The sequence below is a fragment of the Misgurnus anguillicaudatus genome, chromosome 24 (assembly GCF_027580225.2).
Source record: "Misgurnus anguillicaudatus chromosome 24, ASM2758022v2, whole genome shotgun sequence".
Classification (NCBI taxonomy): Eukaryota; Metazoa; Chordata; class Actinopteri; order Cypriniformes; family Cobitidae; genus Misgurnus; species Misgurnus anguillicaudatus.
Window position 1 is genome coordinate 26,060,620 of NC_073360.2, and position 122,817 is coordinate 26,183,436.

The 122,817-nt window shown below is 38.9% G+C and overlaps 10 protein-coding genes across 12 annotated transcripts in view; 7 read left to right on the top strand and 3 right to left on the bottom strand.

The window, feature by feature from the left end:
- Positions 1-244: 244 nt before the first annotated feature.
- Positions 245-32,274, bottom strand: cuedc1b (CUE domain containing 1b). 3 transcript variants are annotated; one of them, XM_055196836.2, is made up of 11 exons: positions 31,959-32,274; positions 14,964-15,549; positions 11,756-11,883; positions 11,211-11,337; positions 10,452-10,674; positions 10,130-10,198; positions 6,893-6,955; positions 6,716-6,809; positions 4,713-4,771; positions 4,406-4,475; positions 245-2,520 (listed from the first exon to the last, which is right to left on the bottom strand). In XM_055196836.2, coding segments are annotated over exons 2-11 (1,131 nt in total). In that variant the 5' UTR covers positions 15,261-15,549; positions 31,959-32,274; the 3' UTR covers positions 245-2,519. The 3 variants fall into 3 exon arrangements, with proteins under 3 accessions (XP_055052811.1, XP_055052808.1, XP_055052809.1); XM_055196833.2 differs by having other exon boundaries at positions 6,893-6,982; positions 31,959-32,271; XM_055196834.2 differs by lacking the exon at positions 31,959-32,274 and adding an exon at positions 19,099-19,255 and having other exon boundaries at positions 6,893-6,982.
- Positions 32,275-33,674: 1,400 nt separating this feature from the next.
- vezf1b (vascular endothelial zinc finger 1b) lies at positions 33,675-46,184 on the bottom strand. Its single transcript, XM_055196832.2, has 5 exons — positions 46,033-46,184; positions 38,673-39,427; positions 38,262-38,331; positions 37,951-38,116; positions 33,675-37,840 (listed from the first exon to the last, which is right to left on the bottom strand). Exons 1-5 carry the CDS (start codon positions 46,063-46,065, stop codon positions 37,491-37,493), a joined length of 1,374 nt encoding a protein of 457 aa, XP_055052807.2. The 5' UTR covers positions 46,066-46,184; the 3' UTR covers positions 33,675-37,490.
- Positions 46,185-48,011: 1,827 nt separating this feature from the next.
- Positions 48,012-49,410, top strand: LOC129438197 (gap junction delta-2 protein). Its single transcript, XM_055196837.2, has one exon. It carries the CDS (start codon positions 48,012-48,014, stop codon positions 49,074-49,076), a length of 1,065 nt encoding a protein of 354 aa, XP_055052812.2. The 3' UTR covers positions 49,077-49,410.
- A 1,329-nt stretch (positions 49,411-50,739) lies between these two features.
- On the bottom strand, positions 50,740-57,568 carry LOC129438213 (ras-related protein ORAB-1). The gene is made up of 6 exons (XM_055196852.2): positions 56,641-57,568; positions 56,403-56,475; positions 52,689-52,784; positions 52,020-52,115; positions 51,809-51,940; positions 50,740-51,731 (listed from the first exon to the last, which is right to left on the bottom strand). The coding sequence occupies exons 1-6, from the start codon at positions 56,652-56,654 to the stop codon at positions 51,510-51,512; spliced, it is 633 nt and encodes a 210-aa protein (XP_055052827.1). The 5' UTR covers positions 56,655-57,568; the 3' UTR covers positions 50,740-51,509.
- Positions 57,569-62,888: 5,320 nt separating this feature from the next.
- On the top strand, positions 62,889-71,225 carry LOC129422189 (uncharacterized). The gene is made up of 4 exons (XM_073863351.1): positions 62,889-63,089; positions 63,209-63,303; positions 63,656-70,755; positions 71,108-71,225. The coding sequence occupies exon 3, from the start codon at positions 64,262-64,264 to the stop codon at positions 70,151-70,153; it is 5,892 nt and encodes a 1,963-aa protein (XP_073719452.1). The 5' UTR covers positions 62,889-63,089; positions 63,209-63,303; positions 63,656-64,261; the 3' UTR covers positions 70,154-70,755; positions 71,108-71,225.
- A 1,594-nt stretch (positions 71,226-72,819) lies between these two features.
- Positions 72,820-73,755, top strand: LOC129438207 (olfactory receptor 52L1-like). The gene has a single exon (XM_055196847.2). The coding sequence runs from the start codon at positions 72,820-72,822 to the stop codon at positions 73,753-73,755; it is 936 nt and encodes a 311-aa protein (XP_055052822.2).
- Positions 73,756-78,161: 4,406 nt separating this feature from the next.
- On the top strand, positions 78,162-79,097 carry LOC129438208 (olfactory receptor 52L1-like). Its single transcript, XM_055196848.2, has one exon. The coding sequence runs from the start codon at positions 78,162-78,164 to the stop codon at positions 79,095-79,097; it is 936 nt and encodes a 311-aa protein (XP_055052823.2).
- Positions 79,098-87,310: 8,213 nt separating this feature from the next.
- LOC129438211 (olfactory receptor 1-like) lies at positions 87,311-88,233 on the top strand. The gene has a single exon (XM_073863224.1). It carries the CDS (start codon positions 87,311-87,313, stop codon positions 88,211-88,213), a length of 903 nt encoding a protein of 300 aa, XP_073719325.1. The 3' UTR covers positions 88,214-88,233.
- Positions 88,234-112,890: 24,657 nt separating this feature from the next.
- Positions 112,891-113,826, top strand: LOC129438206 (olfactory receptor 52L1-like). Its single transcript, XM_055196846.2, has one exon. The coding sequence runs from the start codon at positions 112,891-112,893 to the stop codon at positions 113,824-113,826; it is 936 nt and encodes a 311-aa protein (XP_055052821.2).
- An 8,103-nt stretch (positions 113,827-121,929) lies between these two features.
- Positions 121,930-122,817, top strand: part of LOC129438209 (olfactory receptor 52J3-like) — a 933-nt gene continuing 45 nt past the window's right edge. The window contains exon 1 of the mRNA XM_055196849.2: positions 121,930-122,817. This exon is cut by the window's right edge and continues 45 nt beyond it. Coding sequence (XP_055052824.2) covers positions 121,930-122,817 — 888 coding nt within the window.

Here is a 122,817-nt window from a genome sequence, read left to right on the forward strand (position 1 = left end):
TTGTGACATAAAACATAAATTAATTAAACAAAATATTAAATTATACAATGTATTGCTGTTGCTTATAGCCTTATTTGTCTGAGGTTTAATTACACATTATTTTATGATAAATTAATGTATTTTATAAAAAAGTCATAAAACTAAGCCCCCCCCCTGGCACCAGTTTAAGAACACTACTTCAAATCAATTAATGTTCATTTAATGCTTGTCATTGTTAGAAAAAAAAAAAAAACTTAAAGGCAGACATAGTACAACAATTTTATTATTTATTTCAATAGCTATAAACATTTGGATCGTAAGAAAGTCCGGAACTTGAAAGAGTTTTGAATGAATATGAAACAGACACAACGGATGAGTAGACAAAGAGCATCAGAAAATTTGCCGGAGAGTAATATTCCTCAAGGGATAGGAAAATAATGTTAAGATCAAATTCTTGTTTATAACATACAGTTGCTTCCCATTAATAAAGTATAAATGGTACACTCACCCAGCCAAAATCAAATAATCTGGTTCACATATCTTACTCTCCGGTCACATAAATGCCATACAGAGACCAAAGATGATATAGGAGTATACATTTTGGTCAGCATACAGTTTATGGACATAAGCAAGAAAAATTATTTGGCTACACATACCAGTCTTGAATCCATTTCATCAGCATGATGCAACAAAAGAAGGTGAATATTAGTTTATGACATTATTAATGCCTATAGAACAGTGCTACCTGGTCTACTTACTAAAATCTCTGCTGTTTTATGTGCTTTTACCAGAAAATAAAGTAAGAGCAAGTTCCCTGAGAGCATAAAACATGTTAACAAATGAAAAGAAAAACTCAGTCGTACATCACTCGACCTGTGTGAATCACAAGCAACAAGGTGCACGCTGGGAACACAGCCTCTATACAGAATAACTGTATGCATTATGACTAATCCTACAATGACTTTCCCCAGCAAAACAATTCATTTTTATTTACATCATTCACTAAACAGATCAAAGACTTGCTTCACTGTGCCACACGTGTGTACGGCACAACCATAAATCATAATGGCTTTTAAAACTTCACAGCACACAACACATAATGTATCTAGTATCTATATAACAAATGGAGCAAACGTCAATTACTTATTTATGAACAAACACATATAGTGCTTTGAAAAACATGATGATTTCATAGAAAGCGGCAAGCGCTCATTTATCAGTAACATTAAAATCAACGCTATGGCTTTGTATCAGGAACGTACTGAAATAAACACATGATCAAATGCCTGTGCATTGGCACACGCAATACTGCGACTTTGTGTCTTGTTAAACAAACAAACGCTTATCTGCTGAACAATCTTCTGACCTCATACAAACACGTCATTGACGTCCTCCAAAGTGCTACGTACACAATCAATACTGGGATGCAACATAGAAAGGTCCATGATGGCACATTCTTATTGGTGGATAGACTTCTTATGTCACGTGACGTACTGGAAGCACAGCGTTTAGGGTAAATCATTCAGTGCAATTCCCGAAAGAGCAAACCACACAGCAGCTTTTGGTTGGTTTAAAGACAGCATCATTCAAATTGTTCTAAGCTCATTCTTTAACATCACAAATATGTTATTTTATAAAAAAAGCATGTTCAGATGACATCTGTACTGGTACACACAATCTACCCACTTCAAAAAAGTATAATATTTTATGAAACAAGTATGGCAGTGCAAAAACGAGAAGGCGAACTCATTGGGTGATTTGCCTCTCTGGTGTAAAAATGACTGAAATTGAAATTTGGCCTTGAGAAAAGTGTACAGCTATGATGTTATTATATAAACAATGTGCACTGCCTTACTTGGGTACCAATTAGGGCTTTTGAAGTAATGCTGGATCTGTTATTTAACTGTATTACACAAATGGAAACAAACTTATCAGCACCCTTAATTCAAATCTAGACTGAATGGAGACTTGAACAATAGTGTTTCTTTATCTTAAAGCAAAGATAAGAAAAGTAAGTGTTTTGTCAGAATGAAAGTTAGTAATGTCTTTGATGTTTAATGTGCAGATTAGAATAGCGGCCCATTAGGATGTCAGGAAATACCAATGTGTTGAAAACATCTGACCATTATGACCCAAATGTACAAAGGACTCAAATGTTTAGACTTTTAGAAAACTCAATGTCAGGATTTCCCCAAATCATATATGGAGACATATATCTATAACAAATGAAAGGAATTTTAGCCGTTTAGGATTCATGGAAAAACAAACATAAGTTTTTACTATATCCGTTTTGTTTTATATACGAAATCAAGTATTAACAAACAATAACAAGACGATAATTATAGTGATCAAATGCAGGTAACAATAACTGCAGGCTCGCAAAAGGCTGCTACAACACGATCATACAGTCCTTTCTCAGCCTGTCTGAGGGAGTCTGCTTCTCCAGCCTGGGTTTGTCCGGCACGGAGATAAGGAGCTATCAGCCATGGGTCATTCTGAGGTCACCATGGAAACCCTAATTTCCCAAGAGGACAGAAACATCTGAAATTAAATAAGCAAGAGATTAACACACAAGACTAAGCAAAATGGGTTAACAGAATAAGAGGGTTACAAATATATGTGATCTAGTCTGTAAAAATAATTTTCTTGTGATTTACTGTTTTCTACACAAAATCATCCTACATAATGTAAAGAACATTCTGTGAAAATATAACCTTGATATCTTTAATAATGACTGAGTAATGTCATGTGAAAGATTGAAACTAATGATTGAAATCAAACATTGATGCTCCTTAGCTCATTACTAGATTATGAGACTTTAGCCTGGATTTCACAAACACATTTTATTTCTAAGATGACGTCAGCAGCATGGATATTAAAGTCCCCATGAAACGGAAGTAGCCATTGTTTTGTTTTCCCCGTGGTGACGCACATCCGAGTAAAACCGGCCTCTGAAATGAAATATGGCAGGGCTGGATTTGAATTCGTCCATTGAGAACTGATTGGATGATTTAAAGTTGGGTCGTTTTGCTAATTGCTTATCGCTGCGATCGTTTCCCGGACCCCGCCCACCTGCCACATCATATGACCGGAAGTAAAGAGAGATCGTTTTTAGGAGGGGAGGAGATTTGCGTTTTTAATTAAAGATTAAGAGGGCACATGAATTAAAAAAAATAATGAAGCTCACAGATGGGTGATTCTTGCGAAATTAGACTTAAGTGATGTCATGAAACATTTTGATAAAGTAACATGGAAATATTTATAATTAAAAAATCTTAAAAATAAAAATCTTCAGTGCATGTTATACTATAAACATTTACAGTAAATAAACATGTGTTATGTGGTGATCATTGGTAAATGTAGAGACAATAATAAGGAATATTAATGTGTCCAAGACCAATTTTCTCATCCTCCGCAACAATTTTCAATCATTGTTTATGCCCTCATGAACAAACATTTTCAAAAAAAATTGTTGGAAGGGACATAATTGACTGTGACACTCAAGATGGCTACCAGGTAAGCAGTTCTTATAAGTTGAAATTTTGTGTGTTATAGTACCTAGACAACTTTTTAGTTCTCATTACCGAAACATGAGTTTGTAAATGTATATATTTAATGTAATTATCATGTTGCGGTAATGATCATTTTTGATAATGATAATCTAAAAAATTTTAATAATTCTATAGGAAATATTTTTTAAATCCTCAATTCAATTCAATTCAATTCAATTCAATTCAATTCAATTCAATTCAATTCAATTCAATTCAATTCAATTCAAATTTATATAGCGCTTTTCACAATAGTTAATTGTTTCAAAGCAGCTTTACATTAATAGAAACAGTGAAAAGCACAGAAAAGCGAAAGATAGCACAACATAATACACGATAGCATAAGCAGTTAAATTTGCTGCGGCTATGACTCAACATTATAAGCGAGCGTATTACTAATGTAACGTCTAGAAGAGGAAGCTAAGTTAAGCCCAAGAAGGCTGCCTCCCCGGGTTAAAAAAAACCCCTAGGAGAAAAAAAACTTTTTAGCCGAGGAAATAAAAAAGTCCTAGGAGGGAAAACCCCTTGGGAGATATATATACATATACACATATAAATGGATTAGGAGATTAAGTCGAGATTAAGCGGGTTCTGCCTGTGATCGGAAATCCTCTATTAATAATGGTTAGAGTAAGTTCAGACCTTAATCTTATATGTGCAAAAAAAATTGGCTTCAAGGGCTTTTTAAAAAATCTGCTGGACACCTTTCAAGTCTGGATTTCATAAGAGTCACCCAGATAAGTAATTTGTAAAAAAAACCCTACAATATTTTAAAATAAATTACAGTTTTTCATCTTAATTTCGTGGCGACTTTAAGTACCTTTGTGATGTGTTTAGAAAATAAAAAACTAAATGCTGAAAAAAGGAATGAGACCCACCATGATAGTGGTTCCTTGTGTGGCTCCTCCTCTTCCTGAGTGGGCAGACGTCTACTTTGACTTTCTTCATCTAGAAATACACACAAAAATCTAGATTTTAACCCTGATATGTAGTCCAGAATGACACCCTATTAACTAACCTGAGCAGCCAAGCAAATTCAATTTAAGGCTGTTAAAACTTGCCAAATCAGATTTCTTTCCAAACATATGGTTTGAATTCATTTGACATCAAATGAACTCAAGTTTGCACCAAAAGCTCTAGTGTGAAAGAGACAATATTCTTGGAAAACTGGATGTAAAGCCTTACCACATGGGTTTCCTTCCACATCGTCTAGGAGGTTGGCAGTGGAGTTGGCTGTGCCCAATCTGGGAAAGGGCAATTAAAGTAAACCACAGACATTAAATTTACTTGAATAAAAGCAAAATGAACTGTGCTTAGAATCATATTCACATTCGCTGCAAGAAATCACAGTAAAGCTGCTGGGCTAATCCTAATCACAGAGTTTTTTTGTCATGTATTCTTTATATTTGATCATTTTGTCAATACCAAATTGTGAAAAGTGCTATAGAAATTTAAACTGAATGAGAACCACCATATGTGACCCATGCTGGCAAATTGAGTCGGAATGAACCAATTTTCAAAAATTAGTTATTTATATTTTGACATTATCTATTAAAAAAAAAACTTTAAAATGATGTATGATTTGTTGGAATCTGACAAAATATGACCTGTTGGAAGTTGACAGAGTCATTAAAGTCAATTTTTAGAAAAAAAACAAACAAACACTTTTTGATAAAGTCAAAAACAATAGTATAGAGACAGAGCGCAGCGCGTCACAACCTGAAAACCACGCCCACTGGGGGGGAAAGCGATCCAACAGTCTCCATTGACTTTGTATTGCAAAAGGCCGCCTCCTTGTCATTTCTGGCTTATAACAAAAAACTGAATAATGCCTAAAAGCTGCTTTGGGACAATATGTACAGCTAACAAGCCAAAGAACACAGAAATAAGTTTTTATAAGCTGTCGAGCCGTAAAACCCAGTCTTTAAGGAGAATAAAGTGGATCGCCGATTACGTTTCCCCCTATTGGACGCAGTTTTACTAATAGGAGTACTATGAAAAGTTGCCTGTTTCCATTTCTGTGTCTAAACGCTCGTTTTTTGAAGTCGACAGCTTATAAAAAATTATTTATTTATTTTTTTTGCGTGTTAGATGTACACCTTGTCACACAGCAGCTTTTAGGTATTATTCTGTTTTTAAGTTTAATCTGTAAATAAGTTTGTATAAGCTGTCGACCCCAAAAAACGAGCGTTTAAAGACATAAAAATGGATACAGGCAACTTTTCATAGTACTTCTATTAGTAGAACTGCGTCCACTAGGGGGAAACGTAGTCGGCGATCCACTTTATTCTCCTTAAAGGCTGGGTTTTACAGCTCGACAGTTTATAAAAACTTATTTCTGGGTTCTTTGGCTTGTTAGTTGTACATAATGTCACACAGCAGCTTTTAGGCATTATTCAGTTTTTTGTTATAAGCCAGAAATGACAAGGAGGCGGCTTCTCGCAATACAAAGTCAATGGAGACGGTTGGATTGATTTCCCCCCCCGGTGGGCGTGGTTTTCAAATTTGCATAACGGCGCTCTGTCTCTATAGGAAAAATATATGATGTTCAATTTTTTCTTTCTTTTATTGTTTGATTGACATGGAGACAGACAGCTTTAGGATCTACTGTAATGCAAGAATGTAATATAACGTTATACAACAGATATTTTCCACAAGAGTTTACCAAACATTCACTTAAGACATAACACATTATATCTGTGTAAATTCTTGTCAAAACAGATATTTTTAAAACAGTAATCTGATATATATATATATAAATATATATATATCAGGGTCACGCGCTCCACTCCTGTGTGAAAGCTTCAGATCTGTAAGTCAGCATGAGGAAGATCTTTGAGTCTTGTCACTCTTAATAATTATTTTAACATCAAGCAATTTCTGCACTTTATTTTCAAATACCTGCATGGTTTTAAAACCGAAAACAAAATAGATGTTTAATTACTATTTAGAGCATTGGGATGGCTACACGAGGGCTTTAATCGAAAACCTAAATTTCAAACAAAATGGACATTTATACTTTCTTTTGCCATTCTGTATTCCGACTCATTTTGCCAGCACAGGTCACATATGCCCCTATAGAGGAAAAACAAGAACCAGTCAACAAATAATTTTTTAAAGAAAGTCTACATTTTCCTTCCATGAGGTATCATTTGTCTCACAGTCGTACTGTGCACGGCGAAGGATACGAATGATGCCGCAGCAGCGTTCTTCTTTTGGACTTCCTGCGCTTTGTCTTCTCCGAGAAACCTCTAGCGATTTCAAACAGCTTCTTTCTGGTTGCTGCAGATCAGAAACCGACACAAACGTTAAGACATCTTATAAACAAATAATGGATAAGCTGAATTGAGGCAGGCTTCTCTTACATTTGCCCATGTGCTTTAGCTTGTCTCTGAACAAAGCATCATCAGATACTGCTGTGGAGGCATCTACGGATCCAGAGGCATAGTGGTCACCTGTTTTGCAGTAAACCAGTCCAAAACACACCATTTAGTAACACAAACTACGTTTTCCCCAAACTAACTACTACGATAACAGCATATTCTAGGTGGCTATATTAAAACCCCTTAAGCGCAGGAGCTATTTTGGGGATTTCCGTCTGGATTTGATATAAGACTTGTGTGTCATATTTGAGCGATATGAAAAATCGAATAATATACAGAGTTTAAGAGGGGCATTGTTATGCATAGGGCTGTGAAACATATCGAAACATCGCAAATGTGCACACAGCGATATTCATATTGTAATGCTTTGCAATAAATTAGCCATTCAATTTTACTAATTCAAAAAGTAATGTATGGTCAAATTTTTGGGTCAATGTGGATAATATACTGTAGTATCTAGCATGAGGATGTGAGTTGGGATATGCGTGTGTGTGTAACTGTGCATGATATCGGTGATATTTCTTTCATATATATTTTGTTATATTTAGTGGTAAAACATGGCTGGTCACAGAAATTGTGATGCTTTCTTTTCCCAAAAACTTTAAACATATAAAGAATTTTCAAAACGAGATAAACGCCACTTTATAAAAAAATTAGTTACCACCAAAATCAGTATTGTATCAGGTCAGTATTAAAAAGTAAATTCTTAATTTTATTCAAAATCCGATATCTGTTATTTTGTCATCTTTTCTCCCTTTTCCCCAAAATGTGATAAACGCCAGTTCTCCATCCCTGCAGAATGCAATCAATCTGCTCAACAAATCACAGCGCACCATTCCACGCATTGTAAACAATGGCGGCAGGTTGAATACACACAGAATCCTAGTTTTCCCTCATCTACTTTGTACATCGTGATCAACATACAAACAAAAACAAAATAAAACCTTTGATGAAATTGATAAACCGGTGGTGGTTTTCTGTAGCGGGGAACAAACGTAAGCTACTCGGGCACTTGAGCGAATGAAAAATGTCGGCTGTTCCTTGTTCTCACACGACAGCATCAAGCTTCTCTCATGCTAACACACTGACCCCAGGGGATCTTATGAAAAACTTTCCATTATCTTACTCAAAGTCAACGAAAATCGAGCAAGACCAAAACATTCAGCGACGACGTCCCAAGTATGACAGCTGCAATGCAATGACAGTGTTCTTAATATGACAAAGTAAGTGTTTTAATTAATGCCATTAATGTTTAGATTTTTTATAAGTGTATACCAATAGTCAACTAAATGAATATACAATGGCAAAGATAAATACACATTTATATACTGATTCAATGGATTTATTGCATTTTTTATAATAAATCTTTGAAAATCAAGTTATGGATTTGAATTTTTTTTGAAAGTTTTCATCTTGTCACTTTCTTGGTATTTATACCACGGGTCTGTTGAATGCTGCATTCTGATTGGCTGAGAAATGTTCTATGGGTGTTGATTATTTTTCTGTAAACCGCACACCTAACTTTTCAAATGTCTTAAAAATAGGCACCAGAGCAATGTTTGTCGTAACCGTGGTATAAGAGGAATAATTAACTCCGGTCCTTTGAATTATTTGAAAATAATGCACACCTGCGGTGTAACGGCACTCCACTTCGCGTCGTGCCGCATTACCACCTTGGTGTGCATTATTTTCTTATAATTCAATGGCCCGTCGTCAATTATTCCTTACAGAAAACACATTTTTACCCAAATAAGTCAAAATGGATTTATCGCTTTTTGGAACCAAACTCTTCATACGTTGGTTATATAATTTTTTAAATGCATATTTCAATACAATCTAAATAGATTTCGAAAAAAGAAACACTGTATTGCATCTCAAATATCGCATTATTTAGTGTGCTATCACAGTTTCTTCAATATCGCACAGCCCTAGTTATAAAATTGCTTAAGTGCTGCTACTTGCTTCATTGTTCTGAGTGTTTGCTAGGACATTGCCAAATTAATGCAACTTCTTGTCAAATACTGAAAGACTAATGACCAGGAATTAATAAATGAATCAAATTTGAGTATATGATCATAATCTAAAGCAGTGTTCTTCACTCCCAATCCTGGAGAGCCGGTGTCCCGCAGAGCCCAGCTCCAACCCCAATCAAACACACCTACCTGTGACTTTCTAAGCCATTTCTCAATACCAAGTACACCAAACTCGGACTTGTGTCCTTCGTAGTTCGAACTTGCAAGTTCAGACTCGAAAGAACGAACTCCTGACGCGAAATGCATTCTGGGAAACTTCGCTCTCATAAGTCCACACAAGTCTCCTCTGATGCATCCTCGATAAAATAGGCGGATCAAGAACACATCCGGGGATTTTATTTGAACTTGGGCTTGATGCGAACTTTGAATTGGAACAGTACTTGGGCCGCGACTGATGACGTTTCACAAGTCCACAAGAACGCAAGTACAGACAAGAACGCATATTGAGAAACGGCTCTAGAGATCATGAATTGGTTAGCTTTCAGGTGTGTTTGATTAAGGTTGGAGCTAAAGTCCGCAGGACACCGGCTCCCCAGGGTTGGGAGCGAAGAACACTGATCTAAAGCATTAGCCGTTTCTCAATGTCAAGGATACTTCCTTGGCAGGACTAGTCCTTACAAGTCACTTCCTTCAGATGTTAGGCGAGGCTCCTTTGCTAGCAAGTGCACGTCATTATGTCATTGCGTGATTGAAATGTGTGCTTTCGGTGCTGCGCGCATAGAATTGTGGGTGATTTCAGCGCGTGAAGAGCGCGAAGGATACAAATATGCATCCTTTCCTGTATATGGGATATTTCTCGAACGAAGGACTCAGTCCTTGGCTGAAATTTCGAGGATCCTCGACATTGGAACAGTCCTTCGACGGATGTCGATGACGTAGCATCCTCGAAATTCTGGCTTCCGAGGATCCTTCCTTGACATTGAGAAACGGCTAGTGTTTCTCAACCCTGGTCCCCCTTCCAGAATGTTTTAGATGTCTCCTTATTTAAAACACCTGTACCAACTCATCAGCCTCATTCCAGAATGTCTCCCTAACAAGCTAATGATTTAAATCAGGTGTGTTAATCAAGGAGACATCTAAAACATTCTGGAAGGGGGTCCTCGAGGACCAGGGTTGAGAAACACTGATCTAAAGGGTTTTAAAAACAGGACACAGACATACACCGAAACAAGTGAATAAAATCTACCTGTGGAGTTCTCAGCGGTAGCTGACGAATGACTGGATCTGGATTTCTTTGACTCATATTTCAATCGATCTAAAACAAAAACGACAGCTGTTACATAAGGAATGTTCTTGTTCTTTGACGTTCAATATTCTATTAAGGTTTGAAATTAAACAACAAAGACACCTTGTGAGACAAGCTGTGCACAAAAGCATGTTACAAAATCTTAAACATTAAACATTTTATTAACGGGCTTTGAGAAAGTGGTTGGTGTCAATGTCCTCAGCATGGTGAGTAAATAAGCTTTTGAATTTACTCTTTAACACATGGGTCATCGTTTCTCTACCTCTTTCTAAAGCAATGAGGAAATCTCGGTTCCTCTGTAGCTCCTTCATGAATTCCTCATTCTGCAAAAATAGCGCAATGCGCTCGTCTTCCAAATATTGCTTCAGTTTGCGTTCCTGCTCAGAAGCACCACCTGTTCCTGCCGCAAGAGCAGAGTCCTTCTGGGGTACGGAGGAAGATGATGATGAGGAGGAGGGGGCATTGGAGATGCTACTCTGAGAGCCCTGCAGAACAAAACAGAATTAGATTTTTATTGTCATTGGTTTAACATTTCCTAGTGGCAATACACAAATTATGAAACATAAATACAGTAAGATTTGAAAGAACATCTCCTGTTCCCTTGGCTGATCAATTTTTTTAAATTACAAAAGTACAGTCATAAAAGTGAGCGCAGTTCCTCACAGAGATTTTTTGTTCCTAAATATAAGAAGGAACATCCTAGTTTAATGCTGAAGTTTCAATTTGTTTTTCAAAGACTTAAGTAGAAAATCTCTGCGTCATATTTTACACCAAAATTAAGTTTATTTTTGTCACTACAAGGATTTTCTGCAATTTAGCACATCTTTCAACTTGTATTTTATTAATGGGAAACTCTGGTAAAATGTATGCTTAATATTTAGATTTAGCATAAAGAAAGGAAATCAAATTTTTTTTTAACCAAACTGAATTAAGGCCCTAATAAAGAATTAAAATGCTCATATACTGTAATACTCTGGTCCAGTCTGGTAGATACTCCATGTACAATATAACAAACCCTTACCTGTATACTGTCCAATTGTTGTGGCAGGATTCGCAGAAAGTCATCGGGCAGATTGCCAAGTAATGGCGGATTCCAGTTCTTGTAACCTCTGACTTGTGTGTGTCCAGGCGGAGGCTGAGCCTCAAATCTAAAAGGTACCAGAGGTAAACCTCAAGTGTCACAGATGCTAATTTATAATAGCAACTTGCATGGAACAATGGCAACATTTGGCTCACAATTCTATTACAGTTCTTACGATGTGTCTGACCCTTATATATGTCTGAATAAACAGGGACTTTGTCTGTGGATAAAGTAAACTTTAAGCCATTTTTATGGACTTTCCAAGCCTGTGCCAAAACACGTGCAATTTAGTAGAAGTTTACAACAGAAGTTTAATGGGAACTGTAGTTTGTCTTATGAACACCAGGGGGCATCAATCAGAGAACTCTGACTAAAATAAAGAGGCCCATGTTGACCCTAATACACTCTTTTGTGACTCTTTTGTACCCTTTATATTTAAAAAATACTTTAAGGATCATTAAAAAACATAAAAGTGTTGTTATAACCTGGGTGGAGGAACAGGTGGAGCATCAGGGTATTTCCGGTCATATATGTGCATGTCATATGTTGGTGGAGAGTAAACTGGGGGTGGCTCTTCGTCTGAGCTGTCTGGCTCAAGGGTCCGCTCAAGAATCTAATAAAGGTAAAAGGAGAAAATGTAGAAAAAATTAGAAAAAAATGGAGACTCTTTTTCACTATATGCAAGTGTGTTTTAATTGTTCTGATCAATAATGTTTTCGACAATGGTGGTCTAACATTACGCCTGTATTTAGCATTTGTCGTGATCGGATCTCACGAGACAGATCTTAAAGAAACAGTTCACCCAAATATTCACATTTTCTCACAATATAGACACCCTCATGTCATCACATACATGATTTTCTTTTTTCCCTTAAACACAAATGAATTATTAAATTCACCGAAAAAAATTCTGTTAAAATGCCATCATGTACTCTTCCTACATTGGGCTACAAAGCACATATACGTTCATCATTACAATAATCAAAATGACTCCAGTGGGTTAATATACTGTCTTCAGATAAGCACCACAAATTCAAAAATGGCAGCTCATCTTTGAATCTCATTGGTTTTCGCATGTTTCATAACTAGTTGTCAATCATATGTGTGTTTTATCACAAAAGAAATAACAACCAATGAGATTTAACATTACTGACTGCAAATTCTCATATGCCAGCCCCACATGAGAATTTACCGGATTAATATGCATGTTTTCATGGATACTAGGGATGCACGATATATCGGCCGACAAATCGTTATCGGCCAATAACTGCTAATTTTGTATATTATCGGTCTGATAGCAAAATTAGGCCGATAAATGAAAGCCGATAAATGATGGATAATTTTGGTTTGTTGAACCACTTCACTTGCTCATTGCTGGCCATGTGGGGTTTGATTGGTGCTTTCTGTGACATAGCACGAAGATGACACGTGTTGCGGGCTTAAGAAGAGTATGCTAGTCTAGCGCAAAGACAAGATGTCCGCCGTCTGCGAGTTTTTCATTGTGAAAATAATATGAATATTTATCGGCCTATAGATATCGGTTATCCCCACCCAAATTTAAAGAGTTATCGGCCAAAATTTCCATATCGGTGCATCCCTAATGGATACGCAAACAAGCTTAAGTAAATTATTTCATAATACTACTGATAGTCCTATTAGTTGGATCAATTTTTCCACATAAGATCAGTACTCATTTTATTTAATGCATCTAAAGTGGTCAATGATTGCAGTGATTTTCATGGAGACTAGCATACTTGTTGAGTCTATGCAATACAGCACATACTGTTTCAACACTTCCTCATCGAAACAGAGCATCATAAATAATGCAAGGGAAAGTACAGCAGTGGGAAATGTTCTTAAAACCAGCTGCATACAGAATCATGCCAGAACATATAAACAAAATGCACTGCATTTTATGCTTCACTTATGATTCAACTGAACATCTTATGATTGATACAGCATCTCTGCTGGGCCATGAATGAGATACTTACTGTACTGATAGGGATCATCATTTTTTCAGAGGATTTTGGCTAGGAAAACGGAGTATTTTACCCTGCCTAACAAACTTAGTTCACGCTGCACAGAATTTATTCTGATTTGTAAGTATATTAGATATCTTGTAATTGTAATCGAATTCAACCAATGGTTACTGATGAAATGTTTTGAAACTAAATTCTGGAATAAAACAAGCAAGTACTGACTGTATGTTTTCCCTATTTATTACCCTTATTATTTACCCTCAATGTTCAAAACCAATATACATTCTTTTGTGTCCATACCACGGAAGTCAATGGAGGTCAATATTGTTTGGTTACCAACGTTCTTCAACATAACCTTTTTGTGTTTTGCAGAAGAATGAAAGTTGTAAAGGTTTTAAATGACATGAAGGTGGGTAAATGATTAAAGAATTTAAAATTTTTTATCCCTTTAATGCCGGGCTCACATTACAGGATTTTTAAAATCCTGACAGATTATGAAATCTGGTTGCAGCACCACACACATAACGAGAATCTTGTCAGATATTCTTCCCTCAAATCTTAAACATGCTCACACTACAGGATTTATAAATAATAGTGCATCACACATGACAATACAGGATATTATTAAAATTATCTTGCACATCACATCAGGCAAAGAGGTTATAAAGGAATGCAAAGCAAAATTCTCAGTGTTAAATTAACTTAAAAAAACTGAATCAATGATAAAGTTAATGAGATAATGAAGTGATTGAGTCATCAATAGTTAACATCTGCTGGGTAATTCCATATCAAATATACTAAACTGATTGAAATAAGATCGGACTACTACTACCTACTACTACCTTTTTGATTTTGATATTTAAGCCTTAAATAAAAAGGTTTGTGCAGTTCCTAAATAGTAAAACATCATCAAATGTCAAAATATAAAAAAATATAAAAATTATTGAGTCAGGGATGTGCTGGTAAATACATTTTGACACAGATAAAATCATTTTAATCGTAAACTTTAGACCTTGATGAGAAATAACATCATACGTTATTTTATGATTCCCCCCTTACTTTAAAACAGATGCTTGTGGTTTATTCCTTTTTTATGAAAACCCAACAACAATTAAATAAATACAAACTCCGATATAATAAAGGACGAAGTGAAACCGTTACTCTTTTCTTCTTTGTGCGTTTTTTGCGCTTTTGCTCCCGTCATTGTTCCTGTCAGGGTTGCCAGATCCGTGTAACAAAACCAGCCCAATGGCTATTTAAAACTACTCCAAAAGCATCCCAATGACTATTCACATCCCAAATACCAATAACTAATGAACCAAATCCTTACATCTCTAACCAGCAGAAAAACATCAACCTGCAGATGCAGAAACAGTTTAAAAGTAGTCCAAATCAGAACTCTGCCGAAAGGCCGCAAACCTGGCAACGCTGCTAAAACAAGCTGGTCGCACTGTGAGAAGTAGAAGTGCCTGATAAATGTGCAGTTCACGTTCTATAAAGAAAAAGTACCTGATTTTGAGCACATATGAATTATCAGCACCTGGCTTTAATTATAAGTGCACAGGTCACGCTGTATAAAGCACACACGTATTTGTGCTGTCCGAAGACAAAGACTCAACTAAAGATCTCACATTATCTTATTTCTATATCATCTCCATCTAACACAGAAAGAAGCCTAGCGCGAAAAACCTATGTGGTGAAAAGGGCTGCTAACCTCTGGCGGGATGCTGTCATCTGAATCCGAGCTGTCATCCGAGCTCTGCCCGTCAATGCTCATCTGGAGGAGCTGGTCAATGGTGGCGTCCACAGCTCCGTTGTTGGAGCGGAGAACGCACTCGATGACCTCATAGTCCATGGTTGGGAACATGGTTTTGAAGTCCTCCATGGCCTGATTGAACTCCAGGCGTCGAACTTGCCGGTTGGGCCTGGAGTTGTTGAGCTCCCCTGCTGCCGATCCGCCGCTCCCCCGAGAGCCTCCATTACTGTTGCTGCGCCGAAAAAGGCTGGTCATCCTATGGGAGCCCGTTCGCCACCAGTCCAACAATATTTTTTTTAAATGTCTTTTCGACTTTCTCTTTTTGATTTTTAAGTGATTCCTCGCTTTCGTCTACAGCTAATCAAATACAATTTCTCATTGTAAGCGAGGGAAACAGTTTATTTTTTTCTTCTTCTGCTTGCTAATCTACATCCAACCCAACAGTATGCATGCTCTGGCACCGGCTAAGTAGACGGTCTGGTCCCAAGTGCCTGATTCGAGACGTGGCGCACAACAGTGTGATCCCCCATTAGCTCCACTCGGCCTGAAAACAAATACAGAGACATGAGAAAGGCTTTGAAATGATGTTCTTCATTATAAAAACCTTTAACTGCCAAACATAAACTGTTTAATGATCTGATCTCATGCTTCTCATTGGCTCGCTCTGGAGACCAGCAGACCCGGATTTAGTTGCTTATGGCCACACATGCTGTTACAAAGTTCCCGAGGGACGGATATAATAACATCCACAGATATAATGCAAAACAGGCAGATAAAAATAAGCTCATCTTCAGCAAAAGGAAAACTAGCTTGCAGGAACTGCGAAGAAAAACTACAATAATGATTACTACCGTAAAACAAATGTGCTTATAAAGACCAAATTGAGCTCAACAGAGCTCAAACAAAGTTAGGCCAAGTCAGATTAACACTAATTTATGGGGTTGTGACAATATACTGTGTGTTATTATTATTTTCTGAAAAGTGTAAAAATCTATCTCGTTCTCATGAACCCAATATTGTGAGGCACATGCGGTCTAAATGAATAATAACTGTTGCTTTTAGGTTCTGTTGAGCGTGCTAAATATGTAGTTTTGTACGTTGTTTTTATTATCCTTATATTATACCACGGGTCTGTTGAATGCTGCATTCTGATTGGCTGAGAAATGTTCTATGGGTGTTGATTATTTTTCTGTAAACCGCACACCTATCTTTTCAATGTCTTAAAAATAGACACCAGAGCAATGTTTGTGGTAACCGTGGTATAAGCGGAATAATTGCCTCCGGTCCTTTGAATTATTTGAAAATAATGCACACCTGCGGTGTAACGCATTACCACCTTGGTGTGCATTATTTTCTTATAATTCAATGGCCCGTCGTCAATTATTCCTTACATAAAGAATTAGAAAGATGCAAGCACCATACACTATATTTATTCCCTTTCCACTGTAAACTCAGAGTAACCTGCAACTGCGACCAATCAGAGCAGAGTAGTGTCACGCAAAGGAGGGGTTTGGCAAGATGAATCTTTAAACAATTTATCTGAGATGAATTGAGACGGGACACTCCACTACAAACAATTACACAAAGGCAATAGGCAGCATTTTGCACACGCACATCGTTTTTACTTTTATTTTTACTTATTTCAAGAACAGAAACCTGTAGAGCATTTCTGTCACCATAATGTTTGATTTCTGTTCTTTGTTTTGTTGTGGTTTATTCAAAACTTTGTTTGCAATGGTGGATCGGCTACTTTTCTTCACCTATCCTAATTTTTTTAATGTACTGTAAATGACAGTACATGGCCTGATAGAGACATAATTTAAACAAGAAATAATTTGTATTGCGTATACGTGTCGATACGTATAGATGGAAAGCTGAGCAGACATGTGCGCACGTGAGCCGGATGCGGAAAAAAGTTTTTTCCACTGTTTCTACTTCAAATGACAAGCACGTTCCTATGGTTGTATTTCATTATTTACCGCTGTGATGAACACTGTTGCGCTATTCATCTCCAGATGAAGATAATGTCATGCTTACTATGAATCTGTGCGTGACAAAAGTTAGCACGGTTAGTGCAGAATAGACATGATTAAAATGTTTACATGCCTGTTTACCGCAATTAAAATTGGCAGTATGTAAACATAATATTTTGATCAAAACAATTTGATTAAGCTCATAATCGCAGCAAGCATAATGGCATTAAAGCAAGCATAGCATAATGGCATTATGAGCTTAATCAAATTGTTTTGATCAAAATATTGTGTTAACATGAGGTATGTAATCAGCTAATTCTCATTATAATTGCATTATGAGGGTGCATGTAAACGTAGTGATTAAGACCATAAAAACATGGCAGGAAAGATCTCGAATCAATAAACTTGTCTGTTAGGAACAGGCAAAAGCTGTTGCCAGAATATTTTGAAAATTATTTACACCAATTTTCTTACATCAAATTTGCTTTGAACATATGTACTACAGTCATATATGCATAATTGCATAATATATTCTTTGATATAACATACAGTAGTGCAGGGGTTCCCAAACTTTTTTTCCTGTGCACCCCCTTCTATGTCCCAACCGGGTTGGTGCACCCCCAATTCCCCCCAAAACAAAACTCTCGCCAAAAGAAAATGAAGATAAAGTGTTTAATCATGCGCAAATAACCAGGGGCCATTTGCGCCGGACGTTAAGAAGTTGGGTGTAAGTCCTACGTCGGGCTTGGCTACGTCCGACATTGTGAAAAATATTTACGTCTGTTGCACCATCTGAAACTACGACCAGACGCAGCTACACTCAGCATAGATGATGCGAGCCCCCGTGTATGCGTTTAACCACTGTAATATTTAGATGCCCTTCGAGTTTACTATGGTAAAAACTGTACACTTACTTTCGTCAGTTTCCCTGATTTCAGCCAGTTAAGCATATTTATAATATGGAATGAATGAAACGAGTTGGCACGCATATAGCGGCTGCAGTGCATAACAGAAGAGCAGTCAATTAAGAGAAAATGCTTCCCTGCCAATGACGAGAATTTCCGGCTTTACGCAATACCGCTATTATCCACCAGGTGACACACTTCCGCAACTTATACAACCCGGAAAACACCTCACGTGAAAGAGAAAGAACTCTGTGTATGTTTTAAAGATCGCTCTGCATCTGATCTCTATCAAGAGTCCTTCACAAAAATTGAATTATCTCAGCTTTTTGATTAAAACCGGGTGTTTTTGAATTAAGCATATATGCGGATGTGCGCGTCACGTTTTGGTATCAGCTAGGGTCGCTTGGAACACCAACCGAGGTGGTACTAAAAAAAGTACTACGTACTGCACCCAATGGAAAAGACCCCAAAAGTAAGCTTATCCAAACCAAACCATGGGGTGCTATGCAATGGAAAAGCGGCAGTACTGTAGCCTTTTTCGCAATTCTCTTCACTGCACATGCAATCTATATCACTTTTAAGCTTGCTTCGGGAGAGTTTTTTTTTCCGTTTAGATAATGACTGAAATAACGAAGTTTGAGGAAATGTTGCGCAACAGATCCAGATTGTCAATGACAAATCATTACTGCTTGCTTCCTGTACAGTTCCCGGCTTCACTCGATTTCAAATGGAAAGTGAAAGAAACGCGAGCGCGCTATCAAACGCGATTTAAATACCATAATTACCCATCCAAATCTGTGAGAGAATGCAAATCATTTAAATATATTTTTCCTCCCTAAGTCAAGATAGCCCGATGGGCAGGGCGGAGATGCATTTTGGTAGCCTGGCTGCAAAGCACAATAGCCCGGGATTATTTACAATGTTTGACAGCAGAATGCTATGACTGACCAATCAAAATAAAGTTTTCCAGAAAAATGCCAAAAATATGTTTTTGCTTAAATACATATTATGCTTTAATGACAGCATGCACTCGAGTTGGCATGGATTTAGCTTTATAAAAATGTATCTATTTATAGCATAATAGAGAAAGTTCAGAAGAAAAATAAATACATTTTAGACTTTTAAACTAACAAAGAAACAGTGACAAACAGCAAAACCCATTATACTCAACAAATGTCATTATATTCATTGTCACACGCAAATGCATTTAGTTACCTCTCGACCCCTCTGCTTAAAGCAAATCCATTATAAACGTCCTCCACCGGTCCTCACATATATGAGACTAAACCTCTCTGCATTTCTGCTTTCTGTGTATGTAAAACAGGAATGCTAAAAATGTGCAAGACCACGGCTGCAACATTACTGTGATGTCCCAAGATCCCATTTCCCTACCCTCCCTTTCTCTCCTCTCAGTGCAGGGCAGAGAAATCCCTGCACCACCTAAACAATACACACAGCTGATCCCAGGCCAAGCCCGCATGGCACTGCCAGGACCCAGTACCCCTTACCAGCCTCTCATTGGCATGGAGACGTTTTGTGATGTAAACAGGATGCTTTGCCGTGCAGTGACATGAAAACGTATGCACGCCAGCAAGGCAAGACAGCGGGACACTCTGATTGGTGCTCGGGGAAAAATTCCCCTCACGGCCAAATTTGGTGGCTTGAGGATTACTTTGCGAGTGAAAAGGTATTGTTTTACCTCCCCAATGAACTAAGCTCCAGTTTGCATCTGCTTATTCGTTCGGCTTAGACGCGGCGATGCCTTGACAACACACAACAAGAAAGGTCCAATGAAACAAGAGTATGACCTGCTTGGCTAAGAGTAAAGGCAACCTAAAAAATAATCAATGGAAAATGACTTTCGAAAATATTTGATTCTTTTAAAAAGTTTAGCAGCAATGTATTATTTCTTAAACATTTATTTATAGGCTACATTAAAAGCTTGTTGCATAAATAATATCAGCATTAGGTGCAGTATTGTTGTTTATTAATTACCTTACAACATTTAGGAAATATAACATAAAATATTTAAAAAATCATCTAATGACTTAAAGTATATAAATGTGCTTGATACTGATTTTTGAATGGCCGTTTTTTACTTTACTACCTCTTGCATATGTTTAACCCTACAACTGCTTTTATTCTACAACTTATTTCATGTTGGCTCCAATATGTAGAAAACACCAAACACAAGCTTTGTGTTCAGACACTGGAAAGTAGCTATGATGCAAACTTTATATCAACATAACCAAAGCCAAAAGCATAAACGTCCGTAAAATCCAATATTCCCAATATTATTTTCATGTTTTTAGTGGGTTTTATGGCTGACGGCGATACCAATTTTGAGAAAACCGTGGCCGATTTGCCAATTTTACACAAATGTAATTACAGTAAATAAGACAAACAAAATGAGAGAAAATTTGTGAAACTAAATTAACATTTGTTATGCATAATATAACATACCCTTTTTTAGAACTTGAAAAATATACAAGACATATGTACTGTGGATATGACACCTCGCGGTTCTGTTTGGCGCACAAAAAAAAAGAATTTCAAACAAACAACAAATTTAAGGAACAAAAAGATTTATCGGTTGATGACGATAATTTAAATATTACAAATATCGGTCACTATAATAAATCGGTCTATCACTCCTTACAATCATTTATATTTTAGTATTCAACATTGTAGATGTATTTGGCACATCTTGTGATGCAAATTCCCCAACATATTATGATAATTCAATTATAATAACTTTAGATGTTTCTCTTATAGACGCATGATCTCAAGTTCTACAGAATCAAAACTCTGCTACTTTGCCTGGAAGTACTCATTCCTTGAAAGTGATAGGCTACTATTTTTAGTCCAAAGCTCCTTGCTGTGTAATGGATCGCTGCATTATGGAATTCTTTCTGTATTCTTAATTCCCAAAAGGGATCCCTGGAGACAGGAAATAGGGAACAGGATGCTTAATAACAAAGACAAGAGAAGCCATAGAGGCTTGTACACCATGTGCAGTGCATTTCATTCAGAACATTTCATTTATAACCCAACTTAAATTCCAACACTTTCAAAGAGTAAAAACGGTCTAAACGATTCTGTTCATAATGTGACTTTAGGAATTTAATGCACAACTCAGAACCTTTCAGCTAAAATGCAGAAGATCCCATTTTCACTTACCGCTACCCTCTTTTTCTTGGGACTCTCACTTCCTGTTTTGATGTACCACATCCCACCCATCACTAACACCCGATATCAAAGAGCTTGAATGCAGTGTAGCTGCTTTGCAGTGCACGCAATCAGCTTATAGTTGGCATGGCCTAGGGCCAAGGCTGTGCATTCCACAGTGCTATTTTTCACAAGACTATATCTGTATATCTGTATCGGAGAACCTTCTACTAATGGGATCCAGTGTTTTTTGTTTTGGGACTTATTCCCTTTAATAAATGTTTTATAAATCTGTCTTGTTGGGACTTTGGGCAGTTTAGCTGCCTATTCTGACTAGATAATAAATAACTTTTAAAAACATCAACAGTAGGAAAGTCCTCTACCAAAATCCCCTTCAACCCTGCCTTTTTTGTTTTCAAATTTCCAAAATGTGCCTGCACAATAAGTCAAACTCAAATCTAAATCCCAAAATGGCTGTGTGAATCACCAATGGCTGCAATTTAACCAAATCAATACTGTCAATATCAATAGTCACAACCAAAAGTGTTCTGTCATTCGCTCTTACAATAGTGGTTCATGATGCAGATAGCTTGGGTATCTTGGGTTGCTTGTATCTCTAAAACCTAAATGGTTATAATGGAGAAGAACAACTTTAACCAGAGCCATTTTAAGTACGTCAAGCTGCCTGATCCTGAAACTAAATCTATTGTTTTTTCCCTGACACATAATACAGAAACAATTCTCAACATTAGCAGTAATAGACTACTAAAAAAAGGATGTTAGTCAATAACTCATACGGTGCACAGACGGCTCTTAGATCAACATGTGATGAGAATTATGGGAAAAGAGACACATCATATCCTGTCTGCAAACTGGCAACAGGCCAATAGACATCCACACGACACGTGGCAGCACTTCAACAATTCCATTTAGAGCGGTTCGAACAACATTATCATGAAGCCCATCATGTTTCACCTGACAGCAGTCATGCTCGGTGAGATGTTTAACATGCATAATTCATCTCTGTACAGTTCCATTTTGCAGACAGAAATGAATTAAAGGGAAGAGCTCTTGATGGGTACAAGAAAAACTCAACATATTGTGTCCAGTACTACGTTGGCAAAAACAAAGCATTTGCTCTAGAAAAGTATCTTTGCTAAAAGAAAAATGGCCCCAGGGTTCACAGAAAAGCTTAGAAAGTGTCTTAAAGTGAAAATGCTTTGCTTTAAAAAAAAAAACCACAGTAAAGGGGTGGTCACACCAGACTTAGGCATGCAAACGTTTTGGACGCTGCTGGGAATACGAGTGGAGAATGTTTCATCCAAATTTGCGTTCCAGTGGAGAAAGGTCATGTACCGATTTTTTACTGGTCACATGTCTTCACATAATACAAATTCACAGGTCAGAGTTCCCTAGACTTGAACTCTGGTACACAGCAAAATATATTGCGTTTCCCAGTTGTGTATGAATGGAAGTCAATAGAATGAAAAGTGTAGTGTGACTGCCCATTAACTTACTTTATTTTTTAAATTACATTACTTTTGCTGATGTCATACAGGTCATACACATACTCATTGTTTTGCAAAACGTGTTTTCATTTTGATAACAACACGCACTTTCTAGACTGCTAATCAAGTCAATTCCCGCCCTTTGTTTTTGTTAAACATCCTGTTTTATTGGAAAGTAGATCACATTATGGAAGTAAAATGGGTTGCAATTAACATCGACTTTAAAGGCGGGGTGCATGATTTTTGAAAAACCCTTTGGAAAAGGAAGTCGGGCCGAGTACCAAAACACACTTGTAGCCAATCAGGAGTAAGGGGCGTGTCTACTACCCAACATCGTTGTCTGAGTTGCGTATGTGTGGTTCTATCAAAAGAACGTCCAGATTCTATTGGGGTATGGGCGTGTTTGTTTAGGTCACTTCAAAGATCAACAATGGCTTTCAGAGATCATGCACCCCGGCTTTAAGAATATCTTTCCTAAGTATTTGGGTTGGTTAGCAAACTCTTTACTATTAAGTACACTGACCGAATTACGCTGGTACTAAGGAGCACCGATTCACATTAAAGCAACACCAAAGAGTTTTTGCTCTTTGCCCCCTCTACAGGTTGGAAGCGGAATTGTCCATTACCACTGTCGTAAATAATTTAGCCTAATGCAGCAAAGCGGGCTCTGATTGGATTGTAGGTCTGCCGTAAAGCAAGTTTTTGTAGTTTTCACTCGAACTACAGGACCGCGACCCGATAATTGGAAACCCGATAGTGGGCTGCAAAGCGAATGTGAAAGTGCCGTTCACCCTGTTTCAAGTGGATGAACGACTGAAACTTTTTTGGAACCGTTATTTTAAGGTAAAAAAACTCTTTGGTGTTGCTTTAAATCAATTGTCACTAAATTTGAATGCATTTGGGGACCATGTGACAGTAAGCTATGAAAGGTTACATGATATCACGTCTGCAACTTGTCCAGACACGACACAACAAACAGGGCAATGTGCTGCATCGTCACAAACATTTTCTTTCTTCATGTCATTCCAGCATCTATGGCTATATTAATGGCGAGAGCAGGTTAATCCATACACAGGTTGGGGAATGGCATATTTACATTAAATTATATAAAAATTTTATGATTATGCATTACATTACAGAATTTCAGCTACTGATACCGATACGTTAAAATGTGAATGGTATCAAAGTACCTAAAAAGTAAACCATTATAGGATAACAGAAGGGTCCTATGGATGTTTTTTTCTTTTCATTTCAATAAATATTCAGAGTAACAGATAAAACATTTTTAAAATGTGTTACATGGAGCTGATATTACTTGTTTTTCATAACTGGGTTGGGGAATCTGTAAAACTTTGTGAAAAACAGACCAATTCTGCAGCAATATATGCCATTGGCTGAGGCTGCATGTTCTCTGTGAACCTACAATAAACATAGAAAGTAGGTTAAAATATTCACAAAGAAAACTATGACACTCAGGAGAACAAAAAAATAAGCTCTATAAGGTGTCAAGAACTTCCTTTCAAGTTTTAAATAACAGCGCTGTCACAGTTGCACCAGCCTGTGAGAATTGACCTAAAAAAAAACATCATAGCTCAACTTGTTTTGACAGCTGATAAAGGCAAAAGAGACCACAGGATGCTTTTCACAGGTCTTGAAAGCAATAGTTTTTCAAAAATAGATTTAATTTTGTTAAATCTGACAAACTCCTAAAGGATTTGACTTCAAAGGAACACAAAAACATTGATGCCAGGCGATCGCTTAAGCATGCACTGTGATCAATATTTAAGAAAGATCCTAAAACATTGAAATCGAATCCATGAATCATTTAGCGAGTAGCTACTGTTTCAGCACAAATCCTAAAATGTTGAAGACCTCAAAGCCATCCGAAGAGAAAGTATAAAAAGAAATTTCCAACGGGAAACTATTTGCTAAACATTACAAACAGCAGGCCAGCAAATCAGAATTTCCTTCCTCCTTAAAAAGACGGAAGAGAAGTCGCTTTCAGCACATATGCAGAAAAAACATGAGAATGTTGACAGAAAATCCTTTGCGAGCAACGTCTGACATGATCAAAAGAAACCTAAATCTGGATGCTCAAATATGAGGGGTGTTACATTCCTTTGACACATCCCAGCTTTGAACTATCAAATACAAATTGAAGACAACTTGCTCCACTGGAAACAAAATCAATCTGGCATAAACAGTAAACATGAAATAAACAGAATGGAAAATAACATTAGCTCTGGTGATAATGTCCTATATTCTAAATTGACCTAAAAGCATCAAACGGAGCAGTCGGAGGCAAAAATATGGTCGTTCGGTAAACAGATGAACAGAACGGACCCACGGGGGTGAAACTGGAAAGCCTCCACTGACGAGCGAGCCAGGTTGTTCGAACACATTGGCAGGCGTACAGGAGCAAAACTAACGGCAAAACAGACCTTAGACAAAAGCGCAATCAATTACGCTGCCTGTGACGTCTGGCTGCCTCTATTCATATGCATTTATTCTGAATGAAGAAAAGCACAAAGCCTGCAAAAGTAGAATAAGTCATGGTCACTCTGTGCTAACTGTACAGATGTCTGTCTGAATGCATCACTACGGGGTTGGTTGGCAAAATCACCTGAATAGAAACAAAAAAGTTTGGGTCTGATTCATCACTGCTTTTGAATCGTATTTGAAACAAAATGGAACGTACTTGGAATTCAAAATGGGTTGCTTACATTTTGGCATGGATTTTCCAACAGGATTTTAAAACTAAAAAAAGTATCATTATTATTGATTATTTGTTCGTGTATGGAAGGGTGTCCACACTCGAACACAACACACAGCCTTGTATAGTGAATGTACAGTTGTACACATGCACAGGCGTTCAACGAACACACATTGCAATGCCTTTCCTGGCCTACATACGGCATACTCCTGTACGTGTATGCGTGAACCACACCTACAAAGTGCACAAGGTTTTCGCACACATACTATTCTGATAACATAATTTGCATCACGCCGACACAATTAAAGTCACGGCGTCACTCGCATGAGTGTATAAAGTGAAGTATACCTGGGTGATTCTTACCAAACCATTGAAACACCACGGCACTAATGATTTTAGCTATAAAATGTCTAATATAGTAACATTAAAAACCATCAGAATTAACACAATACTGTGTTCTACCCTGCACAATGTGTGATTTCAACATAAGAATTTATAATTGTAAATTTTTATCTCATTTTCTGCTGAAATTCTCATTACCGCAATGTGTCCGGATGTGTTTGAACATGCGTTATGTTGTAATTTAATCAAATTAACACAAAAATAGTACGAAAAAAAATAAATGGATGTTTTGCTAGACTACTTTAGATGACAGAAAAAATATTTACTGAATATTCATGTATAATAATAATGAAGAAAAATTAGGAATATGATGTGTCCATGCCTGATGTTCTCATCCTCCGCAACACTTTTTGAGAACAGTTTAAGCACACATACAGAATTTTAATAAAGTTTGATTTTGAGTGACCAAGCACATGGACCAGTTACTTCAAGATGGCTACCAGGTAAGATAATTTTTTTACAATTAATTTGAAATATTGTCTTGTCAGAATGCTTACACGACATTTTGATTATCATTACCGCAACAGATGCTTATTAAATGTTAATTTAATAAATAGAAGCATAATACTTTGATTTTAAATGCATGTGCAGAATCTCCAAATTATGTTCTTTCAGGGTTGTCATGTAATTTTGAAAATATGTCAGTGTTGATGTTTTCTGACTGTTGCGGTAATGAAATTTTTTAGGACTAATTTTTTTATTATATTACAAAAAGTATTAAATGATAAGTAAAAGTTTTTAAATTAATGTTCCCATTTACTCCAGACTTTGTTTTTCAATGTCTGGTGGGAAAAAAGTAAATTTAAGCAATTTTTACATTTTCATGCTTGACAGTTTTAAAATCAAGTTTTCGTGAGAATCACCCACCTACCAAGGCCTTAAGTCAAATGAACAAGCAGGAATCAGTCAAAAACGCACTTTACTCGCTCTAGATTACTTATGGGATCACTTGTTTTTGGCATCACGCCCACAAATATTCTGATCATACAACTGGACGTGTCAAACCAGATGTGTCAAGAGGCTCTTTGCTGATAGGCTTGCACGATAACATGTCATGCGAATTTCACAATTAAGTTAAATTTGCATTATATGCGTCTTCCCATGCGAATTAACGTCTTTGCATTAACTTTGCATCTAGTTTACTCACGCAAATAACTGAATTCACTTTTAGTGTGCAGACACCATGAGACTCTCCTCTTCATTTTCCTCCTCTACTCTGACCTGCTTTCAAAAAGGAAAAACAGTCCCAGCCAACATGAAGGGAACTGAGATTTTAAACTAAGAAGACATAAGAAAATGGGTGAGAAAAATTGACTATGACTATGAAAAAGACAAATACTTTTATCTCTTAATCTGACTTAACATGGCGAGACAGCAAGTAAGATCTGTGATGTTACTAAAGGTTGATTTTCCACAAAAATATAAAACTGCAGTGTGTCACTGCAAAAAACAAAAACAAACAAACATTGTTGTGTTTGTTTGAGCTAACATTTGAAGGCTAGATCATATATTTGAAAGATCATACCTGCAAAACTGTGATATGACACAAACAGAACTGAAATAAACCAATCACCTTCAAACCTCAGCATATCCACAAGACCTTCTGTAGGGTCTTCAGGGTGTTGCCTCTGTGTAGATCTGTTACAGGTTTGTGACATAAAACCAATAAAAATGACCTCAACAGAGCTTTTCTACACCACCTGCTACATAGGGAACATAAGTTTGCCACTGTCAGCTGTAAGGCCAACATACAAAACATTTGCAAAAGACAAATGTTCACAAAACCTTCCAAAACAAACCAAGGACACACCTTTTCCAAAACACACCTAACTTATCCCTAACCTAAACTTCTGTTTAACTTTAATCTAACTGTTTAAAATTGCTATAGCAAATATTATTATTGTTTTTTTTTTAAAAATCCCCTTTTATGATGTTAAATCCTAGTATCAGTACTATACCACTTGGACGCTAAATGTAACACTTCTTGTTGTCGTCCACATTTGTGAGCTGATTTGGATAAAAGTGTCTGCTAAAAAATTTAAATATTGTAAATGCCTACGATATGTGCGACCAATGGGATCAAACATTATCATTAAATATGTATATAGTATAAAGCAGTGGTGGCCGGTGACTTCTTTTTTCGAGGACGCTCTATGCGAAGTTCGTCACAACATGTATGTAGCCCATCCTATTTGTTGTTCCTTTTATCAAAATATGTGTTCTGCGCATCGAGAGATCCCATGTGCATCACATGTCTTGTCAAAATAAGACCCTGCTGCAGACGCATCTAAAGGGTTAATGATAAAAGAGACGCTCGCGTTTGCCAGATACTCGCATAATCTCATGCGTAATCCGAGTTTACTGTTAAGGGTATGTGTGTACTTTGTGAACATCAGCATCTCTTTTATTAGAAAAGGTTTTGACGCGTGTGTAGCAGGCACTTATTAAGACAAAACACGTGATGCACATGGTTTACATGACACTCCGAACACTTATTTTGAATTGGCGCATCCTCGGATGAGCAGTCACGAGCCGCCACTGGTATGAAGTTCCCAGTCGCTTTCACATAGGCCTATTTTTAAAGATATACAACTGGTTTCATTAATTGCATTTGTATTATATTCTTATGGCCAAAGCTAATATGTTAAACCAAAATGTAATTGTAAACAAAAAAGTGTAATAACACGCACACTGTAATTTCGAAATGAATAAAAAAACAAAATGTTTAAAATTTTTATAGGCAACTGAAGCAAATACTCAAAGATTAATAATAAGAGGATCCGAAGGGGGCAAACTACATCTTGTTCTCACCCCTGAGGTCCTGAGGTTGAACATGGGACCGTCAAGTCATAAAAAGCTTTCAACCATATAATGTCAAACAAAACATAGGGGGTGGGTAAATTGATACAATGAGTCCATCAACTCAGCATCTTCAAGCAGGGCAAAAACCGGGTCAGTGGCCACATGCAAATCAAAAACCCTGTAAGGGGAAAGGAGTGGCACCAGCTGTCAGACCATTACCATCTACACCATTCAGGAATATGGCCAGCAGACATCCAGATCTTACTCAATGTGCTTCATAAGCCAAAACAAGATGTGCTGCATTGGATCTTAAAATCTGACAGCAGTGTTTCATTAAGGAAACCTCTATGTACTAAGGTAACGTTATGCTGAGTAGATGAAGAAAATTACATTCATGCCAAAACAATAAATACACAGACATAAGGTTTCGTTTATATTACTTTAGGTGTCCCAAACACATGGAATACAGCGATAATATAGCAGATGACAAGCTGGACTAGATCTCTGGATGTGTCAGATCCAAAGAAAAACTGAAGATCTTAATCAAAACACTTATTAAAAGGATACTTCACCCAGAAATTCTGTCATAATTTGCTCTCATATTGTTACAAACCTGTATATATTTCTCTGGTGAATGAACACAAAGGAATATATGAAGAGTTTGGTTCCAAAACGCGATAAACGCCATTAAAAAAAAAATGAATCACTGCCAAAATCAGTATCAGGTCAGTATTTAAAAGTAAAGTCTTAATTTTACACAAAATGCAATATCCGCCGTGTTATTCTGTCATCTTTTCTTCATTTTTTCCCAAAACGCAATAAACGCCAGTCCTCCTTTTCTGCTGAATGCAATAAATCCGCGTCACAAATTACAGCGCAACATTCCAAACATTGTAAACAAACAATGGCGGCGCGTTAAATACACTGAATCCTAGTTTTCCTCATCTTGTAGTTCGTGATCAAGAAACAAACAAAACAAAATAATACTTTGATGGCATTGATAAACCTGTGATGGTTTTATGTGATGGGAAAGAAAAGCCATCAACATCTATTAATTTACGCGAGAGGCACTCGGGAGACGGAAAATGCCGTTTGCTTGTTCTCCTGACAGCATCAAGCTTCTCACATTGACCCCAGAGGATCTTATGAAAAACTTTCCATTATTTTACGCAAAGCCAATGAAAATCGAGCAGGACCAAGATATTTTACAGCTGATCGCTTACAGTGACGACGTCCCAAGGATGACAGCAGCAATGACAGTGTTCTTAATATGACAAAGTACGTTAAGTGTTTTGATTAATGCCAGTAATGTTTATTTTTTAATCAGTGTACCACTAGTCAACTAAATGAATAAAACATAGCAAATATGAAGATTTATAGCATTTTGAAAAAAAATTGTCATGGATTTATTGCATTTTGTGGAAAAAATAATCAGTTTATACACTAAATCTTTGAAAATCAAATTATTGATTTCAATTGTTTATGTTTTTATAACCTAAAGATGCTATGTGAAAGTTTGTAACAGAAAATGGTGGTTTTCATCTTGTCACTTTCTTGGTATAGAAAACAAATCTTTACCGAAATTAGTCAAAATGGATTTATTGCGTTTTGGAACCAAACTCTTCATATTTTGACAAATGATTTGAAACCAAATACATCAGAAGCCCCATTGACTTCCAAGGGGCTGTTTACACTTGGTATAAAGATGTGTTTTCATCGATCGGATCACAAGTGGACGAGAGAGACACACATTACGTTTACACCTGGTATTTAAATCCGTCTCTTTTGTCCACTTTCGACCGCTTCTGTGCTGAATACTATGAGGGGGTGGTCTGTGAGACGGTGGGCGAGTCTCTCTGCTGTCATTCAAACCCGAGCGAGATTATAAGTTTATATGGACGCAAACTAATATAATGTCGGAGTGCACTGCTTGTTTAGCAAGTAAACATGCTGCACAGTGTTTTGTACATGAGTATGTAAGAGCTTTCTTTGAATTTTCAGCGCAATTGATGAAATAGGATCACGCAAATTTCACACGCTTTCAAAACAAAACTACGGAGATCAGCCGCTTAGTTTTATCAATGAAAGGCTAAAAATAGCGCTGTTCACCGAATGTTCACGGCAGAAGTCAAAAAAAGACGTAAAACTTGTGTTTAATACATCAGATTAGATAAATGGGCGGAGAGAAGGCGGTCGCGTGTGGCTGTTCGAACGCATTCAACCACATGTGCGTTCCGCAACTCCAAAGCGATCCGATCGAAAGTGGTTTCGACCACCTCTGGATGTGGTTGAAAGTGGTCGAAAGTGGACGAGCTCAAAACGTTTTGAACACCGTTTACACCTGGCATTAACGTCGTCCACTTGTGATCCGATCGACGAAAACACATGTTAATGCCAAGTGTAAACAGCCTCCAAATTATACCTTTCCTAATATGGAAGTCAAAAGAGCTTCTGATCAGTTTGGTTACAAACATTAATCAAAATTTCTTCCTTAGTGTTCATCAGAACTAATAAATGTATACATGTTTGTAACAACATGAGAGTGGGTAAATGATGAGAAAATGTTAATTTTTTAGTGAACTATACCTTTATGAAAGGGAACACCACAATGCCAAAAAAAGCACAAGAGATCATCTTTCTAAAATCCCTACTGTGAATCTTAAATCATCCAGAAACAATCTGGAACCTTTAGGGTGAGGTTTTCAAAAAGTGTAGGCTAATGAGTAAAAAAGTTTTGCATTTACTTATCCATTAGAAAGCAATGATGGCTTATAAACACCATTGTTTCATTTGTGAGCATCAAGGGTGCTTTGATTTAAGTCTTCAAACCAGTTATAATAAGCCATCTCTCTCCGATGCTCCAAAATGCGTTGAGCAGTTTTTCTCAAGCAAGGGTCTGGGGCCCACTGAGGGCCAAGATGACGTATGTGGTTTAAAATGTGCCCCAAAAAACAAGCATTAAAATAACATAAAACAAATAAAAATCAACATATGTCTTAGTGTTTGCTTATTTTATAACTAATATACATATTTCTAGTTATGTCAAGCCAAGTAGAAATGCTGAATGGGGGCTCCAAATATTTTTGTGGACAATAAGGGGGCCTGAAGTCAAAAAGGTTAGGATCCACTGATGCAGACAGCTGACAATGGTTTTAAACGGTTTCAATTGATGCAAAACATAAGACGATGCTGCTCAGGTATTGAGACTTTATTTTTCATTAACACTTTTGCTTTCAAATCCTTGTTCATTTAAATACATATAATTTAAGTGTAAATAATAAGACGCGAGGCCGCAACAGTTCACGAGACACAACAACAACAGTAACCAAAAAGGAGCCCTGCTTTTTAAAAGACCCTCTAAACAGTTATAAAACACGAATTAAGACATTTAATCGCCTTTGTAACTACACAGCTGTTTTATAACTCAAAGGTCGTGGAGTTACAGTGTAAATTCAAGCCCGTGTACAAACAAAGCTACTTACTGTAACGTTAGGTGAACAGAAGCAGCGCACGTTCCCAATCCCGTTCCGCCGTTTCCTCCTTATATATCCTTAAAAAGAATTACTATTTATTCATCCTGATGGGTTTTAATTGACTATGCACGTAAATGTGCATCATCTTCGTCGACACCGGCTCAGTCTCGGTCGGTGTGTTCCTGTCCCGGCGTGCGAAATCCCAGAGAAAGGGAACTAGCCGTGTGTTGTTTTGCATGGGGATGAATCAAAGAGATGGAAAAAAATCTGTCACAGTCTGAACGTGTGTGTGAGGAAATAGAGAGCCACACAGCCGCCTAGTGAACGGTAAGCGGAATTACACCCGCTGTTTCTGCAGACTGGAGCTCTCCAAATGGGGGCGTAAACTCCAAAAGGGCACGGAATTGGTGTGTTCGACTTCATGCGGCGCTGCGCAGAACGATCAATGTATGACATCAGAGTTCCGCGAGAGCGATTCCAAAGCAGGAGCATACGCCTAATCCCCGCCCAACCCGCCTTCTTTTGGGGGAACCGCCCACCTTTGGCCTTCACGCCCTATTTGAAGATCTCCAGTATGCAGTTATATCAACATAGGCCAGCGTTTCACAGCTATGTTCTTGGAGGCACATTTCTATCCAAACACCTGAATCCAATCATTAGTAGAGACTCCCACTCCACCAGATGGGAAATAATGGGGTCAGATGTGGGAGACATCCAAAACATGCACTGTTGGTGTGCCTCCAGGAACAGGGTTGGGAAATGCTGACCATTGCAGGCCATTGTGCAGGTGTAGCAATATACACACTCACGTGAAAAATACAGTATTATACTTTAGAATTTACTATACTGAAGTAAATTCCTAGATCAGTGGTTCTCAAACTTTGTGGTTCTCATCTCAGTGAGTTTGTCATTGATAGATGAATGCATTCAAAGTCAAGATGGGTATTACTGGAATTTAATTAGGGCTGGGCATAGAATCTAGATTAATCTCATACAAAATAAAAGTAATTTTATGCATAACATATGAGTTTGTGCTGTGTGTAATTATTATGTATATATAAATACAAACACATTCATGTATGTATTTAAAAAACATTTACATGTGTATATATGTGTATATGTGTGTGTTTAAATATACATAATATTTCTACACAGCACAAACTCGTATATTATGCAAAAAAACTCCCTTTTTTGTATGAGATTTATCTAGATAAATCTATGCCCAAAATTTAATATGTACTGCAAGGTGCCTGCAGGAATGTCTGGATCTAAACATTGAGTTTATTATTTCATTACTTATGAATGTAAATATTTTATTTAGACAATGCTGAGTCGGGCTTACTGCTTTTTGTTTATACTAAGATTTCTTTATTACATTACACATACAGTTCCCATAACTAGTAGAACATGGCAACATCCAAGCTGAAGTTCATGAGTTGAATCACCCTAAATGAACTGCAAGTTGCTTCAGATAAAAGTACAAAATATAAATGCTGAGACATATTCAACCCAAAGACGGTTTAGAAAGATACAAATCCAGCCGTTGGGTCAAATTCACCCCAAAAAATGTTTGACCCAACAATAGGTTAAAACAACCCAGCATATTGTAGGCTATATTACAACCCAATGGGCTGGGCTCGTCCTTTATTTGGATTGAAAATAACCCAGCATTTTTTTGTGCGTGTATAAATGTAAATATCTTTAATGAATGAACCGAAGCCATACTTTACAGTTTTCTTTTATTTAGACAACCCAAATAAAAGGCACATAAAACATTGCGCAATGTGTTTACATAATTGTAGGAATGTTTTACTTTTCTGCTAACCAAAAAAAGCCTAGTCTTCATATATACAAAATTACCAATGTTAATGTTCTAATACAAAAAGTCTTATAAAAGGTTATTTTACTTGTATTTTTCCTTGCATGTGTCTATCATAACTACCACGTTCTCTGAGCTAAATGGTTTTGTACAAAGATATACATTCATTGGCTTTCACATGGGTTGCCAATTTAACAAAACAAAAAACACGAAACAAAAGACCGGACTAATTTATAACCCTCCAGTCCGAAACCGAATACAAAGCCTTTTCATTTTACCCCATTTAAACAGACGTGTTCTTTTAAAGATACTGATGCATAAGGAGTAACTTCAATGAGCAATACTTTATAGGATAAAAAAACAAATCCATAATTCCTCAAACATGACAACTTGATATTTCATATGCAAAATAGATTTTAAATCTCCACACACATTTGGTAAACAGTTAAACTGCAGTTGGTCGCTCAGGCAGGTTCCTTTGCCGAGCACTGCAAGCCGAACAGTGAAAACCGATAGTTTCACTGTGGCATTTTCACACATGCAGTTCAGGCACGGAAGTGATGCCATCGCGGAAAGACAGACATTTATCACAAGCACAATTAAAACCTTTTTGTCATTTGTAGTGTCTTCAGTCAATTCAATCACATTCCTTGAATTCCAGTTCCTGAAACTCAGCCAAAATAAACTGCCAAAACAAGGCAACATTACAAAAATGAAAAAGAAAATATTGATCAGGCCATTGAGTGATTTCAGATTTCACATACCCGACATGTAAATCCATGTAATGGCAACCTAAGACCACAAACCTTTCGCCGCTACCTGGTCAATTGAGAAATACTAGGGGGTGTCAAGTTAATACAAACTAAACTTTATGCCCAGACAGTGGTAGCCATGACATCATCAATTAATATATTATCATCACATTCAGCTGGTTTGTTTAAGAATCATTTATAATCACACACGCTCATACAAACCCAGACGTGAGGGCAACACATGACAGCATCTTTTGCATCAGTTTTTCCTTATAATAAAACACAAAAATGGGCAAGACAGCTGTCGGGCTGGGTCACAACAAGAGGACCAAGAAAAATATATTGCTTATATGAATACAACAAGAGAAGAAATCAAATAGAAAAGTAACTTCGGGGATATGTATTTAAAAGGATAGTTCATCCAAAAATGTCAATTCCGTCATCATTCACTCACCTTTATGCTGTTTCCAACACACATTAAATTGTACTGGTTGTTTTTCCATGCAATTACAATGCAAGAGAATTGAGGTTTTCAGGTTTAAGTATACAAATAAATCATCATAAAATAATCCATACAACTCGAGCACTATATTCAAAGTCTTCTGAAGTCATACAACTGCTTTTTTGCAGATCAGAACAAAATTTAGGTGAAGATTTACTGAAAATTGAGTTGTGATCAGATCATTCAGGTTGAGAATGATCACTCATGACTTTACAGTGGGTTCACACCAGCCGCGTTTGAGGCGTCAAATTCGCGTCTAGTTTGCCGCTTCAGCATTTTTAGTACTCGCTTCATCCGCGCGTGAAATTCTAGTCATCGAGACATTCACGCGGAAATTCGCGTCATGGAAGGGGCTTCTGCGACTTTGCTTGCTTCCTGTAATCAAGTCACTACTAGAGCAAGCTCCTGATTGGTTAACGCGGCGTGTTTTTCCGCCAAAGTTCACATTTTTCAACTTGCGCGTTTGCCGCAGCAACGCTCAATTCATGCAAACTAGTCGTGCGAATGAGCTGAAATCGCATCTACCGCGCCGTGCTAAATGTCTCATTCACGCCGCGAGACCTCCAGACGCACATCAACGCGTCTTCACATTGACTTAACATTGAAATCACTCGTGCTTGACGCCTCTACCGCGCCTGGTCTGAACGCAGTATTTAAGTTTGGTCGCTAACAAAATGCTACACAGAACTACAGACATTGTCGGGAATTTTATATCATGCATGGAAATCTCAAAAACATTGCAATATGGGCACAATTCCCAAAAGAGATTTATCCTCAAAATATTCCATTATCTGGGTATATGTTTTTAAATGTATTTAGTAAAGTTGGAAAAAATAGTTGGAAGCTTGGTGGTGATGATGTCGAAGTCGAGTGATAGTGGTGTAGTTCAGTTAGCTTTTTGTTTCTAGTAAATGCATTTAGATTTTAAAATTTCTAAAGGTTGTGTTTAATTGTAAAGATTACCTTGATATCACAACCCAGTGAGGGAACCCAGTCCTACTTCCTGGTTTGTCAAAAATACGTATCTCTCTCTATACAGAGTTCAATTATCCTGTTTCTCGAAATTAAGAAAATAGTGTGGAGTATGGACTACTGTTATGTGACTTAAATTTCATTCTCTTTTTGAATTGTTCAGCAATTATATTTAACAGGGCTACTCTGAATGATGATGACGGCCAGTATGACAAACCCTGAAAATTGAAGGCAGTTTTGGTTTGTACTGTGACAGGGGAAACGAACAAAGAGGCTGTGTTAACTATTTGCTCCTGTGATGGACGAGCATGTCAACAGCAAAGTACTTTGGCACCCCAACCCCTGAGGTGCTTCTCAGTTCTCGCTAATAAAGGAGAAGTAATATTTAGTGTGTTGAGAACATACGAAATTAGCTTCGGAAGAATTTAAGGCATGACTCCATCCACTACAAGAGCAGGGTAAGTTAGGACACCCTCAGTAAAGTTCCTGAGCAAAAGGTCCTTATGAAACAGCCCTCATCATTCAGCGAGGAAGAGCAAAGAAGAAAGTTACAAAACTAAATGCTCTTGAGATAATATTAAGAATGAACCTTTCAGTGTGTTAAAGATGGCCACTTGGTGACCAGGCATTCTATATGAATAGGTTTGACAAACAACGCTCAAGATGTTTGATCCAAAATAATACTGCCGTTAAAATATCGCCAAATAGATACGAGTTCAGTGCAAGATTGTATCAGACTGTTACTGTAACGTCCAACCTCACTAAGCGGAAGAATATCCCAGCTATTGAAACAAGAACCACAAAATTATTCTACAATCAGGAATGACCAACTCCAAAAGATCTATAAAGAATAATAATTATAATAGAAATAAAAACACAGCTAGAGATTAAAAGGCTTACAATGAAAGGATGCCTTTTAAAACATATTCTAAACTTTAGTTTTCCTCATTCGTAGAGTATTGTCTCAAAACAAAAAACCATCTCATCTTCCAAGAAATGGAAGCCACTGTCCCATTTGATGTACATGACTCGCATAAAATGCATAAAACTATAAAATACTGATAAGCAAGCTAACAGTAACAAAAAATAAAATCCTCACAGTTAATATATGCCAAAGTCCTTAAACCGTTAATACTAACCAACGTGCGCTACCTGAAGGGGCAACGTGCTCCACTTCAGATAGACGACTGGCAAGGATTTTCTGGCACTAGAAAAGTGAAAAATCACCAAACATACAGCACGTCAGTCTTCCACTCCATGCAATACCTATTGATTTCTGTCCTCGCTAACTCTAGACAACCGAAAAATACGCAAGGTGCCAGCTAACTTCCACCATTTCCGTATTCCTTGTCGCTGTGGACGTCTACATTCCCAATACTCGCCATTCCTCCAGGATCTTTTTCCCTCATGGCCGGAGAGGAAGACTAAAACAGGAGACATGAGTTTTACGACGAGAGGTGGGTTTTTTGGGATAGGGCAAGGGGTGGGGCAAAGTTCTACCAGGGAGGAGAGGAAGGCAGGATCTGTGAGAGGAAAGGCATGCTATCCATCGGCCTCATGGCGATGTTGAGGGGACCTGTGATGTTCATTGACATGGGCGATGTGATGGCTACCGGATGGGCGATGTTCATGGATGCGGAGGCTGGGATGTTGACCGGACCGGTGATGGTGACCGGGTGCTGTAGGCTGATGGGGGAGGTGATGTTGACCGTGTTGGTGGCGATGTTCATCTGGGCAGCGATGGTGACGGGGTTGCTGGCGGTGCCGCGGTTCATGGCTGTAGTGTTGGATGCGGTAGAAGCAGTTACTGGCGTGGCTGAGGCAGAGTTACAAACGTTGTTAGAGTCTGGAGAAAAAATATTCAGAGATTACATTAAACAATGGGAGCCATTTAACAGTTGACCACTATATATTTGACCGTCATTTTACAGTCCACAAGTCTGTGGGCTGTCATACCTTTGTTACAGGTTGAGTTGAAGCTGGCCTGCCCGTGGGTCTTGAGGTGGCTGGTGATATAGGCGGCACTCAGCATCTTCCCGCAGATGTTGCAGGTGACCTTGCCCTCGTGCCGTATCATGTGAGAGCGCAGACGGTCTTTGGTGGCGAAGGCTGACGTACAGGCCTTGATGGACAAATTATTTGCATGTGAACAAACTGCGTTAGCAGATGCAATGAATCGCTATAGCAATCCACTACACTGAGCCAAATGGAGTTACTAGAAACAAATGCTTGGTGTGCATAGGTAAAAAATAGATACATAGCCTTACCGTTACTTGGCATTTAAAGGGTCGTTCTGTGGAGTGAACATGCTTGACATGACAGCTAAGATGATCCGGCCTGTCGGTGGAAAAAACTGCTAATTACTTCACTGTACACTGAAGAAATATGAAACACATTTGCGTCATCACCTGCAGCCAAAATTCCTAGTACCTATTATTCCTGCTACTTTCCTTTGTATACTTTTCTATTCAGATGTCCTCAGATCTTTAAAAATGAGGGTTCAATCAATAAAGCCATCTAAGTAAACAAACATGTTTTAACATGATGGCCATAAAATGAAACTTCCTTGACTTAGCATTAGCAAGCACCGCTAATAAAGTTGCATGGCAAGTGAAGTCTGCTACTTTTACAACAGCTGTTCTCAAATTTGGTATAAACGCACTAAATTCTTCACTTACCGAGAGAAGCCCTTCCCGCAGACGGAGCAGATATACGGCTTGTGCACACCACCATCATGCGAGCGGACGTGGTATGTCATGCGGTCCTTCCTCTTAAAACGCTGGTGGCAGATGGGGCACTCAAAGGGCTTCTCATCCGAGTGTGAAAGCTTGTGGCGGTTGAGGTGGTAGACGTCGCGGAAGGCCTTACCGCACATATCGCAGCCGTGGTTCTTCTTCACCGGCTTGGGGGGCTTCTTGGGCACTGGCGGCTGCTGAGGCAGGGCCGACATCACGCCCGCAGCTGTGGATGCAGAGGTGGTTGCCGTGGTAAGGATGCCCGCCACCGTGGATATGTAAGAGGGGTTGGAGTTGTTATCACGTGGCACAGTGGAGATGAGAGGCACCATGGTGGGCGCTGTGGTTGTCTTCTTGGGCCGTGACACCATCTTGATGCCCGTGTGGCAGGACTCGTGCCGCCGTAGGTGGTAGCTGTCCCGAAAGGCCTTGTTGCAGTAGCCGCATATGAAGGGCGTTTTCGACTTGGGCTCCTTTTTTACAACAACCGGCCCTCCTCCGCCGCCTCCTCCGCCACCTCCTCCTGCCCCGCCAGCCATACTGTCCTTGAGGAGGTCGGCAGGAATGATGGGAGGCTTCTGGTCGAGAGGGATGGGAAGAACAGGCTTTTGATCCTGCGGCTCATTGCCAGAATTGAGCAGTGGCAGCAGGCTGTTCTGGGTGACATGATGCTGGTGGTGGAGGGCTTCATTGGCCTGCTGAAAAGGAAGAAAAGATATGTTAACAAGTGCAGTACCTACGCCTTAACTTACTAAAGAATTTGGGTATATTGCACAAAAATCATATTAATACAATATGCCTAAGAAATTTAACTTGTGCATGCATCCAATATAACTTCATACAGTTCGATTAATTAGGAAGTAGATTATGTAAACAGGAAAAAAAGGTGTCCCGTTGGATGTAAGGAATGCAAGCCAATTGTGTGCAAGCCAGTGCAAGGAAGATCCGATTTACTTTACTACTCAAATCATGCAGGAAAATCAGATCATCAGACTTTGGACAAATTTTGGACAATTTGCAGTGTAGGCTTCCAATAAAAGAAAGAGGCTATTCACCATTTCACTCAAAATAATCTGCTGATAACATAACATCTGATAATATAACATAAAAATTTCATTAAACACAAAAAAAGAACCACAATATTTCAGAAAGGTGCGTTTCAAAGACAAGGTTATTGTGCAAGATGATGATTTGCATTGAACATGTGGGAACTGGATGCCTGAGCTGTGAGAAATGACTGGCTGTGGATTTATGGGCCAGTGTTGCCATTGGACAGTATGAGGTAGACACGACCTCAGCTGAGAGACGGTGTTAAATGTTCAGCGAAAATAGAAACTGACTCATATCCAGGGCATCTGTGCAACTTGGAAAACAAGAGAAGCCCTGACTGGAACCTAGCAGGGGGACGAGTCAGCTGTTCGGCAAAGCGAAGGATGACTAACCAGATATTGAAGAGAGCTCGAAAGAGAGAGTTGGAATATTAAGCATTCAGATTTGAATAAATAATGTTAAAACAGTCCATAACAAAGCAGTGATGCTTCAAAACAATAAATCTGAAAAATGAAAGAGCAGGCGTGTTATTTTCAAATACTTTTTGACAAACCTAATCCCTGTTATTTACTTTAAGACTATGCAAAGGTGCAGTACTATTGAATAACAAGGTTTGTACTGAAAAGCAATGGTTTTTGCAAAGACACTAGCAGCTTCCGTCAACCTACATATTTATTGCATGTAAATGATATGAGCCGGTTATAAAAGCAGTTATTCATGTGACTTGCCTAACAGATTTTAAGATGCCCAGGCTCAGGATAAGATGCTAGACCTGTATGTTTTATAAGCCATACTGTCACTGCAATTCAATTTAATTCAATTCGATTTTATTTATATAGCACTTTTCACAATTGGTGATTGTTTCAAAGCAGCTTTACATTAATAGAAGCAGTGGAAAGCACAGAAAATCCACAGATAACACAACGTAATACACAATAGCACAAGCAGCTAAATTTGCTGCGACTATGAATCAACATTATAAGAAGGGCTGTGCAAAAATAGAGATACAGCTAACTATCGTGATAGTTAGCAGTATCGATAGTGTATCGATATTTCGATCTCTACTATCGATATTTTTAAAACCATCAAATCCCTCTTTGTGCATCAAACGACCTCCTCCAAAATGTTATATGGCATGACTACAAGAATGAGACTTGCGTTTCACAATAATGCATTACACGTAATATAATACCGCGGTACAAAACTGTCATTTTCTATCCAATGACGCCTGTTTGCAGGACGTGTGTAAAAATCAATTAATTTGGGTGGAGCTCAGCAGAGCATGACTTGCACATAAGAGGTATAGGGCGTTGGTTGGGGGAGCGTAGGGCCTAAAACAAGAGCAGCTACTAAAGACTACAGGATTATTAGGCTCCCTATTCTGCAGCTGCCGGCATTGTCCCATTGGTCACGGCATCCAGTCGTCGAGGGGGGGGGGTGCGCAATCAAACACAATTGTACCCCTACAGTAACAAGAGACTTGAACCTGCATCCAACGATGGCTGTGGAAATGCTACGCCCCACTTTAAACATATACACCCTTGAAGAGTAACAACAACACCTATGAATTTGGTTAAGGGCTTACGGGTTTCTTTTTATCTAATACTGTATTAACTATTATGTATTTACTGTAAAGTTGCTTTGTAAAAAGCGCTATAGAAAACTAATACCACTATTGGGATTATCATACGAATTTGTATTTGGACAAACGCATAACTGAGGAGCAGCCAGATAAGGAGGACTCAAACCGTGACAGTAGGAGAGCCTGCTGAGTCTTAACGCTGCTGTGATTATTTTGATACAAATTCACAATGAAGTCCAAGGTCACTCCACCCCAAAAACACAGACACAGAAACTAATAGAAGACACTTGAAGCAAGGCTTTAAAATGCAGATTCACATCTGACAAGCGTGACCAAAAACAAAATGAAATCTAACGCAATCCCAAACAGCATTTATATAAAATGTGATGCTGTTGTCAGCCTACACTTGAATGACAAGTATATGCATATTATAGGTTTATCCACATCAACTGCATACATGCCAAAAAGTGGAAAATAAAATCCTTGTCACTATATAAAATAAAATATATATACACGTTCAGATGTTTTGCACATGCCTTTTCAGAGGCAAAACTTTAACCATGATGAGTGAAGATAGCAGATGCACAGTTAAATCTTCATAAGCCTGCCTATTACAGGCATTCTTACTGCCAAAAAAGTGGGAAAGGCATTAATCTGCCCAAAAAAATAACAACAAAATAATACAAAACCAACATCTAATCATGTAACCTGTCAAAAAAACAACAACGGCACACAGAAGAACTCATTTACTCCAAAGAGAGAAGCTGGTGAATCAGCTTCTTGTTTGCTGCAGACAGATTAGGAGATGCCTGTTGGGAGCCGGACAATGCTTTGCTCATGAATAACCTCAGACGCCTGCAGAACAATGACGAGTGACGCGCTAGACCGTTGTCTCATTAGATGCTTCGTCACATGGGTGAAATCAAGCAGGTCAAATTAAGCACTTCTTTATACCAGCTTTTACAGGTCTATAAACCAAATCTGGGGTTATAACTAAATCACTGATCTTCTGGATATAAAACTGATGGAAGTGAAAAAGCCTACAATCTTATGGGGTTATAACCTTTGGGCAAAAAAAACTTTGAACAGACTACTGAGAAGGAAACATGGAAGCGTTTATCTCATGAATGGTCAGTGAACCCTGAAAGTTACTGAGAATATCCGGAGCAGTGGGGAGTTTGTACACAATTCAAATATGGATTGTGTCCAGTCAGTGCATGCAAGGGTTTGGAAGAAATGCCTTTGCTGGTAAAAGCCTTGTTTTATTAACCAAACAAGCAAGAAATTGTGTAACAAAAAAAAAACCTCACACAAACAATAGCTCCTGCATAGCTCAGTGGTGGAGCATTGAGTTAGCAGCGCAAAAGGTCAAGGGTTCAAACCCAGGAAATACACAATTATGAAAATGTATACCTTTTAATGGACTGTAAGTCGCTTTGGATAAAATTAAAAGCTGCATGACATTAACTCCTTCCCCGCCATTGACAAGTCAATCAAGAGAAAACGCTTTCCTGCCAATGACAAGTTTTTCCGGCAATCCGTATTTTCGCTATTATCCAGGTGACAATCTTTCCCAACTTGTAAAACCCAGAAGTATTCCCTTAGGGCAAACAGTTCAAACTCTGTGGGGCGGTTTCCCGGACAAGGATTAGACTACTCCTAGTCTAAAATAAATGTAAGAGCTGTCCAAACTGAAAACAACTTGCACTGCCATATCTTAAAGGGACAGTATGTAGGATTGTGGCCAAAACTGGTATTGCAATCACAAAACTTGTGGCTAAAACTGGTACTGCAATCACACATGTGGTGGCCAATACACAAAATGACAACATAAACATCAGTTGAGGGATGCGACTCCACTTTTTAAATGACAATATCCTGGCCAGACCACTGTTGTCCATGATATTTGAAATGAAAATGATTTCTTAATGTCTAGTGACATATCAGGGCCATTTTATGATTAATTGATATAAAATTCTTACATACTGTTCGTTAAAATATATCAGTGCCATTTGTCTTGCCTGAAAATGCACAGAAGTTATGTTTTTAGTAAGGTGTGTTTGTTAAAACTAGTTATATTTCCTCATTAAACTAAGGCCTAGTCCTGACTTAAGCTAATCCCTGTCCAGGAAACTACCCCTGTATGTTTTGATGATCGCTCTGAATCTGATCTCTATCAAAAGTCCTTCACAAAAATTTAATTATCTCAGCTTTTTGCTCAAAATTTGGTATTTTTGAAGAAACCTACCTATATTTGAGAGGTAATAAAAAGAAAACAAATTAAGGTAGGATGAAACTTATTTAAAAAAAGCAGGGGGTCTGTTCTTTTATTTGATATATTGTATTTTTATATATTTAAAAAAGAACATTTTCTGGAAGAAATTAATCTAATGTGAAAATCATAAAAAATGCTGGTGCTGGCTGGCAACTTTTTTTAAAAAAACGCTGACGAGGTAAGAGTTAAAAGGAAAAATTAGATATGCGATAACTTCCCAAATGAGGTGATAAACGCTACACTGTAAAAAATGCAGCATTTTTTGTCAACTCAACATATATGATTTTTACAGCGTATGCAATATAATAATGCATTGTTTTATGAACATATATTTTTGGTATGTTGAAAATATGTTTGAAAACTGAAAATTATAAAGAAAACATACATGTTTTATATTCATTCTCACACAAGCAATTTTTATGCCAGTCTGTTTGCTAAAACGGACTATACATAATCTTTAAGAGGTGGTTTCCCGCACAGGGATTAGCTTAAACCAGGACTAGACCTTAGTTTAATTAGGAAATATAACTACTTTTAACAAACATGCCTTGCTAAAAACATTATTGTGTGCATTTTGAGGCAAAACAAAGGTCACTGTTGTATTTAAAGATATCTCAGTGCAAGTTGTTTAGACAGCTCTTACATTTATTCTAGTCTAGGACTAGTCTAATCCCTGTCCAGGTAACCGCCCCTAAAAGTAATAAAATCTATCGGTTGTTGCAAATAACTGCAATATGTATATTTTGTATGCATTTCTGCAACATTTTAAAGATTTCGATATACTGTGCAGCCCTAGGATAAATGTAATATAAACAACACTGATAATTAAGATAATGCAACACCACAATTGCAATTTAGAATTATTTCACTACTTGCAGCCCAGTTGTTTGCATCTGCATTCGCTGAAGTAGATACATTGCTTCCTGTGTTTACAGATTCGCAAAAACTTTTTCCATTTCAAAAGGAAATGCATTTCGGCAAACTTATTTGGAACAAAGCCTAGAGCAGTCAAATGCTTTCTTTCCCAAGGGAAAAGACAAAAGAGAGAAAGCTGCATTGCTTCCTTATAGCCCCAAGAAAGCAGAGCAGTAAAGACAAAACAGTAAGAAATCAAGTAGCACAGACACCTTTGATGACGGTATCGTATAGGGTTAATGGAAATGAAGGTTACATACTGTCAAAAAGTCTATGCACTCCCGTTTTAATATAAACACTTTGGCTTACGCTTTTATCCAAAGGGACTTGTTATACATTTTTTTTATTGGTATGCGTGTTCGAACCAATTAGTCCTGCTACTAACCAATGCTCTATCACTGAGCTATACAGCAACATACACCAAATGTCCCATGCATCAGTGATAAAACATATGCACTACACCTTTACCAATAACAACACAATGCATGCTTCAATATTACTATTTACATACAATAAAGGTTGTCAGTAACCTGAACATAGTCTTACTATAGCATAGCTCAAATGCCAAATGATTTCTTATTATTACACTATTTACTACAGTACTTACTATAATCAAATTCAGCATTACTATAGTACTTACATTAGATTATATGGTATAGACGCACTACAGCATACTACAGTTACTATAGTAGTTTTAACGTGTGTTGAGAAGTGTTCTAAAACTTAAACTAACCCGCCACTACTACTGCTTGCATTTACTGCGTCAACATTGCAAGCTGTCCAAATACAAAACATTTTTAAGATTGGTATGCGTGTTGAAACGTTCACATCAAAGCTTGACTATTTCTGGCCATTATCTGCATGTTCAACTTTGATTGTGACACCCCGACGTGCTGCCTAGGTAGGCGGCGTACTACGTTTCGAAACACAGCCATTATCCACACGTTCCCTCCAATAAAAGTAGCAGATGAAACTGAGTTCAAAGCAATAAAATCAGACGGATACAGAAAGAAAAACACTAAATTCAACATATTAAACCCGTGCTTTCAGTTGCGCACAAACACTGTGTATTTATTGTTTTCTACGCAGACATGAACGCTACGTCTGTCCAAAACAACCAAATTGTGTCACAACAAAATCAATGAGTACCCCAGACTGAGCTTTGGGATGCTAAATAAAAGTGCTCAAATTAAGCTACACAAGCGAATAAAACAAAGAAAAAGTGTAAAAGAGAGTGAACATGAGAAAGATGTAAAAAGGGGGGAAAGAAATGCCTCGTACGTTTCCCTCATAGTTCACAGCTGGAAGTCTGGGAGCTGCAGCATTAGCGGCTAATGTGAGCTAGCTTAGCTACCATTGTTTTTACTGCCTTAAAAATCCTCTCAAAGCTCAAATCTGCGCCACTCGCGTCGTCGTTAAGAGTCCGCTCGACTCTCGATGCTCCCCGCGCGTTCCCCGTTTATTTCAAACGTTCGGCTTACCTGAAATAAAAATGAACTCCAGCTCGTCTCCATTGCAACACTTAAAAAAATCTGCAGGAAACCTACAAGAAATCTACACAAAGCAGCTGAACATGGCAGCTGCTACAACTTCCTGTAACCCCGAGGGCCAAACCATTTCATCTGCTGAGATTCTGCAAGCGCGCTCCAGCACACTACAGCACACACAACAACACACTTTTGCACACATATAAACTTTCAACACAAAAAAATAATTGTATATAAATCATACAAATTTATATTAAAAATATAGTTTTTTTTAATAAGTAAATAAATATATCCCACATGAAAAATACTGTACCTACTAGAAAACAAAATTGTTGTCACTTTATTAAGGTATACTAGTATTATTCCGTAGTATTATAGTACATTGACAAATACTAGTAAATACTGTAGTATACTTTAATATTCACTACTAGTTTACTATAGTTAATATTATACTCTAGTATACTACAGTATTTGTTCATGTGGGAAGTAAATGCAAAAGTTGTATTTGTTAAGTAAATGCATTAGCTAGCATGAACTTATGAACCAATTTTAAAGTGTTTTTTATTTATTTTGTACAGTATTAATTACTGTTTCTTAAAGTTTATATACAATTGTTGTTTTTATTGGTGCTATATAAATAAATGCGAGTTGTAACTTATGACTTTAAATATGTATTAGTAAATGTTTGGATCATTATTGTAAAATGTTACCATTTATATTTTACGTGCCATGTTATACTTAATTTAAAGTAAGATTTCAGTAAATTTGTAAATACTCATCAGCATTGTTGCATTTGTATTTGTTTGTTTATGTATTGTTTAATTGTCTGCCTATTATTTAATCTCTCTAAGTTTGTTTGTTTACAGAAATTATTGTCCAATTATAATTTCAAACGCTAATATTTTCTCATTATGGTATTTATGCTTTATTGCACTTTTGATTGCAGTTTACATATTTCTTAAGATTAAAGTTTAAATTGAAAGCCTTACATTTTCTGACCATGACCAAAAATGTCCAAATATTGAGTTTTTTTGTACATCAAGTAGATTTTCTCACACTGATAAAAGATCTTGTGCTGCAAAGGAATATTAATAGCAATACAGAATCCTGTCTGAGACCCAAAATCCCTTAGTTAAGAGTGTTTGTTTATGATCCACTTGAGTTACTGTAATATTAGCCTAGTTGTAAAATCTTTCATTAGTTTTCATGTTTTGATTGGAAGAGTTGTTTATGAAGGGCTGTGTAACAATGTGTATCATCAGGGACAGAAATTTGCATTACTTATGATGATAAAGCTAAGTCTAATACAAATAGTAATTATGATGTTATTTATTAATCTATTTATTGGGACTGATTTAAGGCATGTAAGTTCAGCTATTTATTTGTCATATGGTCAATAAGCATTGTTTCCCTATTCCAGCAGGTTCTTTTGAACAATTTGTTTGACTGTTCATGGACATTCAGAGAAGTTGGATCCCATTGTATTTTTAAATCTTTGTGACATTGTACATTGGGACTCTTTGTCTAAATACTGTACAATGAGGTTTTTGCCTGTGTGTGTGTGCCTGCCTGTTTGGATTTGTGCCTGTGGTTCACTCAGAACCATTCCCAGTGACAAACAGACTATTTTTCCAAATGTAGCAGTGCAAAGAATTTGTATCAAAAACAGACAAATCAACCAAAGGTAAGGGTGTTTTTCTCATCTGCTTTTCTGGCATGTTTGGATTTAGAAATGATTAAAAAAATGAGTGAAGCATTTTATTCACAAACTTGTTATTGATCTACCAAATTAACTAACACAAGAGGATGTAGGTGGATCTTGAAATATAACAATAAAAAGCAACATAACATCATAATGAAATTGAATTCACAATAATAGCCATGTTAGCATAATGGAAGGATAAGTTTCTGAAACATTCAACAGATTCAAATATATGTACAAATTTCTTACTGGTCTTTCTGCAGATTCAGAAATGGGGGACTGGTCGATTCTGGGCCGATTTTTAACTGAGGTTCAGAATCATTCCACTGTCATTGGTAAGATTTGGCTGACCATGCTCTTGATTTTTCGAATACTGCTGGTGGCGCTGGTCGGAGATGCTGTGTACAGCGATGAGCAATCCAAGTTCACCTGCAATACGCTGCAGCCGGGTTGCAACAATGTCTGTTATGACACCTTTGCCCCCGTCTCAAACCTGCGCTTCTGGGTCTTCCAAATTGTGCTCGTCTCAACACCATCCATCTTCTACATTATATATGTCCTGCACAAGATTACCAAAGACGAGAAGCTGGAGACAGAAAAGGGTCAGGTAAAGGCCATGAACCCAGTAAGGCTGGACGTGGGTGCTGTCAAACCAGCATATGGGTCACAGGGAGAAGATTGGGGTGGTCAGGATGAGGGGAGCGTGGAGCAAAACCTACTGCGGGAAGATTTTAGAGAGGTTGGAAAAGACCCAACTACACTCCCCAGTCAGGTCCTTCTCATCTATATTGTTCAAGTGCTGATTCGCTCTGTTTTGGAGATCACTTTTCTGGTCGGTCAGTACTACCTGTTTGGATTCGAGGTGCCTCATTTGTTTCGATGCGAAACTTATCCCTGTCCGACACTGACTGACTGTTTTGTGTCACGGGCAACAGAAAAGACCATCTTTCTTAATTTTATGTTCAGTGTCAGCCTGGGCTGTTTCCTTTTAAACATTGCGGAGCTCCACTATCTGGGCTGGATCTATGTTTTTCGTATGCTTTGTGGGGCCTGCTTCATGTGCTGCAGGTCGGAAAGGGAATTGAACCCTCATCACAACCCTTTGCTGCTGAGGCTTAGACATTCAATGCGAGGCAGGCTGGTCCTGCAGACCCCCACGATAACATCGTCTCAGGGGAAAACAGGGACAGCTTGGCTTTCACACGCTCCAGCTATTGCTTTTGAGACTGACTCAACTATGGAGTGTACGCCAAAGAGAAACCCAGAGGAACGGGAACGCATGAGGCTGAAATTGGCCAACATGGTTAGATGTGGTGTCAAGAAGTCCTGGTTGTAATGTGTATTATTGTTTTACAAATTCCTTATTGGGTCACATATGTCCATTTTAGTCTGAAAATGATCTTGTCAGTCGATCAGACTTGTTTTGATGTGTTAAGCCCCGTTCAGACTGCCAGCAACTAGAAGTGGCAGGGTAACATGATCTCATTCATTTCAATGGAAGCTTGCCGCCATCTGGCGATAGAAGCGACGGGAAGTGGAAGTGGGCGTGTCCACCAATGAGACAACACAATCTCAAGGCAAGTCGTAGTATAGTCACAAAATATTTGATTTATTTGTTTGTGTTTATGGACACAAATTTCCGCTTTTTATCTTTTTCGTGTCACTCAGTACACATTTCTACAAATAGTTTTTCGTGTCTGTAGCACGACTTTCTTTTCGTGTCATTTTATATTTTGTTTTTTTTTGTTGGGGTTTGGGTTAAGATGTCTGAAATGTAACAGAAAGTTGTTCTAAAGAAAAAAAACAATGAGAACACAATATATAAATGACACGAAAAAGGTGGCCATGCTACAGACACGAAAAACTTGTGTAGAGGTTTGTGCTGAGTGACACAAAAAAAGACATTCATAAAAAAAGCGGAAAATGTTGTCCATGAACGTGAATAAATAATGACCTCATTAGCCTCTTTCACACAGTAATTTACCAGTAAATACAAAAAATGTGCTGTTCACACACGCAGTGGCGTTCTGTTATTTACCAGTAAGACATCATTCACACATCAGTATCAAAATACCAGTAAATTCGTTGAGAAAGCGGAAGTACCTGTAGCACGCGGCGAGCTCGGTGTTGTATTTGTAAACAATCCACGTCGTTCATAACCACGGTCCGTATTTTGTTGTTTTCACATCTGTGGTAACAACATTGAATGAGACGACGTCAAACCGAAAATGCGTTTTTAACAACAGTTTGCACTTTAGGCTTCACAGAGGGCGTGCTAAGGACGTCGGCAAGTCGGCGGTAAGCTGTTTTAAACAACTTTGGTGAAGAAATGTGGACGTAAACTTCAGGTGTGCTCAACTTTCAAGCAGCATGTGTGTGGAAACGTCAGTAAACACTGCGGGGGTAAACGCGTCATCTGTATTAAAACGCTATGATTGGCCCGAAGCTGTCAGCACGGTCTGACGTCGTCCGTTCTAAATGCCGGTAGTCCTATAATTTTTGTTCACACACAGCGCTTACCGGTAAATTACTGGTAATCTTACAACCTGTCTTACTGGTAAATTGGGAGCACTGATTTACCGGAAAGGTTCTGTTCACACATGACATGTTAACGGCAATTTACCAGTAAATTACCAGTAAAGATTGTATGTGTGAAAGGGACTATTGAAAGAGCTGGGTGACACGGCGAGAAAATTGCTGGTGGTCTGAACATGGCTTTATAATGCGCAGGTCTGTTTTGTCTGTATATTGCTTTTCATAATAAACTAAAACAATTTAACAAATTCACTTTTTATGAAACTTGATGATTAAAAATCTTTACATTTAGTCATTTAGCAGACGCTTTTGTCCAAAGCGACTTACAAATGAGGTAAACAATAGAAGCAATTATAGCAAAACAAGAACAGCAATACATAAGTGCACTAGAACTAGTCTAAGTCTAACAAAGTATACATAGATGTATACATTATATTTAACATAAGCTACTTTCAAAATGTTTACAATATGTCACAATATTATTATCAAATATAATATAATATAATATGAATATACAGTAATATATGTATATTATATCATACATCCTTGATTGTGGGATTGCTTGAATGTTATTGTACCGAGATCCATTACAATTATGACAATGTTCATTTATTTATTTATTTTATTTAAAAATCTGAGCCACACTGTAAGTACTTGAGCAAAAGATTCACAAAATAATAAAGAAGAGAATATTATAATATTACAATAAAAAAAGGAAATCTAAAATTCTGGAAAAAGAATTGTTGCATGCATATAAAACTTTCAATGTGGTTTGTCTGAGTGAATAGTTGCCTTATATATGCTGTGCAGTCTCTTCTGTATACACACTGGACCATGTGTAATCTAAACAAAACTAAAAACTATTTCTGTTAACCCAGCAAAGGGTTAGATTTGAATGCATATACACGAGTAAAATAAATACACAATAAACTGAAGTTTTTATGGTATTGACAGTACTGAAAATAGTAGTTTTGGTCTGTAGTTAATATAGAAACAATGAATGTATGTTCAGATAACAATATTTTTTGAATATTATTTATCCATCTCTTAAATTCATTTCATTGTAGCGCAATCTTCATCATTAAAACACATCTAAGACTCTAAGACATGAAAACAATAAATAATGGCCTATATGTAATTTAGTTTGATGAGAAAGAGGAAAAACATAAATGAGAAAATAACTGATTCATTTCCATAATGCCCTGAAATTGAATTAGTGTGTATATATCCAGCACTAACAGCAAGAGTTGACCTCTTCAGCTACTGATTTCTCTCCTCCAGGCCATAAGGGGGCGCTGTTTATTTTGGAACCCATTTTAACAGTTTCATTCTGAATGCTGTCCGTCCCAAGCCTCTTCTGTGTTTCAGAGGCCATTGTTAAAAATGCCTTCTCTACGTTGTTTGCATTCTTGGCACTTGTCTCCAAAAGTGGCATTTTGAGTGAGTCAGCAAATTCCTAAAAAACATCATTGCTTAGATATGCAAACCCTACTGAACAGACTTAACCATTTGTAAATGAGCCGAGGGATTTACCTTTGCTGTGGTAAAGTCCACCACTTTTTTTGAGGCAAGATCACTCTTGTTCCCTACTAGCAACTTGGAGACATTTTCACATGCATAGCGATCAATTTCTTCTAACCATTGCTTTACGTTGTTGAAAGATTCCTGTTATAATCAAAGAATGTGATTAAAGCAAACATAAACATGCAATAAAAACTAAATATCAAAGTTTCTAAGGCTTTACCTGGTCGGTGACATCATAGACAATTATAATCCCATGCGCTCCTCGATAATAACTGGATGTTATGGTGCGAAATCGCTCCTGTCCTGCTGTATCCCACTTCAGGACAGGTAAACAGCATAGAAAATTATTAAGCACAAATCAAACATTTAATGTTTGCTGAGGTTTGAGAAGTTTCGACTTGTAAATATATGAAAATCCAGCTTGTCATTTTTTTGTGATTCCTGCATGACATCCTACATATTGTAATGATCACTGTAAAAATATAACCTTCTTGATATCTTAAATATTGACTCAGTAAAGCCATGTCAAAGACTGAAATCAATATACATAAATCTGTGATATATCAATCTTTGATGTTCCTACCAACATTAATTGGTCTGTTGGGCATTTAGGTTAAAGCCTAACAACACTGTCAGAAAAAATTGTCATACAATTGTCCCTAGTTGTCACTGGAGAAGTGCCCTTTCAAAAAGTGCACTGTGTACCTATATTAGTACCTCAGGTATTGGTACCAAATTTTACATATTATGATCTTTATTTTGACAATGTGTTTTCTGACGGCAAATAAATCTTTCATTTATTGATCCCTGCCACATGCTTTGATCGAAAAACGAATAAACATGTAGTCATTTCAGAATACAAAGTTAGTTTATTGTAATGTTTACTCACAATCTGTAGTTTAACAGTCTTCCCATCCATTTCAATAGTTCTGATTTTAAAGTCTACTCCAATAGTGCTGATGTAGCTCTCTGTATAGGTGTCATCCTATTGAAATAATTGTGTCATCAACAGAAATTTTAATATTAGTATTAATCCATGCTTGTTTTCCTTACTCCTTCAGTTACTTTTACATTTATGCATATGTCAGACACTTTTATCTAACAATGCATTCAAGCTATACATTATTAATATGTCATTTTCACACAAACCCATAAACTTACTTTGACAACGCAATGCCAACTGAGTTGTCAACTACCAATGAGCTACAGAAAAAACATAGTTCACCTAATATTTAACCATCCTATTATGTTTTATGTCACATTGACCCCGAAGCTACTTTGACATATCTGAAAACTATGATAACTGTATTTTTAAACCTTTAAACCTACTTTTTGACTTTTCCTTGATACTTTTTGACTTGAAGTTACTTTTAGTCACTTATATAAATGTACATACAGTACACACAGTGTGTGCTGTAAAACTGATTGTATTAAATAAACAATTTATGTTTATAAAAAAGTTATGTTTTTTCCTACAATTTTATTTTAAATTTAAAGTTACTTGGCATATAACTATTTGGGGTCAATTTCACCCCAAACATTAAACGTGTTGCTAAAACTTGAACAGGCGGGTTGAGCGTGTATATTTTAGTAACTCTTAGAAAGCAGAAAATGTTAAAAACTATATTGTCACCCTTTGTCAATATCAACTAACTGACCTGGACTTAAAACATTTAAAGCAGAGGTTCCCAAACTAGGGCCCACGAGCCAATGTCGCCCACCAGGCACTTTAATCAGGCCTGCAAGCAGTTTATAATTATGTAGGATTTTGTTCCAAAATTACTTTTTGATGCAAACCACCAACGTCCAAATAAGTGTGCTAGGGGGCAACAAAATAGAAAAATAGAAGAATAGACAGCAAGAAATAGAAGAATGGACAACAAAATTCTTTACCAACATCAGTTTTAACATCATGGTGATATGTAGCCACACATTTACTACATCAAATAAAAAAATGCTAAACAATTACTTTTTGTCATACAGATTTATTGCCAGCAATTTAATTCAGATGTGAAGGTGACATGCTTGTCAAGTATGCAATGTATACTCAAAATGTGATGAATGATGTTAAAATAGTTATTAAGAGAGATAAAGTTCGGGACCTGATTAATGTTAAAAAGTTATTAAGAGCGACAAGGCCCATCTTCCTCACGCTGACTGACACGCGTGTGCATACTAAATATTGTAAAATAATACTTTGTTGATAAAGGTACAGAGCAGACCCTGAATTATTTGTTTATGTGTACTTAATAATACGAAATACAAATTTATGTAACACTTTACAAAGAGGTTGTATTTGTTCACATTAATAAATGCATTATGAACAATATAGCATTAATTGAATCTTTTTTATGTCATTACATTAATTGATGTTAGTTTATGGTGCATTTTTTTATTAGTGAATGCTAAAATGAATACAATTAATAAATAATACAAACTAAAATACAAATAGTAATTGATAATTGTTTTTTTTTTTAATTGTTCACTCTGAGGCTGCCATTTTGCCATTGACGTCAAAAGGTTGCAATGAAAATTTGTTCCAATAATGCTATAACGAGGTAAACAAGTCTTCAATCAGTATATTTTAAAATGTTGTAAAACGGAAGATGAGAGTAATAAATGCACACACACACACACACACACACACACACACACACACACACACACACACACACACACACACACACACACACACACACACACACACACACACACACACACACACACACACACACACACACACACACACAGCGGTGGTGGTCGATTCAGTATGAACCAGAGAGTAACATTAAAGTCGCCATGAAACGAAAGACTCAATTGCCTAATTTTCCCTGTGGTGACGTGCATCTGTAAACTGGCCGCTGAAATGAAATAAGGCAGGGCTGGATTTGAATTTGTCCATCGAGATCTAATTGGATCATTTGAAGTTGGGTCGTGTTGCTAATTGCTAATCGCAGCGATATTCTCCCGGACCCCGCCCTCCTGCCATACATTATGACTGGCAGTAAAGAGAGATAGTTTTTAGGAGGGGATGAGATTTGCATTTTTGATTAAAGATTATGAGGGCCCATGAATTTTTAAACCCCTGGTCAGAGCTTGACTCCACCCACTGCAATATTTGAAAAATGCAAGAAAAGTGGGCAGATCCCAACAGAGATAGAGGGGACAAACTAAGCTCGTACCAAGTTTGTGGTGAGATCGTAACAAGGGCGTGGTAAGCTTGAACCTGCTTACATCGCAAGTTATTTTTTGGACCCAACATCCAATAGGAAAATTCAACTGCAGTAGCCACCGTTAAACCTGAAGAGGGCAGCACTCAAGACGTTTTTACAACATATATTGTAGTTTTGAAACACTTTATATCCAAATGTCAAAAAACTTACTAAAATCAATGAACAGCACTAATAAAGCATCTTTCTTACAGATCATTAACTATAAATAGTTGGTTTAGGGTTTAGTTACTCTTTAAAGGTGCTCTAAGCGAATTCACACGTTAAAACATTTTTTGTTTCATACAATAATAATCTCCTCACTATCTGCTGGTTGCCTGTCCCCTGAACACATTAAAACGTGGTCTCTGCAGACAGCCCAGGCTTCGCAAACTGCAACAAAAACAAAAACGTCGAACCTACCACCACGAAACATAACAAACGTGTTCCAGCCAATAAACGACAAGAAGGATTTGGGAGTGAGGGTTGGGCGCATTCATGACTCGTTCAGAAAGCACGGAAGGGAGGGGGGGGGAGTTAGCTACGCTCCATTTAGTTTGACAACACTTCGAACGTCAACAGAAAGGGACGTCACACAGATTCGCTTAGAGCGCCTTCAATGACGAACAATAGAGAAAACATGAAAGCTGATCAAAATAAGCTGGAGAGCTTCGGAGAGCTAAGAAGGTAAAACATTATCACATGAATAAACTACAGTAGATACCATAGTATATACTATAGTAAACTGTAGTAATATTTCACGACAACCATTACATGTCATCAACCCAGAAAGCACTATGTGCAAAACAGGCTTGTTCGATTTTATGCCACCTCGCAAGTACTGGCAGGCGGATGACATCAGAGTACTACAAGAGCGATTTGAAATCACTCCTCCATATAATTTCTCGGATCACTCTTGCCACATGAAGTCAAACAAGCCTAATAGTGGCATCCATGGGTTAAAATGAGTATTACATGTTAGGATTTTGATAACAAATTGTCTTTCTATCAATGGATTTTAGTAGCCATTCTTATATTAATTCAATATTAAAGCAGTCAACCCTTTATAGTCAACCCTTTAAACAGAATTAAAGGATTTTCCATGCATGTTTTTTTTTAAATTACAGAGCTGTAGAATTTACATACATAGTACATTTGTCTACAAAGCATTTAAGCATAAGACTTTAGATCAGTAGGCTTCAACAGGCTAAGATCATAAGAAGCATACATTTTTTCAAGTGCATCCAAACTTTTAAATGGTGCCATTTAAAATCCTGTTTTTTCCCTCAGACAGAAACTGGTGTATGATATCCAGGTAGTTACCTTATGTGACTTGTAAGCTAGAAGTGGCAGTAGGCCTCAATAACATAAGAACATAAAAATATTTGGCTTACAGCAAACCGCAGGAGTAAACATGACTTTCCCACACCAGAGTCCCCGATCAGCAGCAACTTGAACAGATAGTCACTGCAAATACAAAATGATTTGAATTCAGATAAATTAGGGATTATTAATTTAGATGCTACAACACCAAGCCTGTTTTCCACTGGCCTTTGTAATTGAAAAAAGACAACTGAGTTGGCATTTTAACAACAAGAAAATAGCTTCATAATAAAGTAAACCACTACTTACTACTCAGGGTTCATCCTCGGATTATTGATAGCAGGATGCCGAACAAAAGTGTTTCAGTTTATCTGTGTTCGGGTGGGTTGTTTCCCTTTGAAATACAAAACAGCAACAACCGTGCCAATAGTGAACCAAACTCCATTATTTATTTAAACCCCTGATCAAGTTACAAAGTAGCCAGTACCTGTTTCTTAAAGAGACTCTCCAGCCGTAGCAGCAGGTGTTTAATGTTAAAAAGAAATGTAGAAAGTTACGGAGACATGAAAATAAATGTGAAATGCTTGAGGCATGACTAGTAAAAAAGCCACTAGACACTATTTTTGTAGTAAAATCTTTAAACTGATACTGTATTTGTGATACTAAGTTAGAATTTTGTGTTTCCTGTCACTGATGAAAAATTGTATACCTAAATATGATCAAGAAGTACAATGAGTATATAGGCCTAATTCAATCAGTATAAGCCTGAACCAATGACTTTAGTCTTAAGCCATTGATCACAGACCTAAACATAACCAATACGTACAATTAATTTATATTATTTAATAAATTAACTACAAAGGTACACATATTTAGTCTTTGTTTAGAATCTGTTATGGTAAAGCCTAAGTTAGAGATCGGTCTCAATGTCATTTGTAATAGCCAACTACAAACACCAGAGGTCGCTAAAGAACAAGGTAGAGTCCACTTCTACAACTCATTGCTACAATCATGAGATTTCAATTGAATTAAAAAGACCTTAATCTGTGCACCTGGGAATCTAATGTTTTATTAACTTAAGTCTCTATGTATAATACACTGTAGAAGATTTCCCCCCAGTTTCACAGAAAAGGCTTTTGGCAACTCAAAGACAAAAACACACGTTTGACCCGTCTTAACTAAAAAATAACTTGCACTGACAGATCTTAAAATATGCCAGTGCCATAGATCTGACTCAAGATAGTGGTTCATGGAGGTTGCCTACAAACCGGAAGGTTGGTGGTTCAATCCCTGGCTCCACCGGACCAAGTGTTGAGGTGTCCTTGAGCAAGACACCTAACCCCAGCTGCTCCCGACGAGCTGGATGGCGCCTTGCATGGCTGACACCGCTGTCGGTGTATGAATGCGTGAGTGAATGGGTGAATGTGAGGCACTTGTAAAGCACTTTGGATGGCCATAGGTCTGTCAAAAAGCGCTATATAAATGCAGTCCATTTACCATTTACCATAGACACCAGTGACATCTTTTTTGACACCAGTAACGCCAGTAACATGTTTTTAACCAAGGCCTAGTCTTAGCTAAGCCTTGTATGTTAAACCAGGCCTCAGTGATTAAATTTGTAATTATTATCATAACAGTACAATGTTGTGCAATATCTTAGGCCACAAACAATGGCCTTTTAACAATGGAATATTGACCAAATATACTTATTTTTTCAGTTTATTTATTATATCAAATAGATACAGGAAATTTGTATGTAGTATTAAAAAACAGAAGATAAAACAGCTTTTTTTGCTAAGAAGCAAGTTTGGATTATTTTTTTACATTTTGTGCACATATTTCCGGCATTTTCTGTTCATTAAAACTAAAACAACAAAGCTGGTGGTGGCCCTAAGATTTTTGCACAGTACTGTATATTACATTAATTTAGCAGGCACTTAAATCCATCTGGATTTTTAAATCTGAATGAATTTGATTCAGGCTGTTATTGTCATTCATGTTGTTGTTACTGTTTTTAATAAATGTTTTAGATTACAATGCTTGTAAGAAATTGTGCTAACTGATATGTTAGGACAATCATGTAATATTTGTGGAACTGTTTAAGGCACTGACACCAAAACAGATATAGCAGTGAGAAAACAAAACACAAGATGCCTGGGTCACAAGGACCAAGAGGAGCAATTAATGTGTTCCCTGTTCTCTAATAGACTCAAGAGGATTGCTGAAATAGAAAATGAGTTACTGTATTGTTTTTCTTTTAATACACACAAATCTCAGGAGATCATCTACTGTCAACAAGATGAGAAAATGTGAACTGAGGCCGGTCAAAGACATTTTTACCCATACAGAAATCTGGCCTGTATGAACATATATGGTCTATAATTTCACACAAGCAAAAACATTAATTATAAGTATGCAAAAATGGACAGCATCTAATAAATGTTATCATGTCTCAAAATGAAGTTCTGAGAATAAGAGCATTAAAGTTTAATTTCAACCGTTAATTTCACTATGATTTCAAACTTTGACACGACCTTACTCAGTCAATATTATATTTTCACATAACGTGTTTTACATTATGCAGGATGATTTTATGTAGAAAACTGTTAACCTAAATATATTACTTTAGCCTGGATTTCACATACAGGGGGGAAAATAAGTATTTGACACATTAGCATTTTTTCTTTGCAGTACCTGCTGATGCAAGGTCTTCCTGAAGTTTTTCCAGAGTGGTTCTTGGCTTTCCTGATTATTCTTTGGACTCCCTGGGACAGGGATCTTATGTGAAGAACCTGATCCTGGTTTATGGTGAAGTGATGCTCTTTCCATTTCCGGATAATGGCCCTCACAGTGCTCACAGGAACATTCAGCATTCTGGAAATGCGCCTATAACATTCCCATCAAAATGCTTTTCAATGGTAAGATTACGAAGATCTTGAGAGAGTTCTTTGCTTTTACCCATCATGAAGTCTTTTTTGTGTGCCTCCTGGGTAATGAGAAGCCTTTATAGGCCATCAATTAGGACAACATGATCTCACAAAGTTCCGCGGGATAGTCACGGAATCTTCCGCCAATTTTTCCGTGACATTCTCACGGATCGCCGCATATTTCCGTGGCCCTGCCACGGACTTTCTTTCCGCGGCATTCCCACGGATTGGCCACTCAACTGCTTTTTCCTATTTTCAAACCATTGTCGCTTCAGTTTAGGGTTAGATTTGGTGCTTGCATTACTTTGTCACTGTAAGTATTGGTTTATACAATTTTTTCTGATGTATTCTTTTATATTTTCTAAACTTTAATCAATTGTCACCTGGCATTGGGGTTAGAGTTGGGTTTGGGTAGGGATGTCATTTTATGTAAATCTAACCCTAAACCGAAGCGAAAATGGTAAGAAAATAGGACAAAACAGCTGAGCAACCAATCCGTGAGAATGCCACGGAAAAGAAAGTCCGTGGCAGGGCCACGGAAATATGCGGAGATCCGTGAGAATGTCACGGAAAAATGAGCAAAAAATTCCGTGACTATGCCACGGAAATTCGTGAGATCAGGTTGATTAGGACTAAAGCAGCTGATATCAACTAGTACTGATAGTGGTTCTCTCTCAATACTGACAGATTTCAGGTGATCTTCTGGCTTTCTATGCCATTTTGCACCTTGTTCTCTTCATTTGTTTAATACTTATTCCCTGTGTCATTTGACTTTATTTATTATAGGGATGCACCGAATCCAGATTTTTTAGGTTCGGCCGAATCCCGAATCCACCGTTTAAGATTCGGCCGAATCCGAAACCGAATACCGAATCCTACTCGCATCCTTATTCCAACACAGTAAAACACATTAATGAAGTAAAAACGTCCACAACAGGGTATTTTTCATTTTATTTAATTTTAACTGTACATTATGCCAGGATGACAAGTTGGAAAAACTATTTTGACAATTACCATAAGCCTATGCATAATGAAAGCGATGCGTTGCGACACGCTCGTTTTTCCAATAAGCAAGCACCTCCGCGCTGAAAACTATATTTAACTTTGAGTGAGAAGCTCCGCTCGTCAATGTCACAGTCTTCACACGGCCGTCCAATTACAGTGGAGGAGGGGCGGGACATTACCACAGCAACCAACCGGCTCACAGCTGAAGCATCACAGCTACCAAGCGCTCGGCTGAAAAACAGCTGGCATTTGGGGTCCTCAAGGCGTTTTCAGCGGTGTTTAAAAGTTTTGGTGTGTCCAGCTGACCGAAAGAAAAAGCTCATCTCCACGTCAGCACCCGATGTGTGTAATCAACGGCTGCGTGACGTCGACCAGCGTAGCGCAAGCCTAGGGTTCGGTTCGGCGGAAAAAAAATCTAGGATTCGGCCGAACCCGAACCCCGCCAAAAAGCCCAGTATTCGGCTGAATCCGAAACCGAATCCTGGATTCGGTGCATCCCTAATTTATTATGACTTAACTTGTATGCTTAAATGTCCTGGTTTCTTTGTATGAATTCAATACTTGGCTTGATATCTACATCTGCACTGAAAAAAAATGACTCATTGAATTTAATAAATTTTTTTAAGGTAAGTGGTTGCAATCAATTTATTTAAGCTACATTTAAACAGAAGTTTTATATTTTATTTTACTTTACTAATCTTTTTTTTGTTTAAATGTAGCATGGATAAGTTGATTGCAACCACTTCCCTTGAAAGGGTTTATTAAATTCAGTGAATCATTTTTTTCAGTGTAGTGGAAATTTGGTGTCAATAGCCCACTTAAAAATCCCCTTACTGATAAAAATGCTGATGTGTCAAATACGTATTTTCCCCGCTGTACATGTAAGGTCATATGTACTGTATGTAGTCAAGTTGTTTATAGAAATATGTCATATTTAAATATATGTTGCATAAGTAGAATATGTTACAAGTGTATGTGTTAGAAGTAAGAAAAATGGGCATGTGTAAGGATGGCCAAGGCTCAATGATGCACATTGGGAGCGAAGGCTGGCCCGTGTGGTCCGATTCAACAGAAGAGCTACTCTAGTTGAAATTGCTAAAAAAGTGAATTCTGGTTCAGATAAAAAGGCCTAGTGGAGTCTATGCCTCGGCGGATCAAGAATGTTTTGGTGGCATAAGGGGGACCTACACATATTTAGGCAGGTGGACATAATGTTATGGCTGATCGTGTATATTATATATTGTGTTATATTACATATATTCAAATTCCTGTATGTATATGGCCTATTATTAGACATCATGCACATGCTCCCAGCCCGAACTTTGTGTTTGTTTTATGGTCTGTCTAGGTCAATTGACCTCTGGAACAAATACCCTGGTAAAAATAGAAAGCATGAATCACTGCTGTGTGAAGAGACGTTTGGCAGCCGATTTGTAGCTTACATTGTATACATTAATTTTACAGTAACGTTAGCTCATAACGTTTGTACCTAGTTGATAAAACCTGTTATTTATTTTGATTGCTATCAGAAATAAGAGGGACTTGCTTGTTATTGATTATTCGTGGAATTCTACATGAAGTTAAATTTTGGGCGTGAAAGCCGTTTGTTCATGTTGTTTCTTCCTATACTGTTGAAAATGTCTATCAGTTTTTGCTTCTTCATCAGTCTCATTAAAAAACTGGAGATAACAGTTTGATTAACAAAAATGTATTATTAAATGTAAATATTACCTAAGTTGAGAACTATTTCAGTACAAAAATCTTCTCCTTAGTTATGCCTGTTGACCAAGTCTACATTTTTTGTTTGTGATTCTGAAGGTGCTAGTGGGCTAAACATTTGTCATAGGACCTGTACAACAAATCCCTATGGTTTTATTAGCAAGTGTTTATTATTGTAGGATCAACCCAGTTGGTGTGTTTACTGGAAGCATTAGGGGTGAATTATCAAAGGACTTTTTACATGTGACAAAACAAAAGTTGAAGTCATTAACAGAGTTTCCCCCAGGTCTTATCAATCAGACTTTACAAGATAAAATGATGAAATGGTCTGATGTGAGCAAAAAGTCCCAATAGAGCAATAAATACAGACCAGAACTACAGTTTTATATTATACATACAAACATGAATATTAGCCTATATTATAATACTGACCAGTGGAATCTTGAGTACTGATTTGACCAAGGGAATTAATAAAGTTTATATACACTATACAGCTATAAAGTGATGACTTTAATTTTATCAAAATTATTATGCTGAATATAAAAGCCCTCCCTACACAGAACTCCCTAAATATACTTTAAAGATCCCGTTCTTTCTGTGTTTTTGAAGCTTTGATTGTGTTTACAGTACGCAATATAACATGTGTTCATGTTTCACGTGTAAAAAATGTGGTATTTTTCACACAATTCACTCATCTGTATAGCGCTGTCTTTACTGTCCTCAAAACGGTCTGATGTCTTCCTCGTTCTATGAAGTCCCTCCTTTAGAAATACGTAACGAGTTCTGATTGTGTAGTTTGTTTCATGTGTTTAGATTCGACAGCAGCTTAGCTTGCCGTTAGCTTAGCTGGCGACTGACGTATTCCTGTGGGCGTAGTTTAGTCAAAAAACTGTTATAGTGACTGTAAATGTCTGATAAATTGCATTAATATTCTCCTACACAGTGTTATATTTATGTGTTAATAAGACATTGTAGTTCTACAGTGCCACCTTGTGGTCTGTTCTGCTTTTATTTTGAAAAGCGTGTCTTCTTCTTCTAATGTTTTACGGTGCTAAACTTCCTGTTACACGCTTCGCAATGTGGTGCTGATGCATCGTCGGAAGAACGGTAAAAAACTTGTAAACATATTAGTTGTTTTTCATGTTCATCCATTTGAATCCTGTAAAGAAAAAGTTTACATTGTGATTTACTTTATTTTTGTATTGTTCGTACCTGTTATTTTTAAGAGCCTTGAACTTTGAGGGTGTGTGTGTGTCGAGCTAGAGAGCATGCTAGCTGATGGAAGAACTCTTTAATTAGTGCCCTTGGAGAGTGGAATGAGGTATGAAACTCAAAAATGTGTATTGTGTATTATTATCAGAAGAGATTTTGTTTGTGGAAAAAGAGAATGACATGAAGTTCATTTGTTTATGAGTTCATCACACGTGTTATCTTGATAAACATATATATATATTCTTTCTGTAAACATTTGTAATATATTGTGTTTAATTTAAAGAAGCATGTGATATTTTATTTGTCATATTAGCTTAAAAACATTGTTCATTCTATATTGGTTATTATTTTAAATGATTTACATATAATGTAAACATGATTAATATGTGAACATGATTTATGTGCTAATTATTTGTGAAACTACATAGAAACACTTTGTATTTCTGCTGTTTTTGTTGTAGTTTTCACGGTGTTCATGGTGCTTATGGTGCATGGTGTTCGTTGAGAGGAAATAAACCGACACCCGTTTGAAACTCTCTGCGTCTTTTGATTAATAAATCCAAGGGGCCGCTACAGTGAAAACTCACTGCTGCACCAGACCTGACGCCATCACATCTGAGGTCCAATCTACCAGCCAGTTTACTTTGTTTGCATCCAACTCCTTCACCCAGGCAAGACTTAAAATCGACAGTACGTTAAAGGTAGAACTAGAGATGCAAAAAAGACACTGGATGCCAAAGTAGCAAAAGGACGATTTCTACACACCCAAGCTTACAAAGTGACTAAGTAAATAATATGGTATTATAAAGGTCAAAATTAACTTGCAAGCTAATTCTCAACTTTCTCAAAAATGGTGATTATTTCATGTCTTTATGAAAATGTTTAAAGTGTGAATTTGTTGTTACTGTTTTATACAAAAATCCTTTTGGATGTCCATAATCTGTTAATGCTTGACATAAATATTACTCTGTGGTAAGGCATAACTACAGCTTATAAGTGTAAATTCAGGCATAGGACAATAAAAGGCTAAATTCGACTTAAAGCAGTAGCACAAACAAACAAACAAAATGTCACATAAAGACACACCATGCAGATCCAGCTCACGTGAGAGAAAGTTTACAGAGAAAGGCCAAGAGATGCATGACCAAGACACCAAAAAACGTGAGAGAGCATTTAACAAAACCTATGACTCTTGGAAGCTGGTAGCAAGGAAGACTAGGACAAAATTAAAAACCCTCTGTTCATCAGAAGAACTTAATGAATTACAACAAGACATTCAAGCAAAGCATGATGACGTTAGCCAGCAGTATGAACCTATCTTACGGAACAGTAACACCACACCAGAGATTGTAAAGAAAATGGATGCCTGTGGTACGCTAACAAAAGACATTTGTGACCTCATAAGTAACCGTCTAGAGACTATTAATCAAGATTATAATGATCAACTTGAGAAGGAAAGGGTAAGAGAAACATTAAATAAAGATGAATATGGGTCTGTCTTTGGCCACACAAAAACTGAAACGGTAATCTCAGAGTCACCGGAGAGATTGAGCAACCACTCCAGCTCAGACAGTACTCACAGCAGCAGAGTAGATGCACAAGCAGAGCTTGCGGCTAAGCTGGAACAATCAAAAGCCATGAAAGAAATCCAAGCACAGCAAGCACATCTTCGCAAGTTAGAAGGTGAATGGAAACTTAAAGAAGCAAAAATGATGTCAGAAATGAAACAAAAAGAGGTGGAAATGCAGCAACAGTTGGAACAAGAAAGAGCAAAATTGCAGCAGTTACAAGCAGCAAAAGACGTTGCTATAGCAGCAGCTCGTGTGAGAGCATATGACGGTTTTGAAGGTTTTGAGGACCATGATGAGGAGTTTAATGACAAAACTAACTCTGCTTGCTACAGAATGGAAACCAAACCTCGATTAAATCCTGATGCAGTATCATTCCAACCTCACCAAGTTGCTCCTGAAGTGATAATGACTCAGGAGTCTGCCAGTCTTGCCCAAGCAATCGCCAGCTCATTAAGCATGAACCGCTTGCCGATCCCTGAACCAACCACGTTCAGTGGTGACCCTTTACAGTTTACCGATTGGAAAATGTCATTCATAGCTCTTATTGACAGAAAACCTCTCCCACCAAGTGAAAAGATGTTTTATCTCAAAAATTATCTTGCTGGAGAGGCGCGCAAAGCTGTAGAAGGTTTCTTTTATCGAGATTCAGAGAGCGCATACAATGGAGCATGGAAAGTCTTACAAGACCGATATGGGAATCCGTTCATCATACAAAAGGCTTTCCGAGATAAGCTCACAAGATGGCCAAGGATCAATACAAACGACCCACTTGCACTACAAGAGTTCGCTGACTTCCTCCAAGGCTGCACGGAGGCGATTCCATATGTCAAAGGACTAGCTATCCTTACTGATTGCGAGGAAAACCACAAGTTACACAAAAAGCTACCAGAATGGATTGTGCGCAAGTGGAGTCGAATTATTGTAGAGGAACTTGACACGTCTGGAAGCTATCCAGATCTTGCATGCTTCACAAAGTTCCTGAGCAAAGAGGCACGGATAGCTTGCAACCCTATTGCTTCTCCATTGTTGATAAATTTCAAGGCCAAAGATGACAAATCACCAAAGAGAGCCAAAGCTTTCAACACACATACACAAACAAAGAGTTTCGCCCAGGAGAAACAAGAAACAAACGGCAGCAAACCAAAACCACCTTGCTCCGTCTGTAAAAGTGAAGCTCATTACATCACCCAGTGTCCTGCCTTTGCAGCGAAGAGTAGTGAAGACAAAAAGCTATTCATCCATGAAAATCGGCTCTGCTTTGGGTGCCTAAGGAAGGGTCATATGACCAAGGATTGTAAGAAGCGACACACATGCAATATATGCAGCCGTCGTCACCCAACCTGCTTGCACGAAGACAGGAAACAAAGACCTGTGGAAGCAACAACGAATAGCTCCTCTTCCGTAGAAAACCATGCAAGCTTGGAAACGCACAAGGTCATATCCCATTCATCAACACAACATGCTTCTGCTACCTCAAGTATTGTCCCAGTCTTTGTGTCTTCAATACAAGAGCCACACAGAGAAGTACTTACATATGCCATACTGGACACACAGAGTGACTCAACGTTTGTCCTGGATGATGTACTTGACAAGCTGAATGTTGATGCTCAACCAGTAAAACTGAAACTGAGTACTATGACTGCTATTGATACAATCATATCTAGCAAGAATGTCCATGGTCTACAAGTTAGAGGACTGCATTCTAAGAACCACATCCCAGTACAGCAGGCCTACAGCCGTGACTTTATCCCGGTGGACAAGTCTTACGTCCCAACAAAGGAAACTTCATTACAGTGGCCTCATCTCAGACATTTGGCATATAATCTACAATCCCTTCAAGACTTTGATGTAGGGCTTCTTATTGGATATGACTGTCCATCAGCGCTAGCTCCTCTTGAGGTCATCATTGGTGACAAAAATCAACCGTTTGCACAGAGATCAGAATTAGGATGGAGTATCATAGGCTCATCTAACCCCCACTTAGACAGACAAGGAAGTCAGAGCTTTGTGCATCGGCTCACAGTAAAAGAACTGCTAATTCCATCGGCGACAGATGTTCTTAAAGTCCTAGAATCAGACTTCACCGAGAGAACTTATGAAGATAAGTATGTGTCCCAAAATGATGTTCAATTCATACAGTTCCTCAGTGACAACATCACTCAGAAGAAAGACGGACATTATGAGATGCCCCTCCCATTCAAGGGCAACAGTCCACCATACCTACCAAACAACAAGAGGCTAGCCACAGTGCGCCTGCAGTGCCTTAAGAAGAAATTAAAGACCAATGAACAATACTATAATCAATACAAAACATTCATGGAAGAAACAATTAACAAGGGTGAAGCAGAGCCTGCCCCTACAACATCTGAGGGAGAGACGGAGTGGTATCTTCCACATCACGGCATCTATCACCCCAGGAAACCAGGCAAGCTGAGAGTCGTATTCGACTGTTCAGCCAAATTCCATGGTGTTTCTTTAAACGACACTCTACTGACTGGGCCTGACCTTATCAATCCTCTGCTAGGAGTTCTTTGCCGCTTCAGGAAGGAGGCCGTAGCGATCATCTGTGATATTGAAAGAATGTTTTATCAGTTCTCTGTCACTCCAGAATCCCGGAATTATCTGAGATTCCTCTGGTGGAAAGGTGGAGATTTGGAGAAGGAAACACAGGAATACAGGATGACGGTTCATCTCTTCGGAGCCGCCTCGTCGCCAGGATGTGCGAATTTCGGCTTGAAGCATCTGGCGCGGCAACACAAAGCTACCTACCCTCTGGCGTCAACATTTGTAGAGAAAAACTTTTATGTTGATGACGGGCTGGTCAGTGTCCCATCAGTCGAAGAGGACAAGAAACTGATCACTGAGTCGCAGGAGTTGTGCAAAAGAGGAGGCCTACGCCTTCACAAATTCAATTCAAACGAGGAAGCAGCCCTTACCTGCTTAGATCACTCAGAAAGAGCAGCAACCATCAAACCTCTAGGACTAGATTCAACCCTAACAGAGCGTGCACTCAGCATTCAATGGTCGATTGAAACCGACACTTTCAGCTTTAACAGCAGCTTGAAAGATCAGCCATCAACCCGGCGTGGTTGCCTTTCTGTCATTGCCTCGCTTTATGACCCACTTGGATTCGTCGCTCCATTCAGCCTAACTGGAAAGTGCATACTGCAAGAGCTGTGTCACAGAGGCATCGGATGGGACGATCCACTACCAGAAGATATGAGGTCAAGGTGGGAGGAGTGGATAAATGGTCTTCCTAAGTTGAAAGAGGTTTCAATCCCAAGATGTTACCTCCCATATGACTTCCCTAACCTTGTTAGAGTAGAGCTGCACCATTTTTCAGATGCCAGCTGCGTGGGATATGGTGCATGTTCTTACCTCAGATACCAAAATGACAGGGACCAAGTCCATTGCAGTCTCGTGTTGGCGAAAGCAAGGGTTGCACCCTCGAAAGTCACAAGTATCCCGAGATTAGAACTTGCTGCAGCGGTGGTTTCTACAAAAATCATTGTCATGTTAAAGGGTGAGCTTGACATAAAAATTGATGAAGAGGTTTTCTGGACAGATTCACAAGTCGTGCTTGGGTACATTAACAATGATGCCCGTAGGTTCCACATATTTGTTGCAAACCGTGTTCAACTGATAAGGGATAACAGTGATCCCAGTCAGTGGCACTATGTGGACACTGCAGAAAACCCGGCCGATCATGCTTCCCGAGGTCTTCGTGCTTCAGACATTAATTCAACAAACTGGTTGCGAGGACCGAAGTTTCTCTGGGAACGTGAGTTACATCTAACACCAAGCACTCCATCAGAATTACTCATTGGTGATCCTGAAGTCAAAACAAATCAGGTGCTTGCAACAGAAGCCAAAGACTACAATGACATCCTCAGGCGTTTGAGTAAGTTTTCATCCTGGACAACAATTCTTAAAGTGGTTTCAAGAATCAAGAGGCTGGGCTCCAAATCGAAACAACACTGTGAGTATGTGACTGTTAAGGAGCGTGAGAAGGCTGCAGATGAAGTGATTAAGATCGTACAGCAGCAAGCTTTCCCTAAGGAGATAAAGATGCTTCAGGGTAAAAAGGAACTTCCAAACTCAAGCTCTCTCTTCCGTCTCGACCCCATCTGGTCTGAAGGACTCCTCCGTGTCGGTGGGAGATTGAAACAGTCATCGCTCTGTCACAAAGGGAAGCACCCAGTCATCTTACCAAATAACAGCCACATCACCAAGTTGATTGTGTCCCATTTCCATGCTAAAACATGCCATCAGGGTCGAAGCCAGACTTTAATGGAGCTTCGGGCCAATGGATTCTGGGTAATTGGTGGGAGCAAGTTGGTGGCTAAGCTGATACACAATTGTGTGGTTTGCAGGAAACTGAGACGACCGACAGAGAGACAGCAAATGGCCGAACTTCCCAAAGAACGCGTCGAAGCCTCGGCACCTTTCACATACAGCGGCATGGACTGTTTTGGTCCATTCATTGTAACGAAAGCTCGCAAGCAATACAAAAGATACGGCCTGATTTTTACATGTCTGTACTCTAGAGCAGTTCATATAGAAATGCTTGAGGATTTGTCAACAGACTCATTCATCAACTCCTTGAGATGCTTCATCAGTCTGAGAGGAGCTGTTCAACAACTACACTGTGATCAAGGCTCTAATTTTGTTGGCGCCAGAAACGAGCTCAAAGAAGCACTTAAAAAATGTGACACCAAGCTACTGGAAATCTTCTTGACTGAGAAGCAGTGCGAATTTGTTTTCAATGCTCCCTCTGACAGTCACGCAGGAGGCGTCTGGGAACGTCAGATCAGAACCGTTAGAAATGTGCTGAATGCCACCTTTGCACAGTGCTCAGGTCGACTTGATGACGCCTCCCTCAGAACACTGCTATACGAGGCCATGGCTATTGTTAACAGTCGCCCGTTAACAGTGGATGGAATCAACGATCCGCAGGCACTGGAACCTATAACACCGAATCACCTCATTATGATGAAATCTAAAGTGGCTCTTCCTCCCCCTGGAGTATTTGTCAAGGAGGACCTGTATGCGACAAAGAGGTGGAGAAGAGTTCAGTATCTTATTGAACAGTTTTGGTGCCGCTGGAAACGGGAATATCTGTTGAACATATCCTTGAGACAGAAATGGCACTCACCTCAACGCAACCTCAAGGTGAATGATATTGTCATTATAAAAGATGATAACCTCCCAAGAAACCATTGGCAACTTGGACGAGTGATTGAAACTGTTCAAAGTAGTGATGGCTTAGTTCGTCGAGTTAAAGTGCAAGTTGGGGAGAGAAAACCTCATAAAAACCAAGATCCTCCTTCCAAGCCCTCAGTTATTGAGAGACCAATCAAAAAATTGGTGCTCCTCCTTGAGAACTGATTACAAGAAAGCAGTTGACAACACTACACACACTGCTTTATTATGCATGATATTACACACACATATAGTTACACTTCTGATAGCTTAGCTTCAAGCTATTTATTTCTTAGAGTCAAGAAATCCTGTACAATTCATTTACTATTTGTGTATTTGTTCATTCATTGTACTAGGATTTGGTGGGAGTGTAAATGTCTGATAAATTGCATTAATATTCTCCTACACAGTGTTATATTTATGTGTTAATAAGACATTGTAGTTCTACAGTGCCACCTTGTGGTCTGTTCTGCTTTTATTTTGAAAAGCGTGTCTTCTTCTTCTAATGTTTTACGGTGCTAAACTTCCTGTTACACGCTTCGCAATGTGGTGCTGATGCATCGTCGGAAGAACGGTAAAAAACTTGTAAACATATTAGTTGTTTTTCATGTTCATCCATTTGAATCCTGTAAAGAAAAAGTTTACATTGTGATTTACTTTATTTTTGTATTGTTCGTACCTGTTATTTTTAAGAGCCTTGAACTTTGAGGGTGTGTGTGTGTCGAGCTAGAGAGCATGCTAGCTGATGGAAGAACTCTTTAATTAGTGCCCTTGGAGAGTGGAATGAGGTATGAAACTCAAAAATGTGTATTGTGTATTATTATCAGAAGAGATTTTGTTTGTGGAAAAAGAGAATGACATGAAGTTCATTTGTTTATGAGTTCATCACACGTGTTATCTTGATAAACATATATATATATTCTTTCTGTAAACATTTGTAATATATTGTGTTTAATTTAAAGAAGCATGTGATATTTTATTTGTCATATTAGCTTAAAAACATTGTTCATTCTATATTGGTTATTATTTTAAATGATTTACATATAATGTAAACATGATTAATATGTGAACATGATTTATGTGCTAATTATTTGTGAAACTACATAGAAACACTTTGTATTTCTGCTGTTTTTGTTGTAGTTTTCACGGTGTTCATGGTGCTTATGGTGCATGGTGTTCGTTGAGAGGAAATAAACCGACACCCGTTTGAAACTCTCTGCGTCTTTTGATTAATAAATCCAAGGGGCCGCTACAGTGACATCATTAAAGCAGGAAGTAGAGGGCTGTAGTCCAAACCGGCCGTTTGCTGGCTTTGAAAGGCAAATTCTGTTAAAGAAAATATATCGCCTGCCAGTGAACTTTGAGTTTTATCATTTTACAGGTATTATTTATGCTATTATAGAAACATTACACACTAACTAGGGTTTAAAAAATGGGATCAGGAGGAACATGACCTTTAATTCTTAGTAACTTGTTAGGCACTTTATTTTTTACTTTTTTAAAAAAAAAATTCGATGTGATAGAAAAAGATTTATTTCGGTAAAAAGCCAAATTCCGACCAGCGTCATCGGATCAAAAGCCAGTGCCATTCTCCATACTATAGAGCGTATGCACGTGACGTCACCTTCGTCAAAAGTGACTGTCAATGCATACCCTTAACAATCTCATCAGGCTCCGGAAACATTTTTAAAAAGAACACAAAGAATGGCCTTTTCAGCTACCGTAGTTGCAACTTACTAAAGTAAGTAACCTTACTATAAAGTTTAATTCTTTATTCAGTTTTAAAAATGTGGTCATAATTTGCATAATCTGGGTTTTCTCAGGCAGGGTGTTTTATATGGAACAAATACTGTATGTTTCATATGATTACATGTAATATATACACTGAAAAAAATGATTCATTGAATTTAATCAATTTTTTTAAGGTAAGTGGTTGCAATCAATTTATTTAAGCTACATTTAAACAAAAGTTTTATATTTTACTTTACGTTACTAATCCTTTTTGTTTAAATGTAGCTTAAATAAATTGATTGCAACCACTTACCTTAAAAAAATTGATTAAATGCAATGAATCATTTTTTTCAGTGTATATATAGTGTTATAAAACCACGTTTCCTATGTGCAAAATTAATTTCACATGTATTTTGCATAAATTCATGTGGCTTTTTGTAAGTGATCTTACACATGATAACGTGTAGTAACATTTACATGAGAGATCATTTACTCAAGTGACATTTCACTTATTAAACAAATAATACAAACATCTTCAATGTCCCATCAGTGTTTGATTTGTGGTCTTACTAGTTGCTTTTTTCTTTATTCAGTAAAGGTCATCAGTTTTAATAGCTTTCTTAAGTGAAAAGACATTTTCAGTGACAGTCTGGGCTAATGCTGTATGGTGACGTCATTAAGATTCATATAAGACAAGTGTGTCTCACTGTGCCTGCTCAGTTGACTGTGGTCTATTGTAATGCATGAGGTGAGTAACATTACTGAAATGTTCTGCTTACTGTTTTATAAATGAAGGGTTTTGTTGCAAAACGAGATAAATCTGTTTTTAAAATGTTTGTCAAAACATGTTTATTATTATCTTATCATGGTATTATTTTGGCTTATGGTGCTACTTAGCTGTATTTTTTAAGTTATGAAGTTATGTTTAAATCAAAACAAACAAACTGCAGTTGAATTGATGTTAATTGGAATGCACAACCAAAAAATGAGATTTCTGAAAAATTTAAAAACTGAGTTATCTCGTTTTGCAACGAAACTCTTCAAATATTCTTAAATTTTAAGAAGTTATGATGATATGAAAGTTACAATTATTCTCTATTTCCACAGACCACAGAATCATAATGGATAACTTAACCATCATCGTCAGATTTGAGCTGACCCTGGATCCGCTTTACATCCCTCCAGGAGCCAAATATCCCATATTTTTCATTGGCATCTTTATCTACATGTTTAGTGTTTTTTGCAACCTGACTCTGTTGTTTCTCATTATGTTACAACAAAGTCTCCACAAGCCGATGTATTTTATTCTGTTCAGTCTTCCCCTGAATGATCTTGTTGGTATCACATCAATGTTCCCCAAGGTTCTCTCTGACATCATAACAGAAACCAACTACACATATTATCCTCTCTGTGTGTTTCAGGCTTTCTTACTCCACATGTATAGTGGCGGTGTTTTGTTTACCCTGTCTGCCATGGCGTTTGATCGTTACATTGCCATTTGTATGCCACTGCGATACAATGCTATCATGACACCAAAGGTTGTGATGGGAATTATTGCTCTTATGTGGGCCCTTGATCTTTCATTCCTTGGCATGTTGTTCTCGTTGCAGGGAATGCATTCTAGATGCAGGTCTCACATTGTAAGTTTGTTTTGTGATAACCCCTCTCTCCTTAAACTTACCTGTAGCGATACCACAGTTAATAACATTTTTGGCCTAGTGTTAACTGCATTAATGCAGGTTCTTACTATTTCGATTCAAGGATTTTCATATGTGAAAATTTTGCTCACATGTTTGACCTCAAGCAGATCTAAAGCAAAGAGCAAAGCCATCAACACCTGTCTTGCTCAACTGACTATCCTTATCATATATGAAATAGTTACGATTTTCTATGTACTGTCCCACAGGTTCTCGTATGTTCATTCAAATCTGCAAAAGATTATGGGGATGCTAATTTTTTTAGTGCCACCTCTGTTGAATCCAATTGTTTATGGAATAAACAGCCACAAAATACGAAAACATCTGTTAAAAGTCTTTAAAAGGAGAATCTCAGTGTAAAGTTTATTTTAGGCAGATCGAAAAACTAAACGGAGACCCCTATTTTAAGATTGATGTTAAAAAATGTCATTGTTTTCATTTGTATTGAAATTTGTTTTGTATTAAAACCTTTAAAAGTAATTTTCTTTCAGTCATGGAAGTAAAAATAGCAGGCTTTTAAGTACTGTAAATGGATAGGGTTCTCCAAATACCCAGAGCACTGCAGAGTTTAACTCCAACCCTGAAAAGAAAGCGGCTGGAGCACAAATTTTGTGTAAATAAATGTATATTTTCACATTTTACACCTTTTAATTGCATTTTTAGCCAGAAATTAGTATTGGAGTTTTCAAATTTGTGATAAGTTGTCACAAAGGCGCTCTCTGTTTATATTTCAAACACGCTGCCTTTGAAGTGTGTCCAAAAGCGTTTCCCTTAGCTGCCTCCATGCCTCCACAGTCATTGCCTCATGAGGCAGCGAGGCAACAAGTCAGCTGCCTAAGTTTTCGGACGCAGCCAAGGTCTTCATGATCACAAGACAATCACAGGTGGGTAAGTTTGATTAGGGTTGGACCTAAATTTAAAAACGGTTCTCATCTCACCATATCCACAGGTACAAAGTCATCATATACAATAAATCTGTGGGGTATTTAAAATACAAAATATTTATAAAAAGATGCAATAGTGCAGCTACAGGCGAAGCGGCTAACATCTCGTAATCAGTCCTCATTTATGTCCAAGAGACTCAATAATAATCTTTTACATTTTAATCTTTTAAGTTTGCAAAAGGTTCAGGGGGATTCTTTTTGAAGAGATGAACCAGATAGTGCTGTGTTTCTATGGACACACTATACAGTATATATCAATTTCTATATTGATTTGGGGTGGGGTTAGATGAAAATATCTTTTAAACCATAAATGTTTATCAAACTTTCTACATTTACAAATGCAGGAAATGAAATGCGTCTAATCTGACGTATAAGGCAAAAAACATTAAAACGTAACCACATGTTATATAAGCTGCTGGCTGCTAGAGGGCACTTTATCCCTTACATACACCCTGACGTCGTAATAAGGTGCTTGCACAAACAAACTATTAGGTCGTTATTTTTGGTAAGCCGTCTTGTTTGTATTTGATCTTCATTACGGAGAAATTATTCATACTACTAGTAAATGTTGATGCATTCTTCATTACCACAAATCTACAACCAGGGCCAAGTGGCGAATCGTCGACCTTGGAGCTACATGAGTAGCTTTTAATAATAGCAAGCATGGACGGCATTGTCACGTTGCTTTGGACATAACAGCTGGTTAAACGGTCTGACAAACTGAATATGTAAAAAACCTGCTTAAATGGAGGCTCAATATTGTCCTATTCTAACAAACCATACATCGATATTAACCTTATTTGTTTAGCTTTCAAATGATGTATAAATCTCAATTAAAAAAATGACAAATTTGACTGTTTTTTTTTTTTTGGTGCAGGTTCACCTGGGGTCAGATAATATACCTTATGGCAGGGGTTTTCAAACCTGTCCTGGAGGACCACTAGTACTGCACAATTTGCATGTCTCCCTCATTAGACACACCTGCTTTAAATCTTCAGCTCATTAGTAGAGACTGCAAGACCTGAACTGGGTAACTGAAGGTAACTGAATGAGGTGTGTCCCAAAAGGGAAACATGCAAAATTTGCAGTACTAGTGGTCCTCCAGGACAGGTTTGAAACCCCCTGCCTTATGGTACTGGCCATAACCCCCGATTATTGTTTGAGGTCTGAAAATGTTGTATATTGGTGATTGTATGGGGCTATAGTACATGGGAACACAATGTGGGTGCCTAGCCTACACAGGTTTACAGAGAATAAAGAGTTAATTTTAGAGTTAATTCTCTGTGATCGCAAAGCGTCTGACGTGTTTGAGCTATTATGAGCCAATCGTCTAGATACGCGAGAATGCGCACACCTTTCTCTCTCAGGGGTTTTAAAGCCCCTACACTACTTTGGTGAATACGTGGGGCGAGAGAGAGAGCCCGAATGGGAGAACTTTGTACTGATATGCTTGCCCCTTGAACGCAAAGCGGAGAAACGGCCTGTGCCGGGGGAGAATTGATACGTGGAAGTACGCGTCCTTCAGGTTGATAGATGCGAACCAATCGTTTGGACGAATGCATGGAAATATGCGTTTGGGCGTCAGCATCTTGAACGGCATTCTGTGAAGTGCACGGTTCAGCGAATGCAGGTCCAGGATTGATCGCAAGCCGCTTTTCTTGGTTACAATAAAGTAAGGGCTGTAAAACCCTGACCTCATCTCGGCTGGAGGGACTGGCTCAATCGCTTCCTTCGCCAGTAGAACAGCGATCTCCGCACGGAGGACGTGCGCATCAGCAGCTCTCACTGCAGTGAAACGAACGCCAGAGAATTTGGGGGGGCGCCGGGAAAATTGGATTGCATAGCAGAGACGAATTGTGCGTAAAAGCCAACACAACGGGCTGGGAAGCTGTTTTTCATGCGAGGGGGACTAAGGGCACGATCTGTGTACTCACGGCAAGCGCAGCGGAGGTGATTGCCGGTGTGTGCGTTTCGGCCGCACCGACAGCAGTGTTGTGTGTGGTAACACTCACCTGAGTCCGCTGATGGGTGGGTGAGCAGGAGAGGCTCTGCTGAGGACACCTCAAGCCACTCGATGCAGCCCATAAACGTCTCCTCTCGCGCTCCTCTGATGAGTCGGAGAATGAGGGAGGGTTATGAGCCCGCTCGTGCCTCCAGAACTCTTCTGAAGACCTGGAGATGAAAGTGGAATTCGCTCTTTTTGTGACTAAGTGGGTGAACAGAAACAAAATGAAACCAAGGATTCCCCAACCGGCCCTCCTCCGGTGGGGGGAGTGGTGCCTTCACCATCTCCTGAAGAGCGATCCCCTCCATCTCCAGGTCACCCGTCTCAGAGCCACTTCGAATTACGTTTTCCACCCTTTGAAGTGGGCTGAGCAGGCGGGCTGCTGACGACCGGTTCCTCGCTTCCTAGAAGAGCCCCGGGGAGGAACGGGGGTGGGTGCCGCAGGACGCCCTTGGCGAGGGGCAGATTGAGGCGCCGACGTGGACGGGGCAGGCGCAGGATGCTTCCGACGCGGCATGATTTGAGCGATGGCCTCAGTCTGCTTCTTGGCCACGGAGAATTGCTGAACAAACTCCTTGACCGTCTCGCCGAACAGGCCGACCTGGGAAACTGGAGCATTCAGGAGCCAGGTCTTATCAGCATCCTTCATGTCCACCAGGCACAGCCAGAGATGGCGTTCCTGGACCACCAGAGTCGTAACCTCCCGCGTGCAGGTCCCTGAGAGCCTTAGCCTGGTGAACCTGCAGCAATGCCATGGCATGCAGGGCTGAAGCTGCCTTCCCAAGTACTGAAATGGCCAGCCTGCAGTCCAGATCTGTCACCCACAGAAAACATTTGCCGCATCATAAAGAGGAAAATGCGACAAAGAAGCCTAAGACAGTTGAGCAACTAGAAGCCTGTTTTAGACAAGAATGAGGCAACGTTCCTATTCCTAAACATTGGTCCTCCTCCAGCTGTTCCTTATATGTACATTTAACTTTTCTGGCCTCTTATTGCTACCTGTTTTTGGAATGTATAGCTCTCATGAAATCCAAAATGAGACAATATTTGGCATGACATTTCAAAATGTCTCACTTTCAACATTTGATATGTTATCTAGAGTCTATTGTGACTAAAATATAAGTTTATGAGATTTGTAAATTATTCCATTCCTTTTTTACTCACAATTTCTACAGTGTCCCAACTTTTTCTGATTTGGGGTTCTAGGAAGTAGAATGCCCCCTTTGTGTTGTATTGCCTTCTTTTAACCTGCTCAACATTTTGATATCACAATGAGCTCACATATAGCTCACACTATGATTATCATGGTATGAGAATGGTGTGAAGTCACTGTGATCTTGTGTGATCTCACGTGTTGACTGAGTTAGTATACCTTCAAATTAAAAGATTTTAAAGGTTTAAGATCATGGAAAACATTCAGTCCTGTGACCCTAAACATTTATAGATACACCGGTAGTGTGTAAACTAATGAATGGCTTGTTTGTGATGTGCTGCAGCCCCTATTAGTTTAAACTACTTCTAAATTATTTAATCGGTTTCACAAATCACATGATTAAACAATTACAATGGCAATCTGCATATTATAGATCCATGTACAAGTCATTTTCCCCTGACAGTCTGGGCTAATGCTGTATGGTGACGTCATTAAGATGCATATAAGACAAGTGTGTCTCACTTTGCTTGCTCAGTTGACTGTGGTCTATTGTAATGCATGAGGTGAGTAACATTAATGAAATATTCTGCTTACAGTTTTATGAGTATTCTTCAATTTTAAGTTAAAGAAAATATTCTCTATTTCCACAGACTACAGAGTCATAATGGATAACTTAACCATCATCGTCAGATTTGAGCTGACCCTGGATCCGCTTTACATCCCTCCAGGAGCCAAATATCCCATATTTTTCATTGGCATCTTTATCTACATGTTTAGTGTTTTTTGCAACCTGACTCTGTTGCTTCTCATTATGTTACAACAAAGTCTCCACAAGCCAATATATTTTATTCTGTTCAGTCTTCCCCTGAATGATCTTGTTGGAATCACATTAATGTTCCCTAAGGTTCTCTTTGACATTGTAACAGAAACCAACTACACGTATTATCCTCTCTGTGTGTTTCAGGCTTTCTTACTCCACATGTATGGGAACTGCATCTTGTTCATCCTGGCTGCCATGGCGTTTGATCGTTACGTTGCCATTTGTATGCCACTGCGCTACAATGCCATCATGACACCGAAAGTTGTGATGGGAATTATTGCTCTTGTGTGGGGTCTTGATCTTTTATTCATTGGCGTGTTGTTCTCGTTGCAGGGAATGCATTCTAGATGCAGGTCTCACATTGTAAGTTTGTTTTGTGATAAACCCTCTCTCCTTAAGCTCACCTGTAGCGATACCACAGTTAATAACATTTATGGCCTATGGTTAACTGCATTAATGCAGGTTTTTACTATTTCGATTCAAGGATTTTCATATGTGAAAATTTTGCTCACATGTTTGGCCTCAAGCAGATCTGAAGCAAAGAGCAAAGCCATCAACACCTGTCTTGCTCAACTGGCCATCTTCATCACATATGAAATAGTTATGATTTTCTATGTACTGTCCCACAGGTTCTCCAATATTAATTCAAATCTGCAAAAGATTATGGGGATGTTCATTTTTTTAGCGCCACCTCTGTTGAATCCAGTGGTTTACGGACTAAACAGCCACGAAATACGAAAACATCTGATAAAAGTCTTTAAAAGGAGAATCTCAGTGTAAAGTTAATTTTAGGCAGTTTTTAGGTTGTGTATAAGCATGACAATGGCATGTATAAGCAGTGTATATGCACTGATAAAAGTTTTGTGCTGTTTCAAATCCTGGGACTGGTTTCCTATTATTATCACCAATGCAGAATGGCAGGTATTCAATTGTCAGTGTTAACTACAGTATCATGAAAGTGATTTTTATGTTTTTATTTTGAATATAATATATCATTTGACAATAAATGAGGGTTACACTTTGTTTTGATGGTCCACTTTGGACATTTTGCTAACTGTAAATAGCTTTGCAACTACATGTCAACTAACTTTCAATAATTTGCATCTATACGTCAACTAACTGTCATTAGTGTATTGGTAGACTGTAAGGGTTGAGGTTAGGGAAGAGGTTTGGGTTAGTGGAATAAGTTGACACGCACCTTCAAAGATACTTATAGACAGTTGAATGTCTGTTGAGATATCATCGCAATAAAGTGTTAGTAGATATTAAGCAGACAGTCTGCTAAAGATTGTTAGTTGATAAGTAGTTGCAAAGTTACTTATAATTAGTAAAATGTCTAAAGTGGACTATCGAAATAAAGTGTTACCAAAATGAGTGATAAATCCAGATCATAGATACAAATTAATATGATATATAAAAACATTAAATCATTTATCCTAATATTGACTACTGGAATTTTTCATACCCTATTTTTGTGTTTAAAAACACTTTTTTGTTAATCTGTGTAGCGGGTGGTGCTTTGAAGAAAGCGATAAAGAAAGTGAATCCATTTGCAAAAGGTGTTTATTTGAAAAATCCCAAAAAGGGCCAGCAAACATATCCATAAAGGGTAATCCAAATCAGGCACAAGGTCAAGGCAGGCAGAGTTCACTCAAAATCCAAATATACAGGCACGGGTCAAACACAGGCAGATAAACAGGCAGAATACAGATAACAGAATACAGAAACAAAGTACAGGGAAACGGGTAGGTTGGGCTAAGCATTAATCAGCAGAGAACTGGTGAACAGGAAGTGACTTATATACAAAAACAAACAGGAAGTGTGAAGCGTGACATGGCATGATGAGTTTCAAAATAAAAGTCCGAACAGAGCAGAGAATCAAAATACAAGTACAAATAACAAAAATACACAAAATACAGAAAGGTATATGACAAAACCTTACAATCTGCTCTCTGAGGGAATTATTAAAGTGTATCTTTGGGCAGTATTTTAATGATCTAAGTGCATTTTTAAAGCGCACAGTCTAAACAGGTGTGTCCAAATCACATATAAATTAATGGATTGCGCATGATTTCACAATTGTGAAGCCAACGTGCCGCCATGTTGGTATACCCAAACATTATATTAAATCAATGGACATTATCAGATTTTAAACATCACTTTACTTGTCTTCGTTTTTATATCTGAAGTTACCATGTACATTATTACAACGCAAACATCCTAACCATGTACATAGTTATTTACTGAAAGTTCTACATTTAGCTTTTAAATCAGTTATTATACATTCATCTACATTACAGTATCAGATCAGCAGACAGACCGACAGACCGCAGCATATTTACAAACGTGCTCATTCTGAAATCTAAATAATAAATCCTGCTTTTTACCGTATGTGCATGCAATAATTTGCTGGTTTTGTAATTATGTTATCTTTACAAGTTACCTAACTTATTTAGAGATATAACGCTGACCGTGCAGCTTAATGTCAAAAAACTTTATTTTTACCCGTGTCATTAACAGAATGCAGCAGACTCACCTTAATGTTTTTTTATAAATCCATTATCCTGCCCGATTAAAACATAAACATAACACCAGAATTAACAATTAATTTACGTACACATATCCTAAAAATTAATCTTGTGTGACTGATACGCTGTAAAGCGGGTGAATTTAGAACCAGATTTTGAATGAAAGTCAATGACCCCATCTGCCGGTTGGATGTACAAAGATGGCCGCTCGAACTCTGCGCTGGCTTCACCTAAAGCTGTTACGTTAAGCGTTCTTTGTGCAATCCAGTCATTTGCACATAGAACAATGGTCTAGAACGGGTGTAGGCAAGTTCGGTCCTACAGAGCCGCAGTCCTGCAGAGTTTAGTTTCAACCCTAATCAAAAACACCTGAACAAGCTAATCAATGTCTTTAGGATTTAGACATCAGGTTAGATTATCAGTGCTTAGGCTAAAATATGCAGGACTGCGGCTCTCTAGGACCGAACTTGCCTACCCCTGGTCTAGAAACAGCTAATCCTGGTTGTGAGCTTAAACTTAAAACAAACTGTAAACCTATTTCTGAAATCTGATTGGTGGATTGAAATGTCAACATAATGTTGCCCTGAGGACATCAACCACTTGGCAAAATCAGGAGAGCCTATATAGATCAGTGGTCCGAATGCACTTTTGCTAATTTAACGATGGGAAAAATGGTTTGTGCACGGCCTAAAAGGGTTGTTCCTATTTTTGTTATGAGTAATGGGTGTGTTTTGGGCGTAGCATGCAATACACCAATGAGAGTCTCAGCTCTCATCGCCTTTAAAGGTGCCCTTCCACATAAAAACGTTTTTACTTGTATTTTTTGATATGTGGTAGGTCCATATGTGTTTGTGTTGTGTCGTGAATGTGAAAATTAACTTCTACGACCTTGTCAGCTCTAGTCACGGAAAAGAAATAAGCGGAGAAATCAAGTCAATTAGAAAAGCTGCTCAGTGTGACGTGGAATTGATCGAGCTCATTACTATTCATGAGCTCTCCAACTTGAGGCCGTGCCCACAGAATACGTTTAAGTGAGTTTCTTAACAAGTTACAGCAAGGATGGCTGAATGTCAACCGTACCATATTCGGGCCATTGTTTTTCGTAGAGAGACATCATTCTGTAACGTAGGGCTGCTTACACAACGCAATATTAAGTAAAGAGTTAGGGCAGAGTAATAAAAGATCTATCCAAATTTCACTATTCAGGCAAAAAGAAGTTGCCTCATAAAGTCGTACTTTGATCAAAGTTAAAGGTGGAGTCCATGATGTTTGAAAGCCAATGTTGATATTTGAAATCACCTAAACAAACACGCCCCTACCCCAATAGAATCTGGACCTTCTGTTGATAGACCCGCCCCACACATACGCAACCCGGCATTTGATTTGATTTGATTGGCTATAAGTGTGTTTTGGTAGTCGGCCCGTCTTCTTTTCCAAAGCGTTTTTCAAACATCGTGGACTCAGCCTTTAAGAACAGTTCTATAATCTACTCAAAGTGCTCTATTTTCATGTACTAATTTTGTACTTAATATAGCCTACATTTTTTGTTCCTTAGTACATTAATATGAAATATGCTAAAATGTAATTCCACCTGCCACAGTGGCTGGTGGTCAAAAAAGTTAACTTCAGGATCTGGGCATCACGCATTTTTAAGGTAAGATTACTGGGGTCACGCAATGTACATTCTACTGCGTTTATGTGTACTTTTAAAACATTAGGCTACTTAAAGCAATAAAATAGCATTGTGACTTTTGAAAAATTGTGTTTTCATCACCTATATCTGAAAACTTCTTAAGAACAACTAACCACGAGACGATTGATGGGACAATATAAGACTATCTGAGCGTCGTATGAAGTTTTAACCGTGCTCCTAATTTAAAACATTTACAGCAGTAGCGATATTTGTCATTTCGCTAAAGTTATAGTGAACTACAAACAATCTTCTAACCACCAAACTAACCACAGAATGCACTGTGCCATATTAGCAGCGGAAGTCGGTTGACAAAATGTGGAAGAGCGAAGAATTAAAAAGGGGCGTGGCGGAATAAGGGCTTACCTTGGCTGAAGCCCAGGGGCCTCCCAAGTTCAAGGGCCTCCCAAGTTTGCGTTCATGACGAGCTGAAAATGTCATATTGTTTTGTAACTTGTCGGGTTTTCTGTCAATCACTCTAATTGCACGTTACATGGCTGCTGATTGGTCCGTTGTAACTTAACTTGAAATAAAATGTCAGACGTAATTCCGCGTAATGTAATTAAGTGCGCGTTGTCAACTTGACATTCCTGCACGTTAAACTGAGTGTGACAGAGAAACGGGAAATAATCCACCAACAAATGAAAGAGTAATTTCTGAAATTTCATAATAAGCACTAGTGAGGTGCAGGTCTCTCTCTCTCTTTCGTGCGCGTGCTAGCTCATTCGCTCTTTGTGCTCGTTCAGCTGAGTCTCTGGCATGCAGAAGTCTCTCCCACCGTGCACAAGAAACTGTGCCGCTAAATTAAGAATGGAGTTCCCGCACATAATGCTGTTAGTTGTTATAAAGTTTAAGTTTACTCGCGTTTATATCAGTGACGCGTGCGCAGCTGAAGCGATGTAGTTTGACGCGACGTCAGCTCACAGTACACACATCTGTTGGTAGAAAGACGAGAAAGAGACGCAACGGTAAAGGTGCAAGTCTAAGAAAGTAAAGAGCGACAAGACCATCTCAAATGATCATCCCCTGATAGCACCATTATAATCTCATTATCTAAAGATCTTATATACAGGTATGTTCCCTGTCTGTCTTGTGCATATTCATACTTGGTCGTTTTACATGCTTATGTATGCATAAATACTAAATACAATGCATACTATATCTTCAGTAGCCTACAAAATAAATAACTGATTAAAAAACAAGATTCTGTCTATAAAGACTAATCTTTTGTTATCATTAATGCATTTAACAAGATTCTGTCTATAAAGACTTATCTTTTGTTATCATTAATGCATTTTCACTTTAAAACTAACTTTAACTTATTATATTTTTAAAACTGTGGTGAGCATTTAGTTAGTGAGTGGCAATTTTCTCCAAATTATATTCCAAAAACTATATAAACATAAAGCTTATAAACATATAAACTTTCACACATTTTGGTTTTATTATCACCACAAGTTGCTGTGTGTGGTTGTTAAATAAAGTGTCTTGTGTTTATGCTCAAATGGGCTCAGTGATATGTTAATAACAATATTATGGTGTTTTCTGGCTCAAAGAGGGAAAACTCACTGTTGTATGTCTCGAAAGAAACTAATGCATTTTGTGATGTAGATTACCTAGATATTACACTTAAAAAAAGAGACTATAAATCGAGGGGAAGGGGGGCCTACAAAACCTCTTAGCCCCGGGGCCTCACATTAGGTTAAGGTGGCCCTGAATAAGGTGAATATGTTTTTGTACAATATGTGGTGAAGAACAGTCTTTCAACACAGCATGACGTCATTATCAAAGTAATAAGTGCTTGTTTAGTTTTTTTAACGTTTGAAAAGATGTCCTCAGTAATCCAATATTTTCATGAGTGATGTATAGTCTCTGTCTCCAAAAGTAAACAGACAACAGCAGAAGTCATCGTGGAAAGGCTGTTAAACTTGATTTGCGACTCGCTATTTTTAAATTCAGTTCAATCGCATGTAGGCGGAACTAACAATGACTGACGAATCATATTCAACGTTTCATGTTGACAAGTGTGTGCACCAATAGGTTAAAAGAAAACTGCGAAACTGCAAGAACATGCAAACGTGCACTTATATTTTATATTTTAATTATATTTATAATTGTATTACATATATGAAATTATAGTGTGATAAGACGTCTATTCGTAGTACTATTATTTATTTTTGTTAAATTATTTACAGATTTGTCTGGAAAATGGCCTTCTGATTGGATGGGCCACAACTCAAAGTGGGCGGGCCCAGGCCCGGCCAGGCCCACCCGTAGCTTCGCCACTGCGTACTTGTAGTTATAAGGGAACAATATTTTAAGTTTGGGTTAATAAGGGGGTAAGAATATATGGAAAATTATTCTCTAAGTATTTCATAACTACAGGGTACCTATTGTAATATTACGTGGTATGTATGACTTACGTCTATGGGTAATATGGTCTATGTAATATGTTTTTTTTTCATATATGCTACTTACCTGATGAAGTGTGTTAGGACGTCGGTTTGATTGGTTGCTTTGTTTCTGTGTTTTCATTGTCTGTGTTTATGTTTTACAGCTCTGCTCATGCGCGTCTGTCACTCGGGTTCTTCATCTTCGTGATTTCTTACACCTGCGTCACGCACCTGTTTATTATTTACCCCTCGTTTGGTTTGCTATATTAGTGCCCTTAGCCTTTCGTTCCCTGCGAGTTCGTCATTGTAAAAGGTTCTTATCTCATCATATCCACAGGTACAAAGTCATCATATACAATAAATCCGTGGGGTATTTAAAAAACAAAATATTTAAAAAAAGAGGCAATAGTGCAGCTACAGGCGAAGTGGCTAACATCTCGTAATCAGTCCTCATTTATGTCCAAGAGACTCAATAATAATCTTTTACATTTTAATCTTTTAAGTTTGCAAAAGGTTCAGGGGGATTCTTTGTGAAGAGATGAACCAGATAGTGTTGTGTGTTTCTATGGACACACTATACAGTATATATCAATTTCTATATTGATTTGGGGTGGGGTTAGATGAAAATATCTTTTAAACCATAAATGTTTATGAAACTTTCTACATCTACAAATGCAGAAAATGAAATGTGTCTAATCTTACGTTTAAGGCAAAAACATTAAAATGTAACCACAGGTTATATAAGCTGTTGGCCGCTAGAGGGCACTTTATCCCTTACACGCACCTTGATGTCGTAATAAGGTGCTTGCACAAACAAACTATTAGGTCGTTATTTTTAGTAAACCGTCTTGTTTGTATTTGATCTGCATTACGAAGAAATTATTGACACTACTAGTAAATGTTGATGCATTCTTCATTACCGCAAATCTACAACCAGGGCTAAGTGGCGAATTGTCTACCTTGGGGGTACATAAGTAGCTTTTAATAATAGCAAGCATGGGCGGCATTGTCAAGTTGCTTTGGCCATAACCGCTGGTTAAATGGTCTGACAAACTGAATATGTAAAAAAACCTGCTTAAATGGAGGCTAAATATTGTCCTATCCTAACAAACCATACATCGATGGTAACCTTATTTGTTTAGCTTTCAAATGATGTATAAATCTCAATTAAAAAAATTGACAAATATGACAAATATTTTTGGTGCAGGGTCACATGGGGTCAGATAATACACCTTATGGTACTGGCCATAACATCCGATTATTGTCTGAGCTCTGAAAACGTTGTATATTGGTGATTGTATGGGGCAATAGTACATGGGAACCTTTTAACAATAACAAGCAGGAGCGGCAGTGTTAAATTGCTTTAGCCATAACCTTTAGTTATACGGTCGAGTTTGTGACTGTGGGCCTGCACAACAGATCCTGTGTAGCAATGGCAACCGAATAAACGAATGCAATATTAAGTTAAGGCAGAGTAATGAAACATCTATTCAAATTTCACAAGTATTGAAGAAAACAATCTGTTAAATTCGTACAAGATTTTATCCGTTGAAGTCAGACGATTAGCTAATGCTAAACAGTAACAATAGCACCAGAAAGACCAAATAATATGTTCCTTTGGCATTCCAAATAAACTGTTATGTGTTAATACAATCCTATGCATTGTATCACGCGCTTCTCTGATCTCTGTGATGCCTCTTTTTTAGCAATAATTCCAGCCATTTTAATTTACAACATGCTGTTTTCGGTGTTAAATAATAGTGCTTATACCACGGGTCTGTTGAATGCTGTATTCTGATTGGTTGAGAAATGTTCCGTGGGTATGCATTATTTTTTGATAGCCGCACACCTAACTTTTTAAATGTCTTAAAAATAGGCACCGGAGCAATGTTTGTGGTGACCGTAGTATAAGGGGAATAATTGACCCTGGTCCTTTGAATTATTTGAAAATAATGCACACCCGCAATGTAACGGCACTCCACGACCTTGGGTGTGCATTATTTTCTTCTAATTCAATGGCCTGTTGTCAATTATTTCTTACAAATACCAGTCATAAAACACGTGCAAACATTAGTAAATTGCGTTGCGTGAATTATTTAAATAATCTCCTCCCAAAGAGTTTGCGTCTTTTTTTATTCCTTTTTTAAAAACTAGCGCTAATTATCCATTACAGTCATGCGCTAATGCTGTATAGTGACATCATTAAGATTCATATAAGAAAAGTGTGTCTCACTGTGCTTACTCAGTTGACTGTGGTCTATTGTATTGCATGAGGTGAGTAACATTACTGAAATGTTCTGCTTACTGTTTTATGAGTATTCTTCAATTTAAAGTTAAAGAAAATTAAGATTTTTCTCTATTTCCACAGACTACAGAGTCATAATGGAGAATTTATCCATCATAGTCAGATTTGAGATGACCCTGGATCCGCTTTCCATCCCTCCAGGAGCCAAATATCCCATATTTTTCACTGGCATCTTTATCTACATGTTTAGTGTTTTTTGCAACCTGACTCTGTTGTTTCTCATTATGTTACAACAAAGTCTCCACAAGCCGATGTATTTTATTCTGTTCAGTCTTCCCCTGAATGATCTTCTTGGTATCACATCAATGTTCCCTAAGGTTCTCTCTGACATTGTATCAGAAACCAACTACACATATTATCCTCTCTGTGTGTTTCAGGCTTTTTTACTCCACATGTATGTTGGCGGTGTTTTGTTCACCCTGGCTGCCATGGCGTTTGATCGTTACATTGCCATTTGTATGCCACTGCGATACAATGCCATCATGAAACCGAAGGTTGTGATGGGAATTATTGCTCTTATGTGGGGCCTTAATCTTTCATTCATTGGCGTGTTGTTCTCCTTGCAGGGAATGCATTCTAGATGCAGATCTCACATTTTAAGTTTGTTTTGTGATAACCCCTCTCTCCTTAAGCTCACCTGTAGCGATACCACAGTTAATAACATTTTTGGCCTAGCGTTAACTGCATTAATGCAGGTTTTTACTATTTCGATTCAAGGATTTTCATATGTGAAAATTTTTCTCACATGTTTGGCCTCAAGCAGATCTGAAGCAAAGAGCAAAGCCATCAACACCTGTCTTGCTCAACTGGCTATCTTCATCATATATGAAATAACTATGCTTTTCTATGTACTGTCTCACAGGTTCTCCAATATTAATTCAAATCTGCAAAAGATTATGGGGATGCTAATTTTTTTAGTGTCACCTCTGTTGAATCCAATTGTTTACGGACTAAACAGCCACGAAATCGAAAACATCTGATAAAAGTCTTTAAAAGTTAGTTTTAGGCCGTTTTTAGGTTGTGTATAAGCATGACAATGGCATGTATAAGCAGTGTATATGATAAAAGTTTTGTGCTGTTTCAAATCCTGGGACTTGTTTCCCATTATTATCATCAATACAGAATGCAGAATTGCAGGTATTTCATTGTCAGTGTTAACAGATATGCACTATCATGAATGTGATTTTTATGTTTTATTTTAAATATAATATAGCATATCATTGGATAATTAATATGTGATAAATACAGATCAGAGATACAAATTAATATGATTAATAAAATCATTATATAATGTATCTTAATATTGGCTATTGGAATCTTTTCATGTCATCGTTTTTGTATTTAAAAGACCTTTTTAGTTAATCTGCTCTGCTCTGAGAATTATTAAAGTGTATTTAACTATATGGGCCCTATGTTAATCTAAGTGCATTGTTTAAAGCGCATGGCGCACAGTCTTGTTGTTCCTATTCTTGTAATGAGTAACGGGTGTGTTTTCATCCCTTTTAAAAGCCAGTTTCGCTCGCACCATGCTGATTCCCTATTTAGATGGCAGAAATTGTAAACTGAAAAACTAAACTGAGAAAAAAAGACCCCCATTTTAGGATTGATGTAAAAAATCCTACGCTATTTTTGGAAGATAAAAAACAATTACTGTTGTGGTTTCCCTTTTTCAGATGAAACAATCTTCAATCTTAGGTTTTGATTTCAAAGATGGACTTTATTGTCAGCAAAATAAAGCCGTGAGGAGATCTTGCAAGATCCACTAAAGTTTTACTGTACCCCAAGTGGTATATATAAGGTGGCCTCCCCACCCCATGTACTCCATATATGGTCTAATATTCAGTAACATATGGTTTGTATCATATGGAAAACATATGGCATCACTTTGTCTATGGTTATATTCATATAGAAAACATAATGGTAAACACACACTAGTAAACTATGGTTATATTCATATAGAAAAACATAATGGTAAAGTAAGATTATACTTAATTCCTTTATATTCGGATTAAAACAAACTTCATCATAATCCCCGCTCTGAGGCTTATTTAGCCTCACTTTCCTGTTTATTTATTTTAATCCGGAGTGCCGTTTCATAATTCAGTTTCTCAGTTATCACTATACATCGTGGTTAAAGAAAACCACTATACATTACCAATTACTAAATTATGCCACTGCACTTCGAACTATGGACAATAAGAGCAAACATCTTTCCATTCTTATTTTGTCTTTGAATGTAAAAGTAAAAGAACTTAAGTCCTACATAAACAGTTTGTGTGCAATTGGTTCTGCACTTGTCTGCGGCTGTTGTAGTTATATTGAACATATGTGGTAAAACTGGGTAAATACATGGTACAAAATATATGATAATCATACCGTATATATAAATGTTGGCAAATGAAAAGCAATAATATAGTAAGTAATTAAAACAAAAATAAAGTATGCATAGAGAACAAATAACTGTAAAGTAAAATCAAACCAAGTAAGTAGAAATAAACAAAATTAAGTAAAGCATGCATAATAATTATAAAGTAAATATAAAGTTAAATCAAAAAATAAGTAACCAGAAATAATCAACAAAACTAAGTATGTATGATAACCATAAAGTAAAATGTAAATTTAAATCAAACCAAATAAAAATAACACAAGTGAATATAAAATTCCCCAATATAAACTAAAGCTAAGCATACATATAAAACCCAATATAAACTAAAGCTAAGCATACATATAAAACCCAAAACAAACCCAGAAAAAATCTGCTATTGCTTGTGTTTGATCAGTATAGGTGTCTACATCGGGGAATGCTGTAGTTTGATTTTCACAGGTTTTTTCTGGAATTATTATCTTCCCATTTCTTATTCCTGATGACCTCATAGGTGGGAGATCTAAGGTATCACTGACGTGTCGAATTTTTGTCTTATCTAAAGTCCAAATTACTTTGCATTTTCCTTTAAATTTACCCATATTAATATTCCCTGTGGTTTTTACAAAGCACTCATATTCCTTACTATAATCTATGATGTACCATTGTGGGATTTTTATTTGATCATTTTGTATTTGCATAATTTTTGATACACAGATGCCTCGACATTTAGCTGCTAATGATCGTTTGTGTCGATACATAAGTCTTTCTCTGCTATTACTTAGCGAACCCAAACATTCTGCTGGACAAATAGGTTTGTACAGTTTCACATTACAATGGAGTCTATTCATCTCAGCACATTTTTCAAAATCAAATGGATTTGGCACTATTATTACTTGACTTGCAGGTGATTTAGCACAAAACAAACAGTTTTTTTCTTGTAAATCTGTTGCTGTAAAAGTTGCCCATTCATACCATTGATTACTTTTTGCCGTTTCCCATAAAATGTCTAGTTGGGTATCTTCTCCGTACATACTGTAATCGTCCTCAATATCTCTACGTTGTTTTCCTCTCCATGTTAGTTCAGTTGTATTTGAGATTGTATTGTTCCTCAGTCCTTTTGAGGGTTCAACAATCAATGGCAAGTATGTATGGTTAAGCGTTTGTGTTGACGGTAGTAACGTTGAAGACTTAAGGGATGTGTTATTCAAAGTCTCTGTGTTTGTATATGGCATTGACATAAGGGATGTGTGATTCAAAGTCTGTGTGGGTGCAAGCGCTGTTGACGTAAGGGATGTAGAGTTCAAAGTTTGTGTGGTTGCAAACGCTGTAGACGTAAGGGATGTAGAGTTCAAAGTTTGTGTGGTTGCAAACGTAGTTGTTGTAAAGGAGGTATGGTTCAGAGTCTGTGTGGTTGCAAACGTAGTTGATGTAAAGGAGGTATGGTTCAGAGTCTGTGCGGTTGCACGCTCCGTTGCTTTAAAAGTTGTAAGATTAAAAGGCTGTGTGGTTGAAAGTGAAGTTGATGACAGGGAAGTGTGGTTCAGCATTGGAGTTACAGGTGTTGAAGTCAATGGCAGGGTGGTGTGATTCCGGGCCTGAATAACTGGAGGCGGAGTCGTGGTGTTGTTTAAAGCATGAACTGGCCACAAGCATATGATGATCAGGCATGTCGTCAGATGTGTTCTGTCCATGGTCATTTCCTGATGCCACATCTTGTGCCTCATTGCTTTTAGCAGAAGTTTCTTGGCTGGTTGTTCCAAGGCTGTCCTCTCCAGTCACTGTTTTTTCTTTATGAGCTTTAGTGCAGTGGTTTAAGTGGTACCACGTGTTGCTGCCTTCCACTCGGACTGCTGTTGGGGTAGAGGCCACCACTTTATATGGTCCTTCCCTTCTGGCTTCGTTCCATTTCCTCCTGAAAACCCTCAGATAGACTTGGTCCCCTGGGACAATTGGACATGTGGTCTCCGTCTCCTCACTCGGCTGCTTTCTCCTTTCCTGCACAAAAATAGCTTTATGGATAGCAGTTAGCTTTTTCATGTATGACCTTAATTCCATTTGCAATTGCTCTAATGGAGGCCCAGAATATGGACCTCTGCAGTGTGGAGCGGGCATAGGTCGACCTGTAAGCATTTCATGCGGTGTTAGATGTGTAGTTCTGTTAGTTTGCATGCGATAGCTCATTAGTGCAAGAGGTAAAGCATCAATCCAGTTAAGTTTAGTACTAGCACATATTTTGTTGAGTTTTGCCTTAATGATTCCATTGGCTTTTTCAACCATCCCTTGAGATTGTGGATGATAAACACATCCCAATCTTTGCTTTATTCTTAAATGTTGTAGTACTTGTTTTACTGTTTTTTGAATGAACGCTGATCCATTATCTGAACTTATTTCTGATGGTATTCCGAATCTAGGAATAACCTCTCTTGTCAGAAATTTGATTACTGTTCCGGCTCCTTCGTCAGCCGACGGTACAGCCTCCACCCAACGACTAAACCTACAAATAACAACAAGCAAATATTTCTTACCCTGCACTCTCTTAATCATATCCACATAATCCATAACCAAGTGTTTAAATGGTCCCTCTGGTACAGGAATATGACCTATTGCTGTTGTTATTCCTTTTCTGACATTGTACTTGGCACAAATTTCACATGTTGACAAAAACTCCTCTACTGTTGCATACAAATAGGGAGACCAATATCCTTGTTCTTTAATTTTTCTAATCACTTCTGCTCGAGCACAGTGGTCAAATCCATGCGCGTCTGTGATTAGAACATTTAACAGTGCTGTTGGTGCAACAATGTGACCTTCATGCGACCGCCAAATGTTTTGGGAGTCTTTTGTGGCCCCTCTTCGGTGCCACATAGATTGCTCATATGGTCCTGCCTGTTGTTGAATCCGAGCAATATCATCAATGGTTGGGTTGGGTTCAATAAGAACTTCTGGAGCTATTATTGCCACCTGACACCCGGAGGCCTTTTTGGCCTCTAAATCTGCTGCATTATTACCCTTGATGACATAACTATTTCCTTTTTTGTGAGCTTGACATTTGATAATGGCCAGTCTTTTTGGCAACATCATAGCTGATATTAATTCAACTATCTGTTCAGCATGTTGAATAGGAGTGCCATCACTTCTTTTAAAACCTCTTTGTTTCCATACTGCCCCATAGTGGTGACAGACGCCATGGCTATAGGCTGAGTCTGTCAGAATGTTTGCTGTTTGCCCTTTTGCCAATTTGCATGCTGCTGTAAGAGCTTTTAATTCTGCCAATTGAGCTGAGCACGGCTGTGCGCAGTGTTGGGACAGTACAGACACAAAATCCTCTCCCTCTTTTTTCACTACTGCATAACCAGTGTGAATTCCTGAAACTTGATCCATCCACAAAGTAAGTGACTTCTGCTTCAGTAATTGGGGTAGATTCGAGATCGGGTCGTAACCTGGTGAATGCTAACGAGTCAGCAACACATTCATGTGGCTCACCTTCATAAGCCAAAGGAATCAACTCTGCAGGATTCACCGTGTTACACCGTTTAATTGTTACATCTGGATGTGTCAGTAGTAACGAATATGCCAAAATACGGGCTTGTGTCAAAACAAATTTTCCCTGTTCAATTAACTCTGCAATTTTGTGATGGGTATATATGATAACTGGATACCCCATAGTTATTGAAGAGGCCTTTTCATATGTTTGAAATACTGCTGCCAGACCTTGCTGATAACAAGGTGGATATCCTTGTGCTACATTGTCTAGTTTAGTACTGTAGTATGCTATTGGTTGCTTTTTCCTACCACTGCAGGTTTCTTGCATTAATACTGCAGAAGCATATCCATCAGCTCTGTTGGCAACAAACAGGTGGAAGGGTTTAGTATAATCAGGTGTACTTAAAGCAGGTGCTTTTTGAAGCTCCTGTTTAATTGACTCAAAGGCTGCTAATGCATCTGTAGTCCACTTTAAGGGAGCACTAAGATTTTGTAGCCCAGCCTGTTTCATAATGTCTCTCAATGGTGCTGTTCTGATTGCATAATCTTCTATCCAATCAGCATTGAAACCTGTCATGCCCAAAAAAGTCATCATCTGTCCTACTTTTTGTGGCAATGGTGCTTTACTTATGCCTTCTAGGTGTGCTGGGGCTATGGCCTTTGTTCCATATGAGATTAACCTCCCTAAATATTCCACCTGTGGCTGGCAATATTGTAGTTTGGTTTTGGATACTTTATGACCTCCTTGAGCTAGTTTAGTCAGTACTGTTATTGAGTCTCTATGGCATTGTTCCAGTGATGTTGAACAAATCATCAAATCATCCATGTATTGCAGCAAAGTGCTGTCTATTATGAGATCTTCCAAATCAGCTTTGAGTACCTGATTAAATATTGTTGGTGACATTTTGAAACCCATTGGTAATTTACAATATGAATATTGTTTACCAGCATAAGTAAATGCAAACAAATATCTACTTTCCTCAGCAATTGGTACACTGAAAAAAGCAGAACATAGATCAATCACAGTGAAGTATTTAGCATCAGGGGGGACATTTGTTAGCAGAGTGTGTGGGTTTGGCACATCAACTTCACTATCCTCTACTATGTCATTTATTGCTCGTAGATCATGTACGAGGCGCCATTTAGTTTTGTTTGCTTTAAGTACAGGATAAATTGGAGTATTACAATAGCTGTTTGTTTCAAAAAGTACCCCAGCTTTCAATAATCCTTCAATAGTAGCCCTTATACCCAATTCAGCCTCTGGGCGTAATGGGTATTGTGCTTTCCTGGGAAGGCAAATGTTTGGTTTAAGTTTCACTTTCACTGGGCTGGCTGATTTTACCAAGCCCACATCTGTTTCAGATTTGGACCACAGCTCTGGTGGGACTTGTCGTTCCACATCCTGTAGTAATTCAGCATTATAACTCTCTTCTGTTTCAAGTTTTGTCATCATCTGAACTTGTTTCTGCTGATTAATAATTACTTCCTGAGGAATTCCTAACAGTGAGGTTCCATACAGAATTTTAATGTAATTTTTATCAGCAGAATGAAAAATCAATGTATTTTCTGTTATCTCCCATTGACTTTGTGAGGCCTTTTTCAGCATAGGCCCAACATCTTTTGATTTCCAATTTTCCCCTACATACAGAGATATATGTGGTACAGAATCAGCTATAGTAAACCATTTGTTTGTGAAGTCATTCTCCTTTAAGGTTATAGCTGCTCCCTGTTTGCCTATTATGATAGAATCTGAAATTAACTCAATTTGTTGCCCTTTGGTTTCTTCCTGCCATCTCGTTTCAAGTTCTGTACTTCTTAAAGGATCATATATCATTGCACAATGGAACTGTGACTTTGGTATTTGTGCATCAGGAATCTGTGCTTCAATGAATTTACCCCATTTATCAAGTGCTTGTTTAACATCATTCTCAATCTGTCCTAACCAGTACACATTAGCTTTTGGCTCAGAGATCATCATTTGAGTTCCTTTTATATCCACATACACTCCCTCTGCAGAACACCAAATTTTAAGACCCAATTTACACAAAGCATCTCTTCCTAAAAGGTTAATAGGAGTCTGGTTTGATATCAGGATTGGTAAGGTCACACGGTTGTTTTTAGTTTGTAGACAAATCGGAGCGGTCATTGGAATTAACTGAATTTGTCCCGAGAATCCTATTGTCTTTACAAATTTGCCAGACATGGGGAGATGTGATGCATAATTTGAATTTACACATGTATAAACCGCTCCTGTGTCTACCATCATGGGTATGTTTTTTCCTTCTACTTTAACCTGTAAAATTGGTTCTTGATTTGCATTAGTGGTTAAAATTGGTAACTGACTCTCCCCAATAGGATTCTCTGGGCATCCCTAAAAATCTGGGTTTGTACCTACCCAGGGATTCACAGGACCTCGCACAGACCTCTGCCAATTCTTCCCCCTTCTACCCCCAGGGGACTGGATCCATGAATGGCTCGGACAAGCACTCTTCAAATGACCTTTTTCTTTGCACCCCCAACAGATGATGTCAGAAAGTCTGTCTGTTCCTCTCCTGTCCCCTTGTGGTGGATTTTTTGTCCACCCCATCGGCCCTGGCTGTTGATTGTATACATTGATGATGGGCACGGGGGTCTGGTGTGCATTAGGAGGGTTTGTTGCGGGAGGGGTCGGCTGAACAGCTGGTGGAGGAAAAGTCACAGGAGCCATCATTGACATCTGGTTGTGTTCGTCTTTCTGCACGGCTGCTTGAATCTTTCTCTTGTTTTTGTTTGAAAGTTCTTCCAGCTGTAACTGTGTCAGTTTTCTTCGCAGTTCTTTCTCTTGCGTTTTCAGTTTCTGTTCATTTTTTCTGAATAAGTCCACAGCATGAGACACATGGTCACAAAACTCTTTGTGTGATTTAGAGTTTAGACCTACCACATCTTCTAGTTTGCTTTTTACAGTCTGTGGCATAGCATCCACTATGGCATTTCTAAAAAGGGTGGTCATTAGAGGATCCCCCTCGGGGTCTCCCTCAGTCTCTTGTTTCCATCTCTTTAATTGTCTTTGAACGTAAGTGAGGGGATTTTCTGTTTCCCCCAGTTCCTCCCCCTTCAGTGCCTTGGGGTCGATTCTGGTTTCATACTCAGTTCGTAAAACTCGCCACACTTCGGGGCGGTATGCATCAAAAACAATTCCATCCATGTCGTAGGAATTCACGGCTCTGTGTAAATTAGCGTCTTGGAGGATCTGATCAGTCTTAGCTCCCCCTACGATCTTCGCTAGAAGGGCTTTGATGTCTCCAACTGCAATCAGCTTTCCAGCTAATTCCTCCTCCAAAATCCTGATGAACTTGCCAGCCCCCTCGTGGATATCCGGGAGTCGGTTGACGAGTCCTTGAAGATCCTGTGAAGCCCAGGGGACGTAGTTCCCTTGAGCTCCTTTAATTAATATGGGGAGCTGTTTTGTTAAAGGTCTAAGTGATTTTTCTTCCCCGCGTGACCATTTCCCCACATCAACCAGGGACTCCGCTCTCTCTTCGCCCTCCCTGCTTTTTTCATATGTTTCATCAAATAAACATTTTTCTTCACTTACTGCTCTTTCTAGTAAGTTCTCTTTTTTACTCTCTTGTTTTTCTTTTTCTCCCTGCTCATATGATTGCTTTGCACTTGGTGTTTTTATGTTATATTGCGTTTTCATCTTTTCTAGTGCAGTTCGTGCTTGTTTGTAACAGTCTAACTGTAATGTTTTTTCTTTTGTTGCAAGAGCTGATTTGGTTTTAGGTCTTACAACTGGCTCTCTCTCCTCTTCCTCCTCTTCCTCATCATCTTCTATTTCCACAGTTCCTTTCATCTGCATCTCACCCAAAATCCCAACAGTTCCCTTGAGCAATGGAAACTGACCCTCAGAGCTCAAATAAGGAGGGGGGTCTGCATATTTTTGTTCCTTAGCCTTGGTTTCTTGTTCCAAGTCTTTCAACAGCCTTCTGGCCTGCTTTAAATGTTTACGTAGACTTTCCCCTTCTTTTTTGAACAATGCTAAAATCTCCTGCTCCCTTTCACGTTTTTCTTCTCTTTTTTTGTTTTTCTTACTCATCTCTTTGGTTTTGTAATTTTTAACCAATGTTTCCATCTCCTCACACAATGCCACATCAAAAGTCCCCTCTTCTGGCCATCTGGTGACCATGTTTTTTGTACGTTTTTGCCATTTTTTAGACACTTTATTTATAAGATCCTTACACAATGGATACTTTGATCCCAAAGTTTCAACAGGACTGAATGCCATGTCTTTATTCATAATACAAAAACCCTTAGTACACTTTGTGGGTTTATTGAATTTTATACGTTCAATTGTTTATTCTCCTATACGTCCCCACAGGTTTTTATGCTTTGAAAGGAGATTGTATAAAATGTTTTCAAATCCAAAACATATCAAACAACAATATCAGCCATCTTTATTTCTTAGTTAAACCTTTATTTTTCATACAGAAACTTTGTTTTGACCAAACCTTCAGTAAGAAACTCGCATTCGTATCAATCCCTTTATTTATTTTTGGGCTCCCTTCATGTTTAGGGCTCATAACGCACACTCTAACCCTTTATTATTTTAGGGCTTATACAGTCAGTCTTTTGTCCCTTTATCTACAGGGCTCATCAATCATAAGTATCCCTATGTATATAGGGCTTATCAAACATTCATAAGTATCCCTATGTATATAGGGCTTATCAAACATTCACTCTACACCCACCAGACAGCAATAAGACCCCCCCCCCTTTTCAGCCCAAAGGCCTGTCCAAGGGAAACGCTCTCACTGTCTGCCAGATGCAAAGTTTATTTAACAGTCTCACTGCAGCTTGCAACCTCACTCAAAATTCCCACGCTCACAGACACAGACACAGAGTACTCCAACACTTAAAACCGAAAAACCACACAGTTTAACTTATACACTAAAAACCATTAATCATTTCACCTCCATCCATATGATTAATAAACAATATACAGATAAACACTGTATATCAACTCGTAATATTGATAACACTTCCTCCACACAATATTACCTTATGTGTCAATAGCACTTCCTCGACATGTTACATAAACAATATACAGATAAACACTTCCTCAACACTGTATATTACCTTATGCAACAATAACACTTCCTCGACATGACACATAAACAATATACAGATAAACACTTCCTCAACACTGTATATTACCTTACACGCGTTCTCTTCACTTACAAATCTGTGTCAAATCACTATGGTCTTAATAGCCAACCCATCAGTAAGTCAATACAGATTCATGCATGCATGCCTTTGTTAAATTGTACCCTTGAAATCAAAACCCCTTTCACATATATGGTTCTTAAATTTAGAAGAGCTTAAATGTCTCACCACTTTGGGCAGTTCTGGCAAACAACACAAACCTAATTAATAAGCAAAAAGTGCTTACCTTAGTATATGGCCATTCTTGTTTGTGTTGTTCGTCAGGTCCGCCCAGGTGGTTCGGTACTTCAGCCCTTTTCTATCCTGTTCGTGACGCCAAAATGTTGTGGTTTCCCTTTTTCACATGAAACAATCTTCAATCTTAGGTTTTGATTTCAAAGATGGACTTTATTGTCAGCAAAATAAAGCCGTGAGGAGATCTTGCAAGATCCACTAAAGTTTTACTGTACCCCAAGTGGTATATATAAGGTGGCCTCCCCACCCCATGTACTCCATATATGGTCTAATATTCAGTAACATATGGTTTGTATCATATGGAAAACATATGGCATCACTTTGTCAAGAGTACGTCTTTTGTCTCGGCCTTCGACATGTAACAACCTTCGCCATGTATAAGAACATACTGCAATGCATGCTGGTAAATTTCATACACACAATGGTGAACTATGGTTATATTCATATAGAAAACATAATGGTAAACACACACTAGTAAACTATGGTTATATTCATATAGAAAAACATAATGGTAAAGTAAGATTATACTTAATTCCTTTATATTCGGATTAAAACAAACTTCATCATTACCTTGTGCGCTTGAATTAGTTAAACATTTCTCCTGTGCCTCAGGCCTAAAACTTAATATTTCTAAATGGGAAATTGTTACAGTTCATGAAACATTCCAGTTAAAAACAGTGTCAAATACCTAGGTATATATATTTATAGAAAGCCAGATAACAGACACCAACAAAATTTTTTGGATAGAATAAAAAAAACCCAAAATATCTTTAACATTTGGCTACAAAGAGACCTTTCATTTTATGGTAGAGTTCTTTTGTCTAAAGTGGAAGGACTTTCTCGTTTTGTATACCCTACTCTTTCTTTATTCATTAATGATAAAACAATTAAAGAAATCAATAGAATATTTTTGGATTTTATTTGGAGATATAGGCCTCACAAATTAAAAAAAGATTTACTTTCTAATCCCAGAAGTGAAGGTGGACTGATTTTTTAGATTTTACAGTAAATACATTTAAAGTAAACTGGTTAAAAAGATGTCTTAGGGTAGCCTGACGTTGTCATACTCAATTCTAGTCAGAATTTGAGTCTGATACCGCTCCATTGAGCTATAATTATGAGGCGTGTCTCAACCGAAAAATGCCTCTGCACTCAATTGGATAGACCTACGACCAATCAGAGCAACGGAGTGTGTGACGTACGTTACGTCTTTTACAGCCTGACCGAACTGCTAGTTCCCACTGCGCAAAATGACGTCAGAATGACGTCTTTTTCATGTAATTTTTGGACGTCCGAATTCGGTACATAAAAGGGGTTGTTTTGTAACGCCAGGCGACGTCTTTTTTGCGACGTCTTCTGCACGTCTAAATGTTTACATCCGTAGGACCTCCGTGTTAGGAAAAAAGACATGAAAAAAGCAAAAAGAAATGATTGTCTCTGCACTTCACCCATCCATTGCAACACCGAATGCTTCAGTCGTTTCCTGCCGGCCGCGGGTTTCGAACTACCGATCTCTGGGTTACAAGCCAGTCTCGCTAACCACTCAGCCACACGGCCATATGTTAATTTTGTACATAAGGCACACTTATTGCATTCATAACACGAACGCAACATTATGAGAATAGGTAAGAATATTTTCATGTTAAATTATTAGTATGGTCATATATTTTAATATAACGAACTACGCATTTAATTACAGATTTTTAATTGTACATTTAGATGAATTTGTATATAAATAAAGAAAGCAAAAAACACAGTACTGTATAAAATAATACAGACTATTCGTAAGTATTAATCATGTTGATACAATAATGCTGATATTTGTAAATAAAAAATTTTTTATAGGCCTAATCATGTTATATAGACATAGGCCTGTCATAGACGTCCAAATGACCTCCAAAGAATTACCCAGTTCAAACGTCAAATCTTGCCCGTAAATATGACGTCCAAATGACGTCCCAAAAATTACCCAGTTCAAACGTCAAATGTTGCCCGTAAATATGACGTCCAAATGACGTCCAAAAAATTACCCAGTTTAAACATCAAAAGTTGCCCGTAAATATGACGTCCAAGTAGGGTCATGGTTGGACGTCCAAATAGTGGACCTAGTTTGGACGTCGAATAGATGTCCAGAATTGGTCATTGACCATGACCGACGGACCCAATATAGACACGATCTGCACGTCTATTCGACGTCCTGTGTTTAGTGGGTTACTTCGCTACAATGACACTAACATTGTGATTATACTGAGTTAGCGAATGAACATCAACACCTATTATGTTTACAACATTTCGTTTATCACAACATGAAGTATTTACTAAGTCATAGAGTAAGACTATCTCTTACCATTTGTACGTTAGGTGAACTTCATCCACGACAATACCCATTACGTTGGCTTGAAAATATTGGAGCCTAGTATGTCCCTCCACTTATTCAGCAACCACGATTCCGGGCTTCCGAAAAGAAGCTGGCAACGACCGCTAATTATATCCATCTCGTCGTGCACGCTGAGTTGCATCGCCGTGACAACGTTAGCCATTTCAGTTGCGACCAACTTTTGCCGAATAGGAAGGACGGCAAAAACATCAACAAATGCCCTGCTCGCGTTTCTCTGTTCCTCTTTTAAAAGCAATGCTCTGTCGATATCTTTTAGAACAGACTCAATGTCAGAATCCACACATCTGAACTCTACAGCGGCAGCCATTCAACACACGCGCTCTTTGGTGACGTGGTTCATTACGTTACTGTTGATTATCTGTCCATCATAGTATAAAGCCCGCCCTGACAATTTGATTAGTTCGACCAGCATTTGTCTGAGCATAGTAGCTCCTCAACGGAGAAACGCCAGACCGATCTTCCCGTCTTCACATTCTTGTGGGCGGGGCTAAGATCGGCTGGCACCCAGGCTAGTCTTAGGGGCCAGTCACACCAAAAGCGCTTTAAACGCTTGCAAACGCAAGACGCGACACACTGCCTTTTTTTAAAAAAGAGCAGTGCGACGCAGTGCAGAGCAATCACCGAGTCAGCTGTCTTGTCAATCAAATATTGAAGCGTGAGCGCTCTTTTGCTGTTAACTGTCATATTAGCAGAAACTTTAAAAAGAGGACACTTGCTCTGACCTTGTTTGAGGATGAGAGGTGCACAAACACGTAGGAGAGAGTGAGCGAGTGGAGTCCGGTTCTTCAAAGCAGCTGTAAAAACTTCCCTCACCACAACGTAAGGCCCGCCTCTCCCCTCATTCGATTGGACAATGGAAAGACGCGAATGACGTCGGGCGCTTCTCCGCTCTCAGCGCTCCTTCAAAAACGTGTGCGCGGCAGGCGGCAAAAAACCGCAAGGCAATCGTGCCCTGCCCATAGAATATCATTCAAAAAAGGCGTCTGCAACTGCCATAAACGCTTTTGTTGTGACTGGCCCCTTATTAATCCTTTATCCCAATGGTTCTTTATCCCAAATAGTATTTTCAACAAACTTGGTGGCTTGTCCTTCTTATTAAAATGCAATTATCTGCCTAGTAAATTACCTATCCCCCTATCTTACTTTCATCAACATTGTCTTCTTTCATGGAAACTGTGCTATGTACATAACTTTTCACCACACAAAGTTCTCATATGGAACAATGCTGATATAACTATAAATAACAAATCACTCTTCTTTTCTAGATGGTTTACTAATAACTTCAATTGCATTTTATCTCTATTTGACGATACTGGTAATATTCTAACATATGAGCAATTTTTGAATTTTCATAACTTTCCAGTCCCATTAAAGGAGTATAATTCTTTGATTAAAGCTATCCCAGCTGGATTAGTACACTTAGGTAGTAATCATTTAAAATATAACATAGGTAATTGTGTTTAACCCTCCCTATATCTAGATGGAATTGACTTTTTGGACAGAAAATGCAACAATGGACACATTTGTAAAGTTTTTCAATCAAAAAGGAAAATTACTCCTAGAGGTAAATTCTACTGGGGCTCAATTATTTTAAATGTAAATTGGAGGAAATCCTGGCTCTTGTCTAGTAAATTTTGTAGATGTCACCGGGTGACTTAGGGCGGAACCGAAAATGGAGAGGAGAGGTTCCGCCCGGACAGAATTTTTAAACGCACCCTTCACTTCCTGGTCTCCCAGGCAACGCAAATTATGCAGAAACAGACACAGGTGCAGCACATTAAAGTAGCAGCTCTGATTGGAGGAAGAGATGAGGACGGGCCACATAAATGGAGCTGTAGCAGCACACAAGGGGAGAGTTGTTTCGGGCATGAGCTCCTATGTATTGCCTAGGGTAGACTGAACCACACGCCCCGTATAGCGAGAGGAAAGAGTGCGGCAGCCAGGAGAGGCGAAAAGGACGGGGCTGTGAGTTAAAGGAGCACTGCACCGGAGGCTTCTTTTTTGAAACGTTGATCTGTTGAGACCTTTTGGGCTGGAACTGTTGATTGGGAAGTCATCGCGAACCTTAAAGGTTGTGAGGAGAACGAACACATGACGGATTGAGACGAAGTGAAATAGGGGATTTAAAACGGCATCGCTGTGAGTACCTAGATCTAGCTGAAAGTATCTTGTGTATTGACCTGGCTTATGTTAACTCCCTCCAGGAGAAGGAGGACGGCCCTACCCCTAACAGAGCGTGGTGGGTGAGCCGAGGAAATACTTACCGAAGCAGACACAACAACGACACCACTAGCTGGGCCGCATATTTCCATCGCCAAATCTGAACTAAGCGAAGTGAAGGAAGACGAGCGTCTTTTTCGTACACTTGGAGTGGTGGGTGAGTCTTGTGCTGTGGAAACCTTTATTTTTGACGTGGTGCTGTATATTGCTGTGGGTTGCGGTGTATTGCTATGTGTCTTGCCAGATTAACCCCCGCCTTCACGCACTTCGGCGAGAGAAGACCAAGAGGCTGCTGGCCCTAGCTTGACTCAACCCTGCATATGTTGTGAGCGTGCTTCAGATCTCAGAAAGTAGCACAGTGCCCCGGGACGATCCTTTCCCGCCTAGACATTTGGTGGGTGGTGCGAGCGACAACGAAGAGCTGGAGAAGCAGCAGCATTGTGAGTACAATTTGTGGCTATTACCATTCAATACTGTAAACTGTGCGAGTCTTCTTGTTGCAGAGAGCGAGGTGAAGTGATTCTCATCGTCCCGTGGCCTCTACAAAGGGGCGCCCCTGTCCAGAGTTCGAACGCCTGACGGCAGCGAGGAAAGGGAAGCGCTCGGCCCGGTGAGACGTTGAGTTATCCCACCCCCCTGCCATCGCACAGCCGTCGAGAGGGTTTGCCCCCGACGCCACGTAGGGATGACTTACTCCATCAGACGTTTCGCCCAAGTTGATACCTGTGAAGGAAAGAACAGAGAGAGTGAATAACCTGAGGAGAGATCGAAGAAACCTGTACTTACGGTATGCTGTGTCCAGCAGAGAGTTGAGAGCCATTCAAAGCCAATTAACTGTGCTTCTGTGTCCAAGTTGATACCTGTGAAGGAAAGAACAGAGAAAGTGAATAACCTGAGTAGAGATCGAAGAAACCTGTACTTACGGTACGCTGTGTCCAGCAGAGAAGTGAGAACCATTCCAAGCCGATTAACTGTGCTTTGTGCCTAAGTTGTTACCTGTGGAGAAGAAAGAGGAAATACTGAGTGACTCGATGAAACATTGTGAAAGTGCGAGGAAGAGCCCACACCAGGGAGCCCCAGGTACGCAGCCTAAATAAAAATCCACAACACTCATTCACTTTTGATTCTGCCTCCAGGAGGACAAAGGAGCGCGCCACGGGTAGTATAGACCAGGTTGGAGCCTGAGTCCCACGCCCTCCCCCTGGTCCTCAGTGTCCTGGACATTCCGTTGCCCCTTGTTCCCTGTCCGTGGCCCACCTGGAGGGCAGAGACAGACATTAGTTTTAATTCCCCCTTCCCCATTTCCCAAGAACATTTTAAATATTTATTAAATCAATAAAGAATTAATTTTATACTTACCTGCCCTTGTTGTTGTCTGGTCATTGGGTTGGTTTTGGGGACCTCCTCGAGGTGGAAGTTGAAGAGGGGCGTGGCTTTAGCCTATTGACAGCCAGCCCCTCGGTGTGACATATATCCAATAAAGTTAAAGAAACCCATTTTCAAATTCTTCATAAAATTTACCCTGTTAATTCTCTCATCTCTAAGTACTCTGACATTGAAGAAATCGTCTCGGTTACGGATGTAACCCTCGTTCCCTGAAGGAGGGAACGGAGATGTCAAATCGTGACCGACGAATTGGAAACTCGCTTTGAAAGACCAATCTGCTTCGAGTACTACTAAAACGCCAATGAACTTGGCATTGAGATATTTGCATAATGCTGGCGCCGCCCCGCCAGGTGCGTATATAAGCAGCAGGTGCAAATATGGAAATTAGCTTCTTTTCGCTGAGAAAGCTGGGAGAATGTGACCGGCTGACAGCAGGGAGCAGCACCTGTGGCGACGGGACGTGACGTCTCCATTCCCTCCTTCAGGGAACGAGGGTTACATCCGTAACCGAGACGTTCCCTTTCAGTTGGTCACTACGACGTCACGGAAAATACTCACAAAAGAACCTGGTGGGACGCAATGTGGAGCCTGAGCCAAACACGTAGGTTCGCGAGGATACAGTTAGTGAAAGGCTGACAGCCAATACTCCGCAACATAGGCTGCCAAGGCAGCGGAGGAAGAACAATTCAAACCATTACGCATTTTTGTTCTGATGGCCTTTCATACTGACACTGCTATGGAGCATCAGTCGGAGGCTGCAAGCCAACTTGCGAGTCTGCTCTCCGTGCTCTCCCTGGAAAGGAAAGAACACGAGAGGATACAGGCTCGATACGAACACTGTAAAATCGAATGAACGTATTAGGTGTCGCCCAACCAGCAGCTCTGCAGATGTCTGTTAGCGGGGAACCACGAGCGAGAGCCCAAGATGAGGCAACACTCCGTGTGGAGTGCGCTCTCAAATTAAAGGGGCAAGGAATACCCTGCAGATTATAAGCCAGGGCGATAGTATCAACTATCCAATGAGACATCCTCTGCTTAGTGACAGCTTTCCCTTTCTGCTGACCACCATAACAGACAAAGAGCTGGTCTGAGGTCCTGAGGCTTTGCGTGCGATCCACGTAGAGTCGCAGTGTGCGTACGGGGCACAACAAAGCCATGGTTGGGTCTGCTCACCACCTGATCTCTGAAGGGAGTGGTGGGAACTTTGGGCACGTAGCCTGGTCTGGGTCTCAGTGTTACGCTCGAGACAGCAGGACCAAACTGAAGGCACGAATCATCAACAGAGAATGCATGTAAATCCCCTACTCTCTTCACGGAGGCCAATGCTAGCAGTGTCAGAGCTTTCATTGACAAAAACTTCAGATTCACAGACTGCAAATGCTCGAACGGGGGTCTCTGCAGGGCTTTCAGCACCATGGACAGGTCCCAGGGAGGAATAGAGGGAGGGCGCGAGGGGTTTAGCCTACGAGCGCCTCTTAAAAACCTATGGGGATCCCCGTATAACCCTTAACGGCTCCGCTGGTTAGGGAGGTGAGGGGGGAGGGCTGAAACGGCCGCAATCTGGTTGAAAACGGCGACTTCCAAGTTTTAGTCAGCTCCTCGGGAAGAATGGCACTGGAGGAGAGGGCTGTGAAGGGCTGTGAAGCCCGGGCAGCTCCGAAGAACCAATCATCCAGACGGGGCGGTTTGGGCTGAGGGGGTTAACCCACTCTAACCCTAAGGTCTCCGCCGCTCGAGCGAGCACGGCCACCATCTCTGGATCGAACTCCGGCTTCGCAACTCGACCAGAGGGTGTCGAACGTATTAGGTGTCGCCCAACCAGCAGCTCTGCAGATGTCTGTTAGCGGGGAACCACGTCAGAGGATGAATCCCCCGGCCGGTTCAGCACAGTGATACGGAGGTCATCCTTTGAGAGCCTCACAGCCGCACCGTGGCGACGCTCGACACTCGCAGGACGCGGGTTGCGTTTTTCCCGGAGGAAAGACAACCGTCTCCGCAAATCCACAAGGGACATGCTCTCGCAGTGAGAACACTCACCCTCAGCAAACGCTGCCTCCGCGTGCTCGATGCCCAAGCATCCTTCGGACCCTTCGGATACCCTTCGGACCCATGTATTTGCCGCACCCAAGATCGCACGGACGAAAAGCCATCCTTAAAGGGACGCTGATCTCCGGATATACGAGAGAGTGGCTGCCTTTAACAAGGCACAAAGCTCTCTGTATCACTCTTTTAGGGAAATTCACTCAGATGCTCAGTTGATGATGCGCACAGGGAAAGGCAACGCACACCTGTAACTCAAAACAAAAAAGATGCAGAGCCGTGGAATACTGCGAAGCGTCCGCTGTGGTACTGCTTGTCCGACCAACTTCAGAAATCGATCCCAAACAGAGTAGAGTAGCTTTTCAGTAGCAGATACTGCCGGCTTTCGAAGCGAAAAAGCTAATTTCCATATTTGCACCTGCTGCTTATATACGCACCTGGCGGGGCGGCGCCAGCATTATGCAAATATCTCAATGCCAAGTTCATTGGCGTTTTAGTAGTACTCGAAGCAGATTGGTCTCTCCAAGCGAGCCCCCAACTCGTCGGCCACGACGCGACGTCGTAGTGACCGACTGAAAGGGAACTGTTCCTTTTTTGGTTCTGAGAATGAAACTGTTTCCCATCTATTTTTTAGTGTAATTTAACCAGTCAATTTTGGATTGATTTAAGTGTCTATCTTTTCAACCATGTAAATATGACCCATAGCTTCACTATCAAAGATTTTATCTTCTATTATGAATATCCCAAGATGTTTTTTCCTTGAAAACACTGTTAACTTTTTTATTTTATATGGTAAATTCTTCATTCACAAACAAAAATGGCTTAAATCCCCTTTGTATTTTCCACTTTTTCTTACTGAAATAAGATCCATTGTTACATCTCTTAGACTTATAAAAAACAAAAAATTTACACTTTTTTTGAAATGTTATGATGATTTATTCAAAGATTTTATTTAAATTATGGACTTTTCTTACTCCAATGTTGAGTTTATAACTGTTATACAGTTTAACCTTATGCAAACCAATTACTGATTTGTTTTTTTGTTTTCCTTTTTCCTTGTATTATTATTTTATTGTCTGCAAGTTAAACTCTGTTTGTAACTTGTCTTCTATTTCCCTGAATGTATGTCTATTCTTCATATTTTTCAATAATAAAAAAACTACTATTCCCACAAAAAACAAACAAAAAAAACTTTTATTTAATAAAGGTTTTAATTGCTTATTTTAGAATATCCAACCATTATATGCAGCCGTTGCAGATGCGCAATGACTCTTGGCATAGCCTCGGCTGTTAAGGATCCATTCGTTCTATCCTTAACAGCGCGGAGAAATGAGGACGCATTTTGAGGTTTCATTCTAAACATCCTTCGAATTGGGACGTCTTAAAATACGTCATTAGACGGTCGCAGTCTTTGAATTGGGACACTGTGTTTCACTTGCGACAAAACGCTTAGGTTACTCACGTAACCCCGGTTCCCTGAAATAACGGGAACGAGCATTGCGTTAGTTGCTGAAGCTATGGGGGAAACTCCTGTTTACTCCGTGATTGAAGCCTTTTGGTAAACGTCTGTAAAAAATACAGACCAATGACGTTTGAGCCCGCGCGCAGGATGGCACACGTCCTTATATAAGCACGGGGTCAAGTGTCAAGCGCTCATTATTATTCGACGGAAGCGCGCAGCCGAATAACACTTGCTGCATAGACGTTTGTAGCACAGCCAGCTACGCAATGCTCGTTCCCGTTATTTCAGGGATCCGGGGTTACGTGAGTAACCTAAGCGTTCCCTTTCAATACGGTTTACTTTGCATTGCGTCAGTTGCTGACCCTATGGGGGAACGTAATCCCATCACGCCGTGCATACACAATGGACTGAGGTTCCTTACCAGAGATACACTGTATGTGGCCCTATATCCAGCATATTCACAGCTTTAAGCAAAAGTGTAAGCACCATAGAAAATGTTAACGCGCATACGGTGGGGTATTAAACGCACCGGGAAGCACCTAACATAGCACAAGACGGCGAGATCACAGAGCGCGCCGCTGGTGTGCGAGAATAAGTAAGTCCAGAGTCACGTTGGTGAGCTCGCTGACCGCACCCCGATGTACACATTAAACGCATGAATGTGCGTGCATGGTTAAGCCGAGAGAACCTGCGCTCGTAGGGCAGGGACGTCTAAGCTGTAAAATCTGACAAACGTAGACGGTGAAGACCAGCCAGCCGCATTGCAGATATCAAGAATAGATACTCCTGTAAACCAAGCCCATGATGAAGCCAACTAAGCAGAGACTGGGTTCTAACATCATAGCTTATTGAGGAAGGTGTGAGCCAGCGCGATGGCTTCAACGATCCATCCAAATAGCCACTGTAGTAACTGGCATACTTAGTGAGTGATCTGCGAGGCTCACGAACGACCAATCTGACTATAATATGCGGCAGAACGGTTCGTAGCGTGAGATTATACAGATACCACAATAGTGTGAGCCCAGGTGAGCCCTCGAGCGCATCGGGGATGCATATACAGTAGGTAATATTATAGTGCACAGGTCGGTGAGCTTCCAAGCGCGCCGTAAATGTGTACTGACCATAAATTGCACGGGCACAGGTGAACACTTGAATACATCGTGAATGCATATAGATGAATCAGAGTGTTATAATGCACAGGCCGGCAAGATTCTCGAGTGTGCCGTCATGTGTTCTGATAATAAGTTGTGCGCACACGGGTGAACCCTTCAGTGCACCGTGAATGCATATAGATAAATCAGTGCACAGAACGCGCCGTGAATGTGTACAGATATGGTTGATGAATGTAACGGTGGGTACCCAATGCACCGTGAACGTACACAGATGAACAACAATGTATGTGTCACAAAGGATAACACAGCCGTGTATACAGGTGAGCTTCTCCAAGCGCATCTTTAGTGTATACCGAAATCTTATAGCGTGCATATGTGAGCTTCTCTAAGCGCACGGTGGACGCATATAATTAAAAACCATATTGTGCATACAGCTGAGCTTATGGGTGCACCTTTAATGCAACAAACCCCAGTAGTGCGCAAGGCAGGGATGTCGAAGCTGTAAAATTGACAACGTGGATGGCGGGGACCAGCCGGCTGTGTCACAAATGTCAAATGAGAAACCTCTAAGACCATGCCCGAGGTAGAGCTAATCCATATATGGAGTTGATTAACCACGAATGAGCATCATTGTTACGGGAGGTGATAACTGACAGGTGCGCTGGTGAGTGATCTGTGACGCAGATGAACAGCTGATCGTCTGATGTACGTCAGACGTATCTGTCATTCAGGACCTTGAACAGTTCCTGAGCGCTGTGCCTCTGGCACCGTCCGCATCTGAGAAATGACAGACTTATGAATAAAATGAAAGGTCAGCCGTAAAAGCGTAGTTCGCTGTTATCGCCGCCGTCCACATCTGAGAGATGACAGGCTTGTGAATAAAATGAATGGTCGGTCGTAAAAGCGTGGTTCGCTGTTATCGCCCCCACATAGATATAGCATAGGGGGAGAGAGCCGTCGTGCACGAGCCTCTGTAGTGAGGAGAAAGCGTTCCACACCACAATTCGTGGGGGTTTAGACTTTTCGCTGTCAGCGGACAGAAATAGATCAGACTTTGCATCGCGAGACGCCTCGCGAGAGGGGTCCTAGCAGCTTGTGTCAACGTGTCATAAGGCACGTAGGTCGTGTCTCACAGATGCAATCTCCATACGCCCGTCGTAACGGGTTAATATGTCTGCACCTTGGTGGTTTAAGCACGAGATGCGTATCACTCTGATTGAACATAGCTTATAAAGCGATGCAATGAGTTTATAAGGAGATGACTCGTCAGCTTGTACAGGGGGCGAGATCTTAGCCTGGCTCGGTGAATAATGAAAACCACCGTAGTTTGCTCGACCGTGTTATCACAATAACACGGTCGAGAGTGCTGCAGTGCTAGAATCATCTGCTTAAATGGACCGTATGTACAGTACAAGGTGATTGATATGAGACAAACGTGCGTTTCACGCGCCGAAGGCTGATTGCCGTCGCAAGGCGTGTCTAATTCCACAGCAGATGCTGGGCGAGCTCGTAACGATAGCACTTCATGCAGCCGTGTGTAACTTAAAGCATAAGCTTCCCGGCCGTAAGCTCGGGGCGGGACCTTTGCTTAGTCAAACTGAAGTGGTCTTATGAACAGAATGCCACAATATTCAGCTTTCTGGGGCTCGTTAGGGGGGTATGTGAGGCCGCCTTAAACGAGATGCCGCGCGTCTGACTGTGAGCGCACTCTGGTGTTAGGCTCGCTTCCGAGCGTCATAAACGAAACTCGTTGTGGCGGGTAGCAAGCTCGCTTGAAGTTGATATTACCCTTAATTTCTCAGAGTATTGGAGCGAAGCGGAGGTGTGAGCGTCTTTGGATCCACTGATATAAACCAGCCATATGGCTGAAAAACGTCATAAACCACTTGGCTGTAAGCTTTTGAGTGGCCGTCCGGAGAGGGCGCGATTCAAACGCTTGGAGCCATGAAAAATCTGAGGCTGCCGTCTCTCTAGGAAGAGAAAATAACAGCCGTAAGACCGTGCTCGCCTGCACCGTCAGTATCGTAGCGGAAAAACTGAGGTGGGCTGCGAGCGAACAAAAAACATTTCAGGGGAGTCCAGTCGAGGCGCGACTTAACCCTTCTTCTCCCAGACAGTCTGTTCTCTGTTGACTCAGCTATGCTGCGAGTAAGACCAGAGCTTGGCCGTTCAGGTGCACGAGCCTCTGTAGTGACGTGACCAGAGCGGCTCACAGCAGAGCAGTATGTCTAGGTGGTTTGATGTCAGGCTGAACTCATACACAGCGAGGAAGTCTGCCGTGAGGCCCGCGGTTTTGCCGTTTATTAAAAGGGCAGAAAAACCGGGGTATATAAGAATGTACCAATATTCAGCGCACTGATATAGGACGGGACTGAATAAGGGGAGGTGTTCGGGCCTCAGCCTATTATCAAACAAATTCGTTCTGCCTCTGATTCCGTCTAAGCCAGAGAGAAATGACAGGGCAGACAAACACAGTGGGCTCTACCGAAGTGAGACAGACTCAGGCCGGTTGTTAGGCTCTTATAATAAGTGTTCTTGGTGCTCCAAACGCGGCGTGTTTGCCCTATCGAGCAGATGAATGAGATTGCGCCGCTCCAGAAGGGGAGGGGCATTAAGCTCTGTAATCGTTGAACACTAGACAGCTGCACTTAGAGGCAAAGAGCCGTAAGACCGCGCGCTGACTCAAAGAAGCCGCTAGAGACCTCGCTACTGCGGGGGAAAGGAGCGAGGGACTCTGCGAGCGTAGAGCACGAATGGCTGTGTTATGACAGAAAAACAGGGGTCAGACTCGCCCGTGTTTGCTTGTCCTATGCATCTATCTTAGTTCTATGGCTCCGCCCCTCATTCATCTCAGCAGAGAGGAACAGCAGAGGGGGGCATGTAACACAGATAGAACAGCCATGCATCGTATGAGCGGTCTTCACCCGGCGATGTACTCTGGGAATTCATAGGAGGGTGCCAGAGACCTCGCGGCTGACTGTGTGAGGAGAAAATTAATGAGCTCTTGACGCTTGATCCCGTGCTTATATAAGGACGTGTGCCATCCCGCGCGCAGGCTCAAACGTCATTGGTCTGTACTTTTTTACAGATGTTTACCAATAGGCTTCAATCACGGAGTAAACAGGAGTTTCCCCCATAGCGTCAGCAACTGACGCAATGCGAAGTGAACCATATTGAAAGGGAACAACAAATTATCCATGCATTTATATGGAACTATACTTTAGGAGCTATTAATCTTCAATCTCGTCCCTCCTTACGGAGCATTCGGAGATCGATACCTCTTGACTGGCAAGATGGTGGCGAGCGGACACAAGTCAGTTGTTCAAAACCTTTCTTTTTAGTAAACTCTCTGTACACAAACAATGTTGTCAGTGCTCGAGTTCACGTGTAGAGAAACAGGTGATACTTCGAGCAAAGTATCATGTTGTGTCGAGCCTTCTTAGTGTTGTAAAAATAGCGATTTTGATGCTCACAACATATTTCAGGTACTCAAAATGGCGGAAGACAAGTTTGAGATGTGAGTGACGTCAGCTGATACTTCTCAGTGCTAATTATCCATGACAGTCTGGGGTAATGTGGTGACGTCATAAAGATTCATATAAGACAAGTGTGTCTCACTGTGCTTACTCAGTTGACTGTGGTCTATTGTAATGCATGAGGTAAGTAACATTAATGAAATGTTTTATGAGTCCTCTTCAATTTAAAGTTAAAGAAAATTAAGATTATTCTCTATTTCCACAGACTACAGAATTATAATGGAGAATTTATCCATCATCGTCAGATTTGAGCTGACCCTGGATCCGCTTTCCATCCCTCCAGGAGCCAAATATCCCATATTTTTCATGGGCATCTTTATCTACATGTTTAGTGTTTTTTGCAACCTGACTCTGTTGTTTCTCATTATGTTACAACAAAGTCTCCACAAGCCAATGTATTTCATTCTGTTCAGTCTTCCCCTGAATGATCTTGTTGGAATCACATCAATGTTCCCCAAGGTTCTCTCTGACATTGTAACAGAAACCAACTACACATATTATCCTCTCTGTGTGTTTCAGGCTTTCTTACTCCACATGTATGGTGGCGGTGTTTTGTTCACCCTGGCTGCCATGGCGTTTGATCGTTACGTTGCCATTTGTATGCCATTGCGATACAATGCTATCATGACACCGAAGGTTGTGATGGGAATTATTGCTCTTGTGTGGGGTCTTGATCTTTTAACAATTGTTGTGTTGTTCTCATTGCAGGGAATGCATTCTAGATGCAGGTCTCACATTGTGAATGTGTTTTGTGATAACCCCTCTCTCCTTAAGCTCACCTGTAGCGATACCACAGTTAACAACATTTATGGCCTATGGTTAGCTGCATTTGGGCAGGTTTTTACTATTTCTATTCAAGGATTTTCATATGTGAAGATTTTGCTTACATGTTTGGCCACAAGTAGATCTGAAGCAAAGAGCAAAGCCATCAACACCTGTCTTGCTCAACTGGCTATCTTTATCATATATGAAATAACTGTGCTTTTCTATATACTGTCTCACAGGTTCTCGTATGTTAATTCAAATCCGCAAAAGATTATGGGAATACTTATTTTTTTAGTGTCACCTCTTCTGAATCCAATTGTTTACGGACTAAACAGCCATAAAATAAGAAAACATCTGCTAAACATCTTTAAAAGAAAAATCTCAGTGTAAATTTAGTTTTTATGTTGGGTATAAGCAGGGCAATGGCATTTTTATTTGGAAGAATTTTAAAGAAACCTTATGAACGTTTTAAACCTTGGAACTTATTATCATCAATAAAGAATTGCAGGTATTGTATTGTCAGTGTAAACTGATATGTACTATCATGAATGTGATCTTTATGTTAAATAAATAAATGAGTGATAAATGTATTCTATAATATCGACTATTGGAATCTCGAGTATTGAATTTAATTTTTGTATATATTTAAAATAGTTTTTTTGTTAATCTACTCTATGAAGGAACTAATAAAATATATTTAACTATATATCAATCTGTCTTAAGTAACTATAATATGGGTTTCAACATTTTGCATGACAACCATCCAACAGCATATGTAATTTTTTTGCATTATATTACATCTGCTCAATGCAGTATATCTATTGCTCCTCATTATGTTTTGAAATCAAGTATCAGGAAGTTAGTCTTAATGAAATAGAACATTAACATGTCAGACTTCAAATGTGGTCATGAGCTCAAAACTTATTTAACACATGAATTTCACATCTTTTCCACATGCAGTTCGTGCGAGTGTCACGAAAGAGACATTCATGCTCAAGGCACGTAAAAAAACTGACTTGAATAAATAGATCAAATTTTGCGTGAATATAACACCACTTTCCATTAAATGTTGCTTACAACAGTCTCCTGTGAGAATTGAAAAAAGTTTATTTTATGTACTTCAAGGATTTAAACACACTCATACTGGATTATTTATGACTCTTTAAAATTATGATCTTGCCCTGTGGGTCAGGTTACAATATTATAGAAAGCATACTTCACAATTCACTTATGATCTGATAATACATCCATAAAAATAAAGGTGACACACAGGATCCTAGTCAAAAATTTGGATTTTAAATACATCATCATCATCATCATCGCCTGTCGTCTCATCTGGGACATAGGCTACAAACAAAGTCTCTCCAGGCGTCTTGGTCCTTGCCCAGTCTTTCCAACTGTCCCCAATTGTGACCACTCTTTTTGGTGTCTGCCTCCAACTCCCTTCTCCAGGTTATTCTGGGACGACCTCTTTTCCTCTTGCCTTGCGGATTTCAGGTAAGGGATTGTCTGGTGATGCTGGAGGCTGGCTTTCTGAGGGTGTGGCCAATCCATTTCCATCTGCGTTGATGGATTAATTCTTCAATGGGTTCCTGTTGAGTGCGTCGCCAGAGCTCTTCATTGGTGATGATACTGGGCCAGCGGACTCTGAGGATCCCTCGGAGACATGAATTGATAAATGTCTGTAGCCTTTTTAAGCCAGCTGCTGTTTTTTGCCATGTTTCTGCTCCATACATTAAGACAGGCTTCACAGTGGTGTTGAATAACCTGACCTTAGTCTTGAGGGTCAAGTTACTACAGGACCAGATCTTTTTCAATTGGTTAAAAGCAACTCTTGCCTTGCCAAATTTTTAAATACAAAAAGGGTATTATTCCTCCCTTCAGTTGGAGTAGAATAACTTTTGCATAGATTATGATAGAGAAGAAATTCCTTTTTCCTCTGTAACCTGACAATTGCTGGAATCAAACAAGGGGTTCGTTACCAATCAGGGCCAGAGTTATACACTTTTAAATACAGACTTTAGAAAAAAAACATCAAAAAGCGCCTATTTATTTTTGTGTTTAATAGAGGACTGACAATACATACAACCATGTTTAGCACTTTCAACAGTGTTTTATGAAATTTCAAAGGCTTTCCTGTAAAATGATACCAAACTTTTGTATGTACACCTCTGCTTGTGGGTATGGGAAGCTTTTGAAATTAGGTAGGCCAAATCCAGGCGAAAATCCCCAAAATAGCCTCAGTGTGTAAGAAGTTAACTACATCAGATTAATTTAAAAGCAGATCAAATACCTAATGGAAAATTTATTTTTTAGTTGGCAATGATGATTCTCATATGGTGTAAAGGGAGCTTTAGGGGCCAGTCACACCAAAAGCGCTTTAAATGCTTGCAAACGCAAGGCGCGACGCACTGCCTTTTTTTAAAAAAGAGCAGTGCGACACGACTTTTCATATTGCTAAGCAACCACCAGTTGGTCAGCTGTCTTGTCAATCAAATATTGAAGCTGAGCTCTTTTGCTGTTAACTGTCATATTAGCAGAAACTTTGAAAAGAGGGCACTTGCTCTGACCTTGTTTGAGGATGAGAGGTGCACAAACACACAGGAGAGGGTGAGCGAGTGGAGTCCGGTTCTTCAAAGCAACTGTTAACTCCCCTCCCCACAACGTAAGGCCCGCCTCTCCCCTCATGCGATTGGACAATGGAAAGATGCGAATGACGTCAGGCACTTCTCCGCTCTCAGCGCTCCTTCAAAAACGCGCCCTGCCCATAGAACATCATTCAAAAAAGGCACCTGCAACTGCCATAAACACTTTTGGTGTGATTGGCCCCTTAGGCTCTCAAGGCCTCGAACTCCCAGTGGCCAAAATGCACTTTAAGTGAACACTAAAAGTGACCTGGGACTTAATTCACTTAGTCAATGCAGACCAATACTCTCTATAGGCTTATTAACTCTTTCTTGACCAATATTGGATTCATTTGGCCCCATTCCCAGTAGGGTCAGTGTTTATTGGCACCATAAGCTAATTCTAAAGGATCTTTGGAGACCAGACCAGAAACCCAGTGGGATTGAATTAAATCCTATCTTATACTCACTAAAGGGATGGCTTAAACAAGAAAAAAGTAATAAGAAGCATGAAATCAGGTGTAATATAGAAAGCCTTGGCTTTTTAAATACTTCCACACTACACTCTCTTAAAAAGGTACAAAAGCTGTCACTAAGGCGATACTTGTTTCTTTCCCCCCTCTCATGTATCCACAGATTGAATATGACCTACGAACGTGTAAAGAGGAAAAAAAGTGCATAGATTTCAATATTCTCAGATTGGTTTCAGGCAGCCCCGCCGCTCCCATAACGCGCATCACGCGCTGTGCGTAGGGCACCACGTGCTGAGGGGGCACCAAAAATAATAGCCTAATGAAAAAATTTTTTAATGCTGAAATTATTTCATTAGCCTATAAAAATATTATTAGGCCCTTTTTATCCATGTATATGTTACAAAAAAAAGGGGAACGAGATAATTTAATGGCTCTAGTCTAGAAAGTATGCCCCCCAGCCTTTGATTGTCCGTGCCGGTTGATTGCGCGGGCGCCTGACGAAGTTTGACAGAGGCCGTTTCTCAATCCGAAGGCTGCAGCCTCCAGAGGTCGCATTTATAGGCTGCATACGTCATCAAAACTTTCTTATTTCGTAATATTAACAATTATAAAGTTAACTATTATTCTTAGTTAATCGTTAATTGTTGTAATATGCTTATGACTTGCTAATGTAATGTTCAGTTAACTGAAATAAAGCTTGATGACGTATGCAGCCTGCATATGCGACCTCGCGCAGGCTGCAGCTTTCGGATATAGAAACGGCCAGTCAGAAGGCAACTTTTGGAAATGTCCCAGAGAAGACAGCAGGAGTCAGGATGGGAAAAAAAGAAGAAACTGCGGGATGATGCCCGTGCATTACTTGCAGGTAAGTCCATCATGTTTAATCATTCACTTCTAAATAAGGGAAATGTGCAAGGGCTGCAGCTGCAGCTGCTGCTAATTGTAATGCGCCTCGAACTTGCTGTGCTGATATTAATGTTTAGCAAACTATGTTGTTATAATTTATAACTTCAGTGCAAGCTAAATTGAGAAACATTACTGTAAAACATTACCTATGCATATGCATTTTACAAATAACTGGCGCAGCTTTTACTTTCTTTACTACGTTTCTTTAGATATCAGTAGTTTATTTTGTGTGGTTTTTTTTTTGACGTGACGGTGGTTAATACTTTCTCAGTAAAAGTTAACGTTAGCAGCTCTTAAATATATATAAAACGTCATGATATGAAGCAAACATTACTGTGACACTCAGTTCTCAGAATCTTTGTTTTATTTAAGAATATTGAGTATTCTTGTTTACTTATTGATGTTTATTTAATGTAATTTATTTAAAGTGCCATTGTACTTGGGAAAAACATGTCTGGATTATTTTGATAATTTAAGTTTGGTAATTGTTCTGTTTTGCTATTCTATAAAAGTTTGCACTTTCAAATGTGTAGTGTGTGTTGGCTAAAGTTGTGAAGATTTTACTTTCTGCTATTAAGTTATATGTTTGGCAATAAAAAATTAAACTGGCAAAAACAAACGTTTTTTTTCTTAGGGTCGGGGTGGGGGGCATTATAAAGGAATTATGCTTAGGGCACCAAAATGGCTAGCAGCGGCACTGGTTTCAGGCCTCATTCATATATGGGAAAAAATTTAATATGAATCGGATACATGCATTCAGATCGGATATTCCCATGTCAAGAGGTGTCGTACGTCATTGAAAAATGCGATGCTGGCAAATAACGTCAACTCAGGTGGACACCAACCATGATCACATGACTCTTCTTAGCAGCGCAATGGAACAGAAATTTTGTATAATCATTTTGTCTGTGTTCATTGCATAGCACAACATGGTTAGCCAAGTAAGTTTAGCATTAGTTTGTGCAAATCCTGGGTTTTATGTACTATAAAAATAGCTTGTACCAATAAGGCCTGTTCACATTGACTTGGATTTGTCAATTAGAGACTAATCCTGTAACCCAGAGTTTGTTTATCCATTTTCATGGTACAGGCCCCAGGTGAGGAGGTTATTGGAGGGATGCTATGTTTTCTCAGTAGAAGCAACAGAAGTGGGATATCTGTTATAAGCATTACACTAAAATGCAACAGTAAAAACTTTCCTATTGCTAAGAAAAACTTAAATATTTGATGTTGACTAAAAAAATCTACACTTTATTGTTGTGATTATGAACAACACCTGCACAGGCTGTGTGTGACATCCCAAAGGTGTTATTAGTGACAGAGTACCTTAAAGTATTGGCCTGGTATCACATCAGCACAGTTAATGAGTTTAATGATGAAGGTTAATTGTCTAAGGGTTTATTACAGTGACAAAACAAAGTAGAGGTCCTAAACAAAATCCCTACAGATCTCATTAATTTATTTGTCCTTCATTTAACCAGGAAAGCCAATTAATATTTACAGTATTTTCACCAGAAAGTTATGCCCAAGACGGCAGCAAAGGTTTCACCGACCTGTCTCAAGCTCAAAAAGAACTAGAAATCATCAATGCCACACATACAAAAATAGAAGTGGACATACATTAAGAGATTTGTTGTTGCATTGGTTTGTTTGGTTTATAAACAACAAAATACACAAAGCATGTGCAAAGTTTATAAAGACAAAATATTACAAAAAGATCAACAAATATTAATAACAGATGTGAAGTTGTGACACTGCCACACAATGAGTGATCATCACATGAAAGGAAATAGGAAGTGCCAGTATTAAAGGAGGCAGCAATGAGCACGTTTCAATGACTTTTGAATTATAACTTTAATTGAATATAAACTTGTGGACATTTTGCACATTTGGATTTTTAACACATTTGGACTTTTAGATCGTTTTAGGTTTGGTATTTATGCATTCCATTCTTTTAAAGAGCACCTATGGCCTGATTCACGCTTTTTTAACTTTCCTTTGGTGTGTAAGTGTGTATTAGTGCATGTTAACGATATGCAAAAGGTACAAACCATAAAGTAAACAATAAGGTGAGTTATCGTCTCCAATGTAAATCTCTTTTCTTGGACTACAACAAGCACACAGATTGTAGGCAACATTTTACTTCCTGGAATTATTGATGTAGACACGACCGACATTATCATAATTCCTCCCGCTTTGGACTCACAGCCGATAAGTTAAATCCTGTCAGCATTGGATTGTGACTGAATCTTTCAAACATGATAAGGAGCGTCACATTTCTGGCTGACGTCAGTGGTATTCAGGCCAATTGCAACGTACAGATTAGCTGGCCAATCAGGGACACATAGCTTTTTAAATCCGTGCGTTTCAGGAAGAGAGTGAAATCTGGAGCTACAAAAATTTACTGTCTGTGGAAAATAATGTGTTTTTTTACCATGAACCACGTGAACACATTGTATTATACGTTATATTATATGTTTTTTAGCAGTCTCAGTTTTAGTGTGTTGTTTTAAGTTCAATGTGATGATTGTAAATACACTTATTTAATTGATTTCACTTCTTGTCTTATTCTTTTAACTTTGTTTTAATCTAACACACCAATGTGACACATTTCAACTTTGAGTAACTCAACTGATAAGGCTGACCGTTACAAAGTGATTGTCAAGTGTTTCAGTGTTTCAGTGTTTCAATAGTTGAAAATGTGACCTCCACATTTAATCTATCCCAGTCAATAGTGAACACACGCACTGCAAGTTGTAACTGAGTTACAACCTGCTGGCCATAAGACTCAAACAAACAAACTCAAACTAAAATGTGAGTAAGGCAAAGAACTCATAAAAAAGTTCTCAGGTTTAAACATTCTGATACGCAAAGCGAAGTGCGCACTAGCGATGGGCGATATGGCCTAAAAAATGTATCACGGTAATTTCAGTTGTTTGTTGCGGTGACGATAAAAATGATGATAAATTATTATCTTCTGTAAAATATCAGATCATGTTAATGTTTAAGTTGTGTTCCAGTGACTGTGCTAAAAAACATCACACAACAACAATTACAGTACACAATAATAATTCAAATCAATTACAAGTTTAAAATATAAACACAGATTCTGTATTTATTTATGCTCTCATGGTGCAAAAATAGTGCAAACAGGAAAAGTAACAATGTGTTTAGATGTGTTTCAAAATTACAACAGAGTACAACTGTAAATAAACTGTAAGACAGGTTTTAAGACTACCAGTAATTTACCAGTAAGTGGTATTTGTGAACGAAAAATATAGGATTACCGGCATTTAGAACAGATGATGTCAGACAGCGCTGCCAGCTTCGGCCTTATCAGAACGTTTTTTTTATAGATGACGCGTTTCCACAAATGTGCTGCTTAAAAGTCGAGCACACCTGAAGTTAACATCCACATTTCTTCATCAAATTTTTTTCAAACGGCTTACCATCTATTTGCCAAATTGCAGACGTCCTTAGCACACCCTCTGTGATTTGCGGCCCCTAAAGCAGCCTAGGAGGATATGCAGCGAATATTAAACCTAAAACTAACTTTACCTCGCTCCTATGTGAAGCCTAATGTGCAAACGCAGGTTCCGATTGATGCCGCCTAACGCAATGTTGTTTGGTCACGAGCAACTTCGTGACCGTCATCGTTTGCTGAATGTGTGAACAGCACATTTTTGTATTTACTGGTAAATTCATTCTGGTAAATTCATGGTAATAACATCAAGCACCTTCTCAGCCTCATGTCCGCCTTCCGCCATGTTTGTTTTCACTCCGCACATAAACAGTGAATTAGGCACGCACAAACTGCCTCATCAACTAGATTTATCGTTGTTATTGTGAGGTGACAGATTTTCACTGCGAGGAAATGAACCTGGACATTCAATTTGTCGAAAAATCTCAAAATCGGCAAAATGGACATACGTGGCTTTCATCAGACAGCGACGATTTTTCAAACACTTTAGCTTAAAATCCCCTCAATCCCGGCCTCAGTCCATTCAGAAATACTGGTTTGTTTGAATCCGTTAAACACCACAATGATTTTCCAACAAAGTCCTCTAAGTGCACGGAAGAAGAATTTCGAAGAAAGATGGTATGTATACGTCAGATTTCAGTTGTAGAGCTTCAAGGGAGGCTGCACGCTGAAAATTTAGTGTAGTCTATTAGTGTTTCCATAATTTCTATCCTATAGTGTACAGTACAACCAGCATGTTATTTTTTCAGCTTTGTTGTCTCTAAGGGGTTTTATTGTGGATGCTGTCACTAACATAGCTGTCTTTATAAGAAGCGTTTGAGTTGGCCGTCACAGAACTGCAGCTACCTTGTACAAGGCAATATTGAGTCTCTTTTAATGTATATAAGGTGAGTCACATCATTCAAGTGCTTTGTGTCTTTATTTTTAATTTATAGATAGGACATCTTCTGTTGCTGTTAAATATTAATGTACCTCTTTTCTGCCATTTCTCACAGATTCCAGAGTGATAATGGAGAACTTATCCATCATAGTCAGCTTTGAGCTGACAATAGATCCGTTTTGCATCTCTCCAGGAGTCAAATATGCTATATTTTTTATTGGCATCTCCATGTACTTTCTTAGCGTTATTTGCAATGTGACTTTGTTGCTTCTCATTGTGTTGCATAAAAGTCTCCACAAGCCAATGTATTTTATTCTGTTCAGTCTTCCCCTGAATGATCTTGTTGGTATCACATCAATGTTCCCCAAGGTTCTCTCTGACATTGTAACAGAAACCAACTACACATATTATCCTCTCTGTGTGTTGCAGGCTTTCTTACTCCACATGTATGGTGGCGGTGTTTTGTTTATCCTGGCTGCCATGGCGTTTGATCGTTACATTGCCATTTGTATGCCACTACGATACAATGCCATCATGACACCGAAGGTTGTGATGGGAATTATTGCTCTTGTGTGGATCCTTGATCTTTCATTCATTATCGTGTTGTTCTTGTTGCAGGCAAAGCATCCTAGATGCAGGTCTCACATTGTGAATGTGTTTTGTAATAACCCCTCTCTACTTAGGCTCACCTGTAGTGACACCACAGTTAATAACATTTTTGGCTTATTTGTAACCGCAGCAATGCAGATTATTACTATTTCTATTCAAGGATTTTCTTATGTGAGAATTTTGCTTACATGCTTGGCCACAAGCAGGTCTGAAGCAAAGAGGAAAGCTATCAATACCTGTCTGGCTCAACTGGCTATCTTTATCATATATGAAACAGTTGGAACTTTCACTATTTTGTCATACAGGTTTTCAGTTAATCCAGATCTGCAAAAGATTATGGGGATGCTTGTCTATTTAGTGCCTCCACTTGTTAATCCAATTGTGTATGGATTGAACAGCCATGAAGTA

Coding starts and splice junctions, on each gene's coding strand:
- cuedc1b (XM_055196833.2), bottom strand. CDS start 15,260: ATGACCAGCCTTTTTCGGCGCAGCAACAGTAATGGAGGCTCTCGGGGG. Junction 6,983..10,129: donor TACCGCTGAGAACTCCACAG/GTAGATTTTATT, acceptor ACTGCAAAACAG/GTGACCACTATGCCTCTGGA. Junction 6,810..6,892: donor GCTAAAGCACATGGGCAAAT/GTAAGAGAAGCC, acceptor TCTGATCTGCAG/CAACCAGAAAGAAGCTGTTT.
- vezf1b (XM_055196832.2), bottom strand. CDS start 46,065: ATGGAGACGAGCTGGAGTTCATTTTTATTTCAG. Junction 38,332..38,672: donor TGCGGGAAGGGCTTCTCTCG/GTAAGTGAAGAA, acceptor TTCCACCGACAG/GCCGGATCATCTTAGCTGTC. Junction 38,117..38,261: donor CCTTTAAATGCCAAGTAACG/GTAAGGCTATGT, acceptor TTGTCCATCAAG/GCCTGTACGTCAGCCTTCGC.
- LOC129438197 (XM_055196837.2), top strand. CDS start 48,012: ATGGGGGACTGGTCGATTCTGGGCCGATTTTTAACTGAGGTTCAGAAT.
- LOC129438213 (XM_055196852.2), bottom strand. Junction 52,785..56,402: donor GTTTACTCCTGCGGTTTGCT/GTAAGCCAAATA, acceptor TTATTTCAATAG/GATGACACCTATACAGAGAG. Junction 51,732..51,808: donor TGGACTTTACCACAGCAAAG/GTAAATCCCTCG, acceptor GATGTTTTTTAG/GAATTTGCTGACTCACTCAA.
- LOC129422189 (XM_073863351.1), top strand. CDS start 64,262: ATGTCACATAAAGACACACCATGCAGATCCAGCTCACGTGAGAGAAAG.
- LOC129438207 (XM_055196847.2), top strand. CDS start 72,820: ATGGATAACTTAACCATCATCGTCAGATTTGAGCTGACCCTGGATCCG.
- LOC129438208 (XM_055196848.2), top strand. CDS start 78,162: ATGGATAACTTAACCATCATCGTCAGATTTGAGCTGACCCTGGATCCG.
- LOC129438211 (XM_073863224.1), top strand. CDS start 87,311: ATGGAGAATTTATCCATCATAGTCAGATTTGAGATGACCCTGGATCCG.
- LOC129438206 (XM_055196846.2), top strand. CDS start 112,891: ATGGAGAATTTATCCATCATCGTCAGATTTGAGCTGACCCTGGATCCG.